Source organism: Phalangium opilio, unplaced genomic scaffold, assembly GCF_054372755.1.
Source record: "Phalangium opilio isolate 3A_F unplaced genomic scaffold, DU_Popi_V2 ptg000032l_1, whole genome shotgun sequence".
NCBI lineage: Eukaryota > Metazoa > Arthropoda > Arachnida > Opiliones > Phalangiidae > Phalangium > Phalangium opilio.
In genome coordinates, this window is record NW_028324159.1 from 9953565 (window position 1) to 10074142 (window position 120578).

At 38.1% G+C, this 120578-nt stretch overlaps 5 protein-coding genes and 177 non-coding genes across 182 annotated transcripts; 166 read left to right on the forward strand and 16 right to left on the reverse strand.

Annotated features, from left to right (window-relative positions):
* Positions 1-9735: 9735 nt before the first annotated feature.
* Positions 9736-11178, reverse strand: LOC149685954 (uncharacterized). Its single transcript, XM_089870886.1, has 2 exons — positions 10548-11178; positions 9736-10493 (listed from the first exon to the last, which is right to left on the reverse strand). The coding sequence occupies exons 1-2, from the start codon at positions 10870-10872 to the stop codon at positions 9736-9738; spliced, it is 1083 nt and encodes a 360-aa protein (XP_089727012.1). The 5' UTR covers positions 10873-11178.
* Positions 11179-13494: 2316 nt separating this feature from the next.
* TRNAT-CGU (transfer RNA threonine (anticodon CGU)) lies at positions 13495-13567 on the forward strand. Its single transcript has one exon. It is a non-coding gene; the product is annotated as a tRNA-Thr (tRNA).
* Positions 13568-13732: 165 nt separating this feature from the next.
* TRNAT-CGU (transfer RNA threonine (anticodon CGU)) lies at positions 13733-13805 on the forward strand. Its single transcript has one exon. It is a non-coding gene; the product is annotated as a tRNA-Thr (tRNA).
* Positions 13806-13971: 166 nt separating this feature from the next.
* Positions 13972-14044, forward strand: TRNAT-UGU (transfer RNA threonine (anticodon UGU)). Its single transcript has one exon. It is a non-coding gene; the product is annotated as a tRNA-Thr (tRNA).
* Positions 14045-14202: 158 nt separating this feature from the next.
* TRNAT-UGU (transfer RNA threonine (anticodon UGU)) lies at positions 14203-14275 on the forward strand. The gene has a single exon. It is a non-coding gene; the product is annotated as a tRNA-Thr (tRNA).
* Positions 14276-14440: 165 nt separating this feature from the next.
* TRNAT-CGU (transfer RNA threonine (anticodon CGU)) lies at positions 14441-14513 on the forward strand. The gene has a single exon. It is a non-coding gene; the product is annotated as a tRNA-Thr (tRNA).
* A 417-nt stretch (positions 14514-14930) lies between these two features.
* TRNAT-UGU (transfer RNA threonine (anticodon UGU)) lies at positions 14931-15003 on the forward strand. The gene has a single exon. It is a non-coding gene; the product is annotated as a tRNA-Thr (tRNA).
* Positions 15004-15168: 165 nt separating this feature from the next.
* On the forward strand, positions 15169-15241 carry TRNAT-CGU (transfer RNA threonine (anticodon CGU)). Its single transcript has one exon. It is a non-coding gene; the product is annotated as a tRNA-Thr (tRNA).
* A 165-nt stretch (positions 15242-15406) lies between these two features.
* TRNAT-CGU (transfer RNA threonine (anticodon CGU)) lies at positions 15407-15479 on the forward strand. Its single transcript has one exon. It is a non-coding gene; the product is annotated as a tRNA-Thr (tRNA).
* A 166-nt stretch (positions 15480-15645) lies between these two features.
* TRNAT-UGU (transfer RNA threonine (anticodon UGU)) lies at positions 15646-15718 on the forward strand. Its single transcript has one exon. It is a non-coding gene; the product is annotated as a tRNA-Thr (tRNA).
* Positions 15719-16353: 635 nt separating this feature from the next.
* TRNAT-CGU (transfer RNA threonine (anticodon CGU)) lies at positions 16354-16426 on the forward strand. The gene has a single exon. It is a non-coding gene; the product is annotated as a tRNA-Thr (tRNA).
* A 165-nt stretch (positions 16427-16591) lies between these two features.
* Positions 16592-16664, forward strand: TRNAT-CGU (transfer RNA threonine (anticodon CGU)). The gene has a single exon. It is a non-coding gene; the product is annotated as a tRNA-Thr (tRNA).
* Positions 16665-17537: 873 nt separating this feature from the next.
* Positions 17538-17610, forward strand: TRNAT-CGU (transfer RNA threonine (anticodon CGU)). The gene has a single exon. It is a non-coding gene; the product is annotated as a tRNA-Thr (tRNA).
* A 165-nt stretch (positions 17611-17775) lies between these two features.
* On the forward strand, positions 17776-17848 carry TRNAT-CGU (transfer RNA threonine (anticodon CGU)). Its single transcript has one exon. It is a non-coding gene; the product is annotated as a tRNA-Thr (tRNA).
* Positions 17849-18249: 401 nt separating this feature from the next.
* TRNAT-UGU (transfer RNA threonine (anticodon UGU)) lies at positions 18250-18322 on the forward strand. Its single transcript has one exon. It is a non-coding gene; the product is annotated as a tRNA-Thr (tRNA).
* Positions 18323-18718: 396 nt separating this feature from the next.
* Positions 18719-18791, forward strand: TRNAT-CGU (transfer RNA threonine (anticodon CGU)). The gene has a single exon. It is a non-coding gene; the product is annotated as a tRNA-Thr (tRNA).
* A 165-nt stretch (positions 18792-18956) lies between these two features.
* TRNAT-CGU (transfer RNA threonine (anticodon CGU)) lies at positions 18957-19029 on the forward strand. The gene has a single exon. It is a non-coding gene; the product is annotated as a tRNA-Thr (tRNA).
* A 405-nt stretch (positions 19030-19434) lies between these two features.
* Positions 19435-19507, forward strand: TRNAT-UGU (transfer RNA threonine (anticodon UGU)). The gene has a single exon. It is a non-coding gene; the product is annotated as a tRNA-Thr (tRNA).
* Positions 19508-19672: 165 nt separating this feature from the next.
* Positions 19673-19745, forward strand: TRNAT-CGU (transfer RNA threonine (anticodon CGU)). The gene has a single exon. It is a non-coding gene; the product is annotated as a tRNA-Thr (tRNA).
* Positions 19746-20618: 873 nt separating this feature from the next.
* TRNAT-CGU (transfer RNA threonine (anticodon CGU)) lies at positions 20619-20691 on the forward strand. The gene has a single exon. It is a non-coding gene; the product is annotated as a tRNA-Thr (tRNA).
* Positions 20692-21092: 401 nt separating this feature from the next.
* TRNAT-UGU (transfer RNA threonine (anticodon UGU)) lies at positions 21093-21165 on the forward strand. The gene has a single exon. It is a non-coding gene; the product is annotated as a tRNA-Thr (tRNA).
* A 396-nt stretch (positions 21166-21561) lies between these two features.
* Positions 21562-21634, forward strand: TRNAT-CGU (transfer RNA threonine (anticodon CGU)). Its single transcript has one exon. It is a non-coding gene; the product is annotated as a tRNA-Thr (tRNA).
* A 165-nt stretch (positions 21635-21799) lies between these two features.
* TRNAT-CGU (transfer RNA threonine (anticodon CGU)) lies at positions 21800-21872 on the forward strand. Its single transcript has one exon. It is a non-coding gene; the product is annotated as a tRNA-Thr (tRNA).
* A 405-nt stretch (positions 21873-22277) lies between these two features.
* On the forward strand, positions 22278-22350 carry TRNAT-UGU (transfer RNA threonine (anticodon UGU)). Its single transcript has one exon. It is a non-coding gene; the product is annotated as a tRNA-Thr (tRNA).
* Positions 22351-22515: 165 nt separating this feature from the next.
* On the forward strand, positions 22516-22588 carry TRNAT-CGU (transfer RNA threonine (anticodon CGU)). Its single transcript has one exon. It is a non-coding gene; the product is annotated as a tRNA-Thr (tRNA).
* A 165-nt stretch (positions 22589-22753) lies between these two features.
* On the forward strand, positions 22754-22826 carry TRNAT-CGU (transfer RNA threonine (anticodon CGU)). Its single transcript has one exon. It is a non-coding gene; the product is annotated as a tRNA-Thr (tRNA).
* Positions 22827-23461: 635 nt separating this feature from the next.
* TRNAT-CGU (transfer RNA threonine (anticodon CGU)) lies at positions 23462-23534 on the forward strand. Its single transcript has one exon. It is a non-coding gene; the product is annotated as a tRNA-Thr (tRNA).
* A 165-nt stretch (positions 23535-23699) lies between these two features.
* Positions 23700-23772, forward strand: TRNAT-CGU (transfer RNA threonine (anticodon CGU)). The gene has a single exon. It is a non-coding gene; the product is annotated as a tRNA-Thr (tRNA).
* Positions 23773-24173: 401 nt separating this feature from the next.
* Positions 24174-24246, forward strand: TRNAT-UGU (transfer RNA threonine (anticodon UGU)). The gene has a single exon. It is a non-coding gene; the product is annotated as a tRNA-Thr (tRNA).
* A 396-nt stretch (positions 24247-24642) lies between these two features.
* TRNAT-CGU (transfer RNA threonine (anticodon CGU)) lies at positions 24643-24715 on the forward strand. The gene has a single exon. It is a non-coding gene; the product is annotated as a tRNA-Thr (tRNA).
* Positions 24716-25350: 635 nt separating this feature from the next.
* TRNAT-CGU (transfer RNA threonine (anticodon CGU)) lies at positions 25351-25423 on the forward strand. Its single transcript has one exon. It is a non-coding gene; the product is annotated as a tRNA-Thr (tRNA).
* A 165-nt stretch (positions 25424-25588) lies between these two features.
* TRNAT-CGU (transfer RNA threonine (anticodon CGU)) lies at positions 25589-25661 on the forward strand. The gene has a single exon. It is a non-coding gene; the product is annotated as a tRNA-Thr (tRNA).
* A 401-nt stretch (positions 25662-26062) lies between these two features.
* On the forward strand, positions 26063-26135 carry TRNAT-UGU (transfer RNA threonine (anticodon UGU)). Its single transcript has one exon. It is a non-coding gene; the product is annotated as a tRNA-Thr (tRNA).
* A 2288-nt stretch (positions 26136-28423) lies between these two features.
* TRNAT-UGU (transfer RNA threonine (anticodon UGU)) lies at positions 28424-28496 on the forward strand. Its single transcript has one exon. It is a non-coding gene; the product is annotated as a tRNA-Thr (tRNA).
* A 1111-nt stretch (positions 28497-29607) lies between these two features.
* TRNAT-UGU (transfer RNA threonine (anticodon UGU)) lies at positions 29608-29680 on the forward strand. The gene has a single exon. It is a non-coding gene; the product is annotated as a tRNA-Thr (tRNA).
* A 165-nt stretch (positions 29681-29845) lies between these two features.
* On the forward strand, positions 29846-29918 carry TRNAT-CGU (transfer RNA threonine (anticodon CGU)). Its single transcript has one exon. It is a non-coding gene; the product is annotated as a tRNA-Thr (tRNA).
* Positions 29919-30335: 417 nt separating this feature from the next.
* On the forward strand, positions 30336-30408 carry TRNAT-UGU (transfer RNA threonine (anticodon UGU)). Its single transcript has one exon. It is a non-coding gene; the product is annotated as a tRNA-Thr (tRNA).
* Positions 30409-34367: 3959 nt separating this feature from the next.
* TRNAT-UGU (transfer RNA threonine (anticodon UGU)) lies at positions 34368-34440 on the forward strand. Its single transcript has one exon. It is a non-coding gene; the product is annotated as a tRNA-Thr (tRNA).
* Positions 34441-34844: 404 nt separating this feature from the next.
* TRNAT-UGU (transfer RNA threonine (anticodon UGU)) lies at positions 34845-34917 on the forward strand. Its single transcript has one exon. It is a non-coding gene; the product is annotated as a tRNA-Thr (tRNA).
* Positions 34918-35306: 389 nt separating this feature from the next.
* On the forward strand, positions 35307-35379 carry TRNAT-UGU (transfer RNA threonine (anticodon UGU)). The gene has a single exon. It is a non-coding gene; the product is annotated as a tRNA-Thr (tRNA).
* Positions 35380-35776: 397 nt separating this feature from the next.
* Positions 35777-35855, forward strand: TRNAT-CGU (transfer RNA threonine (anticodon CGU)). Its single transcript has one exon. It is a non-coding gene; the product is annotated as a tRNA-Thr (tRNA).
* Positions 35856-36252: 397 nt separating this feature from the next.
* Positions 36253-36325, forward strand: TRNAT-CGU (transfer RNA threonine (anticodon CGU)). The gene has a single exon. It is a non-coding gene; the product is annotated as a tRNA-Thr (tRNA).
* A 634-nt stretch (positions 36326-36959) lies between these two features.
* On the forward strand, positions 36960-37032 carry TRNAT-CGU (transfer RNA threonine (anticodon CGU)). The gene has a single exon. It is a non-coding gene; the product is annotated as a tRNA-Thr (tRNA).
* A 417-nt stretch (positions 37033-37449) lies between these two features.
* Positions 37450-37522, forward strand: TRNAT-UGU (transfer RNA threonine (anticodon UGU)). The gene has a single exon. It is a non-coding gene; the product is annotated as a tRNA-Thr (tRNA).
* Positions 37523-37676: 154 nt separating this feature from the next.
* Positions 37677-37749, forward strand: TRNAT-CGU (transfer RNA threonine (anticodon CGU)). The gene has a single exon. It is a non-coding gene; the product is annotated as a tRNA-Thr (tRNA).
* A 417-nt stretch (positions 37750-38166) lies between these two features.
* Positions 38167-38239, forward strand: TRNAT-UGU (transfer RNA threonine (anticodon UGU)). The gene has a single exon. It is a non-coding gene; the product is annotated as a tRNA-Thr (tRNA).
* Positions 38240-38404: 165 nt separating this feature from the next.
* TRNAT-CGU (transfer RNA threonine (anticodon CGU)) lies at positions 38405-38477 on the forward strand. The gene has a single exon. It is a non-coding gene; the product is annotated as a tRNA-Thr (tRNA).
* A 393-nt stretch (positions 38478-38870) lies between these two features.
* Positions 38871-38943, forward strand: TRNAT-CGU (transfer RNA threonine (anticodon CGU)). The gene has a single exon. It is a non-coding gene; the product is annotated as a tRNA-Thr (tRNA).
* Positions 38944-39109: 166 nt separating this feature from the next.
* Positions 39110-39182, forward strand: TRNAT-UGU (transfer RNA threonine (anticodon UGU)). The gene has a single exon. It is a non-coding gene; the product is annotated as a tRNA-Thr (tRNA).
* A 165-nt stretch (positions 39183-39347) lies between these two features.
* On the forward strand, positions 39348-39420 carry TRNAT-CGU (transfer RNA threonine (anticodon CGU)). The gene has a single exon. It is a non-coding gene; the product is annotated as a tRNA-Thr (tRNA).
* Positions 39421-39829: 409 nt separating this feature from the next.
* On the forward strand, positions 39830-39902 carry TRNAT-UGU (transfer RNA threonine (anticodon UGU)). Its single transcript has one exon. It is a non-coding gene; the product is annotated as a tRNA-Thr (tRNA).
* Positions 39903-43568: 3666 nt separating this feature from the next.
* LOC149686005 (uncharacterized) lies at positions 43569-45210 on the forward strand. Its single transcript, XM_089870887.1, has 7 exons — positions 43569-43887; positions 43961-44167; positions 44227-44490; positions 44548-44712; positions 44773-44871; positions 45051-45160; positions 45192-45210. Exons 1-7 carry the CDS (start codon positions 43765-43767, stop codon positions 45208-45210), a joined length of 987 nt encoding a protein of 328 aa, XP_089727013.1. The 5' UTR covers positions 43569-43764.
* LOC149686006 (uncharacterized) lies at positions 45198-45941 on the forward strand. The gene is made up of 3 exons (XM_089871151.1): positions 45198-45258; positions 45366-45661; positions 45742-45941. Exons 1-3 carry the CDS (start codon positions 45255-45257, stop codon positions 45925-45927), a joined length of 486 nt encoding a protein of 161 aa, XP_089727277.1. The 5' UTR covers positions 45198-45254; the 3' UTR covers positions 45928-45941.
* Positions 45942-46301: 360 nt separating this feature from the next.
* On the reverse strand, positions 46302-46374 carry TRNAT-UGU (transfer RNA threonine (anticodon UGU)). Its single transcript has one exon. It is a non-coding gene; the product is annotated as a tRNA-Thr (tRNA).
* A 655-nt stretch (positions 46375-47029) lies between these two features.
* Positions 47030-47102, reverse strand: TRNAT-UGU (transfer RNA threonine (anticodon UGU)). Its single transcript has one exon. It is a non-coding gene; the product is annotated as a tRNA-Thr (tRNA).
* Positions 47103-47260: 158 nt separating this feature from the next.
* TRNAT-UGU (transfer RNA threonine (anticodon UGU)) lies at positions 47261-47333 on the reverse strand. The gene has a single exon. It is a non-coding gene; the product is annotated as a tRNA-Thr (tRNA).
* A 158-nt stretch (positions 47334-47491) lies between these two features.
* Positions 47492-47564, reverse strand: TRNAT-UGU (transfer RNA threonine (anticodon UGU)). The gene has a single exon. It is a non-coding gene; the product is annotated as a tRNA-Thr (tRNA).
* A 404-nt stretch (positions 47565-47968) lies between these two features.
* On the reverse strand, positions 47969-48041 carry TRNAT-UGU (transfer RNA threonine (anticodon UGU)). The gene has a single exon. It is a non-coding gene; the product is annotated as a tRNA-Thr (tRNA).
* A 725-nt stretch (positions 48042-48766) lies between these two features.
* On the forward strand, positions 48767-50909 carry LOC149686012 (uncharacterized). Its single transcript, XM_089870888.1, has 8 exons — positions 48767-49111; positions 49371-49586; positions 49660-49866; positions 49926-50189; positions 50247-50411; positions 50472-50570; positions 50750-50859; positions 50891-50909. The coding sequence occupies exons 1-8, from the start codon at positions 49061-49063 to the stop codon at positions 50907-50909; spliced, it is 1131 nt and encodes a 376-aa protein (XP_089727014.1). The 5' UTR covers positions 48767-49060.
* LOC149686013 (uncharacterized) lies at positions 50897-51639 on the forward strand. The gene is made up of 3 exons (XM_089871152.1): positions 50897-50957; positions 51064-51359; positions 51440-51639. The coding sequence occupies exons 1-3, from the start codon at positions 50954-50956 to the stop codon at positions 51623-51625; spliced, it is 486 nt and encodes a 161-aa protein (XP_089727278.1). The 5' UTR covers positions 50897-50953; the 3' UTR covers positions 51626-51639.
* A 360-nt stretch (positions 51640-51999) lies between these two features.
* On the reverse strand, positions 52000-52072 carry TRNAT-UGU (transfer RNA threonine (anticodon UGU)). Its single transcript has one exon. It is a non-coding gene; the product is annotated as a tRNA-Thr (tRNA).
* Positions 52073-52489: 417 nt separating this feature from the next.
* TRNAT-CGU (transfer RNA threonine (anticodon CGU)) lies at positions 52490-52562 on the reverse strand. The gene has a single exon. It is a non-coding gene; the product is annotated as a tRNA-Thr (tRNA).
* A 154-nt stretch (positions 52563-52716) lies between these two features.
* Positions 52717-52789, reverse strand: TRNAT-UGU (transfer RNA threonine (anticodon UGU)). The gene has a single exon. It is a non-coding gene; the product is annotated as a tRNA-Thr (tRNA).
* Positions 52790-53206: 417 nt separating this feature from the next.
* TRNAT-CGU (transfer RNA threonine (anticodon CGU)) lies at positions 53207-53279 on the reverse strand. Its single transcript has one exon. It is a non-coding gene; the product is annotated as a tRNA-Thr (tRNA).
* A 634-nt stretch (positions 53280-53913) lies between these two features.
* Positions 53914-53986, reverse strand: TRNAT-CGU (transfer RNA threonine (anticodon CGU)). Its single transcript has one exon. It is a non-coding gene; the product is annotated as a tRNA-Thr (tRNA).
* Positions 53987-54151: 165 nt separating this feature from the next.
* Positions 54152-54224, reverse strand: TRNAT-CGU (transfer RNA threonine (anticodon CGU)). Its single transcript has one exon. It is a non-coding gene; the product is annotated as a tRNA-Thr (tRNA).
* A 165-nt stretch (positions 54225-54389) lies between these two features.
* TRNAT-UGU (transfer RNA threonine (anticodon UGU)) lies at positions 54390-54462 on the reverse strand. The gene has a single exon. It is a non-coding gene; the product is annotated as a tRNA-Thr (tRNA).
* Positions 54463-54620: 158 nt separating this feature from the next.
* TRNAT-UGU (transfer RNA threonine (anticodon UGU)) lies at positions 54621-54693 on the reverse strand. Its single transcript has one exon. It is a non-coding gene; the product is annotated as a tRNA-Thr (tRNA).
* A 158-nt stretch (positions 54694-54851) lies between these two features.
* TRNAT-UGU (transfer RNA threonine (anticodon UGU)) lies at positions 54852-54924 on the reverse strand. Its single transcript has one exon. It is a non-coding gene; the product is annotated as a tRNA-Thr (tRNA).
* Positions 54925-55328: 404 nt separating this feature from the next.
* Positions 55329-55401, reverse strand: TRNAT-UGU (transfer RNA threonine (anticodon UGU)). Its single transcript has one exon. It is a non-coding gene; the product is annotated as a tRNA-Thr (tRNA).
* Positions 55402-56114: 713 nt separating this feature from the next.
* On the forward strand, positions 56115-56187 carry TRNAT-UGU (transfer RNA threonine (anticodon UGU)). The gene has a single exon. It is a non-coding gene; the product is annotated as a tRNA-Thr (tRNA).
* Positions 56188-56591: 404 nt separating this feature from the next.
* On the forward strand, positions 56592-56664 carry TRNAT-UGU (transfer RNA threonine (anticodon UGU)). Its single transcript has one exon. It is a non-coding gene; the product is annotated as a tRNA-Thr (tRNA).
* Positions 56665-56822: 158 nt separating this feature from the next.
* On the forward strand, positions 56823-56895 carry TRNAT-UGU (transfer RNA threonine (anticodon UGU)). Its single transcript has one exon. It is a non-coding gene; the product is annotated as a tRNA-Thr (tRNA).
* A 158-nt stretch (positions 56896-57053) lies between these two features.
* On the forward strand, positions 57054-57126 carry TRNAT-UGU (transfer RNA threonine (anticodon UGU)). Its single transcript has one exon. It is a non-coding gene; the product is annotated as a tRNA-Thr (tRNA).
* An 873-nt stretch (positions 57127-57999) lies between these two features.
* TRNAT-UGU (transfer RNA threonine (anticodon UGU)) lies at positions 58000-58072 on the forward strand. The gene has a single exon. It is a non-coding gene; the product is annotated as a tRNA-Thr (tRNA).
* An 873-nt stretch (positions 58073-58945) lies between these two features.
* TRNAT-UGU (transfer RNA threonine (anticodon UGU)) lies at positions 58946-59018 on the forward strand. Its single transcript has one exon. It is a non-coding gene; the product is annotated as a tRNA-Thr (tRNA).
* A 404-nt stretch (positions 59019-59422) lies between these two features.
* On the forward strand, positions 59423-59495 carry TRNAT-UGU (transfer RNA threonine (anticodon UGU)). Its single transcript has one exon. It is a non-coding gene; the product is annotated as a tRNA-Thr (tRNA).
* Positions 59496-59653: 158 nt separating this feature from the next.
* TRNAT-UGU (transfer RNA threonine (anticodon UGU)) lies at positions 59654-59726 on the forward strand. The gene has a single exon. It is a non-coding gene; the product is annotated as a tRNA-Thr (tRNA).
* Positions 59727-59884: 158 nt separating this feature from the next.
* TRNAT-UGU (transfer RNA threonine (anticodon UGU)) lies at positions 59885-59957 on the forward strand. The gene has a single exon. It is a non-coding gene; the product is annotated as a tRNA-Thr (tRNA).
* Positions 59958-61068: 1111 nt separating this feature from the next.
* On the forward strand, positions 61069-61141 carry TRNAT-CGU (transfer RNA threonine (anticodon CGU)). The gene has a single exon. It is a non-coding gene; the product is annotated as a tRNA-Thr (tRNA).
* A 417-nt stretch (positions 61142-61558) lies between these two features.
* TRNAT-UGU (transfer RNA threonine (anticodon UGU)) lies at positions 61559-61631 on the forward strand. Its single transcript has one exon. It is a non-coding gene; the product is annotated as a tRNA-Thr (tRNA).
* Positions 61632-61785: 154 nt separating this feature from the next.
* TRNAT-CGU (transfer RNA threonine (anticodon CGU)) lies at positions 61786-61858 on the forward strand. Its single transcript has one exon. It is a non-coding gene; the product is annotated as a tRNA-Thr (tRNA).
* A 417-nt stretch (positions 61859-62275) lies between these two features.
* TRNAT-UGU (transfer RNA threonine (anticodon UGU)) lies at positions 62276-62348 on the forward strand. Its single transcript has one exon. It is a non-coding gene; the product is annotated as a tRNA-Thr (tRNA).
* Positions 62349-62502: 154 nt separating this feature from the next.
* On the forward strand, positions 62503-62575 carry TRNAT-CGU (transfer RNA threonine (anticodon CGU)). The gene has a single exon. It is a non-coding gene; the product is annotated as a tRNA-Thr (tRNA).
* Positions 62576-62739: 164 nt separating this feature from the next.
* On the forward strand, positions 62740-62812 carry TRNAT-CGU (transfer RNA threonine (anticodon CGU)). Its single transcript has one exon. It is a non-coding gene; the product is annotated as a tRNA-Thr (tRNA).
* A 417-nt stretch (positions 62813-63229) lies between these two features.
* On the forward strand, positions 63230-63302 carry TRNAT-UGU (transfer RNA threonine (anticodon UGU)). Its single transcript has one exon. It is a non-coding gene; the product is annotated as a tRNA-Thr (tRNA).
* Positions 63303-63695: 393 nt separating this feature from the next.
* On the forward strand, positions 63696-63768 carry TRNAT-UGU (transfer RNA threonine (anticodon UGU)). Its single transcript has one exon. It is a non-coding gene; the product is annotated as a tRNA-Thr (tRNA).
* Positions 63769-64406: 638 nt separating this feature from the next.
* On the forward strand, positions 64407-64479 carry TRNAT-CGU (transfer RNA threonine (anticodon CGU)). Its single transcript has one exon. It is a non-coding gene; the product is annotated as a tRNA-Thr (tRNA).
* A 165-nt stretch (positions 64480-64644) lies between these two features.
* On the forward strand, positions 64645-64717 carry TRNAT-CGU (transfer RNA threonine (anticodon CGU)). Its single transcript has one exon. It is a non-coding gene; the product is annotated as a tRNA-Thr (tRNA).
* Positions 64718-64883: 166 nt separating this feature from the next.
* Positions 64884-64956, forward strand: TRNAT-UGU (transfer RNA threonine (anticodon UGU)). Its single transcript has one exon. It is a non-coding gene; the product is annotated as a tRNA-Thr (tRNA).
* Positions 64957-65114: 158 nt separating this feature from the next.
* On the forward strand, positions 65115-65187 carry TRNAT-UGU (transfer RNA threonine (anticodon UGU)). The gene has a single exon. It is a non-coding gene; the product is annotated as a tRNA-Thr (tRNA).
* A 396-nt stretch (positions 65188-65583) lies between these two features.
* Positions 65584-65656, forward strand: TRNAT-UGU (transfer RNA threonine (anticodon UGU)). Its single transcript has one exon. It is a non-coding gene; the product is annotated as a tRNA-Thr (tRNA).
* A 404-nt stretch (positions 65657-66060) lies between these two features.
* On the forward strand, positions 66061-66133 carry TRNAT-UGU (transfer RNA threonine (anticodon UGU)). The gene has a single exon. It is a non-coding gene; the product is annotated as a tRNA-Thr (tRNA).
* Positions 66134-66771: 638 nt separating this feature from the next.
* On the forward strand, positions 66772-66844 carry TRNAT-CGU (transfer RNA threonine (anticodon CGU)). The gene has a single exon. It is a non-coding gene; the product is annotated as a tRNA-Thr (tRNA).
* A 165-nt stretch (positions 66845-67009) lies between these two features.
* TRNAT-CGU (transfer RNA threonine (anticodon CGU)) lies at positions 67010-67082 on the forward strand. Its single transcript has one exon. It is a non-coding gene; the product is annotated as a tRNA-Thr (tRNA).
* Positions 67083-67248: 166 nt separating this feature from the next.
* Positions 67249-67321, forward strand: TRNAT-UGU (transfer RNA threonine (anticodon UGU)). Its single transcript has one exon. It is a non-coding gene; the product is annotated as a tRNA-Thr (tRNA).
* A 158-nt stretch (positions 67322-67479) lies between these two features.
* Positions 67480-67552, forward strand: TRNAT-UGU (transfer RNA threonine (anticodon UGU)). Its single transcript has one exon. It is a non-coding gene; the product is annotated as a tRNA-Thr (tRNA).
* A 396-nt stretch (positions 67553-67948) lies between these two features.
* TRNAT-UGU (transfer RNA threonine (anticodon UGU)) lies at positions 67949-68021 on the forward strand. Its single transcript has one exon. It is a non-coding gene; the product is annotated as a tRNA-Thr (tRNA).
* Positions 68022-68425: 404 nt separating this feature from the next.
* On the forward strand, positions 68426-68498 carry TRNAT-UGU (transfer RNA threonine (anticodon UGU)). The gene has a single exon. It is a non-coding gene; the product is annotated as a tRNA-Thr (tRNA).
* A 638-nt stretch (positions 68499-69136) lies between these two features.
* Positions 69137-69209, forward strand: TRNAT-CGU (transfer RNA threonine (anticodon CGU)). Its single transcript has one exon. It is a non-coding gene; the product is annotated as a tRNA-Thr (tRNA).
* Positions 69210-69374: 165 nt separating this feature from the next.
* TRNAT-CGU (transfer RNA threonine (anticodon CGU)) lies at positions 69375-69447 on the forward strand. Its single transcript has one exon. It is a non-coding gene; the product is annotated as a tRNA-Thr (tRNA).
* Positions 69448-69613: 166 nt separating this feature from the next.
* Positions 69614-69686, forward strand: TRNAT-UGU (transfer RNA threonine (anticodon UGU)). Its single transcript has one exon. It is a non-coding gene; the product is annotated as a tRNA-Thr (tRNA).
* Positions 69687-69844: 158 nt separating this feature from the next.
* TRNAT-UGU (transfer RNA threonine (anticodon UGU)) lies at positions 69845-69917 on the forward strand. The gene has a single exon. It is a non-coding gene; the product is annotated as a tRNA-Thr (tRNA).
* Positions 69918-70313: 396 nt separating this feature from the next.
* Positions 70314-70386, forward strand: TRNAT-UGU (transfer RNA threonine (anticodon UGU)). The gene has a single exon. It is a non-coding gene; the product is annotated as a tRNA-Thr (tRNA).
* Positions 70387-70782: 396 nt separating this feature from the next.
* On the forward strand, positions 70783-70855 carry TRNAT-UGU (transfer RNA threonine (anticodon UGU)). Its single transcript has one exon. It is a non-coding gene; the product is annotated as a tRNA-Thr (tRNA).
* Positions 70856-71493: 638 nt separating this feature from the next.
* On the forward strand, positions 71494-71566 carry TRNAT-CGU (transfer RNA threonine (anticodon CGU)). The gene has a single exon. It is a non-coding gene; the product is annotated as a tRNA-Thr (tRNA).
* A 165-nt stretch (positions 71567-71731) lies between these two features.
* TRNAT-CGU (transfer RNA threonine (anticodon CGU)) lies at positions 71732-71804 on the forward strand. Its single transcript has one exon. It is a non-coding gene; the product is annotated as a tRNA-Thr (tRNA).
* Positions 71805-71970: 166 nt separating this feature from the next.
* On the forward strand, positions 71971-72043 carry TRNAT-UGU (transfer RNA threonine (anticodon UGU)). The gene has a single exon. It is a non-coding gene; the product is annotated as a tRNA-Thr (tRNA).
* A 158-nt stretch (positions 72044-72201) lies between these two features.
* On the forward strand, positions 72202-72274 carry TRNAT-UGU (transfer RNA threonine (anticodon UGU)). Its single transcript has one exon. It is a non-coding gene; the product is annotated as a tRNA-Thr (tRNA).
* Positions 72275-72670: 396 nt separating this feature from the next.
* Positions 72671-72743, forward strand: TRNAT-UGU (transfer RNA threonine (anticodon UGU)). Its single transcript has one exon. It is a non-coding gene; the product is annotated as a tRNA-Thr (tRNA).
* Positions 72744-73147: 404 nt separating this feature from the next.
* On the forward strand, positions 73148-73220 carry TRNAT-UGU (transfer RNA threonine (anticodon UGU)). The gene has a single exon. It is a non-coding gene; the product is annotated as a tRNA-Thr (tRNA).
* Positions 73221-73858: 638 nt separating this feature from the next.
* TRNAT-CGU (transfer RNA threonine (anticodon CGU)) lies at positions 73859-73931 on the forward strand. The gene has a single exon. It is a non-coding gene; the product is annotated as a tRNA-Thr (tRNA).
* Positions 73932-74096: 165 nt separating this feature from the next.
* TRNAT-CGU (transfer RNA threonine (anticodon CGU)) lies at positions 74097-74169 on the forward strand. Its single transcript has one exon. It is a non-coding gene; the product is annotated as a tRNA-Thr (tRNA).
* Positions 74170-74335: 166 nt separating this feature from the next.
* On the forward strand, positions 74336-74408 carry TRNAT-UGU (transfer RNA threonine (anticodon UGU)). Its single transcript has one exon. It is a non-coding gene; the product is annotated as a tRNA-Thr (tRNA).
* A 158-nt stretch (positions 74409-74566) lies between these two features.
* Positions 74567-74639, forward strand: TRNAT-UGU (transfer RNA threonine (anticodon UGU)). The gene has a single exon. It is a non-coding gene; the product is annotated as a tRNA-Thr (tRNA).
* Positions 74640-75035: 396 nt separating this feature from the next.
* TRNAT-UGU (transfer RNA threonine (anticodon UGU)) lies at positions 75036-75108 on the forward strand. The gene has a single exon. It is a non-coding gene; the product is annotated as a tRNA-Thr (tRNA).
* A 396-nt stretch (positions 75109-75504) lies between these two features.
* Positions 75505-75577, forward strand: TRNAT-UGU (transfer RNA threonine (anticodon UGU)). The gene has a single exon. It is a non-coding gene; the product is annotated as a tRNA-Thr (tRNA).
* A 396-nt stretch (positions 75578-75973) lies between these two features.
* On the forward strand, positions 75974-76046 carry TRNAT-UGU (transfer RNA threonine (anticodon UGU)). Its single transcript has one exon. It is a non-coding gene; the product is annotated as a tRNA-Thr (tRNA).
* Positions 76047-76688: 642 nt separating this feature from the next.
* TRNAT-UGU (transfer RNA threonine (anticodon UGU)) lies at positions 76689-76761 on the forward strand. The gene has a single exon. It is a non-coding gene; the product is annotated as a tRNA-Thr (tRNA).
* Positions 76762-76927: 166 nt separating this feature from the next.
* Positions 76928-77000, forward strand: TRNAT-UGU (transfer RNA threonine (anticodon UGU)). Its single transcript has one exon. It is a non-coding gene; the product is annotated as a tRNA-Thr (tRNA).
* A 404-nt stretch (positions 77001-77404) lies between these two features.
* On the forward strand, positions 77405-77477 carry TRNAK-CUU (transfer RNA lysine (anticodon CUU)). Its single transcript has one exon. It is a non-coding gene; the product is annotated as a tRNA-Lys (tRNA).
* A 397-nt stretch (positions 77478-77874) lies between these two features.
* TRNAT-CGU (transfer RNA threonine (anticodon CGU)) lies at positions 77875-77947 on the forward strand. The gene has a single exon. It is a non-coding gene; the product is annotated as a tRNA-Thr (tRNA).
* A 166-nt stretch (positions 77948-78113) lies between these two features.
* On the forward strand, positions 78114-78186 carry TRNAT-UGU (transfer RNA threonine (anticodon UGU)). The gene has a single exon. It is a non-coding gene; the product is annotated as a tRNA-Thr (tRNA).
* Positions 78187-78590: 404 nt separating this feature from the next.
* Positions 78591-78663, forward strand: TRNAT-UGU (transfer RNA threonine (anticodon UGU)). The gene has a single exon. It is a non-coding gene; the product is annotated as a tRNA-Thr (tRNA).
* A 158-nt stretch (positions 78664-78821) lies between these two features.
* TRNAT-UGU (transfer RNA threonine (anticodon UGU)) lies at positions 78822-78894 on the forward strand. The gene has a single exon. It is a non-coding gene; the product is annotated as a tRNA-Thr (tRNA).
* Positions 78895-79052: 158 nt separating this feature from the next.
* TRNAT-CGU (transfer RNA threonine (anticodon CGU)) lies at positions 79053-79125 on the forward strand. Its single transcript has one exon. It is a non-coding gene; the product is annotated as a tRNA-Thr (tRNA).
* A 158-nt stretch (positions 79126-79283) lies between these two features.
* TRNAT-CGU (transfer RNA threonine (anticodon CGU)) lies at positions 79284-79356 on the forward strand. The gene has a single exon. It is a non-coding gene; the product is annotated as a tRNA-Thr (tRNA).
* A 166-nt stretch (positions 79357-79522) lies between these two features.
* Positions 79523-79595, forward strand: TRNAT-UGU (transfer RNA threonine (anticodon UGU)). The gene has a single exon. It is a non-coding gene; the product is annotated as a tRNA-Thr (tRNA).
* A 158-nt stretch (positions 79596-79753) lies between these two features.
* TRNAT-UGU (transfer RNA threonine (anticodon UGU)) lies at positions 79754-79826 on the forward strand. The gene has a single exon. It is a non-coding gene; the product is annotated as a tRNA-Thr (tRNA).
* Positions 79827-79992: 166 nt separating this feature from the next.
* On the forward strand, positions 79993-80065 carry TRNAT-CGU (transfer RNA threonine (anticodon CGU)). The gene has a single exon. It is a non-coding gene; the product is annotated as a tRNA-Thr (tRNA).
* Positions 80066-80682: 617 nt separating this feature from the next.
* TRNAT-CGU (transfer RNA threonine (anticodon CGU)) lies at positions 80683-80755 on the forward strand. The gene has a single exon. It is a non-coding gene; the product is annotated as a tRNA-Thr (tRNA).
* Positions 80756-81152: 397 nt separating this feature from the next.
* On the forward strand, positions 81153-81225 carry TRNAT-CGU (transfer RNA threonine (anticodon CGU)). The gene has a single exon. It is a non-coding gene; the product is annotated as a tRNA-Thr (tRNA).
* Positions 81226-81391: 166 nt separating this feature from the next.
* TRNAT-UGU (transfer RNA threonine (anticodon UGU)) lies at positions 81392-81464 on the forward strand. Its single transcript has one exon. It is a non-coding gene; the product is annotated as a tRNA-Thr (tRNA).
* Positions 81465-84064: 2600 nt separating this feature from the next.
* TRNAT-UGU (transfer RNA threonine (anticodon UGU)) lies at positions 84065-84137 on the forward strand. Its single transcript has one exon. It is a non-coding gene; the product is annotated as a tRNA-Thr (tRNA).
* A 158-nt stretch (positions 84138-84295) lies between these two features.
* TRNAT-UGU (transfer RNA threonine (anticodon UGU)) lies at positions 84296-84368 on the forward strand. Its single transcript has one exon. It is a non-coding gene; the product is annotated as a tRNA-Thr (tRNA).
* A 166-nt stretch (positions 84369-84534) lies between these two features.
* TRNAT-UGU (transfer RNA threonine (anticodon UGU)) lies at positions 84535-84607 on the forward strand. Its single transcript has one exon. It is a non-coding gene; the product is annotated as a tRNA-Thr (tRNA).
* A 158-nt stretch (positions 84608-84765) lies between these two features.
* On the forward strand, positions 84766-84838 carry TRNAT-UGU (transfer RNA threonine (anticodon UGU)). The gene has a single exon. It is a non-coding gene; the product is annotated as a tRNA-Thr (tRNA).
* Positions 84839-85003: 165 nt separating this feature from the next.
* TRNAT-CGU (transfer RNA threonine (anticodon CGU)) lies at positions 85004-85076 on the forward strand. The gene has a single exon. It is a non-coding gene; the product is annotated as a tRNA-Thr (tRNA).
* A 636-nt stretch (positions 85077-85712) lies between these two features.
* Positions 85713-85785, forward strand: TRNAT-UGU (transfer RNA threonine (anticodon UGU)). The gene has a single exon. It is a non-coding gene; the product is annotated as a tRNA-Thr (tRNA).
* Positions 85786-85951: 166 nt separating this feature from the next.
* Positions 85952-86024, forward strand: TRNAT-UGU (transfer RNA threonine (anticodon UGU)). Its single transcript has one exon. It is a non-coding gene; the product is annotated as a tRNA-Thr (tRNA).
* Positions 86025-86421: 397 nt separating this feature from the next.
* TRNAT-UGU (transfer RNA threonine (anticodon UGU)) lies at positions 86422-86494 on the forward strand. Its single transcript has one exon. It is a non-coding gene; the product is annotated as a tRNA-Thr (tRNA).
* Positions 86495-86660: 166 nt separating this feature from the next.
* TRNAT-UGU (transfer RNA threonine (anticodon UGU)) lies at positions 86661-86733 on the forward strand. The gene has a single exon. It is a non-coding gene; the product is annotated as a tRNA-Thr (tRNA).
* A 158-nt stretch (positions 86734-86891) lies between these two features.
* Positions 86892-86964, forward strand: TRNAT-UGU (transfer RNA threonine (anticodon UGU)). The gene has a single exon. It is a non-coding gene; the product is annotated as a tRNA-Thr (tRNA).
* Positions 86965-87130: 166 nt separating this feature from the next.
* On the forward strand, positions 87131-87203 carry TRNAT-CGU (transfer RNA threonine (anticodon CGU)). Its single transcript has one exon. It is a non-coding gene; the product is annotated as a tRNA-Thr (tRNA).
* Positions 87204-87835: 632 nt separating this feature from the next.
* TRNAT-UGU (transfer RNA threonine (anticodon UGU)) lies at positions 87836-87908 on the forward strand. Its single transcript has one exon. It is a non-coding gene; the product is annotated as a tRNA-Thr (tRNA).
* A 643-nt stretch (positions 87909-88551) lies between these two features.
* TRNAT-UGU (transfer RNA threonine (anticodon UGU)) lies at positions 88552-88624 on the forward strand. The gene has a single exon. It is a non-coding gene; the product is annotated as a tRNA-Thr (tRNA).
* Positions 88625-88790: 166 nt separating this feature from the next.
* On the forward strand, positions 88791-88863 carry TRNAT-CGU (transfer RNA threonine (anticodon CGU)). Its single transcript has one exon. It is a non-coding gene; the product is annotated as a tRNA-Thr (tRNA).
* Positions 88864-89257: 394 nt separating this feature from the next.
* On the forward strand, positions 89258-89330 carry TRNAT-UGU (transfer RNA threonine (anticodon UGU)). Its single transcript has one exon. It is a non-coding gene; the product is annotated as a tRNA-Thr (tRNA).
* Positions 89331-89734: 404 nt separating this feature from the next.
* TRNAT-UGU (transfer RNA threonine (anticodon UGU)) lies at positions 89735-89807 on the forward strand. The gene has a single exon. It is a non-coding gene; the product is annotated as a tRNA-Thr (tRNA).
* Positions 89808-89965: 158 nt separating this feature from the next.
* On the forward strand, positions 89966-90038 carry TRNAT-UGU (transfer RNA threonine (anticodon UGU)). Its single transcript has one exon. It is a non-coding gene; the product is annotated as a tRNA-Thr (tRNA).
* A 397-nt stretch (positions 90039-90435) lies between these two features.
* Positions 90436-90508, forward strand: TRNAT-CGU (transfer RNA threonine (anticodon CGU)). Its single transcript has one exon. It is a non-coding gene; the product is annotated as a tRNA-Thr (tRNA).
* A 166-nt stretch (positions 90509-90674) lies between these two features.
* Positions 90675-90747, forward strand: TRNAT-UGU (transfer RNA threonine (anticodon UGU)). Its single transcript has one exon. It is a non-coding gene; the product is annotated as a tRNA-Thr (tRNA).
* Positions 90748-90905: 158 nt separating this feature from the next.
* On the forward strand, positions 90906-90978 carry TRNAT-UGU (transfer RNA threonine (anticodon UGU)). The gene has a single exon. It is a non-coding gene; the product is annotated as a tRNA-Thr (tRNA).
* Positions 90979-91375: 397 nt separating this feature from the next.
* TRNAT-CGU (transfer RNA threonine (anticodon CGU)) lies at positions 91376-91448 on the forward strand. The gene has a single exon. It is a non-coding gene; the product is annotated as a tRNA-Thr (tRNA).
* A 166-nt stretch (positions 91449-91614) lies between these two features.
* On the forward strand, positions 91615-91687 carry TRNAT-UGU (transfer RNA threonine (anticodon UGU)). Its single transcript has one exon. It is a non-coding gene; the product is annotated as a tRNA-Thr (tRNA).
* Positions 91688-91845: 158 nt separating this feature from the next.
* Positions 91846-91918, forward strand: TRNAT-UGU (transfer RNA threonine (anticodon UGU)). The gene has a single exon. It is a non-coding gene; the product is annotated as a tRNA-Thr (tRNA).
* Positions 91919-92084: 166 nt separating this feature from the next.
* Positions 92085-92157, forward strand: TRNAT-UGU (transfer RNA threonine (anticodon UGU)). Its single transcript has one exon. It is a non-coding gene; the product is annotated as a tRNA-Thr (tRNA).
* A 158-nt stretch (positions 92158-92315) lies between these two features.
* TRNAT-UGU (transfer RNA threonine (anticodon UGU)) lies at positions 92316-92388 on the forward strand. The gene has a single exon. It is a non-coding gene; the product is annotated as a tRNA-Thr (tRNA).
* A 397-nt stretch (positions 92389-92785) lies between these two features.
* Positions 92786-92858, forward strand: TRNAT-CGU (transfer RNA threonine (anticodon CGU)). The gene has a single exon. It is a non-coding gene; the product is annotated as a tRNA-Thr (tRNA).
* A 166-nt stretch (positions 92859-93024) lies between these two features.
* On the forward strand, positions 93025-93097 carry TRNAT-UGU (transfer RNA threonine (anticodon UGU)). Its single transcript has one exon. It is a non-coding gene; the product is annotated as a tRNA-Thr (tRNA).
* Positions 93098-93255: 158 nt separating this feature from the next.
* On the forward strand, positions 93256-93328 carry TRNAT-UGU (transfer RNA threonine (anticodon UGU)). Its single transcript has one exon. It is a non-coding gene; the product is annotated as a tRNA-Thr (tRNA).
* Positions 93329-93494: 166 nt separating this feature from the next.
* Positions 93495-93567, forward strand: TRNAT-UGU (transfer RNA threonine (anticodon UGU)). Its single transcript has one exon. It is a non-coding gene; the product is annotated as a tRNA-Thr (tRNA).
* A 158-nt stretch (positions 93568-93725) lies between these two features.
* On the forward strand, positions 93726-93798 carry TRNAT-UGU (transfer RNA threonine (anticodon UGU)). The gene has a single exon. It is a non-coding gene; the product is annotated as a tRNA-Thr (tRNA).
* A 165-nt stretch (positions 93799-93963) lies between these two features.
* On the forward strand, positions 93964-94036 carry TRNAT-CGU (transfer RNA threonine (anticodon CGU)). The gene has a single exon. It is a non-coding gene; the product is annotated as a tRNA-Thr (tRNA).
* Positions 94037-94453: 417 nt separating this feature from the next.
* Positions 94454-94526, forward strand: TRNAT-UGU (transfer RNA threonine (anticodon UGU)). The gene has a single exon. It is a non-coding gene; the product is annotated as a tRNA-Thr (tRNA).
* Positions 94527-94923: 397 nt separating this feature from the next.
* Positions 94924-94996, forward strand: TRNAT-CGU (transfer RNA threonine (anticodon CGU)). Its single transcript has one exon. It is a non-coding gene; the product is annotated as a tRNA-Thr (tRNA).
* A 166-nt stretch (positions 94997-95162) lies between these two features.
* Positions 95163-95235, forward strand: TRNAT-UGU (transfer RNA threonine (anticodon UGU)). Its single transcript has one exon. It is a non-coding gene; the product is annotated as a tRNA-Thr (tRNA).
* Positions 95236-95393: 158 nt separating this feature from the next.
* TRNAT-UGU (transfer RNA threonine (anticodon UGU)) lies at positions 95394-95466 on the forward strand. Its single transcript has one exon. It is a non-coding gene; the product is annotated as a tRNA-Thr (tRNA).
* A 397-nt stretch (positions 95467-95863) lies between these two features.
* Positions 95864-95936, forward strand: TRNAT-CGU (transfer RNA threonine (anticodon CGU)). Its single transcript has one exon. It is a non-coding gene; the product is annotated as a tRNA-Thr (tRNA).
* A 166-nt stretch (positions 95937-96102) lies between these two features.
* On the forward strand, positions 96103-96175 carry TRNAT-UGU (transfer RNA threonine (anticodon UGU)). Its single transcript has one exon. It is a non-coding gene; the product is annotated as a tRNA-Thr (tRNA).
* Positions 96176-96572: 397 nt separating this feature from the next.
* TRNAT-UGU (transfer RNA threonine (anticodon UGU)) lies at positions 96573-96645 on the forward strand. Its single transcript has one exon. It is a non-coding gene; the product is annotated as a tRNA-Thr (tRNA).
* Positions 96646-96803: 158 nt separating this feature from the next.
* Positions 96804-96876, forward strand: TRNAT-UGU (transfer RNA threonine (anticodon UGU)). Its single transcript has one exon. It is a non-coding gene; the product is annotated as a tRNA-Thr (tRNA).
* Positions 96877-97041: 165 nt separating this feature from the next.
* TRNAT-CGU (transfer RNA threonine (anticodon CGU)) lies at positions 97042-97114 on the forward strand. The gene has a single exon. It is a non-coding gene; the product is annotated as a tRNA-Thr (tRNA).
* A 418-nt stretch (positions 97115-97532) lies between these two features.
* TRNAT-UGU (transfer RNA threonine (anticodon UGU)) lies at positions 97533-97605 on the forward strand. The gene has a single exon. It is a non-coding gene; the product is annotated as a tRNA-Thr (tRNA).
* Positions 97606-98241: 636 nt separating this feature from the next.
* On the forward strand, positions 98242-98314 carry TRNAT-UGU (transfer RNA threonine (anticodon UGU)). The gene has a single exon. It is a non-coding gene; the product is annotated as a tRNA-Thr (tRNA).
* A 158-nt stretch (positions 98315-98472) lies between these two features.
* Positions 98473-98545, forward strand: TRNAT-UGU (transfer RNA threonine (anticodon UGU)). Its single transcript has one exon. It is a non-coding gene; the product is annotated as a tRNA-Thr (tRNA).
* Positions 98546-98710: 165 nt separating this feature from the next.
* TRNAT-CGU (transfer RNA threonine (anticodon CGU)) lies at positions 98711-98783 on the forward strand. The gene has a single exon. It is a non-coding gene; the product is annotated as a tRNA-Thr (tRNA).
* Positions 98784-99200: 417 nt separating this feature from the next.
* TRNAT-UGU (transfer RNA threonine (anticodon UGU)) lies at positions 99201-99273 on the forward strand. Its single transcript has one exon. It is a non-coding gene; the product is annotated as a tRNA-Thr (tRNA).
* Positions 99274-99677: 404 nt separating this feature from the next.
* TRNAT-CGU (transfer RNA threonine (anticodon CGU)) lies at positions 99678-99750 on the forward strand. Its single transcript has one exon. It is a non-coding gene; the product is annotated as a tRNA-Thr (tRNA).
* A 635-nt stretch (positions 99751-100385) lies between these two features.
* Positions 100386-100458, forward strand: TRNAT-CGU (transfer RNA threonine (anticodon CGU)). Its single transcript has one exon. It is a non-coding gene; the product is annotated as a tRNA-Thr (tRNA).
* Positions 100459-100616: 158 nt separating this feature from the next.
* TRNAT-CGU (transfer RNA threonine (anticodon CGU)) lies at positions 100617-100689 on the forward strand. Its single transcript has one exon. It is a non-coding gene; the product is annotated as a tRNA-Thr (tRNA).
* A 166-nt stretch (positions 100690-100855) lies between these two features.
* Positions 100856-100928, forward strand: TRNAT-UGU (transfer RNA threonine (anticodon UGU)). The gene has a single exon. It is a non-coding gene; the product is annotated as a tRNA-Thr (tRNA).
* Positions 100929-120578: the final 19650 nt, after the last annotated feature.

A 120578-nucleotide genomic window follows, 5' to 3' on the forward strand; every position in this document is an offset into this window, starting at 1 on the left:
TATTAAAATGTGTTTCACGGACCTGCGCGAGTGAATTCTGGGATCTGGTTAAAAGATGGGCTTGCAGTTCTTCCAAACTGCGCGTGTGTTCCAGCGTACCAGGGGCGGAGGAAGTAACTCGAGCCTCTAGCACCGAAACCGACATAGAGTCACGGATGAGCATCTCGTGAGAGAGCGTCATCGCATGAATTTTAACACTCGGTTTGAAGATAGTGAACCACCAATAGCTCCAGGTTACCGCCGTAGGGCGCTGCAAAATGAGACGCTCTACTTCAGCACCCAAGAAGCTACACAATCCAGATGAGTGACCATCATACGCCAAAAAGGCGGACCGCGAGGAATAGATATCTCAGTTTGGAAGGAGCACAAGACCGCATCGTGATCCGAGAAAAACGTGGGTATGTGAGAAACTCTTAACAAGGTCGCAGTAGATGAGTAATAAATCCTATCCAGACGCGCTGAACGTAATACACCGTGATTGTTCAAACGCCACGTGAAATCACGACGGGTGGGATAGAGATAACGAAAAGCATCAGTTAAACCATGGTCATTTACAAGATTAGTAACTGCACTGGCTATAGCAGGCCGGCATTCAGCACAGTCTTTGCGGTCTAAAGAAGGGTTAATGGTCGAGTTGAAATCGCCAAAAAGATATACATTGTCATTATCAGTTACAGCAAGTAATTTGCCAGTAATAAAATCAAGGGTACGTAACGCCAGCTCATCACTGGACGACGAGACATACACCCCAAAAATATGATCAAAATAAGGGGAGGCGGTGTTTCCCCGTGCAAGTCTGATATAGACGCAATGACCCTCAAATGGTTCAAAAACATCGACATAAGGCTGCATGTCGGGGGAAATCCCAAGTGAAACACCGCAGCCCCGAGACGGATTACCTATAGCATGGTAAAAGAAATAAGGCCATTGGGTCCAAATAAAATTATCAGTAAACTTTGGAGTCACATTAGTCTCCTGGAGACATACAAAGGTAGGACGATGACGCGCAACAAAATCACGAGCTCGTAGATTAGTGACACCAGTACCAACGCCACGAACATTAAGGGAGAGGATGGAAAACATAAGGACAAAAGAAGGATGGGAAAAGGAATGCCAAGATTCACTACTGAGAGGGATCGACATCAGATTCCGAATCAGGAACTGAGGCAGCATCATAAGCACGCAAGAGAGCTTTTGTAAGGTTAAAAAGTCTTCTCCTGTGTGCCGACTTGTCCGCTGAAGGTGTGATAGCAGCAATCGCACTATCAGTGTAAGCATGGACATTTATTTGTCGCGTGAGGGTCTCAGCCAGCTGCACATCAGGTGCAAAGGTCTTAACCAAGTCCCGCTGTGCCACGGCATCTAAGGCAAGTGCTTGAGAGACAAAATCTTTAACTGTGTCCATGGAGTAGGCAGGCGCGAAGGAACCACGAGAATCCTTCCACGTGTTCAAAACCGGATCAAACGCGTAGCGCATTTGTCCCTGCTTCGGGACCTTACCGACAGGAGGAGGCATAAGAGTAGGAGCACTCCGGTGCGGAGACGTCGTAGATAGGGATTTCTGTTTGCGTTTACGGCCTTGCACAGTCGTAAAACCAGTGTCCATATATTCGGATTATTCCGCGGTAGACAAATCCGCGTTAGAATCAGTCAAAGGAGCAAACCGATTGGCTAAACTAGGCAACGACCCGGACCTAACCAAAGGCTGAGCTACCGGAAGCGAGGGAATAGCTGCAACTGTGACCGACTGGGCAGGAACACTAGCATTGGCAGGAGCAGAAGCACGAGAGCGCGACTTACTACGCGCACCACGTTTAGAGTTAGGACAACTCTGAGACGAGTGACCCGTTATGCCACACTTAAAGCAAAGCAGCGGCGCATTTACTTTAAAAAAATGTGGGACATCATTGAGAAAAACTTCAACCTCCTCAGGTAAATCGTCATAGTCCGCGGGAGTGGCAAAGGCAACATAGGCCATACGCCGACATGTGCGTATATGACCAAACGGAGCAATGTTAGACACCGTAGCGGGAAGAGTAAACACGCGACTGTGTAGTTTACCGAATAGCTGAAAAATATCACGAACCACATTGTCCGGGGTGAACGACGGTACATCAGATAAAACAATCTTTTTCGGAGCAATGCCAACGGGCATAACGTCAATACGCTGACCTCTAAAAAGAAGGCCATCGGAGATGAAGTGGCGAGCCCAGTTGGGATCTTTAAAATAGATTTGTACTGTGTCACCAAGACGATAAGCATCGGTAATTTGGTCAGCCGGAACCTTGACTGCCAAAAACGCGTTGAGAAAATCTCGAACCGGCACATTTTTCGCGGGAGTTAACAGCGCAATACCGCACGAAGATGGCGCCAAACCAGCGTCAGGAGGGATACCGTAACTGAGAGAAAATTTTTTCTTTCCATTGGAGTCGACAGTAATTTCAGGAGCCCGAGTAGCTACCCCTGGTATAGGAGCAGGCATTGGGATCGAAGGAGCAGAAGAAATCGGCCGACTAGCGCCAGCGGCAGCAGTGGCAAATGTCGGCGTAGTATTGCCGGCATTATGCGCGGCCGAGATAGTTTTAACGGTGGTTGCAGTAGGCGAGCCTCCGATAGAAGTAGTCGTAGGGGTAAGAGAGGTAACTGCATTATGCGAGTTGCCATCCATATTAATACGAGCATCAGTTAAATCAAGCATTGATCCACTAGCAGACGACATCGGATGGAGAATTTTTAGGTATGCACGAAGCAGTACATACACAAAAACCTCGTAGCGAGTCCGCGGAACTTACCGCGTGCCTAACCGATACACCGCCTGGCTAAACGAAGGCCGAGGCTTAACACGAACTTAATGTCGCTAATTAACTAATAAATAAACGTAAAAACCGCAAAAAAACGTACAATACCGGTAACGGAGCCAGAAAGGAGCCAGTAGAAACAAAAAACCGCATACGAAACGAGCATAAAACCACTTAATTAAAGAAATTAAGCGGAGCACGATGCGAAGCGACACTCTCTTCTCAGAAATGAGAGAGAGAGAGAGAGATGAGAGAGAGATGAGAGAGAGATGAGAGAGATGAGAGAGAGATGAGAGAGAGAGATGAGAGATGAGAGAGATGAGAGAGATGAGAGAGATGAGAGATATGAGAGATATGAGAGAGAGAGATGAGAGATGAGAGAGAGAGAGAGATGAGAGATGAGAGAGATGAGAGAGAGATGAGAGAGAGATGAGAGAGAGAGGAGAGAGAGATGAGAGAGAGATGAGAGAGATGAGAGAGAGATGAGAGAGATGAGAGAGATGAGAGAGAGATGAGAGAGAGATGAGAGAGAGAGATGAGAGAGATGAGAGAGAGGGATGAGAGAGAGAGGGGGTGAGAGAGAGGGATGAGAGAGATGAGAGAGAGATGAGAGAGAGATGAGAGAGAGAAAGATGAGAGAGATGAGAGATGAGAGAGAGATGAGAGAGATGAGAGAGAGATGAGAGAGAGATGAGAGAGATGAGAGAGAGAGATGAGAGAGAGATGAGAGAGAGAGATGAGAGATGAGAGAGATGAGAGATGAGAGAGAGATGAGATATGAGAGAGATGAGAGAGAGAGATGAGAGAGATGAGAGAGAGATGAGAGAGATGAGAAAGATGAGAAAGATGAGAGAGATGAGAGAGATGAGAGAGATGAGAGGGATGAGAGGGATGAGAGGGATGAGAAGGATGAGAGGGATGAGAGGGATGAGAGAGATGAGAGAGATGAGAGAGATGAGAGAGATGAGAGAGAGATGAGAGAGAGATGAGAGAGAGATGAGAGAGAGAGATGAGAGAGATGAGAGAGAGATGAGAGAGAGATGAGAGAGAGATGAGAGAGAGATGAGAGAGATATGAGAGAGATGAGAGAGAGATGAGAGAGATGAGAGAGATGAGAGGGATGAGAGGGATGAGAGAGAGATGAGAGGGATGAGAGAGAGATGAGAGATGAGAGAGATGAGAGATGAGAGAGATGAGAGAGATGAGAGAGATGAGAGATATGAGAGAGATGAGAGATGAGAGAGAGGGATGAGAGAGAGAGGGATGAGAGAGAGAGAGGGCGATGCGAGAGAGAGGGGTGAGAGAGAGGGATGAGAGAGAGATGGGAGAGAGATGAGAGAGATGAGAAAGAGATGAGAGAGATGAGAGAGAGATGAGAGAGATGAGAGAGAGATGAGAAAGAGATGAGAGAGATGAGAGAGAGATGAGAGATGAGAGAGAGATGAGAGAGAGATGAGAGAGATAGATGAGAGAGAGATGAGAGAGAGATGAGAGAGAGAGATGAGAGCAGGGTTGTTTGATTTAAATCAGTTTGATTTAAATCACTGATTTAAATCATGATTTAAATCAAGAGATTTTTTTAAAAAAATCATTTGATTAAAATCAAGAATATATTTTTATTTTTAAAAAATGTTTTCTAAGATTCCAAGAAGTAGTTTAAGAAACTCGAGGAGAAACTTAACAAAAAAAGACCTAAAATTAAAAATAATCATGGTTATGGTATATTTCAATGTAAGTTTTTCCCAGAACTCCAGTTTGTCTTGCTGGAAAGGCTAGGAAATGAAATAGCAGTCAAGCTAGTCTTTTTATACAAGCATATGAATTGTAATAATATCCAATAGCTGCTTAAATGTCATGATTATTTTGCTTTTCGTTAATTTTGACTCAAAAGTTTTCATGTTGGTTATTTACTACCTATTAGTTCAAAAAAAATCAAAAAAATCAATTAAAATCAAAAAAATCCGATTTAAATAAAAAAAAATCAACAACCCTGGATGAGAGAGATGATAGAGAGAGAGATGAGAGAGAGAGAGATGAGAGAGATGAGAGAGAGGGAGATGAGAGAGAGATGAGAGAGAGATGAGAGAGAGGGATGAGAGAGAGAGGGATGAGAGAGAGATGAGAGAGATGAGAGAGAGATGAGAGAGAGATGAGAGAGATGAGAGAGAGATGAGAGAGATGAGAGAGATGAGAGAGAGATGAGAGAGAGATGAGAGAGATGAGAGGGATGAGAGGGATGAGAGGGATGAGAGAGAGAGATGAGAGAGATGAGAGATGAGAGAGATGAGAGAGATGAGAGATGAGAGATGAGAGATGAGAGAGATGAGAGATGAGAGAGAGATGAGAGATGAGAGATATGAGAGAGAGATGAGAGATGAGAGAGAGATGAGAGATGAGAGAGATGAGAGATGAGAGAGATGAGAGAGAGAGATGAGAGAGATGAGAGATGAGAGAGATGAGAGATGAGAGAGATGAGAGAGAGATGAGAGAGAGATGAGAGAGAGATGAGAGATGAGAGAGATGAGAGATGAGAGAGATGAGAGAGAGATGAGAGAGAGATGAGAGTTTTTTTTGTTTTTCAAATGGAACGTTTATTAACAAATAATGGGCACAAATGATGAAATTTTAAGTTACAATGAATGACGTACAAATGGGAATGTTCTTAGTTACAACTAATCAGGTACAAATTGAAATTCTTATTAACAAAATAATCAGGGAGAAATGACGTTAATCTTAGGAACAATAAGGTACAAATTGAAATTCTTAATAACAGTTAAACAGGTAGAAATGACGTAGTCTTAGGAACAATCAGGTACAAAGTAGGAAGTTTATAGTACCATTCAGGTACAAATTAGGGAATGCTTAGTTACAATAAGAAATGAGGAACTATATACAAAAAAAAAATAATATTAATTAGGTACGAGTTAGGATATTACAAAATAATTAAGTACAAGTTAGGATACTCTTAGTAACAACAATAAATGAGGAAATGCATTAAAGATATGGATAACTATATACATAAAAAGTAGCACAAGAATAGATCAATGTTCAGAAACTCAAAAAAGGAAACAAAGCCAAATTAAGGAAACCATACTGGTTCCCTACGAATCCCCCAACGGTGAAAAAACCTGTCGAGGCGGACGGGGTTCGTGGCTCGCGAACGCTCTACCCGAAAACGAGCAGCAACGCGATTAACGATTACTTTAGCGGTGGAAGACACATGGGTTGTGAAACCATCGGCCATCAGAGACAGGGAGGCAACGGATTTGTAAAGGTCAGCGAGGACGACTAAAAATATGGTAAATGTAAAATTGCATAGATTGTGTTGCGCGTTTGGGGGGCTAATTAAGCTCCAGGATTCAGCGTGAGAGTGTTTATGGCCAACCCATCGTTCAAGACTTTGGGTGATGCGTTCGAAAACAGCCTCAACAAAAGGGCAATCGTAATAGCAGTGGGCAAAGGTCCCGACCGCGGGGCAAAACGGGCAGGCTGACGAAGTGAGGCTTTCGACTATATGGAATAGACGGGCAGGGGCCGGTAAAGAGGCATGGAGGGCGCGCCAACGGACGCAAAGCTCAGCGCGAGTGTTCAAGGGGGAAAGTTTCGAGACTGACCACCACCAAGTACATGGGACCAAGTCTGTTGACGGCGGAGCGAAGGGCGGTGCTGGTGGGAAACGGCTATGAATGACGGAATCGTAAATGGTTTTAGTGGGGGGTGACTCGGACAGTCGATAACGGCGTGAAAGGCCAGCGATTACCTGTTCGGTGACGATACATAGACCGCCACCGAAGCTAAAGGAAAAAGCGGGATTGAGGCCACGCTCTGTAAAACAACCGGGGAAGGAATGAATTAGGGCATTAACCGTAATGCGGTGCTGGGAAATAATTAAACGGGAAACGGGGCGGCCACGGAAGAGAGACCCTTGGGGGAGCCAACGACCGCGACCGTCAAGGAGGTGACCAATTGAGGTAACGCCGACGGAGTGAAGTCCGCCAACGGTAGCATGGGTAAGAGCCAGTCCCGTGACTGTTCGTAAAAATGGGGAATTGGCAATCGGAAGGCCTAGAATCGCTTCTTTAGAGGAGAAACCGGCCTCAATTTTCATGGGGATGTGGAACCACGCGTTCAACGCTTCGGAATAAAAGGGGATGGCGGAATTTACGCTAGAAGTGTCGAGAAGGGCCTGTGTAACCGTAGGAAACCGGGGGATGTGGTATTTAAATAGGGAGTGGACGTGATGTGGCGGGGGTTGTGTCAAAAATCGGGATATTGTGTGAATCCGGAAAGAGGCAATTTTCGCGGATACGTTAACTAAGCCTAAACCTCCAAGAAGGCGGTGGGGGTACAGTGACGGGGCGGAGACCCAATGTATACCCGCCCATAAAAAATTGAGGAGCTGATTCTGCCAATCCTTGACAAACGTGGACGGAGGGGTAAGCACTTTGAGCCTATGCCAAAGTACGGACGCCGCGAGTTGATTAATTAGAAGAATCCGACCGGGGAGCGAGCAAAGGTGACGTAGGCGTAGCCAACGCCCAAAAACCTTTGTCATGCGAGATGAGAGTTCCGGCCAGTTCTGGTGTTCAAATTGGGGAGAGTTCCCCAGGTAAACCCCAAGGAACTTACCACCGTCGGTACTGGAGGGAATGGGGGGACGGATTGCTGGAGGTGAGGCGGCCCAGCTTCCACACCAGAGGACGAACGATTTATCGTAATTTACCGACGCTCCTGTCAGTCGACAGTAAGCCTGGAGGCTGTCGTCAAGGATGGTGAACTCAGATTGACAACGGATGAGGGCCGTTAAGTCATCGGCGAAAACGGCTGTGATCGCGTTGTGATGGGGTAGGCGTATGGCACGGGGAACCGATTGGCGCAAGGTATGTAGCAGAGGTTCTAGGGCTAAGACAAAGAGTAAACCTGATAAGGGGCAGCCTTGACGGATACCTTTTCCAAAAGGAATACGGCTTGTAAGAGAATTATTAACTTTAATCATAAACGAGGAGTTGGAGTAAATAACTGTCAGAAGGTCAATGAAACCTTTGGGGAAATTTAGAGATGTGAGGAGGCGTAAGAGGTAAGAGTGGTCGACATTATCAAAAGCTTTTTTAAAGTCAATATTGACGAGGGCTAGAGGTTCATTTAAGGCATTGGCCAAATGAATGTTGTCGCGGAGGGATGTCAAGGTGTCGTATATACAACGCCCCGGTATGGAATAGGTCTGGGAGTCGTGGACCAAGTCCCCTATAACAGTATTGACGCGGTTTGCAAGAATTCTGGTAAATATTTTGTAATCACTATTGGTTAGTGAAACTGGGCGCCAGTTCGCCAAGTTAAAGAGGTTGCCCGATTTAGGTAGTAAGGATATGACGGAGGTCGAGAAAATGGGCCAAAACTGTCTATATTGTTGAAGGGTGGTGAAAACCTCTATCAGGATAGGGCCAAGTGTTTGCCAGAAGGTAAGGTAAAACTCTACCGGGATGCCGTCAAGGCCACAGGCCTTTCCGCGGGAAAGTTTGTTGAGGGCGATGGTGGCTTCAGGGAGAGTAATGGTATCCCCCAGGAGAGGCGCTTGAATAGGGTTTAGCGGAGTCATGCCTGATGTTAAATCGGAGAAGGTGCCGTGGTCAACAGGGGCGGATGATGGAGAGTAAAGGGTAGAGTAGAAACGGATAACTACGTCTCTAATGGCTTCTTGGTCGGTAATGAGCACACCCGTCGGGTCGTACACACCGGCCATGAAATTAGTTTCAACAGCCTTTTGCTCAAGGCGGTAAAAATCACGCGATGACGTGTCGATCGCGGTAAAATGGGTGGAGCGGGCACGGGCAAGGGAGTCAGCAGAGCGCTCCAAGAGAAACTCATGGAGTCTCTCAGCATTTTGACGCCCCTCAAGCGTGTTGGGATCAGAGTGAAGTACCGTGTTTTCTAGATTTGAAATGAGTTTCCGATCATTGACATCCTTATGGTGCCAAAAACGTATTGAAAATGCCTTAATAGTTGGCTTCATGACATCAAACCACCAGGAGACCCAAGGGCGTCCCGGAGGCTTGGTGGCAGAGAGCCTCACAAGTTCAGCGCGGATTGAATCGATAAAATTAGCGTCATTAAGGGCGCGTAAGTTAAGTCTCCAGAAGGGAGAAGATTTTGGATAGTTATCGAAAAGTACGAGTTTACAAAAAACCGCGTCATGGTCCGAAAAAAATGTTGGTACGTGCTTAATGCTATGTACCCTGCACGATGAGTTCACATAAATGCGATCGAGTCTTGCTGATAAGAGTTTCCCATTGTTCCTAGCACGCCAGGTGAAACTGGGAGTGTCCGGGTGTAGGGAACGGTAAACGTCACTGAGATCATATTGTGTTAATAAGGCACGAAGGGGGCCGCACACCGCGAAACGGGATTCACGGCAGTTGGAGCGGTCAAAGTCCGGGTGGAGGCAGCAATTAAAGTCACCAGCAAGAATGATGGTGTCGGAGGGATCGATGGTACGTAACTTCTGAGAGACGAACTCTAGCGTGGCGATAGCTAAAGCGTCATCAGTGGCCGATAGATAAATATTAAAAAGGTGGAGGGGAGTCGAAGAACCGAGGGTACCCGGGCGAAAACGTAAATAGATGCAACGGCCATCGAAAGAATCGAAGGCTGTTACACGGTCATTAATGGACGGATTTAAGCCGACGGAGACACCAGCCCCGCGATGGGATTGGGCACACGCGTGGTGAAACTTAAAAGGCCATTGGGCCCAAATGTACGAAGTCGAGAAAGCTTGAGATATGTTAGTTTCTTGTAAACAGAGGACGGCTGGATTAAAACGAGAGACGTAGTCACGAGCGCGTATTGAAGTCAGCGGCGTACCGACACCGCGGGCGTTTAAACTTAAAATAACGGGATCCATCAGGTAAAGAAAAAAAAAAAGAATAAAAAGGCGGGGGAATTATTGGGAGCAGGTGGATTCGGCGTCAGAAGGTTGTTCGGCGTCGGAGCGTTCAATAGCAAAGAGCTTACGGATGTTGTTGGCGAGGCGGTAGTACGGGTTGCGCGCATTACGCCGTTGGGCGTAAGATGCGATGGCAGAAAGAACGGGATCGGTCATTGCCACAACGAGCACCTGGCGGGCAAGTGTTTCAGCGGTGGCTGGATCATTGGCGTATTTCGCGGCAATAACGGGTAAGGCTGCAGAGGGGGCGTTTAAAGCCTCACTCGCGAAGGAGGCGACTGTAGCCCGGGGAAAAATGGCAGGAAAGGGGCCACGAGGGTCGGCCCAGTAGTTCGTTTCAGGTGTGTAGAGGTAGCGGGATGTGGCCGACGTGCGGCGTTGCTTCTTGGTCTTGGGAGGGGGACGGATTGGCGGGGTAAAAACGGCATCAGAAGGCGTCTGGTCAGCCTGCCTACGTTTCTTCTGATGGGTGACGGTTTTTACGGTGGGGTCGGCATCAAAAGGAATCTCGCCATCCATGTCGGCTGAATAGCCAATATCGGCATCCATGGCGGGCTTATGAGAGGTGTCCATTGCAGAAGGCAAGGAAGGAGTGGTAGATAAAGCCGCAGAGGCGGAACTTGAGGCGGAGGCCACAGAGGTTGAGGCCAAAGTCGGAGATTGAGCGGTGGCGGTAGTGGCAGTATCAGGCGCGAATGCAATAGGTGTAGTGGTGGTGGTGGTGGTGGCATTAGCAGCAGTTGCTGATGCAATAGGCGTAGTTGTTGTGGTGGTGGTGGTGGCATTAGCAGCAGTTGCTGATGCAATAGGCGTAGTGGTGGCGGTGGTGGTGGTGGTGGTATTGGTGGAAGCAGCGGGAACTGAAGCAGTGGGGCAGACCCTACTCAAATGGCCAGTGTTGCCGCAGATAACACATCTTGGCGGAAGGTTCACACCTATCATGTAACGGACTGAGTCCACGATGAAGGTGAGATAAGGGGGGAGATTCTGGAAGTCAGCGTCAGAGGCAAAAAGCACGGTGGCCTCTCGCCTAGCGCAGCGGATATGTTTAAATTCCGGTTTTGTGACGGCCGCAGTAAGGCTGCGAATTTTGCCTTGAACTTGGCCAAATTTGGAGAGAACGTTAAGTAACATGTCGTCACTAACGTCAGGGGGGACGCTGGAAAGTTGAATTTTCTTGGGGGCGACTCCCAAGGGAAGGCACTGAACGGTAGAGTTCCTGAAGGTGAGGCCTGCACCAATTCATTGTATGGCGAAGGATTTGTCAGAAAAATAGATAAAAATTTGGCCATTTTCCCGCCACGCATCGGTGATGTTTTGCGGGGGAACCTGGACGGCAACGGCTTCAAGATAGTCTTGAATAGAGGCTTTCTGATGGGAAGAGCGGATGGAAATCCCACGCTCTGAATCGCGGGTTTTGGAAGAAAAAACGAAAGTATTCGGCGGCTTAGGCACAGTTGAATTTGGCGGCGTGGTCACTTGCGCGTAAGAGGGCGCTGGCAACTGCGGCGGGGGAGCTAGCGCGGTCGAGAGAGGCGCGCTAGACATGGATGAGGCGAGAGCCGGCGCGGGTGAGAGAGGCGCGCTAGAGATGGAGGAGACGAGAGCCGGGAGAGAGCCCGAGCGTTGAAGCGGGGTGGAGGCGGGGCCGTTCATTGGCTGAAAGACCGTTGATGGAATTGGCGAGGTTGTGGAACCACTGGCGCCATCCATGGTTGCGGGCGAAAACAATAAAGTCGGCAGCGTGGGGCCAAGGCCCAAGGCACGAAAACACCGACTTAATCGCTTAAAAGCGAAATAATTACGGTGAATTACAGTTCAAAAAAGGTAAATACCTTTCGAAGGGTCCTTTAAATACACGGGACGAAAAAAAACCGCGCATAAAAAACGCGAAAAAAAGCTCAAAAAAGCGCACTGAAAAGAGCACTGAAAAAGACACACTCACACTCAAAAAAATGAGAGAGAGAGAGATGAGAGAGATGAGAGAGAGATGAGAGAGATGAGAGAGAGATGAGAGAGATGAGAGGGATGAGAGGGATGAGAGGGATGAGAGAGATGAGAGAGATGAGAGAGATGAGAGAGAGATGAGAGAGAGATGAGAGAGAGATATGAGAGAGATGAGAGAGAGATATGAGAGAGATGAGAGAGAGATGAGAGAGAGATGAGAGAGAGCGATGAGAGAGATGAGAGAGATGAGAGGGATGAGAGGGATGAGAGAGATGAGAGAGAGATGAGAGAGAGATGAGAGAGAGATGAGAGAGAGGGAGAGATGAAAGAGGGAGAGAGATGAAAGAGAGAGGGAGAGAGATGAGAGAGATATGAAAGAGAGAGATATGAAAGAGAGACATATGAAAGAGAGAGAGAGATATGAAAGAGAGAGAGAGATATGAAAGAGAGAGATATGAAAGAGAGAGATATGAAAGAGAGAGATATGAAAGAGAGAGATATGTAAGAGAGATATGAGAGAGAGATATGAAAGAGAGAGATATGAAAGAGAGAGAGAGAGATGAAAGAGAGAGATATGAAAGAGAGAGATGAAAGAGAGAGAGGTGAAAGAGAGAGATATGAAAGAGAGAGATATGAAAGAGAGAGATATGAAAGAGAGAGAGATATGAAAGAGAGAGAGAGAGATATGAAAGAGAGAGATATGAAAGAGAGAGATATGAAAGAGAGAGATATGAAAGAGAGAGATATGAAAGAGAGAGATATGTAAGAGAGATATGAGAGAGAGATATGAAAGAGAGAGAGATATGAAAGAGAGAGATATGAAAGAGAGTGCGAGAGAGATATGAAAGAGAGAGAGATATGAAAGAGAGAGAGATATGAAAGAGAGAGAGAGAGAGAGAGAGAGAGATATGAAAGAGAAAGACACTTTTAACTTGGACTCCGAGAGAAGAGCCACGAATTTTGGCTGCGAACGGAAAAAGAAATGAGGACTTAAGGGAGACCCTAAAAAAAAGGGGCCAAGTAGCCCATAGTGGTTAGCCGCGCGTTACGCCGGTTTACAAAAGACACTTCTTCATTCGTACGTCCAATACGGCGTATTTAATATCAACTCGCCAACTACGCGATGACCGTGAACGGTACATCCAACTCATCAAAAAAGGATATATATCTCGCTTTATATTGCGCGCGGGCGTCTTCACTGGCGTCTCGTATGGATTAGGACGTCGAATTATCGAGGCCCGGCACCGACAGAAAATTAATTTCAATTGAAATTAAATACGTTACGCCACCTATGAGGTGTAATGTGAACTACGGGTGAATATCAAGCCGAAAATTTGAAATTCAAAAAGTTTATTTATGACAAAACTTATTATGCGGTTACATTAAATCCAGCCAGCCGTCCAGCCAACAGAGGTCGGAACCATACTTTTGCTGCTCTAAAGAGCGCAAAAGTAAAAACTAAATAATAGTTGCTTGAGAAATGCATTAATGCAAACAATAGGGTAAAACTGCGAAGGAGTTAATTTAGTAAAATTACTGAACTATTCAGCATTAATCTCGCTTCGCAACAAGGCTCCGTGTCTTATTGGTTAAAGCGCCTGTCTAGTAAACAGGAGATCATGATTTCGATTCTCGTCGGAGCCTCGTTGTTATGATATTTGAACTAGTTTTCGTAGCTATTAAATTTTGAAAAACTAAAAATAATAGTTGCTTGAGATATGCATTAATGCAAACAATAGGGTAAAACTGCGAAGGAGTTAATTTAGTAAAATTACTGAAATATTCAGCATTAATCTCGCTTCGCAACAAGGCACCGTGGCTTGGTGGTTAAAGCGCCTGTCTCGTAAACAGGAGATCATGAGTTCGATTCTCGTCGGAGCCTCTTTGTTATGATACTTGAACTAGTTTTCGTAGCTATAAAATTTTGAAAAACTAAAAATAATAGTTGCTTGAGATATGCATTAATGCAATTAATAGGTTAACACTGCGAAGGGGTTAATTTAGTAAAATTACTGAACTATTCAGAATTAATCTCGCTTCGCAACAAGGCTCCGTGGCTTGGTGGTTAAAGCTTCTGTCTCGTAAACAGGAAATCATGAGTTCGATTCTCGTCGGAGCCTCGTTGTTATGATATTTGAACTAGTTTTCGTAGCTATTAAATTTTGAAAAACTAATAATAATTGTTGCTTGAGATATGCATTAATGCAAACACTAGGTTAAAACTGCGAAGGAGTTAATTTAGTAAAATTACTGAACTGTTCAGCATTAATCTCGCTTCGGAACCAGGGCTCCGTGGCTTAGTGGTTAAAGCGCCTGTCTTGTAAACAGGAGATCATGAGTTCGATTCTCGTCGGAGCCTCGTTGTTATGATACTTGAACTAATTTCCGTAGCTATTAAATTTTGAAAAACTAAAAATAATAGTTGCTTGAGATATGCATATATTCAAACAATAGAGTAAAGCTGCGAAGGAGTTAATTTAGTAAAATTACTCAAATATTCAGCATTAATCTCGCTTCGGAACCGTGGCTTAGTGGTTAAAGCGCCTGTCTTGTAAACAGGAGATCATGAGTTCGATTCTCGTCGGAGCCTCGTTGTTATGATATTTGAACTACTTTTTGTAGCTATTAAATTTTGAAAAACTAAAAATAATAGTTGCTTGAGATATGCATTAATGCAAACAATAGGTTAACACTGCGAAGGAGTTGATTTAGTAAAATTACTGAACTATTCAGCATTAATCTCGCTTCGCAACAAGGCTCCGTGGCTTGGTGGTTAAAGCGCCTGTCTCGTAAACAGGAGATCATGAGTTCGATTCTCGTCGGAGCCTCGTTGTTATGATATTTGAACTAGTTTTCGTAGCTATTAAATTTTGAAAAACTAAAAATAATAGTTGCTTGAGATATGCATTAATGCAAACAATAGAGTAAAACTGCGAAGGAGTTAATTTAGTAAAATTACTGAACTATTCAGCATTTATCTCTCTTCGGAACCAGGGCTCCGTGGCTTAGTGGTTAAAGCGCCTGTCTTGTAAACAGGAGATCATAAGGTTAACGGTAATAGTTAGTATAGGGCGCTTTCGGTTAGCTGTGGCATAGGGGCTAGCCACCACCCCTCTATGCATTGTAAAGGCGTTAGATAAGTGGCAATAAGTCGCAAGATGACTTGGTCCAATTAGCTAGCTGAACTTAACCTGGTTTTAGTAAAATTACTGAAATATTCAGCATTAATCTCGCTTCGGAACCAGGGCTCCGTGGCTTAGTGGTTAAAGCGCCTGTCTTGTAAACAGGAGATCATGAATTCGATTCTCGTCGGAGCCTCGTTGTTATGATATTTGAACTAGTTTTCGTAGCTATTAAATTTTGAAAAACTAAAAATAATAGTTGCTTGAGATATGCATTAATGCAAACAATAGGGTAAAACTGCGAAGGAGTTAATTTAGTAAAATTACTGAAATATTCAGCATTAATCTCGCTTCGCAACAAGGCACCGTGGCTTGGTGGTTAAAGCGCCTGTCTCGTAAACAGGAGATCATGAGTTCGATTCTCGTCGGAGCCTCTTTGTTATGATACTTGAACTAGTTTTCGTAGCTATAAAATTTTGAAAAACTAAAAATAATAGTTGCTTGAGATATGCATTAATGCAATTAATAGGTTAACACTGCGAAGGAGTTAATTTAGTAAAATTACTGAACTATTCAGAATTAATCTCGCTTCGCAACAAGGCTCCGTGGCTTGGTGGTTAAAGCTTCTGTCTCGTAAACAGGAAATCATGAGTTCGATTCTCGTCGGAGCCTCGTTGTTATGATATTTGAACTAGTTTTCGTAGCTATTAAATTTTGAAAAACTAATAAAAATTGTTGCTTGAGATATGCATTAATGCAAACACTAGGTTAAAACTGCGAAGGAGTTAATTTAGTAAAATTACTGAACTATTCAGCATTAATCTCGCTTCGGAACCAGGGCTCCGTGGCTTAGTGGTTAAAGCGCCTGTCTTGTAAACAGGAGATCATGAGTTCGATTCTCGTCGGAGCCTCGTTGTTATGATACTTGAACTAATTTCCGTAGCTATTAAATTTTGAAAAACTAAAAATAATAGTTGCTTGAGATATGCATATATTCAAACAATAGGGTAAAACTGCGAAGGAGTTAATTTAGTAAAATTACTGAAATATTCAGCATTAATCTCGAATCGGAACAAGGGCTTCTTGCCTTAGTGGTGAAAGCGCCTGTCTCGTAAACAGGAGATCATGAGTTCGATTCTCGTTGGAGCCTCGTTGTTATGATATTTGAACTAGTTTTCGTAGCTATTAAATTTTGAAAAACTAAAAATAATAGTTGCTTGAGATATGCATTAATGCAAACAATAGGGTAAAACTGCGAAGGAGTAAATTTAGTAAAATTACTGAAATATTCATCATTAATCTCGCGTCGGAACCGTGGCTTAGTGGTTAAAGCGCCTGTCTCGTAAACAGGAGATCATGAGTTCGATTCTCGTCGAAGCCTCGTTGTTATGATACTTGAACTAGTTTTCGTAGCTATTATATTTTGAAAAACTAAAAATAATAGTTGCTTGAGATATGCATTAATGCAAACAATAGGTTAACACTGCGAAGGAGTTAATTTAGTAAAATTACTGAACTATTCAGCATTAATCTCGCTTCGCAACAAGGCTCCGTGGCTTTATGGTTAAAGCACCTGTCTCGTAAACAGGAGATCATGAGATCGATTCTCGTCGGAGCCTCGTTGTTATGATATTTGAACTAGTTTTCGTAGCTATTAAATTTTGAAAAACTAATAATAATTGTTGCTTGAGATATGCATTAATGCAAACAATAGGTTAAAACTGCGAAGGAGTTAATTTAGTAAAATTACTGAACTATTCAGCATTAATCTCGCTTCGCAACAAGGCTCCGTGGCTTGGTGGTTAAAGCGCCTGTCTCGTAAACAGGAGATCATGAGTTCGATTCTCGTCGGAGCCTCGTTGTTATGATATTTGAACTAGTTTTCGTAGCTATTAAATTTTGAAAAACTAATAATAATTGTTGCTTGAGATATGCATTAATGCAAACAATAGGTTAAAACTGCGAAGGAGTTAATTTAGTAAAATTACTGAACTATTCAGCATTATTCTCGCTTCGCAACAAGGCTCCGTGGCTTGGTGGTTAAAGCGCCTGTCTCGTAAACAGAAAATCATGAGTTCGATTCTCGTCGGAGCATCGTTGTTATGATAATTGAACTAGTTTTCGTAGCTATTAAATTTTGAAAAACTAATAATAATTGTTGCTTGAGATATGCATTAATGCAAACAATAGGTTAAAACTGCGAAGGAGTTAATTTAGTAAAATTACTGAACTATTCAGCATTAATCTCGCTTCGGAACCAGGGCTCCGTGGCTTAGTGGTTAAAGCGGCTGTCTAGTAAACGGGAGATCATGAGTTCGATTCTCGTCGGAGCCTCGTTGTTATGATACTTGAACTAATTTCCGTAGCTATTAAATTTTGAAAAACTAAAAATAATTGTTGCTTGAGATATGCATATATTCAAACATTAGAGTAAAACTGCGAAGGAGTTAATTTAGTAAAATTACTGAAATATTCAGATTTAATCTCGCTTCGGAACCGTGGCTTAGTGGTTAAAGCGCCTGTCTTGTAAACAGGAGATCATGAGTTCGATTCTCGTCAGAGCCTCGTTGTTATGATATTTGAACTAGTTTTCGTAGCTATTAAATTTTGAAAAACTAAAAATAATAGTTGCTTGAGATATGCATATATTCAAACAATAGGGTAAAACTGCGAAGGAGTTAATTTAGTAAAATTACTGAAATATTCAGCATTAATCTCGCTTCGCAACAAGGCTCCGTGGCTTGGTGGTTAAAGCGCCTGTCTCGTAAACAGGAGATCATGAGTTCAATTCTCGTCGAAGCCTCGTTGTTATGATATTTGAACTAGTTTTCGTAGCTATTAAATTTTGAAAAACTAAAAATAATAGTTGCTTGAGATATGCATTAATGCAAACAATAGGTTAACACTGCGAAGGAGTTAATTTAGTAAAATTACTGAACTATTCAGCATTAATCTCGCTTCGCAACAAGGCTCCGTGGCTTGGTGGTTAAAGCGCCTGTCTCGTAAACAGGAGATCATGAGATCGATTCTCGTCGGAGCCTCGTTGTTATGATATTTGAACTAGTTTTCGTAGCTATTAAATTTTGAAAAACTAATAATTGTTGCTTGAGATATGCATTAATGCAAACAATAGGTTAAAACTGCGAAGGAGTTAATTTAGTAAAATTACTGAACTATTCAGCATTAATCTCGCTTCGCAACAAGGCTCCGTGGCTTGGTGGTTAAAGCGCGTGTCTCGTAAACAGGAAATCATGAGTTCGATTATCGTCGGAGCCTCGTTGTTATGATATTTGAACTAGTTTTCGTAGCTATTAAATTTTGAAAAACTAATAATAATTGTTGCTTGAGATATGCATTAATGCAAACAATAGGTTAAAACTGCGAAGGAGTTAATTTAGTAAAATTACTGAACTATTCAGCATTAATCTCGCTTCGGAACCAGGGCTCCGTGGCTTAGTGGTTAAAGCGCCTGTCTTGTAAACAGGAGATCATGAGTTCGATTCTCGTCGGAGCCTCGTTGTTATGATACTTGAACTAATTTCCGTAGCTATTAAATTTTGAAAAACTAAAAATAATAGTTGCTTGAGATATGCATTAATGCAAACAATAGGGTAAAACTGCGAAGGAGTAAATTTAGTAAAATTACTGAAATATTCATCATTAATCTCGCTTCGGAACCGTGGCTTAGTGGTTAAAGCGCCTGTCTCGTAAACAGGAGATCATGAGTTCGATTCTCGTCGAAGCCTCGTTGTTATGATACTTGAACTAGTTTTCGTAGCTATTATATTTTGAAAAACTAAAAATAATAGTTGCTTGAGATATGCATTAATGCAAACAATAGGTTAACACTGCGAAGGAGTTAATTTAGTAAAATTACTGAACTATTCAGCATTAATCTCGCTTCGCAACAAGGCTCCGTGGCTTGGTGGTTAAAGCGCCTGTCTCGTAAACAGGAGATCATGAGATCGATTCTCGTCGGAGCCTCGTTGTTATGATATTTGAACTAGTTTTCGTAGCTATTAAATTTTGAAAAACTAATAATAATAGTTGCTTGAGATATGCATTAATGCAATTAATAGGTTAACACTGCGAAGGAGTTAATTTAGTAAAATTACTGAACTATTCAGCATTAATCTCGCTTCGCAACAAGGCTCCGTGGCTTGGTGGTTAAAGCGCCTGTCTCGTAAACAGGAGATCATGAGATCGATTCTCGTCGGAGCCTCGTTGTTATGATATTTGAACTAGTTTTCGTAGCTATAAAATTTTGAAAAACTAATAATAATTGTTGCTTGAGATATGCATTAATGCAAACAATAGGTTTAAACTGCGACGGAGTTAATTTAGTAAAATTACTGAACTATTCAGCATTTATCTCGCTTCGGAACCAGGGCTCCGTGGCTTAGTGGTTAAAGCGCCTGTCAAGTAAACAGGAGATCATGAGTTCGATTCTCGTCGGAACCTCGTTGTTATGATATTTGAACTAGTTTTCGTAGCTATTAAATTTTGAAAAACTAATAATAATAGTTGCTTTAGATATGCATTAATGCAAACAATAGGTTAAAACTGCGAAGGAGTTATTTTAGTAAAATTACTGAACTATTCAGCATTAATCTCGCTTCGGAACCAGGGCTCCGTGGCTTAGTGGTTAAAGCGCCTGTCTTGTAAACAGGAGATCATGAGTTCGATTCTCGTCGGAGCCTCGTTGTTATGATACTTGAACTAATTTCCGTAGCTATTAAATTTTGAAAAACTAAAAATAATACATGCTTGAGATATGCATTAATGCAAACAATAGGTTAACACTGCGAAGGAGTTAATTTAGTAAAATTACTGAACTATTCAGCATTAATCTCGCTTCGCAACAAGGCTCCGTGGCTTGGTGGTTAAAGCGCCTGTCTCGTAAACAGGAGATCATGAGTTCGATTCTCGTCGGAGCCTCGTTGTTATGATATTTGAACTAGTTTTCGTAGCTATTAAATTTTGAAAAACTAATAATAATTGTTGCTTGAGATATGCATTAATGCAAACAATAGGTTAAAACTGCGAAGGAGTTAATTTAGTAAAATTACTGAACTATTCAGCATTAATCTCGCTTCGCAACAAGGCTCCGTGGCTTGGTGGTTAAAGCGGCTGTCTCGTAAACAGAAAATCATGAGTTCGATTCTCGTCGGAGCCTCGTTGTTATGATAATTGAACTAGTTTTCGTAGCTATTAAATTTTGAAAAACTAATAATAATTGTTGCTTGAGATATGCATTAATGCAAACAATAGGTTAAAACTGCGAAGGAGTTAATTTAGTAAAATTACTGAACTATTCAGCATTAATCTCGCTTCGGAACCAGGGCTCCGTGGCTTAGTGGTTAAAGCGGCTGTCTAGTAAACGGGAGATCATGAGTTCGATTCTCGTCGGAGCCTCGTTGTTATGATACTTGAACTAATTTCCGTAGCTATTAAATTTTGAAAAACTAAAAATAATTGTTGCTTGAGATATGCATATATTCAAACAATAGAGTAAAACTGCGAAGGAGTTAATTTAGTAAAATTACTGAAATATTCAGATTTAATCTCGCTTCGGAACCGTGGCTTAGTGGTTAAAGCGCCTGTCTTGTAAACAGGAGATCATGAGTTCGATTCTCGTCAGAGCCTCGTTGTTATGATATTTGAACTAGTTTTCGTAGCTATTAAATTTTGAAAAACTAAAAATAATAGTTGCTTGAGATATGCATATATTCAAACAATAGGGTAAAACTGCGAAGGAGTTAATTTAGTAAAATTACTGAAATATTCAGCATTAATCTCGCTTCGCAACAAGGCTCCGTGGCTTGGTGGTTAAAGCGCCTGTCTCGTAAACAGGAGATCATGAGATCGATTCTCGTCGGAGCCTCGTTGTTATGATATTTGAACTAGTTTTCGTAGCTATTAAATTTTGAAAAACTAATAATTGTTGCTTGAGATATGCATTAATGCAAACAATAGGTTAAAACTGCGAAGGAGTTAATTTAGTAAAATTACTGAACTATTCAGCATTAATCTCGCTTCGCAACAAGGCTCCGTGGCTTGGTGGTTAAAGCGCGTGTCTCGTAAACAGGAAATCATGAGTTCGATTATCGTCGGAGCCTCGTTGTTATGATATTTGAACTAGTTTTCGTAGCTATTAAATTTTGAAAAACTAATAATAATTGTTGCTTGAGATATGCATTAATGCAAACAATAGGTTAAAACTGCGAAGGAGTTAATTTAGTAAAATTACTGAACTAATCAGCATTAATCTCGCTTCGGAACCAGGGCTCCGTGGCTTAGTGGTTAAAGCGCCTGTCTTGTAAACAGGAGATCATGAGTTCGATTCTCGTCGGAGCCTCGTTGTTATGATACTTGAACTAATTTCCGTAGCTATTAAATTTTGAAAAACTAAAAATAATAGTTGCTTGAGATATGCATTAATGCAAACAATAGGGTAAAACTGCGAAGGAGTAAATTTAGTAAAATTACTGAAATATTCATCATTAATCTCGCTTCGGAACCGTGGCTTAGTGGTTAAAGCGCCTGTCTCGTAAACAGGAGATCATGAGTTCGATTCTCGTCGAAGCCTCGTTGTTATGATACTTGAACTAGTTTTCGTAGCTATTATATTTTGAAAAACTAAAAATAATAGTTGCTTGAGATATGCATTAATGCAAACAATAGGTTAACACTGCGAAGGAGTTAATTTAGTAAAATTACTGAACTATTCAGCATTAATCTCGCTTCGCAACAAGGCTCCGTGGCTTGGTGGTTAAAGCGCCTGTCTCGTAAACAGGAGATCATGAGATCGATTCTCGTCGGAGCCTCGTTGTTATGATATTTGAACTAGTTTTCGTAGCTATTAAATTTTGAAAAACTAATAATAATAGTTGCTTGAGATATGCATTAATGCAATTAATAGGTTAACACTGCGAAGGAGTTAATTTAGTAAAATTACTGAACTATTCAGCATTAATCTCGCTTCGCAACAAGGCTCCGTGGCTTGGTGGTTAAAGCGCCTGTCTCGTAAACAGGAGATCATGAGATCGATTCTCGTCGGAGCCTCGTTGTTATGATATTTGAACTAGTTTTCGTAGCTATAAAATTTTGAAAAACTAATAATAATTGTTGCTTGAGATATGCATTAATGCAAACAATAGGTTTAAACTGCGACGGAGTTAATTTAGTAAAATTACTGAACTATTCAGCATTTATCTCGCTTCGGAACCAGGGCTCCGTGGCTTAGTGGTTAAAGCGCCTGTCAAGTAAACAGGAGATCATGAGTTCGATTCTCGTCGGAACCTCGTTGTTATGATATTTGAACTAGTTTTCGTAGCTATTAAATTTTGAAAAACTAATAATAATAGTTGCTTTAGATATGCATTAATGCAAACAATAGGTTAAAACTGCGAAGGAGTTATTTTAGTAAAATTACTGAACTATTCAGCATTAATCTCGCTTCGGAACCAGGGCTCCGTGGCTTAGTGGTTAAAGCGCCTGTCTTGTAAACAGGAGATCATGAGTTCGATTCTCGTCGGAGCCTCGTTGTTATGATACTTGAACTAATTTCCGTAGCTATTAAATTTTGAAAAACTAAAAATAATACATGCTTGAGATATGCATTAATGCAAACAATAGGTTAACACTGCGAAGGAGTTAATTTAGTAAAATTACTGAACTATTCAGCATTAATCTCGCTTCGCAACAAGGCTCCGTGGCTTGGTGGTTAAAGCGCCTGTCTCGTAAACAGGAGATCATGAGTTCGATTCTCGTCGGAGCCTCGTTGTTATGATATTTGAACTAGTTTTCGTAGCTATTAAATTTTGAAAAACTAATAATAATTGTTGCTTGAGATATGCATTAATGCAAACAATAGGTTAAAACTGCGAAGGAGTTAATTTAGTAAAATTACTGAACTATTCAGCATTAATCTCGCTTCGCAACAAGGCTCCGTGGCTTGGTGGTTAAAGCGCCTGTCTCGTAAACAGAAAATCATGAGTTCGATTCTCGTCGGAGCCTCGTTGTTATGATAATTGAACTAGTTTTCGTAGCTATTAAATTTTGAAAAACTAATAATAATTGTTGCTTGAGATATGCATTAATGCAAACAATAGGTTAAAACTGCGAAGGAGTTAATTTAGTAAAATTACTGAACTATTCAGCATTAATCTCGCTTCGGAACCAGGGCTCCGTGGCTTAGTGGTTAAAGCGGCTGTCTAGTAAACGGGAGATCATGAGTTCGATTCTCGTCGGAGCCTCGTTGTTATGATACTTGAACTAATTTCCGTAGCTATTAAATTTTGAAAAACTAAAAATAATTGTTGCTTGAGATATGCATATATTCAAACAATAGAGTAAAACTGCGAAGGAGTTAATTTAGTAAAATTACTGAAATATTCAGATTTAATCTCGCTTCGGAACCGTGGCTTAGTGGTTAAAGCGCCTGTCTTGTAAACAGGAGATCATGAGTTCGATTCTCGTCAGAGCCTCGTTGTTATGATATTTGAACTAGTTTTCGTAGCTATTAAATTTTGAAAAACTAAAAATAATAGTTGCTTGAGATATGCATATATTCAAACAATAGGGTAAAACTGCGAAGGAGTTAATTTAGTAAAATTACTGAAATATTCAGCATTAATCTCGCTTCGCAACAAGGCTCCGTGGCTTGGTGGTTAAAGCGCCTGTCTCGTAAACAGGAGATCATGAGTTCAATTCTCGTCGAAGCCTCGTTGTTATGATATTTGAACTAGTTTTCGTAGCTATTAAATTTTGAAAAACTAAAAATAATAGTTGCTTGAGATATGCATTAATGCAAACAATAGGTTAACACTGCGAAGGAGTTAATTTAGTAAAATTACTGAACTATTCAGCATTAATCTCGCTTCGCAACAAGGCTCCGTGGCTTGGTGGTTAAAGCGCCTGTCTCGTAAACAGGAGATCATGAGATCGATTCTCGTCGGAGCCTCGTTGTTATGATATTTGAACTAGTTTTCGTAGCTATTAAATTTTGAAAAACTAATAATTGTTGCTTGAGATATGCATTAATGCAAACAATAGGTTAAAACTGCGAAGGAGTTAATTTAGTAAAATTACTGAACTATTCAGCATTAATCTCGCTTCGCAACAAGGCTCCGTGGCTTGGTGGTTAAAGCGCGTGTCTCGTAAACAGGAAATCATGAGTTCGATTATCGTCGGAGCCTCGTTGTTATGATATTTGAACTAGTTTTCGTAGCTATTAAATTTTGAAAAACTAATAATAATTGTTGCTTGAGATATGCATTAATGCAAACAATAGGTTAAAACTGCGAAGGAGTTAATTTAGTAAAATTACTGAACTATTCAGCATTAATCTCGCTTCGGAACCAGGGCTCCGTGGCTTAGTGGTTAAAGCGCCTGTCTTGTAAACAGGAGATCATGAGTTCGATTCTCGTCGGAGCCTCGTTGTTATGATACTTGAACTAATTTCCGTAGCTATTAAATTTTGAAAAACTAAAAATAATAGTTGCTTGAGATATGCATTAATGCAAACAATAGGGTAAAACTGCGAAGGAGTAAATTTAGTAAAATTACTGAAATATTCATCATTAATCTCGCTTCGGAACCGTGGCTTAGTGGTTAAAGCGCCTGTCTCGTAAACAGGAGATCATGAGTTCGATTCTCGTCGAAGCCTCGTTGTTATGATACTTGAACTAGTTTTCGTAGCTATTAAATTTTGAAAAACTAATAATAATTGTTGCTTGAGATATGCATTAATGCAAACAATAGGTTAAAACTGCGAAGGAGTTAATTTAGTAAAATTACTGAACTATTCAGCATTAATCTCGCTTCGCAACAAGGCTCCGTGGCTTGGTGGTTAAAGCGCCTGTCTCGTAAACAGAAAATCATGAGTTCGATTCTCGTCGGAGCCTCGTTGTTATGATAATTGAACTAGTTTTCGTAGCTATTAAATTTTGAAAAACTAATAATAATTGTTGCTTGAGATATGCATTAATGCAAACAATAGGTTAAAACTGCGAAGGAGTTAATTTAGTAAAATTACTGAACTATTCAGCATTAATCTCGCTTCGGAACCAGGGCTCCGTGGCTTAGTGGTTAAAGCGGCTGTCTAGTAAACGGGAGATCATGAGTTCGATTCTCGTCGGAGCCTCGTTGTTATGATACTTGAACTAATTTCCGTAGCTATTAAATTTTGAAAAACTAAAAATAATTGTTGCTTGAGATATGCATATATTCAAACAATAGAGTAAAACTGCGAAGGAGTTAATTTAGTAAAATTACTGAAATATTCAGATTTAATCTCGCTTCGGAACCGTGGCTTAGTGGTTAAAGCGCCTGTCTTGTAAACAGGAGATCATGAGTTCGATTCTCGTCAGAGCCTCGTTGTTATGATATTTGAACTAGTTTTCGTAGCTATTAAATTTTGAAAAACTAAAAATAATAGTTGCTTGAGATATGCATATATTCAAACAATAGGGTAAAACTGCGAAGGAGTTAATTTAGTAAAATTACTGAAATATTCAGCATTAATCTCGCTTCGCAACAAGGCTCCGTGGCTTGGTGGTTAAAGCGCCTGTCTCGTAAACAGGAGATCATGAGTTCAATTCTCGTCGAAGCCTCGTTGTTATGATATTTGAACTAGTTTTCGTAGCTATTAAATTTTGAAAAACTAAAAATAATAGTTGCTTGAGATATGCATTAATGCAAACAATAGGTTAACACTGCGAAGGAGTTAATTTAGTAAAATTACTGAACTATTCAGCATTAATCTCGCTTCGCAACAAGGCTCCGTGGCTTGGTGGTTAAAGCGCCTGTCTCGTAAACAGGAGATCATGAGATCGATTCTCGTCGGAGCCTCGTTGTTATGATATTTGAACTAGTTTTCGTAGCTATTAAATTTTGAAAAACTAATAATTGTTGCTTGAGATATGCATTAATGCAAACAATAGGTTAAAACTGCGAAGGAGTTAATTTAGTAAAATTACTGAACTATTCAGCATTAATCTCGCTTCGCAACAAGGCTCCGTGGCTTGGTGGTTAAAGCGCGTGTCTCGTAAACAGGAAATCATGAGTTCGATTATCGTCGGAGCCTCGTTGTTATGATATTTGAACTAGTTTTCGTAGCTATTAAATTTTGAAAAACTAATAATAATTGTTGCTTGAGATATGCATTAATGCAAACAATAGGTTAAAACTGCGAAGGAGTTAATTTAGTAAAATTACTGAACTATTCAGCATTAATCTCGCTTCGGAACCAGGGCTCCGTGGCTTAGTGGTTAAAGCGCCTGTCTTGTAAACAGGAGATCATGAGTTCGATTCTCGTCGGAGCCTCGTTGTTATGATACTTGAACTAATTTCCGTAGCTATTAAATTTTGAAAAACTAAAAATAATAGTTGCTTGAGATATGCATTAATGCAAACAATAGGGTAAAACTGCGAAGGAGTAAATTTAGTAAAATTACTGAAATATTCATCATTAATCTCGCTTCGGAACCGTGGCTTAGTGGTTAAAGCGCCTGTCTCGTAAACAGGAGATCATGAGTTCGATTCTCGTCGAAGCCTCGTTGTTATGATACTTGAACTAGTTTTCGTAGCTATTATATTTTGAAAAACTAAAAATAATAGTTGCTTGAGATATGCATTAATGCAAACAATAGGTTAACACTGCGAAGGAGTTAATTTAGTAAAATTACTGAACTATTCAGCATTAATCTCGCTTCGCAACAAGGCTCCGTGTCTTATTGGTTAAAGCGCCTGTCAAGTAAACAGTAGATCATGAGTTCGATTCTCGTCGGAGCCTCGTTGTTATGATACTTGAACTAATTTCCGTAGCTATTAAATTTTGAAAAACTAAAAATAATACATGCTTGAGATATGCATTAATGCAAACAATAGGTTAACACTGCGAAGGAGTTAATTTAGTAAAATTACTGAACTATTCAGCATTAATCTCGCTTCGCAACAAGGCTCCGTGGCTTGGTGGTTAAAGCGCCTGTCTCGTAAACAGGAGATCATGCGATCGATTCTCGTCGGAGCCTCGTTGTTATGATATTTGAACTAGTTTTCGTAGCTATTAAATTTTGAAAAACTAATAATAATTGTTGCTTGAGATATGCATTAATGCAAACAATAGGTTAAAACTGCGAAGGAGTTAATTTAGTAAAATTACTGAACTATTCAGCATTAATCTCGCTTCGCAACAAGGCTCCGTGGCTTGGTGGTTAAAGCGCGTGTCTCGTAAACAGGAAATCATGAGTTCGATTATCGTCGGAGCCTCGTTGTTATGATATTTGAACTAGTTTTCGTAGCTATTAAATTTTGAAAAACTAATAATAATTGTTGCTTGAGATATGCATTAATGCAAACAATAGGTTAAAACTGCGAAGGAGTTAATTTAGTAAAATTACTGAACTATTCAGCATTAATCTCGCTTCGGAACCAGGGCTCCGTGGCTTAGTGGTTAAAGCGGCTGTCTAGTAAACGGGAGATCATGAGTTCGATTCTCGTCGGAGCCTCGTTGTTATGATACTTGAACTAATTTCCGTAGCTATTAAATTTTGAAAAACTAAAAATAATTGTTGCTTGAGATATGCATATATTCAAACAATAGAGTAAAACTGCGAAGGAGTTAATTTAGTAAAATTACTGAAATATTCAGATTTAATCTCGCTTCGGAACCGTGGCTTAGTGGTTAAAGCGCCTGTCTTGTAAACAGGAGATCATGAGTTCGATTCTCGTCAGAGCCTCGTTGTTATGATATTTGAACTAGTTTTCGTAGCTATTAAATTTTGAAAAACTAAAAATAATAGTTGCTTGAGATATGCATATATTCAAACAATAGGGTAAAACTGCGAAGGAGTTAATTTAGTAAAATTACTGAAATATTCATCATTAATCTCGCTTCGGAACCGTGGCTTAGTGGTTAAAGCGCCTGTCTCGTAAACAGGAGATCATGAGTTCGATTCTCGTCGAAGCCTCGTTGTTATGATACTTGAACTAGTTTTCGTAGCTATTATATTTTGAAAAACTAAAAATAATAGTTGCTTGAGATATGCATTAATGCAAACAATAGGTTAACACTGCGAAGGAGTTAATTTAGTAAAATTACTGAACTATTCAGCATTAATCTCGCTTCGCAACAAGGCTCCGTGTCTTATTGGTTAAAGCGCCTGTCAAGTAAACAGTAGATCATGAGTTCGATTCTCGTCGGAGCCTCGTTGTTATGATACTTGAACTAATTTCCGTAGCTATTAAATTTTGAAAAACTAAAAATAATACATGCTTGAGATATGCATTAATGCAAACAATAGGTTAACACTGCGAAGGAGTTAATTTAGTAAAATTACTGAACTATTCAGCATTAATCTCGCTTCGCAACAAGGCTCCGTGGCTTGGTGGTTAAAGCGCCTGTCTCGTAAACAGGAGATCATGCGATCGATTCTCGTCGGAGCCTCGTTGTTATGATATTTGAACTAGATTTCGTAGCTATTAAATTTTGAAAAACTAATAATAATTGTTGCTTGAGATATGCATTAATGCAAACAATAGGTTAAAACTGCGAAGGAGTTAATTTAGTAAAATTACTGAACTATTCAGCATTAATCTCGCTTCGGAACCAGGGCTCCGTGGCTTAGTGGTTAAAGCGCCTGTCTTGTAAACAGGAGATCATGAGTTCGATTCTCGTCGGAGCCTCGTTGTTATGATACTTGAACTAATTTCCGTAGCTATTAAATTTTGAAAAACTAAAAATAATAGTTGCTTGAGATATGCATTAATGCAAACAATAGGGTAAAACTGCGAAGGAGTAAATTTAGTAAAATTACTGAAATATTCATCATTAATCTCTAATATGAATATTATGTTCAACACTGTCACCTTGGGAAGCCTCAATTCAACCGCCATCCCATGAATCAACAGACCCGTTACTAATTGCTGCTAATTTTAAATAAATAAATAAATAAATTCTTCGTTGTGACGATTAATCTTCACTACACTTCTATTTATCCTCACTTGAATAAAAATTCTTTAACCGCCTGAATATTATTAAAAGTTGACAAACTATTCAGCATTAATCTCGCTTCGCAACAAGGCTCCGTGTCTTATTGGTTAAAGCGCCTGTCAAGTAAACAGTAGATCATGAGTTCGATTCTCGTCGGAGCCTCGTTGTTATGATACTTGAACTAATTTCCGTAGCTATTAAATTTTGAAAAACTAAAAATAATACATGCTTGAGATATGCATTAATGCAAACAATAGGTTAACACTGCGAAGGAGTTAATTTAGTAAAATTACTGAACTATTCAGCATTAATCTCGCTTCGCAACAAGGCTCCGTGGCTTGGTGGTTAAAGCGCCTGTCTCGTAAACAGGAGATCATGCGATCGATTCTCGTCGGAGCCTCGTTGTTATGATATTTGAACTAGTTTTCGTAGCTATTAAATTTTGAAAAACTAATAATAATTGTTGCTTGAGATATGCATTAATGCAAACAATAGGTTAAAACTGCGAAGGAGTTAATTTAGTAAAATTACTGAACTATTCAGCATTAATCTCGCTTCGCAACAAGGCTCCGTGGCTTGGTGGTTAAAGCGCGTGTCTCAAAAACAGGAAATCATGAGTTCGATTATCGTCGGAGCCTCGTTGTTATGATATTTGAACTAGTTTTCGTAGCTATTAAATTTTGAAAAACTAATAATAATTGTTGCTTGAGATATGCATTAATGCAAACAATAGGTTAAAACTGCGAAGGAGTTAATTTAGTAAAATTACTGAACTATTCAGCATTAATCTGGCTTCGGAACCAGGGCTCCGTGGCTTAGTGGTTAAAGCGCCTGTCTTGTAAACAGGAGATCATGAGTTCGATTCTCGTCGGAGCCTCGTTGTTATGATACTTGAACTAATTTCCGTAGCTATTAAATTTTGAAAAACTAAAAATAATAGTTGCTTGAGATATGCATTAATGCAAACAATAGGTTAACACTGCGAAGGAGTTAATTTAGTAAAATTACTGAACTATTCAGCATTAATCTCGCTTCGCAACAAGGCTCCGTGGCTTGGTGGTTAAAGCGCCTGTCTCGTAAACAGGAGATCATGAGTTCAATTCTCGTCGAAGCCTCGTTGTTATGATATTTGAACTAGTTTTCGTAGCTATTAAATTTTGAAAAACTAAAAATAATAGTTGCTTGAGATATGCATTAATGCAAACAATAGAGTAAAACTGCGAAGGAGTTAATTTAGTAAAATTACTGAACTATTCAGCATTTATCTCGCTTCGGAACCAGGGCTCCGTGGCTTAGTGGTTAAAGCGCCTGTCTTGTAAACAGGAGATCATGAGGTTAACGGTAATAGTTAGTATAGGGCGCTGTCGGTTAGCTGTGGCATAGGGGCTAGCCACCACCCCTCTATGCATTGTAAAGGCGTTAGATAAGTGGCAATAAGTCGCAAGATGACTTGATCCAGTTAGCTAGCTGAACTTAACCTGGTTTTAGTAAAATTACTGAAATATTCAGCATTAATCTCGCTTCGGAACCAGGGCTCCGTGGCTTAGTGGTTAAAGCGCCTGTCTTGTAAACAGGAGATCATGAGTTCGATTCTCGTCGGAGCCTTGTTGTTATGATATTTGAACTAGTTTTCGAAGCTATTAGTGCTTCTAACTTCTATCTGTTTTGCACGTAACCGCTATACAAACCTCAAAACAGATGAAAGTCGGTTACATAAACTGATTAATTTGTTTATCTACAACCGCCTATAAACCGAAATCCTATTATCCGTGCTCGTTATCTGTGGTCAATTTTATATAATTATCAAAACTGGTTTAGTATAGCTAAACAGGTGATAAAGCAGTTACACGCAGAGTCCATGCGTACTGTAAAATATATGAATGACTTTGGTAGTAGACAAGTCATATTTATTTATCAGATTTCATTTCAATTGAATGTTTTATTAACAAATCGGAACAATAGTACATAAATTGACGTATTCAGCGATTCCACCAATTTTTAAGACAAAGTAGAGCCGTAATGGTTTCAGGACATAAAGACCCCCGTTTGGGAGTCACAACGTCAGTTCCAAGTGAAAAAAGTCGTTCAGAGGGTACTGAAGATCCAAGAATTCCAAGGTAATCGCGGGCCATGATCGAGACTTTCTTATAATCGGTCTCGTGCATCTGCATTAAATAATGTCAAGTTATTTTGGACTACAACTAAAGGATTAATCATCCACGTGTATTGTAGGTTAATGTATCACCTTCCACCATTGCAAAATATCGCTATGCGGTGGCGCTACTTCAGCTTTCAAATAAATAAGTAATTCAGAGGCTTTTGTTGTTCGTTTGGCTCTTTTGGGATATAATGCTGACACGTTGACCCCGGTATAATTGTCTTGCATACATGACTCATTATGTACATCATCTATTTGGTGCAAGGTTGATACGTCATCGTAGTGCGAAGCGAAAACTGATACAATGACACTTTTAACCTTTTTGCAAAAGGTTACGTCATAATGGTCTTTAAGCCATTCAAGCTTCAGTGTTGGATTCATTGCTAACAATAAGATATCGTTAATTTAGCTCAATCCTTTGAAAACTTGATGAATCGCACATGTAATATAATATTGCAATGTTTTCATAATGATACAGATCATAACATACCCATAGCAATCCACAAAGCAGAAGTATCGGAATGTTTGAAATACGTCTTTAGTTTACCAAGGGCATTCTTACTAGCGTCTTTCATGGTTCCAGCTGACGTCTTTTCGGTTTCGTCCAATTTGTCCAGGATTAACTTGTACATTGGCATGATTATAGCTGCTGTAGGATACTTCGATTCGGAGATGCGATTTGTGGCAAAATCAAAGTCCTTGACGATGATATAAAATTCAATTACAAGAAAAATCTTAATCAAGCCAAGTAATAATAATAATAAACAAGAAAACAATATTTTGCTTGTCTCGAGAACCGTCTGCAAAATCCTAATCAGGCGAATTCTCTCGAAATTTTATAAGCGAATGTGGAAAAGGTTACTAGAGCAGACATTACTCTTAAAATATCAATCAAAGACTCTATTAGATGCCATTCTTCTGTATTCAACTGTAGGTTAAGTAAATCTCTGTCTGAACTTGTAATTGCGTCCAAAGCCTGCAAACGTGAAGAGATATGAGAAACCTTGAAGAATAATATGGAACCGTGCGTATGTACAGCTCTTTGCGTAATTGCTCTCTTTAGCATTGTATAAGTAGATCCCCATCTTGTCTTGACATCCAAGAGCAATTTGTTATCAGGAAGATCATAAATCACATTCAGCTCTGAAAATCTCTCTGATTTTGTGCGTGATATTCTAATTGTGCTTACAAGACGTCTTACCTGTTAAACGCGCAACCATTAAATACTTTAAGTATATTTGGGTACAAACTCATTTACTTTAGTCACTGCTGAACCAATAGTTATTGTCGTCGTTTCGGCAGATTCGTTTGGTTGCGTTAAATTTGAATCGTATTCATTCTCATGAGTGGCAACCGACCTCAAAGATTTTAATAAATCCTGCACGACAATGTTCAAAACATGAGCGAAACATCGAATTCGATTTTCAGATGAAAATCGAAAACCCAACTCGGCGGAACGCGTTTGTAATTCTTCGGTAAATGTATCGTTATTTCCCGCGTTATCCATTGTCACGGCTAGCACCTAAGCAGGGGTTTAGTCAACACTTCTTAAATATTCTTAAAAGGTTTTAAAACAATTACTTTAGTTATTTGGCGGTCGCTCAGAAGCTTTAAGAATTTATCGCAAATATTTTTTCCTGTATGACGCCCAGGAAAAAACATAAACCCCAACAAGATGTCGTGTCCATTCCATGATTCGTCGACCCAGTGACACGTTACAGCAATGAAGGGTAACATATTTGCTGATGTCCAACAATCATGTGTGAAGGACAATTGCCTCTCAGAGTTCTATTCAATTAAAAAGTAAACATTCCAAGTCCAATCATTTGACTTAGTTTACAACTGATATGACTTTACTAACCTTAAATAAATTGGTTATTACTTCTATTTCGGTATGGTATTCCTTTATAATATCAGTTTTAATTGTAGTATCTGATATTTGTAAATGGGTAAGAAACATGACAGGATTCAGGGAGCATAACATATCTCGGAAACTTTTATCTTCAACAATTTGAAATGCTTGGTCTGATAAAACGACAAATCTAACCAGTTGCAACCTTGCGTTTACTAATTCAGACTTGGAATGATCAAAGTTAAAAAACTTAAGCACTTGGTTAAAAATAAAAGTACATTTCCCATTGGTTTAATGGTAGCTAGTTGGAACATCACGATCAATGTTGGCAAACCTGCTAGGTTATTTTGAATAGATGATTTTGTTTGGTTAGTAATGGATTCTCTCGTCGTCAAGCAACCAGTTGAATAATATACCTTGATACCAACTTACAACACTAAACCTAACAGGGGAATGTGTATTGCTATTTAATAAGCGTTTTTACTCGATTCGTGCCTAGTGGTACGTCAGGATGTTTCCCAGCCTTTGCAAACATAGGTTGCACCTTGTCCGGGTGTTTAGTAACTAGGTGATGGCGCAAATTTCCCGTACTACGGTTTGTCTTTGAGTCTTGGCAATATCTACCACTACCAATGTTATGTAATATTACAGTGAAAAATATAATTCCACGACCGCTAACAAATTTAGTTTAAATTTAAATTCAATTTCACTTACCCAGAGCAATGAACGCATTTAGCATATACTTTAAATGTACCATCAGATTGGATAACATTGTCCTTGGTAAAGTGGTTCCAAACCTCACTTCTTTTTCCCCGCTCCGCGTTGCTACTCCGCGTTTCCGAACAAGTAGCCATTTAAAGCCCGATTGTTTGTTTTTCAAATCAAAACTGAACGTAGCGATGATAATTTACAATATGATCACATTGTCTCAAACGGATAACTAACCAAAGGGTTTTGTGTATCAAATGACGTAAACTCAATGATAAAAATGTCTATAAACAGTTATCGCGGATTGTAAGACTAGATAAAAAAACGGATAAAACACATGTAACAATAACGAGTATAAATAGGATCACAACAGGTAGCTGTCAACTGCAGTTGGTTGAAAAAATCCATTAATCTTTTATTAAAACGGTTTGAACTTCAACCAGTTTATCAGTTGGCGTAACCGAACATAGACGACGGTTGGAAGCACTAGAAGCTATTAAATTTTGAAAAACGTTGCTTGAGATATGCATTAATGCAAACAATAGGGTAAAACTTCGAAGGAGTTAAATTAGTAAAATTACTGAAATATTCAGCATTAATCTCGCTTCGCAACAAGGCTCCGTGGCTTGGTGGTTAAAGCGCCTGTCAAGTAAACAGTAGATCATGAGTTCGATTCTCGTCGGAGCCTCGTTGTTATGATACTTGAACTAATTTCCGTAGCTATTAAATTTTGAAAAACTAAAAATAATAGTTGCTTGAGATATGCATATATTCAAACAATAGAGTAAAACTGCGAAGGAGTTAATTTAGTAAAATTACTGAAATATTCAGCATTAATCTCGCTTCGGAACCGTGGCTTAGTGGTTAAAGCGCCTGTCTTGTAAACAGGAGATCATGAGTTCGATTCTCGTCGGAGCCTCGTTGTTATGATATTTGAACTAGTTTTTGTAGCTATTAAATTTTGAAAAACTAAAAATAATAGTTGCTTGAGATATGCATTAATGCAAACAATAGGTTAACACTGCGAAGGAGTTAATTTAGTAAAATTACTGAACTATTCAGCATTAATCTCGCTTCGCAACAAGGCTCCGTGTCTTAGTGGTTAAAGCGCCTGTCAAGTAAACGGGAGATCATGAGTTCGATTCTCGTTGTAGCCTCGTTGTTATGATACTTGAACTAGTTTTCGTAGCTATTATATTTTGAAAAACTAAAAATAATAGTTGCTTGAGATATGCATTAATGCAAACAATAGGTTAAAACTGCGAAGGAGTTAATTTAGTAAAATTACTGAACTATTCAGCATTAATCTCGCTACGGAACCAGGGCTCCGTGGCTTAGTGGTTAAAGCGCCTGTCTTGTAAACAGGAGATCATGAGTTCGATTCTCGTCGGAGCCTCGTTGTTATGATACTTGAACTAATTTCCGTAGCTATTTAATTTTGAAAAACTAAAAATAATAGTTGCTTGAGATATGCATATATTCAAACAATAGGGTAAAACTGCGAAGGAGTTAATTTAGTAAAATTACTGAAATATTCAGCATTAATCTCGCTTCGGAACCGTGGCTTAGTGGTTAAAGCGCCTGTCTTGTAAACAGGAGATGATGAGTTCGATTCTCGTCGGAGCCTCGTTGTTATGATATTTGAACTAATTTCCGTAGCTATTTAATTTTGAAAAACTAAAAATAATAGTTGCTTGAGATATGCATATATTCAAACAATAGGGTAAAACTGCGAAGGAGTTAATTTAGTAAAATTACTGAAATATTCAGCATTAATCTCGCTTCGGAACCGTGGCTTAGTGGTTAAAGCGCCTGTCTTGTAAACAGGAGATCATGAGTTCGATTCTCGTCGGAGCCTCGTTGTTATGATATTTGAACTAGTTTTCGTAGCTATTAAATTTTGAAAAACTAAAAATAATAGTTGCTTGAGAAATGCATATATTCAAACAATAGGGTAAAACTGCGAAGGAGTTAATTTAGTAAAATTACTGAAATATTCAGCATTAATCTCGAATCGGAACAAGGGCTTCTTGCCTTAGTGGTGAAAGCGCCTGTCTCGTAAACAGGAGATCATGAGTTCGATTCTCGTTGGAGCCTCGTTGTTATGATACTTGAACTAGTTTTCGTAGCTATTAAATTTTGAAAAACTAATAATAATAGTTGCTTGAGATATGCATTAATGCAAACAATAGGGTAAAACTGCGAAGGAGTAAATTTAGTAAAATTACTGAAATATTCATCATTAATCTCGCTTCGGAACCGTGGCTTAGTGGTTAAAGCGCCTGTCTCGTAAACAGGAGATCATGAGTTCGATTCTCGTCGGAGCCTCTTTCTTATGATACTTGAACTAGTTTTCGTAGCTATTATATTTTGAAAAACTAAAAATAATAGTTGCTTGAGATATGCATTAATGCAAACAATAGGTTAACACTGCGAAGGAGTTAATTTAGTAAAATTACTGAACTATTCAGCATTAATCTCGCTTCGCAACAAGGCTCCGTGTCTTATTGGTTAAAGCGCCTGTCAAGTAAACAGTAGATCATGAGTTCGATTCTCGTCGGAGCCTCGTTGTTATGATATTTGAACTAGTTTTCGTAGCTATTAAATTTTGAAAAACTAATAATAATAGTTGCTTGAGATATGCATTAATGCAATTAATAGGTTAACACTGCGAAGGAGTTAATTTAGTAAAATTACTGAACTATTCAGCATTAATCTCGCTTCGCAACAAGGCTCCGTGGCTTGGTTGTTAAAGCGCCTGTCTCGTAAACAGGAGATCATGAGATCGATTCTCGTCGGAGCCTCGTTGTTGTGATATTTGAACTAGTTTTAGTAGCTATTAAATTTTGAAAAACTAATAATAATTGTTGCTTGAGATATGCATTAATGCAAACAATAGGTTAAAACTGCGAAGGAGTTAATTTAGTAAAATTACTGAACTATTCAGCATTAATCTCGCTTCGCAACAAGGCTCCGTGGCTTGGTGGTTAAAGCGCGTGTCTCGTAAACAGGAAATCATGAGTTCGATTCTCGTCGGAGCCTCGTTGTTATGATACTTGAACTAATTTCCGTAGCTATTAAATTTTGAAAAACTAAAAATAATAGTTGCTTGAGATATGCATATATTCAAACAATAGAGTAAAACTGCGAAGGAGTTAATTTAGTAAAATTACTGAAATATTCAGCATTAATCTCGCTTTGGAACCGTGGCTTAGTGGTTAAAGCGCCTGTCTTGTAAACAGGAGATCATGAGTTCGATTCTTGTTTGAGCCTCGTTGTTATGATATTTGAACTAGTTTTTGTAGCTATTAAATTTTGAAAAACTAAAAATAATAGTTGCTTGAGATATGCATTAATGCAAACAATAGGTTAACACTGCGAAGGAGTTAATTTAGTAAAATTACTGAACTATTCAGCATTAATCTCGCTTCGCAACAAGGCTCCGTGGCTTGGTGGTTAAAGCGCCTGTCTCGTAAACAGGAGATCATGAGTTCAATTCTCGTCGAAGCCTCGTTGTTATGATATTTGAACTAGTTTTCGTAGCTATTAAGTTTTGAAAAACTAAAAATAATAGTTGCTTGAGATATGCATTAATGCAAACAATAGAGTAAAACTGCGAAGGAGTTAATTTAGTAAAATTACTGAACTATTCAGCATTTATCTCGCTTCGGAACCAGGGCTCCGTGGCTTAGTGGTTAAAGCGCCTGTCTTGTAAACAGGAGATCATGAGGTTAACGGTAATAGTTAGTATAGGGCGCTGTCGGTTAGCTGTGGCATAGGGGCTAGCCACCACCCCTCTATGCATTGTAAAGGCGTTAGATAAGTGGCAATAAGTCGCAAGATGACTTGGTCCAATTAGCTAGCTGAACTTAACCTGGTTTTAGTAAAATTACTGAAATATTCAGCATTAATCTCGCTTCGGAACCAGGGCTCCGTGGCTTAGTGGTTAAAGCGCCTGTCTTGTAAACAGGAGATCATGAGTTCGATTCTCGTCGGAGCCTTGTTGTTATGATATTTGAACTAGTTTTCGAAGCTATTAAATTTTGAAAAACGTTGCTTGAGATATGCATTAATGCAAACAAAAGGGTAAAACTTCGAAGGAGTTAAATTAGTAAAATTACTGAACTATTCAGCATTAATCTCGCTTCGCAACAAGGCTCCGTGGCTTGGTGGTTAAAGCGCCTGTCTCGTAAACAGGAGATCATGAGTTCAATTCTCGTCGAAGCCTCGTTGTTATGATATTTGAACTAGTTTTCGTAGCTATTAAGTTTTGAAAAACTAAAAATAATAGTTGCTTGAGATATGCATTAATGCAAACAATAGAGTAAAACTGCGAAGGAGTTAATTTAGTAAAATTACTGAACTATTCAGCATTTATCTCGCTTCGGAACCAGGGCTCCGTGGCTTAGTGGTTAAAGCGCCTGTCTTGTAAACAGGAGATCATGAGGTTAACGGTAATAGTTAGTATAGGGCGCTGTCGGTTAGCTGTGGCATAGGGGCTAGCCACCACCCCTCTATGCATTGTAAAGGCGTTAGATAAGTGGCAATAAGTCGCAAGATGACTTGATCCAGTTAGCTAGCTGAACTTAACCTGGTTTTAGTAAAATTACTGAAATATTCAGCATTAATCTCGCTTCGGAACCAGGGCTCCGTGGCTTAGTGGTTAAAGCGCCTGTCTTGTAAACAGGAGATCATGAGTTCGATTCTCGTCGGAGCCTTGTTGTTATGATATTTGAACTAGTTTTCGAAGCTATTAAATTTTGAAAAACTAAAAATAATAGTTGCTTGAGATATGCATTAATGAAAACAATAGGTTAACACTGCGAAGGAGTTAATTTAGTAAAATTACTGAACTATTCAGCATTAATCTCGCTTCGCAACAAGGCTCCGTGTCTTAGTGGTTAAAGCTCCTGTCTCGTAAACAGGAGATCATGAGTTCGATTCTCGTCGGAGCCTCTTTGTTATGATACTTGAATTAGTTTTCGTAGCTATAAAATTTTGAAAAACGTTGCTTGAGATATGCATTAATGCAAACAATAGGGTAAAACTGCGAAGGAGTTAAATTAGTAAAATTACTGAAATATTCAGCATTGATCTCGCTTCGGAACCAGGGCTCCGTGGCATAGTGGTTAAAGTGCTTGTCTTGTAAACAGGAGATCATGAATTCGATTCTCGTCGGAGCCTCGTTGTTATGATACCTTAACTAGTTCTCGTAGCTATTAAATTTTGAAAAACTAAAAATAATAGTTGCTTGAGATATGCATTAATGCAAACAATAGGTTAACACTGCGAAGGAGTTAATTTAGTAAAATTACTGAACTATTCAGCATTAATCTCGCTTCGCAACAAGGCTCCGTGGCTTGGTGGTTAAAGCGCCTGTCTCGTAAACAGGAGATCATGAGATCGATTCTCGTCGGAGCCTCGTTGTTATGATATTTGAACTAGTTTTCGTAGCTATTAAATTTTGAAAAACTAAAAATAATAGTTGCTTGAGATATGCATTAATGCAAACAATAGGTTAACACTGCGAAGGAGTTAATTTAGTAAAATTACTGAACTATTCAGCATTAATCTCGCTTCGGAACCAGGGCTCCGTGGCTTAGTGGTTAAAGCGCCTGTCTTGTAAACAGGAGATCATGAGATCGATTCTCGTCGGAGCCTCGTTGTTGTGATATTTGAACTAGTTTTTGTAGCTATTAAATTTTGAAAAACTAAAAATAATAGTTGCTTGAGATATGCATTAATGCAAACAATAGGTTAACACTGCGAAGGAGTTAATTTAGTAAAATTACTGAACTATTCAGCATTAATCTCGCTTCGCAACAAGGCTCCGTGGCTTGGTGGTTAAAGCGCCTGTCTCGTAAACAGGAGATCATGAGTTCAATTCTCGTCGAAGCCTCGTTGTTATGATATTTGAACTAGTTTTCGTAGCTATTAAATTTTGAAAAACTAAAAATAATAGTTGCTTGAGATATGCATTAATGCAAACAATAGAGTTAAGGAGTTAATTTAGTAAAATTACTGAACTATTCAGCATTTATCTCGCTTCGGAACCAGGGCTCCGTGGCTTAGTGGTTAAAGCGCCTGTCTTGTAAACAGGAGATCATGAGGTTAACGGTAATAGTTAGTATAGGGCGCTGTCGGTTAGCTGTGGCATAGGGGCTAGCCACCACCCCTCTATGCATTGTAAAGGCGTTAGATAAGTGGCAATAAGTCGCAAGATGACTTGATCCAGTTAGCTAGCTGAACTTAACCTGGTTTTAGTAAAATTACTGAAATATTCAGCATTAATCTCGCTTCGGAACCAGGGCTCCGTGGCTTAGTGGTTAAAGCGCCTGTCTTGTAAACAGGAGATCATGAGTTCGATTCTCGTCGGAGCCTTGTTGTTATGATATTTGAACTAGTTTTCGAAGCTATTAGTGCTTCTAACTTCTATCTGTTTTGCACGTAACCGCTATACAAACCTCAAAACAGATGAAAGTCGGTTACATAAACTGATTAATTTGTTTATCTACAACCGCCTATAAACCGAAATCCTATTATCCGTGCTCGTTATCTGTGGTCAATTTTATATAATTATCAAAACTGGTTTAGTATAGCTAAACAGGTGATAAAGCAGTTACACGCAGAGTCCATGCGTACTGTAAAATATATGAATGACTTTGGTAGTAGACAAGTCATATTTATTTATCAGATTTCATTTCAATTGAATGTTTTATTAACAAATCGGAACAATAGTACATAAATTGACGTATTCAGCGATTCCACCAATTTTTAAGACAAAGTAGAGCCGTAATGGTTTCAGGACATAAAGACCCCCGTTTGGGAGTCACAACGTCAGTTCCAAGTGAAAAAAGTCGTTCAGAGGGTACTGAAGATCCAGGAATTCCAAGGTAATCGCGGGCCATGATCGAGACTTTCTTATAATCGGTCTCGTGCATCTGCATTAAATAATGTCAAGTTATTTTGGACTACAACTAAAGGATTAATCATCCACGTGTATTGTAGGTTAATGTATCACCTTCCACCATTGCAAAATATCGCTATGCGGTGGCGCTACTTCAGCTTTCAAATAAATAAGTAATTCAGAGGCTTTTGTTGTTCGTTTGGCTCTTTTGGGATATAATGCTGACACGTTGACCCCGGTATAATTGTCTTGCATACATGACTCATTATGTACATCATCTATTTGGTGCAAGGTTGATACGTCATCGTAGTGCGAAGCGAAAACTGATACAATGACACTTTTAACATTTTTGCAAAAGGTTACGTCATAATGGTCTTTAAGCCATTCAAGCTTCAGTGTTGGATTCATTGCTAACAATATGATATCGTTAATTTAGCTCAATCCTTTGAAAACTTGATGAATCGCACATGTAATATAATATTGCAATGTTTTCATAATGATACAGATCATAACATACCCATAGCAATCCACAAAGCAGAAGTATCGGAATGTTTGAAATACGTCTTTAGTTTACCAAGGGCATTCTTTCTAGCGTCTTTCATGGTTCCAGCTGACGTCTTTTCGGTTTCGTCCAATTTGTCCAGGATTAACTTGTACATTGGCATGATTATAGCTGCTGTAGGATACTTCGATTCGGAGATGCGATTTGTGGCAAAATCAAAGTCCTTGACGATGATATAAAATTCAATTACAAGAAAAATCTTAACCAAGCCAAGTAATAATAATAATAAACAAGAAAACAATATTTTGCTTGTCTCGAGAACCGTCTGCAAAATCCTAATCAGGCGAATTCTCTCGAAATTTTATAAGCGAATGTGGAAAAGGTTACTAGAGCAGACATTACTCTTAAAATATCAATCAAAGACTCTATTAGATGCCATTCTTCTGTATTCAACTGTAGGTTAAGTAAATCTCTGTCTGAACTTGTAATTGCGTCCAAAGCCTGCAAACGTGAAGAAATATGAAAAACCTTGAAGAATAATATGGAACCGTGCGTATGTACAGCTCTTTGCGTAATTGCTCTCTTTAGCATTGTATAAGTAGATCCCCATCTTGTCTTGACATCCAAGAGCAATTTGTTATCAGGAAGATCATAAATCACATTCAGCTCTGAAAATCTCTCTGATTTTGTGCGTGATATTCTAATTGTGCTTACAAGACGTCTTACCTGTTAAACGCGCAACCATTAAATACTTTAAGTATATTTGGGTACAAACTCATTTACTTTAGTCACTGCTGAACCAATAGTTATTGTCGTCGTTTCGGCAGATTCGTTTGGTTGCGTTAAATTTGAATCGTATTCATTCTCATGAGTGGCAACCGACCTCAAAGATTTTAATAAATCCTGCACGACAATGTTCAAAACATGAGCGAAACATCGAATTCGATTTTCAGATGAAAATCGAAAACCCAACTCGGCGGAACGCGTTTGTAATTCTTCGGTAAATGTATCGTTATTTCCCGCGTTATCCATTGTCACGGCTAGCACCTAAGCAGGGGTTTAGTCAACACTTCTTAAATATTCTTAAAAGGTTTTAAAACAATTACTTTAGTTATTTGGCGGTCGCTCAGAAGCTTTAAGAATTTATCGCAAATATTTTTTCCTGTATGACGCCCAGGAAAAAACATAAACCCCAACAAGATGTCGTGTCCATTCCATGATTCGTCGACCCAGTGACACGTTACAGCAATGAAGGGTAACATATTTGCTGATGTCCAACAATCATGTGTGAAGGACAATTGCCTCTCAGAGTTCTATTCAATTAAAAAGTAAACATTCCAAGTCCAATCATTTGACTTTGTTTACAACTGATATGACTTTACTAACCTTAAATAAATTGGTTATTACTTCTATTTCGGTATGGTATTCCTTTATAATATCAGTTTTAATTGTAGTATCTGATATTTGTAAATGGGTAAGAAACATGACAGGATTCAGGGAGCATAACATATCTCGGAAACTTTTATCTTCAACAATTTGAAATGCTTGGTCTGATAAAACGACAAATCTAACCAGTTGCAACCTTGCGTTTACTAATTCAGACTTGGAATGATCAAAGTTAAAAAACTTAAGCACTTGGTTAAAAATAAAAGTACATTTCCCATTGGTTTAATGGTAGCTAGTTGGAACATCACGATCAATGTTGGCAAACCTGCTAGGTTATTTTGAATAGATGATTTTGTTTGGTTAGTAATGGATTCTCTCGTCGTCAAGCAACCAGTTGAATAATATACCTTGATACCAACTTACAACACTAAACCTAACAGGGGAATGTGTATTGCTATTTAATAAGCGTTTTTACTCGATTCGTGCCTAGTGGTACGTCAGGATGTTTCCCAGCCTTTGCAAACATAGGTTGCACCTTGTCCGGGTGTTTAGTAACTAGGTGATGGCGCAAATTTCCCGTACTACGGTTTGTCTTTGAGTCTTGGCAATATCTACCACTACCAATGTTATGTAATATTACAGTGAAAAATATAATTCCACGACCGCTAACAAATTTAGTTTAAATTTAAATTCAATTTCACTTACCCAGAGCAATGAACGCATTTAGCATATACTTTAAATGTACCATCAGATTGGATAACATTGTCCTTGGTAAAGTGGTTCCAAACCTCACTTCTTTTTCCCCGCTCCGCGTTGCTACTCCGCGTTTCCGAACAAGTAGCCATTTAAAGCCCGATTGTTTGTTTTTCAAATCAAAACTGAACGTAGCGATGATAATTTACAATATGATCACATTGTCTCAAACGGATAACTAACCAAAGGGTTTTGTGTATCAAATGACGTAAACTCAATGATAAAAATGTCTATAAACAGTTATCGCGGATTGTAAGACTAGATAAAAAAACGGATAAAACACATGTAACAATAACGAGTATAAATAGGATCACAACAGGTAGCTGTCAACTGCAGTTGGTTGAAAAAATCCATTAATCTTTTATTAAAACGGTTTGAACTTCAACCAGTTTATCAGTTGGCGTAACCGAACATAGACGACGGTTGGAAGCACTAACGACGAGAGAATCCATTACTAACCAAACAAAATCATCTATTCAAAATAACCTAGCAGGTTTGCCAACATTGATCGTGATGTTCCAACTAGCTACCATTAAACCAATGGGAAATGTACTTTTATTTTTAACCAAGTGCTTAAGTTTTTTAACTTTGATCATTCCAAGTCTGAATTAGTAAACGCAAGGTTGCAACTGGTTAGATTTGTCGTTTTATCAGACCAAGCATTTCAAATTGTTGAAGATAAAAGTTTCCGAGATATGTTATGCTCCCTGAATCCTGTCATGTTTCTTACCCATTTACAAATATCAGATACTACAATTAAAACTGATATTATAAAGGAATACCATACCGAAATAGAAGTAATAACCAATTTATTTAAGGTTAGTAAAGTCATATCAGTTGTAAACAAAGTCAAATGATTGGACTTGGAATGTTTACTTTTTAATTGAATAGAACTCTGAGAGGCAATTGTCCTTCACACATGATTGTTGGACATCAGCAAATATGTTACCCTTCATTGCTGTAACGTGTCACTGGGTCGACGAATCATGGAATGGACACGACATCTTGTTGGGGTTTATGTTTTTTCCTGGGCGTCATACAGGAAAAAATATTTGCGATAAATTCTTAAAGCTTCTGAGCGACCGCCAAATAACTAAAGTAATTGTTTTAAAACCTTTTAAGAATATTTAAGAAGTGTTGACTAAACCCCTGCTTAGGTGCTAGCCGTGACAATGGATAACGCGGGAAATAACGATACATTTACCGAAGAATTACAAACGCGTTCCGCCGAGTTGGGTTTTCGATTTTCATCTGAAAATCGAATTCGATGTTTCGCTCATGTTTTGAACATTGTCGTGCAGGATTTATTAAAATCTTTGAGGTCGGTTGCCACTCATGAGAATGAATACGATTCAAATTTAACGCAACCAAACGAATCTGCCGAAACGACGACAATAACTATTGGTTCAGCAGTGACTAAAGTAAATGAGTTTGTACCCAAATATACTTAAAGTATTTAATGGTTGCGCGTTTAACAGGTAAGACGTCTTGTAAGCACAATTAGAATATCACGCACAAAATCAGAGAGATTTTCAGAGCTGAATGTGATTTATGATCTTCCTGATAACAAATTGCTCTTGGATGTCAAGACAAGATGGGGATCTACTTATACAATGCTAAAGAGAGCAATTACGCAAAGAGCTGTACATACGCACGGTTCCATATTATTCTTCAAGGTTTCTCATATTTCTTCACGTTTGCAGGCTTTGGACGCAATTACAAGTTCAGACAGAGATTTACTTAACCTACAGTTGAATACAGAAGAATGGCATCTAATAGAGTCTTTGATTGATATTTTAAGAGTAATGTCTGCTCTAGTAACCTTTTCCACATTCGCTTATAAAATTTCGAGAGAATTCGCCTGATTAGGATTTTGCAGACGGTTCTCGAGACAAGCAAAATATTGTTTTCTTGTTTATTATTATTATTACTTGGCTTGGTTAAGATTTTTCTTGTAATTGAATTTTATATCATCGTCAAGGACTTTGATTTTGCCACAAATCGCATCTCCGAATCGAAGTATCCTACAGCAGCTATAATCATGCCAATGTACAAGTTAATCCTGGACAAATTGGACGAAACCGAAAAGACGTCAGCTGGAACCATGAAAGACGCTAGAAAGAATGCCCTTGGTAAACTAAAGACGTATTTCAAACATTCCGATACTTCTGCTTTGTGGATTGCTATGGGTATGTTATGATCTGTATCATTATGAAAACATTGCAATATTATATTACATGTGCGATTCATCAAGTTTTCAAAGGATTGAGCTAAATTAACGATATCATATTGTTAGCAATGAATCCAACACTGAAGCTTGAATGGCTTAAAGACCATTATGACGTAACCTTTTGCAAAAAGGTTAAAAGTGTCATTGTATCAGTTTTCGCTTCGCACTACGATGACGTATCAACCTTGCACCAAATAGATGATGTACATAATGAGTCATGTATGCAAGACAATTATACCGGGGTCAACGTGTCAGCATTATATCCCAAAAGAGCCAAACGAACAACAAAAGCCTCTGAATTACTTATTTATTTGAAAGCTGAAGTAGCGCCACCGCATAGCGATATTTTGCAATGGTGGAAGGTGATACATTAACCTACAATACACGTGGATGATTAATCCTTTAGTTGTAGTCCAAAATAACTTGACATTATTTAATGCAGATGCACGAGACCGATTATAAGAAAGTCTCGATCATGGCCCGCGATTACCTTGGAATTCCTGGATCTTCAGTACCCTCTGAACGACTTTTTTCACTTGGAACTGACGTTGTGACTCCCAAACGGGGGTCTTTATGTCCTGAAACCATTACGGCTCTACTTTGTCTTAAAAATTGGTGGAATCGCTGAATACGTCAATTTATGTACTATTGTTCCGATTTGTTAATAAAACATTCAATTGAAATGAAATCTGATAAATAAATATGACTTGTCTACTACCAAAGTCATTCATATATTTTACAGTACGCATGGACTCTGCGTGTAACTGCTTTATCACCTGTTTAGCTATACTAAACCAGTTTTGATAATTATATAAAATTGACCACAGATAACGAGCACGGATAATAGGATTTCGGTTTATAGGCGGTTGTAGATAAACAAATTAATCAGTTTATGTAACCGACTTTCATCTGTTTTGAGGTTTGTATAGCGGTTACGTGCAAAACAGATAGAAGTTAGAAGCACTAATAGCTTCGAAAACTAGTTCAAATATCATAACAACAAGGCTCCGACGAGAATCGAACTCATGATCTCCTGTTTACAAGACAGGCGCTTTAACCACTAAGCCACGGAGCCCTGGTTCCGAAGCGAGATTAATGCTGAATATTTCAGTAATTTTACTAAAACCAGGTTAAGTTCAGCTAGCTAACTGGATCAAGTCATCTTGCGACTTATTGCCACTTATCTAACGCCTTTACAATGCATAGAGGGGTGGTGGCTAGCCCCTATGCCACAGCTAACCGACAGCGCCCTATACTAACTATTACCGTTAACCTCATGATCTCCTGTTTACGAGACAGGCGCTTTAACAACCAAGCCACGGAGCCTTGTTGCGAAGCGAGATTAATGCTGAATAGTTCAGTAATTTTACTAAATTAACTCCTTCGCAGTGTTAACCTATTGTTTGCATTAATGCATATCTCAAGCAACTATTATTTTTAGTTTTTCAAAATATAATAGCTACGAAAACTAGTTCAAGTATCATAACAACGAGGCTCCAACGAGAATCGAACTCATGATCTCCTGTTTACGAGACAGGCGCTTTCACCACTAAGGCAAGAAGCCCTTGTTCCGATTCGAGATTAATGCTGAATATTTCAGTAATTTTACTAAATTAACTCCTTCGCAGTTTTACCCTATTGTTTGAATATATGCATATCTCAAGCAACTATTATTTTTAGTTTTTCAAAATTTAATAGCTACGAAAACTAGTTCAAATATCATAACAACGAGGCTCCGACGAGAATCGAACTCATGATCTCCTGTTTACAAGACAGGCGCTTTAACCACTAAGCCACGGTTCCGAAGCGAGATTAATGCTGAATATTTCAGTAATTTTACTAAATTAACTCCTTCGCAGTTTTACAATATTGTTTGAATATATGCATATCTCAAGCAACTATTATTTTTAGTTTTTCAAAATTAAATAGCTACGGAAATTAGTTCAAATATCATAACAACGAGGCTCCGACGAGAATCGAACTCATGATCTCCTGTTTACAAGACAGGCGCTTTAACCACTAAGCCACGGTTCCGAAGCGAGATTAATGCTGAATATTTCAGTAATTTTACTAAATTAACTCCTTCGCAGTTTTACCCTATTGTTTGAATATATGCATATCTCAAGCAACTATTATTTTTAGTTTTTCAAAATTAAATAGCTACGGAAATTAGTTCAAGTATCATAACAACGAGGCTCCGACGAGAATCGAACTCATGATCTCCTGTTTACAAGACAGGCGCTTTAACCACTAAGCCACGGAGCCCTGGTTCCGAAGCGAGATTAATGCTGAATAGTTCAGTAATTTTACTAAATTAACTCCTTCGCAGTTTTAACCTATTGTTTGCATTAATGCATATCTCAAGCAACTATTATTTTTAGTTTTTCAAAATATAATAGCTACGAAAACTAGTTCAAGTATCATAACAACGAGGCTACAACGAGAATCGAACTCATGATCTCCCGTTTACTTGACAGGCGCTTTAACCACTAAGACACGGAGCCTTGTTGCGAAGCGAGATTAATGCTGAATAGTTCAGTAATTTTACTAAATTAACTCCTTCGCAGTGTTAACCTATTGTTTGCATTAATGCATATCTCAAGCAACTATTATTTTTAGTTTTTCAAAATTTAATAGCTACAAAAACTAGTTCAAATATCATAACAACGAGGCTCCGACGAGAATCGAACTCATGATCTCCTGTTTACAAGACAGGCGCTTTAACCACTAAGCCACGGTTCCGAAGCGAGATTAATGCTGAATATTTCAGTAATTTTACTAAATTAACTCCTTCGCAGTTTTACTCTATTGTTTGAATATATGCATATCTCAAGCAACTATTATTTTTAGTTTTTCAAAATTTAATAGCTACGGAAATTAGTTCAAGTATCATAACAACGAGGCTCCGACGAGAATCGAACTCATGATCTACTGTTTACTTGACAGGCGCTTTAACCACCAAGCCACGGAGCCTTGTTGCGAAGCGAGATTAATGCTGAATATTTCAGTAATTTTACTAATTTAACTCCTTCGAAGTTTTACCCTATTGTTTGCATTAATGCATATCTCAAGCAACGTTTTTCAAAATTTAATAGCTTCTAGTGCTTCCAACCGTCGTCTATGTTCGGTTACGCCAACTGATAAACTGGTTGAAGTTCAAACCGTTTTAATAAAAGATTAATGGATTTTTTCAACCAACTGCAGTTGACAGCTACCTGTTGTGATCCTATTTATACTCGTTATTGTTACATGTGTTTTATCCGTTTTTTTATCTAGTCTTACAATCCGCGATAACTGTTTATAGACATTTTTATCATTGAGTTTACGTCATTTGATACACAAAACCCTTTGGTTAGTTATCCGTTTGAGACAATGTGATCATATTGTAAATTATCATCGCTACGTTCAGTTTTGATTTGAAAAACAAACAATCGGGCTTTAAATGGCTACTTGTTCGGAAACGCGGAGTAGCAACGCGGAGCGGGGAAAAAGAAGTGAGGTTTGGAACCACTTTACCAAGGACAATGTTATCCAATCTGATGGTACATTTAAAGTATATGCTAAATGCGTTCATTGCTCTGGGTAAGTGAAATTGAATTTAAATTTAAACTAAATTTGTTAGCGGTCGTGGAATTATATTTTTCACTGTAATATTACATAACATTGGTAGTGGTAGATATTGCCAAGACTCAAAGACAAACCGTAGTACGGGAAATTTGCGCCATCACCTAGTTACTAAACACCCGGACAAGGTGCAACCTATGTTTGCAAAGGCTGGGAAACATCCTGACGTACCACTAGGCACGAATCGAGTAAAAACGCTTATTAAATAGCAATACACATTCCCCTGTTAGGTTTAGTGTTGTAAGTTGGTATCAAGGTATATTATTCAACTGGTTGCTTGACGACGAGAGAATCCATTACTAACCAAACAAAATCATCTATTCAAAATAACCTAGCAGGTTTGCCAACATTGATCGTGATGTTCCAACTAGCTACCATTAAACCAATGGGAAATGTACTTTTATTTTTAACCAAGTGCTTAAGTTTTTTAACTTTGATCATTCCAAGTCTGAATTAGTAAACGCAAGGTTGCAACTGGTTAGATTTGTCGTTTTATCAGACCAAGCATTTCAAATTGTTGAAGATAAAAGTTTCCGAGATATGTTATGCTCCCTGAATCCTGTCATGTTTCTTACCCATTTACAAATATCAGATACTACAATTAAAACTGATATTATAAAGGAATACCATACCGAAATAGAAGTAATAACCAATTTATTTAAGGTTAGTAAAGTCATATCAGTTGTAAACAAAGTCAAATGATTGGACTTGGAATGTTTACTTTTTAATTGAATAGAACTCTGAGAGGCAATTGTCCTTCACACATGATTGTTGGACATCAGCAAATATGTTACCCTTCATTGCTGTAACGTGTCACTGGGTCGACGAATCATGGAATGGACACGACATCTTGTTGGGGTTTATGTTTTTTCCTGGGCGTCATACAGGAAAAAATATTTGCGATAAATTCTTAAAGCTTCTGAGCGACCGCCAAATAACTAAAGTAATTGTTTTAAAACCTTTTAAGAATATTTAAGAAGTGTTGACTAAACCCCTGCTTAGGTGCTAGCCGTGACAATGGATAACGCGGGAAATAACGATACATTTACCGAAGAATTACAAACGCGTTCCGCCGAGTTGGGTTTTCGATTTTCATCTGAAAATCGAATTCGATGTTTCGCTCATGTTTTGAACATTGTCGTGCAGGATTTATTAAAATCTTTGAGGTCGGTTGCCACTCATGAGAATGAATACGATTCAAATTTAACGCAACCAAACGAATCTGCCGAAACGACGACAATAACTATTGGTTCAGCAGTGACTAAAGTAAATGAGTTTGTACCCAAATATACTTAAAGTATTTAATGGTTGCGCGTTTAACAGGTAAGACGTCTTGTAAGCACAATTAGAATATCACGCACAAAATCAGAGAGATTTTCAGAGCTGAATGTGATTTATGATCTTCCTGATAACAAATTGCTCTTGGATGTCAAGACAAGATGGGGATCTACTTATACAATGCTAAAGAGAGCAATTACGCAAAGAGCTGTACATACGCACGGTTCCATATTATTCTTCAAGGTTTCTCATATTTCTTCACGTTTGCAGGCTTTGGACGCAATTACAAGTTCAGACAGAGATTTACTTAACCTACAGTTGAATACAGAAGAATGGCATCTAATAGAGTCTTTGATTGATATTTTAAGAGTAATGTCTGCTCTAGTAACCTTTTCCACATTCGCTTATAAAATTTCGAGAGAATTCGCCTGATTAGGATTTTGCAGACGGTTCTCGAGACAAGCAAAATATTGTTTTCTTGTTTATTATTATTATTACTTGGCTTGGTTAAGATTTTTCTTGTAATTGAATTTTATATCATCGTCAAGGACTTTGATTTTGCCACAAATCGCATCTCCGAATCGAAGTATCCTACAGCAGCTATAATCATGCCAATGTACAAGTTAATCCTGGACAAATTGGACGAAACCGAAAAGACGTCAGCTGGAACCATGAAAGACGCTAGAAAGAATGCCCTTGGTAAACTAAAGACGTATTTCAAACATTCCGATACTTCTGCTTTGTGGATTGCTATGGGTATGTTATGATCTGTATCATTATGAAAACATTGCAATATTATATTACATGTGCGATTCATCAAGTTTTCAAAGATTGAGCTAAATTAACGATATCATATTGTTAGCAATGAATCCAACACTGAAGCTTGAATGGCTTAAAGACCATTATGACGTAACCTTTTGCAAAAAGGTTAAAAGTGTCATTGTATCAGTTTTCGCTTCGCACTACGATGACGTATCAACCTTGCACCAAATAGATGATGTACATAATGAGTCATGTATGCAAGACAATTATACCGGGGTCAACGTGTCAGCATTATATCCCAAAAGAGCCAAACGAACAACAAAAGCCTCTGAATTACTTATTTATTTGAAAGCTGAAGTAGCGCCACCGCATAGCGATATTTTGCAATGGTGGAAGGTGATACATTAACCTACAATACACGTGGATGATTAATCCTTTAGTTGTAGTCCAAAATAACTTGACATTATTTAATGCAGATGCACGAGACCGATTATAAGAAAGTCTCGATCATGGCCCGCGATTACCTTGGAATTCCTGGATCTTCAGTACCCTCTGAACGACTTTTTTCACTTGGAACTGACGTTGTGACTCCCAAACGGGGGTCTTTATGTCCTGAAACCATTACGGCTCTACTTTGTCTTAAAAATTGGTGGAATCGCTGAATACGTCAATTTATGTACTATTGTTCCGATTTGTTAATAAAACATTCAATTGAAATGAAATCTGATAAATAAATATGACTTGTCTACTACCAAAGTCATTCATATATTTTACAGTACGCATGGACTCTGCGTGTAACTGCTTTATCACCTGTTTAGCTATACTAAACCAGTTTTGATAATTATATAAAATTGACCACAGATAACGAGCACGGATAATAGGATTTCGGTTTATAGGCGGTTGTAGATAAACAAATTAATCAGTTTATGTAACCGACTTTCATCTGTTTTGAGGTTTGTATAGCGGTTACGTGCAAAACAGATAGAAGTTAGAAGCACTAATAGCTTCGAAAACTAGTTCAAATATCATAACAACAAGGCTCCGACGAGAATCGAACTCATGATCTCCTGTTTACAAGACAGGCGCTTTAACCACTAAGCCACGGAGCCCTGGTTCCGAAGCGAGATTAATGCTGAATATTTCAGTAATTTTACTAAAACCAGGTTAAGTTCAGCTAGCTAACTGGATCAAGTCATCTTGCGACTTATTGCCACTTATCTAACGCCTTTACAATGCATAGAGGGGTGGTGGCTAGCCCCTATGCCACAGCTAACCGACAGCGCCCTATACTAACTATTACCGTTAACCTCATGATCTCCTGTTTACAAGACAGGCGCTTTAACCACTAAGCCACGGAGCCCTGGTTCCGAAGCGAGATAAATGCTGAATAGTTCAGTAATTTTACTAAATTAACTCCTTCGCAGTTTTACTCTATTGTTTGCATTAATGCATATCTCAAGCAACTATTATTTTTAGTTTTTCAAAACTTAATAGCTACGAAAACTAGTTCAAATATCATAACAACGAGGCTTCGACGAGAATTGAACTCATGATCTCCTGTTTACGAGACAGGCGCTTTAACCACCAAGCCACGGAGCCTTGTTGCGAAGCGAGATTAATGCTGAATAGTTCAGTAATTTTACTAATTTAACTCCTTCGAAGTTTTACCCTTTTGTTTGCATTAATGCATATCTCAAGCAACGTTTTTCAAAATTTAATAGCTTCGAAAACTAGTTCAAATATCATAACAACAAGGCTCCGACGAGAATCGAACTCATGATCTCCTGTTTACAAGACAGGCGCTTTAACCACTAAGCCACGGAGCCCTGGTTCCGAAGCGAGATTAATGCTGAATATTTCAGTAATTTTACTAAAACCAGGTTAAGTTCAGCTAGCTAATTGGACCAAGTCATCTTGCGACTTATTGCCACTTATCTAACGCCTTTACAATGCATAGAGGGGTGGTGGCTAGCCCCTATGCCACAGCTAACCGACAGCGCCCTATACTAACTATTACCGTTAACCTCATGATCTCCTGTTTACAAGACAGGCGCTTTAACCACTAAGCCACGGAGCCCTGGTTCCGAAGCGAGATAAATGCTGAATAGTTCAGTAATTTTACTAAATTAACTCCTTCGCAGTTTTACTCTATTGTTTGCATTAATGCATATCTCAAGCAACTATTATTTTTAGTTTTTCAAAACTTAATAGCTACGAAAACTAGTTCAAATATCATAACAACGAGGCTTCGACGAGAATTGAACTCATGATCTCCTGTTTACGAGACAGGCGCTTTAACCACCAAGCCACGGAGCCTTGTTGCGAAGCGAGATTAATGCTGAATAGTTCAGTAATTTTACTAAATTAACTCCTTCGCAGTGTTAACCTATTGTTTGCATTAATGCATATCTCAAGCAACTATTATTTTTAGTTTTTCAAAATTTAATAGCTACAAAAACTAGTTCAAATATCATAACAACGAGGCTCAAACAAGAATCGAACTCATGATCTCCTGTTTACAAGACAGGCGCTTTAACCACTAAGCCACGGTTCCAAAGCGAGATTAATGCTGAATATTTCAGTAATTTTACTAAATTAACTCCTTCGCAGTTTTACTCTATTGTTTGAATATATGCATATCTCAAGCAACTATTATTTTTAGTTTTTCAAAATTTAATAGCTACGGAAATTAGTTCAAGTATCATAACAACGAGGCTCCGACGAGAATCGAACTCATGATTTCCTGTTTACGAGACACGCGCTTTAACCACCAAGCCACGGAGCCTTGTTGCGAAGCGAGATTAATGCTGAATAGTTCAGTAATTTTACTAAATTAACTCCTTCGCAGTTTTAACCTATTGTTTGCATTAATGCATATCTCAAGCAACAATTATTATTAGTTTTTCAAAATTTAATAGCTACGAAAACTAGTTCAAATATCATAACAACGAGGCTCCGACGAGAATCGATCTCATGATCTCCTGTTTACGAGACAGGCGCTTTAACAACCAAGCCACGGAGCCTTGTTGCGAAGCGAGATTAATGCTGAATAGTTCAGTAATTTTACTAAATTAACTCCTTCGCAGTGTTAACCTATTGTTTGCATTAATGCATATCTCAAGCAACTATTATTTTTAGTTTTTCAAAATTTAATAGCTACGAAAACTAGTTCAAATATCATAACAACGAGGCTCCGACGAGAATCGATCTCATGATCTCCTGTTTACGAGACAGGCGCTTTAACAACCAAGCCACGGAGCCTTGTTGCGAAGCGAGATTAATGTTGAATAGTTCAGTAATTTTACTAAATTAACTCCTTCGCAGTGTTAACCTATTGTTTGCATTAATGCATATCTCAAGCAACTATTATTTTTAGTTTTTCAAAATATAATAGCTACGAAAACTAGTTCAAATATCATAACAACGAGGCTCCGACGAGAATCGAACTCATGATCTCCTGTTTACAAGACAGGCGCTTTAACCACTAAGCCACGGTTCCGAAGCGAGATTAATGCTGAATATTTCAGTAATTTTACTAAATTAACTCCTTCGCAGTTTTACAATATTGTTTGAATATATGCATATCTCAAGCAACTATTATTTTTAGTTTTTCAAAATTAAATAGCTACGGAAATTAGTTCAAATATCATAACAACGAGGCTCCGACGAGAATCGAACTCATGATCTCCTGTTTACAAGACAGGCGCTTTAACCACTAAGCCACGGTTCCGAAGCGAGATTAATGCTGAATATTTCAGTAATTTTACTAAATTAACTCCTTCGCAGTTTTACCCTATTGTTTGAATATATGCATATCTCAAGCAACTATTATTTTTAGTTTTTCAAAATTAAATAGCTACGGAAATTAGTTCAAGTATCATAACAACGAGGCTCCGACGAGAATCGAACTCATGATCTCCTGTTTACAAGACAGGCGCTTTAACCACTAAGCCACGGAGCCCTGGTTCCGAAGCGAGATTAATGCTGAATAGTTCAGTAATTTTACTAAATTAACTCCTTCGCAGTTTTAACCTATTGTTTGCATTAATGCATATCTCAAGCAACTATTATTTTTAGTTTTTCAAAATATAATAGCTACGAAAACTAGTTCAAGTATCATAACAACGAGGCTACAACGAGAATCGAACTCATGATCTCCCGTTTACTTGACAGGCGCTTTAACCACTAAGACACGGAGCCTTGTTGCGAAGCGAGATTAATGCTGAATAGTTCAGTAATTTTACTAAATTAACTCCTTCGCAGTGTTAACCTATTGTTTGCATTAATGCATATCTCAAGCAACTATTATTTTTAGTTTTTCAAAATTTAATAGCTACAAAAACTAGTTCAAATATCATAACAACGAGGCTCCGACGAGAATCGAACTCATGATCTCCTGTTTACAAGACAGGCGCTTTAACCACTAAGCCACGGTTCCGAAGCGAGATTAATGCTGAATATTTCAGTAATTTTACTAAATTAACTCCTTCGCAGTTTTACTCTATTGTTTGAATATATGCATATCTCAAGCAACTATTATTTTTAGTTTTTCAAAATTTAATAGCTACGGAAATTAGTTCAAGTATCATAACAACGAGGCTCCGACGAGAATCGAACTCATGATCTACTGTTTACTTGACAGGCGCTTTAACCACCAAGCCACGGAGCCTTGTTGCGAAGCGAGATTAATGCTGAATATTTCAGTAATTTTACTAATTTAACTCCTTCGAAGTTTTACCCTATTGTTTGCATTAATGCATATCTCAAGCAACGTTTTTCAAAATTTAATAGCTTCAAGCTATTAAATTTTGAAAAACGTTGCTTGAGATATGCATTAATGCAAACAATAGGGTAAAACTTCGAAGGAGTTAAATTAGTAAAATTACTGAAATATTCAGCATTAATCTCGCTTCGCAACAAGGCTCCGTGGCTTGGTGGTTAAAGCGCCTGTCAAGTAAACAGTAGATCATGAGTTCGATTCTCGTCGGAGCCTCGTTGTTATGATACTTGAACTAATTTCCGTAGCTATTAAATTTTGAAAAACTAAAAATAATAGTTGCTTGAGATATGCATATATTCAAACAATAGAGTAAAACTGCGAAGGAGTTAATTTAGTAAAATTACTGAAATATTCAGCATTAATCTCGCTTCGGAACCGTGGCTTAGTGGTTAAAGCGCCTGTCTTGTAAACAGGAGATCATGAGTTCGATTCTCGTCGGAGCCTCGTTGTTATGATATTTGAACTAGTTTTTGTAGCTATTAAATTTTGAAAAACTAAAAATAATAGTTGCTTGAGATATGCATTAATGCAAACAATAGGTTAACACTGCGAAGGAGTTAATTTAGTAAAATTACTGAACTATTCAGCATTAATCTCGCTTCGCAACAAGGCTCCGTGTCTTAGTGGTTAAAGCGCCTGTCAAGTAAACGGGAGATCATGAGTTCGATTCTCGTTGTAGCCTCGTTGTTATGATACTTGAACTAGTTTTCGTAGCTATTATATTTTGAAAAACTAAAAATAATAGTTGCTTGAGATATGCATTAATGCAAACAATAGGTTAAAACTGCGAAGGAGTTAATTTAGTAAAATTACTGAACTATTCAGCATTAATCTCGCTTCGGAACCAGGGCTCCGTGGCTTAGTGGTTAAAGCGCCTGTCTTGTAAACAGGAGATCATGAGTTCGATTCTCGTCGGAGCCTCGTTGTTATGATACTTGAACTAATTTCCGTAGCTATTTAATTTTGAAAAACTAAAAATAATAGTTGCTTGAGATATGCATATATTCAAACAATAGGGTAAAACTGCGAAGGAGTTAATTTAGTAAAATTACTGAAATATTCAGCATTAATCTCGCTTCGGAACCGTGGCTTAGTGGTTAAAGCGCCTGTCTTGTAAACAGGAGATCATGAGTTCGATTCTCGTCGGAGCCTCGTTGTTATGATATTTGAACTAATTTCCGTAGCTATTTAATTTTGAAAAACTAAAAATAATAGTTGCTTGAGATATGCATATATTCAAACAATATTGTAAAACTGCGAAGGAGTTAATTTAGTAAAATTACTGAAATATTCAGCATTAATCTCGCTTCGGAACCGTGGCTTAGTGGTTAAAGCGCCTGTCTTGTAAACAGGAGATCATGAGTTCGATTCTCGTCGGAGCCTCGTTGTTATGATATTTGAACTAGTTTTCGTAGCTATTAAATTTTGAAAAACTAAAAATAATAGTTGCTTGAGATATGCATATATTCAAACAATAGGGTAAAACTGCGAAGGAGTTAATTTAGTAAAATTACTGAAATATTCAGCATTAATCTCGAATCGGAACAAGGGCTTCTTGCCTTAGTGGTGAAAGCGCCTGTCTCGTAAACAGGAGATCATGAGTTCGATTCTCGTTGGAGCCTCGTTGTTATGATACTTGAACTAGTTTTCGTAGCTATTATATTTTGAAAAACTAAAAATAATAGTTGCTTGAGATATGCATTAATGCAAACAATAGGTTAACACTGCGAAGGAGTTAATTTAGTAAAATTACTGAACTATTCAGCATTAATCTCGCTTCGCAACAAGGCTCCGTGTCTTATTGGTTAAAGCGCCTGTCAAGTAAACAGTAGATCATGAGTTCGATTCTCGTCGGAGCCTCGTTGTTATGATATTTGAACTAGTTTTCGTAGCTATTAAATTTTGAAAAACTAATAATAATTGTTGCTTGAGATATGCATTAATGCAAACAATAGGTTAAAACTGCGAAGGAGTTAATTTAGTAAAATTACTGAACTATTCAGCATTAATCTCGCTTCGCAACAAGGCTCCGTGGCTTGGTGGTTAAAGCGCGTGTCTCGTAAACAGGAAATCATGAGTTCGATTCTCGTCGGAGCCTCGTTGTTATGATACTTGAACTAATTTCCGTAGCTATTAAATTTTGAAAAACTAAAAATAATAGTTGCTTGAGATATGCATATATTCAAACAATAGAGTAAAACTGCGAAGGAGTTAATTTAGTAAAATTACTGAAATATTCAGCATTAATCTCGCTTCGGAACCGTGGCTTAGTGGTTAAAGCGCCTGTCTTGTAAACAGGAGATCATGAGTTCGATTCTCGTCGGAGCCTCGTTGTTATGATATTTGAACTAGTTTTCGTAGCTATTAAATTTTGAAAAACTAAAAATAATAGTTGCTTGAGATATGCATATATTCAAACAATAGGGTAAAACTGCGAAGGAGTTAATTTAGTAAAATTACTGAAATATTCAGCATTAATCTCGAATCGGAACAAGGGCTTCTTGCCTTAGTGGTGAAAGCGCCTGTCTCGTAAACAGGAGATCATGAGTTCGATTCTCGTTGGAGCCTCGTTGTTATGATACTTGAACTAGTTTTCGTAGCTATTATATTTTGAAAAACTAAAAATAATAGTTGCTTGAGATATGCATTAATGCAAACAATAGGTTAACACTGCGAAGGAGTTAATTTAGTAAAATTACTGAACTATTCAGCATTAATCTCGCTTCGCAACAAGGCTCCGTGTCTTATTGGTTAAAGCGCCTGTCAAGTAAACAGTAGATCATGAGTTCGATTCTCGTCGGAGCCTCGTTGTTATGATATTTGAACTAGTTTTCGTAGCTATTAAATTTTGAAAAACTAATAATAATTGTTGCTTGAGATATGCATTAATGCAAACAATAGGTTAAAACTGCGAAGGAGTTAATTTAGTAAAATTACTGAACTATTCAGCATTAATCTCGCTTCGCAACAAGGCTCCGTGGCTTGGTGGTTAAAGCGCGTGTCTCGTAAACAGGAAATCATGAGTTCGATTCTCGTCGGAGCCTCGTTGTTATGATACTTGAACTAATTTCCGTAGCTATTAAATTTTGAAAAACTAAAAATAATAGTTGCTTGAGATATGCATATATTCAAACAATAGAGTAAAACTGCGAAGGAGTTAATTTAGTAAAATTACTGAAATATTCAGCATTAATCTCGCTTCGGAACCGTGGCTTAGTGGTTAAAGCGCCTGTCTTGTAAACAGGAGATCATGAGTTCGATTCTCGTCGGAGCCTCGTTGTTATGATATTTGAACTAGTTTTTGTAGCTATTAAATTTTGAAAAACTAAAAATAATAGTTGCTTGAGATATGCATTAATGCAAACAATAGGTTAACACTGCGAAGGAGTTAATTTAGTAAAATTACTGAACTATTCAGCATTAATCTCGCTTCGCAACAAGGCTCCGTGTCTTAGTGGTTAAAGCGCCTGTCAAGTAAACGGGAGATCATGAGTTCGATTCTCGTTGTAGCCTCGTTGTTATGATACTTGAACTAGTTTTCGTAGCTATTATATTTTGAAAAACTAAAAATAATAGTTGCTTGATATATGCATTAATGCAAACAATAGGTTAAAACTGCGAAGGAGTTAATTTAGTAAAATTACTGAACTATTCAGCATTAATCTCGCTTCGGAACCAGGGCTCCGTGGCTTAGTGGTTAAAGCGCCTGTCTTGTAAACAGGAGATCATGAGTTCGATTCTCGTCGGAGCCTCGTTGTTATGATACTTGAACTAATTTCCGTAGCTATTTAATTTTGAAAAACTAAAAATAATAGTTGCTTGAGATATGCATATATTCAAACAATAGGGTAAAACTGCGAAGGAGTTAATTTAGTAAAATTACTGAAATATTCAGCATTAATCTCGCTTCGGAACCGTGGCTTAGTGGTTAAAGCGCCTGTCTTGTAAACAGGAGATCATGAGTTCGATTCTCGTCGGAGCCTCGTTGTTATGATATTTGAACTAATTTCCGTAGCTATTTAATTTTGAAAAACTAAAAATAATAGTTGCTTGAGATATGCATATATTCAAACAATATTGTAAAACTGCGAAGGAGTTAATATAGTAAAATTACTGAAATATTCAGCATTAATCTCGCTTCGGAACCGTGGCTTAGTGGTTAAAGCGCCTGTCTTGTAAACAGGAGATCATGAGTTCGATTCTCGTCGGAGCCTCGTTGTTATGATATTTGAACTAGTTTTCGTAGCTATTAAATTTTGAAAAACTAAAAATAATAGTTGCTTGAGATATGCATATATTCAAACAATAGGGTAAAACTGCGAAGGAGTTAATTTAGTAAAATTACTGAAATATTCAGCATAAATCTCGAATCGGAACAAGGGCTTCTTGCCTTAGTGGTGAAAGCGCCTGTCTCGTAAACAGGAGATCATGAGTTCGATTCTCGTTGGAGCCTCGTTGTTATGATACTTGAACTAGTTTTCGTAGCTATTATATTTTGAAAAACTAAAAATAATAGTTGCTTGAGATATGCATTAATGCAAACAATAGGTTAACACTGCGAAGGAGTTAATTTAGTAAAATTACTGAACTATTCAGCATTAATCTCGCTTCGCAACAAGGCTCCGTGTCTTATTGGTTAAAGCGCCTGTCAAGTAAACAGTAGATCATGAGTTCGATTCTCGTCGGAGCCTCGTTGTTATGATATTTGAACTAGTTTTCGTAGCTATTAAATTTTGAAAAACTAATAATAATTGTTGCTTGAGATATGCATTAATGCAAACAATAGGTTAAAACTGCGAAGGAGTTAATTTAGTAAAATTACTGAACTATTCAGCATTAATCTCGCTTCGCAACAAGGCTCCGTGGCTTGGTGGTTAAAGCGCGTGTCTCGTAAACAGGAAATCATGAGTTCGATTCTCGTCGGAGCCTCGTTGTTATGATACTTGAACTAATTTCCGTAGCTATTAAATTTTGAAAAACTAAAAATAATAGTTGCTTGAGATATGCATATATTCAAACAATAGAGTAAAACTGCGAAGGAGTTAATTTAGTAAAATTACTGAAATATTCAGCATTAATCTCGCTTTGGAACCGTGGCTTAGTGGTTAAAGCGCCTGTCTTGTAAACAGGAGATCATGAGTTCGATTCTTGTTTGAGCCTCGTTGTTATGATATTTGAACTAGTTTTTGTAGCTATTAAATTTTGAAAAACTAAAAATAATAGTTGCTTGAGATATGCATTAATGCAAACAATAGGTTAACACTGCGAAGGAGTTAATTTAGTAAAATTACTGAACTATTCAGCATTAATCTCGCTTCGCAACAAGGCTCCGTGGCTTGGTGGTTAAAGCGCCTGTCTCGTAAACAGGAGATCATGAGTTCAATTCTCGTCGAAGCCTCGTTGTTATGATATTTGAACTAGTTTTCGTAGCTATTAAATTTTGAAAAACTAAAAATAATAGTTGCTTGAGATATGCATTAATGCAAACAATAGAGTAAAACTGCGAAGGAGTTAATTTAGTAAAATTACTGAACTATTCAGCATTTATCTCGCTTCGGAACCAGGGCTCCGTGGCTTAGTGGTTAAAGCGCCTGTCTTGTAAACAGGAGATCATGAGGTTAACGGTAATAGTTAGTATAGGGCGCTGTCGGTTAGCTGTGGCATAGGGGCTAGCCACCACCCCTCTATGCATTGTAAAGGCGTTAGATAAGTGGCAATAAGTCGCAAGATGACTTGGTCCAATTAGCTAGCTGAACTTAACCTGGTTTTAGTAAAATTACTGAAATATTCAGCATTAATCTCGCTTCGGAACCAGGGCTCCGTGGCTTAGTGGTTAAAGCGCCTGTCTTGTAAACAGGAGATCATGAGTTCGATTCTCGTCGGAGCCTTGTTGTTATGATATTTGAACTAGTTTTCGAAGCTATTAAATTTTGAAAAACGTTGCTTGAGATATGCATTAATGCAAACAATAGGGTAAAACTTCGAAGGAGTTAAATTAGTAAAATTACTGAACTATTCAGCATTAATCTCGCTTCGCAACAAGGCTCCGTGGCTTGGTGGTTAAAGCGCCTGTCTCGTAAACAGGAGATCATGAGTTCAATTCTCGTCGAAGCCTCGTTGTTATGATATTTGAACTAGTTTTCGTAGCTATTAAATTTTGAAAAACTAAAAATAATAGTTGCTTGAGATATGCATTAATGCAAACAATAGAGTAAAACTGCGAAGGAGTTAATTTAGTAAAATTACTGAACTATTCAGCATTTATCTCGCTTCGGAACCAGGGCTCCGTGGCTTAGTGGTTAAAGCGCCTGTCTTGTAAACAGGAGATCATGAGGTTAACGGTAATAGTTAGTATAGGGCGCTGTCGGTTAGCTGTGGCATAGGGGCTAGCCACCACCCCTCTATGCATTGTAAAGGCGTTAGATAAGTGGCAATAAGTCGCAAGATGACTTGGTCCAATTAGCTAGCTGAACTTAACCTGGTTTTAGTAAAATTACTGAAATATTCAGCATTAATCTCGCTTCGGAACCAGGGCTCCGTGGCTTAGTGGTTAAAGCGCCTCTCTTGTAAACAGGAGATCATGAGTTCGATTCTCGTCGGAGCCTTGTTGTTATGATATTTGAACTAGTTTTCGAAGCTATTAAATTTTGAAAAACGTTGCTTGAGATATGCATTAATGCAAACAATAGGGTAAAACTTCGAAGGAGTTAAATTAGTAAAATTACTGAAATATTCAGCATAAATCTCGCTTCGCAACAAGGCTCCGTGGCTTGGTGGTTAAAGCGCCTGTCTCGTAAACAGGAGATCATGAGTTCGATTCTCGTCGGAGCCTCTTTGTTATGATACCTGAACTAGTTTTCGTAGCTATAAAATTTTGAAAAACTAAAAATAATGTTGCTTGAGATATGCATTAATGCAATTAATAGGTTAACACTGCGAAGGAGTTAATTTAGTAAAATTACTGAACTATTCAGCATTAATCTCGCTTCGCAACAGGGCTCCGTGGCTTGGTGGTTAAAGCGCCTGTTTCGTAAACAGGAGATCATGAGTTCGATTCTCGTCGGAGCCTCGTTGTTATGATATTTGAACTAGTTTTCGTAGCTATTAAATTTTGAAAAACTAAAAATAATAGTTGCTTGAGATATGCATTAATGCAAACAATAGAGTAAAACTGCGAAGGAGTTAATTTAGTAAAATTACTGAACTATTCAGCATTTATCTCGCTTCGGAACCAGGGCTCCGTGGCTTAGTGGTTAAAGCGCCTGTCTTGAAAACAGGAGATCATGAGGTTAACGGGAATAGTTAGTATAGGGCGCTGTCGGTTAGCTGTGGCATAGGGGCTAGCCACCACCCGTCTATGCATTGTAAAGGCGTTAGATAAGTGACAATAAGTCGCAAGATGACTTGGTCCAATTAGCTAGCTGAACTTAACCTGGTTTTAGTAAAATTACTGAAATATTCAGCATTAATCTCGCTTCGGAACCAGGGCTCCGTGGCTTAGTGGTTAAAGCGCCTGTCTTGTAAACAGGAGATCATGAGTTCGATTCTCGTCGGAGCCTTGTTGTTATGATATTTGAACTAGTTTTCGAAGCTATTAAATTTTGAAAAACGTTGCTTGAGATATGCATTAATGCAAACAATAGGGTAAAACTTCGAAGGAGTTAAATTAGTAAAATTACTGAACTATTCAGCATTAATCTCGCTTCGCAACAAGGCTCCGTGTCTTAGTGGTTAAAGCGCCTGTCAAGTAAACGGGAGATCATGAGTTCGATTCTCGTTGTAGCCTCGTTGTTATGATACTTGAACTAGTTTTCGTAGCTATTATATTTTGAAAAACTAAAAATAATAGTTGCTTGAGATATGCATTAATGCAAACAATAGGTTAAAACTGCGAAGGAGTTAATTTAGTAAAATTACTGAACTATTCAGCATTAATCTCGCTTCGGAACCAGGGCTCCGTGGCTTAGTGGTTAAAGCGCCTGTCTTGTAAACAGGAGATCATGAGTTCGATTCTCGTCGGAGCCTCGTTGTTATGATACTTGAACTAATTTCCGTAGCTATTAAATTTTGAAAAACTAAAAATAATAGTTTCTTGAGATATGCATATACTCAAACAATAGGGTAAAACTGCGAAGGAGTTAATTTAGTAAAATTACTGAAATATTCAGCATTAATCTCGAATCGGAACAAGGGCTTCTTGCCTTAGTGGTGAAAGCGCCTGTCTCGTAAACAGGAGATCATGAGTTCGATTCTCGTCGGAGCCTCGTTGTTATGATACTTGAACCAATTTCCGTAGCTATTAAATTTTGAAAAACTAAAAATAATAGTTTCTTGAGATATGCATATACTCAAACAATAGGGTAAAACTGCGAAGGAGTTAATTTAGTAAAATTACTGAAATATTCAGCATTAATCTCGGATCGGAACAAGGGCTTCTTGCCTTAGTGGTGAAAGCGCCTGTCTCGTAAACAGGAGATCATGAGTTCGATTCTCGTTGGAGCCTCGTTGTTATGATACTTGAACTAGTTTTCGTAGCTATTATATTTTGAAAAACTAAAAATAATAGTTGCTTGAGATATGCATATATGCAAACAATAGGGTAAAACTGCGAAGGAGTAAATTTAGTAAAATTACTGAAATATTCATCATTAATCTCGAACCAGGGCTCCGTGGCTTAGTGGTTAAAGCGCCTGTCTCGTAAACAGGAGATCATGAGTTCGATTCTCGTCGGAGCCTCGTTGTTATGATACTTGAACTAGTTTTCGTAGCTATTATATTTTGAAAAACTAAAAATAATAGTTGCTTGAGATATGCATTAATGCAAACAATAGGTTAACACTGCGAAGGAGTTAATTTAGTAAAATTACTGAACTATTCAGCATTAATCTCGCTTCGCAACAAGGCTCCGTGGCTTGGTGGTTAAAGCGCCTGTCTCGTAAACAGGAGATCATGAGATCGATTCTCGTCGGAGCCTCGTTGTTATGATATTTGAACTAGTTTTCGTAGCTATTAAATTTTGAAAAACTAAAAATAATAGTTGCTTGAGATATGCATAAATGCAAACAATAGGTTAACACTGCGAAGGAGTTAATTTAGTAAAATTACTGAACTATTCAGCATTAATCTCGCTTCGGAACCAGGGCTCCGTGGCTTAGTGGTTAAAGCGTCTGTCTTGTAAACAGGAGATCATGAGTTCGATTCTCGTCGGAGCCTCGTTGTTATGATACTTGAACTAATTTCCGTAGCTATTAAATTTTGAAAAACTAAAAATAATAGTTGCTTGAGATATGCATATATTCAAACAATAGAGTAAAACTGCGAAGGAGTTAATTTAGTAAAATTATTGAAATATTCAGCATTACTCTCGCTTCGGAACCGTGGCTTAGTGGTTAAAGCGCCTGTCTTGTAAACAGGAGATCATGAGTTCGATTCTCGTCGGAGCCTCGTTGTTATGATATTTGAACTAGTTTTTGTAGCTATTAAATTTTGAAAAACTAAAAATAATAGTTGCTTGAGATATGCATTAATGCAAACAATAGGTTAACACTGCGAAGGAGTTAATTTAGTAAAATTACTGAACTATTCAGCATTAATCTCGCTTCGCAACAAGGCTCCGTGTCTTAGTGGTTAAAGCGCCTGTCAAGTAAACAGGAGATCATGAGTTCGATTCTCGTTGGAGCCTCGTTGTTATGATACTTGAACTAGTTTTCGTAGCTATTTTATTTTGAAAAACTATAAATAATAGTTGCTTGAGATATGCATATATTCAAACAATAGAGTGAAACTGCGAAGGAGTTAATTTAGTAAAATTACTGAAATATTCAGCATTAATCTCGCTTCGGAACCGTGGCTTAGTGGTTAAAGCGCCTGTCTTGTAAACAGGAGATCATGAGTTCGATTCTCGTCGGAGCCTCGTTGTTATGATATTTGAACTAGTTTTTGTAGCTATTAAATTTTGAAAAACTAAAAATAATAGTTGCTTGAGATATGCATTAATGCAAACAATAGGTTAACACTGCGAAGGAGTTAATTTAGTAAAATTACTGAACTATTCAGCATTAATCTCGCTTCGCAACAAGGCTCCGTGTCTTAGTGGTTAAAGCGCCTGTCAAGTAAACGGGAGATCATGAGTTCGATTCTCGTTGTAGCCTCGTTGTTATGATACTTGAACTAGTTTTCGTAGCTATTATATTTTGAAAAACTAAAAATAATAGTTGCTTGAGATATGCATTAATGCAAACAATAGGTTAAAACTGCGAAGGAGTTAATTTAGTAAAATTACTGAACTATTCAGCATTAATCTCGCTTCGGAACCAGGGCTCCGTGGCTTAGTGGTTAAAGCGCCTGTCTTGTAAACAGGAGATCATGAGTTCGATTCTCGTCGGAGCCTCGTTGTTATGATACTTGAACTAATTTCCGTAGCTATTAAATTTTGAAAAACTAAAAATAATAGTTTCTTGAGATATGCATATACTCAAACAATAGGGTAAAACTGCGAAGGAGTTAATTTAGTAAAATTACTGAAATATTCAGCATTAATCTCGAATCGGAACAAGGGCTTCTTGCCTTAGTGGTGAAAGCGCCTGTCTCGTAAACAGGAGATCATGAGTTCGATTCTCGTCGGAGCCTCGTTGTTATGATACTTGAACCAATTTCCGTAGCTATTAAATTTTGAAAAACTAAAAATAATAGTTTCTTGAGATATGCATATACTCAAACAATAGGGTAAAACTGCGAAGGAGTTAATTTAGTAAAATTACTGAAATATTCAGCATTAATCTCGAATCGGAACAAGGGCTTCTTGCCTTAGTGGTGAAAGCGCCTGTCTCGTAAACAGGAGATCATGAGTTCGATTCTCGTTGGAGCCTCGTTGTTATGATACTTGAACTAGTTTTCGTAGCTATTATATTTTGAAAAACTAAAAATAATAGTTGCTTGAGATATGCATTAATGCAAACAATAGGGTAAAACTGCGAAGGAGTAAATTTAGTAAAATTACTGAAATATTCATCATTAATCTCGAACCAGGGCTCCGTGGCTTAGTGGTTAAAGCGCCTGTCTCGTAAACAGGAGATCATGAGTTCGATTCTCGTCGGAGCCTCGTTGTTATGATACTTGAACTAGTTTTCGTAGCTATTATATTTTGAAAAACTAAAAATAATAGTTGCTTGAGATATGCATTAATGCAAACAATAGGTTAACACTGCGAAGGAGTTAATTTAGTAAAATTACTGAACTATTCAGCATTAATCTCGCTTCGCAACAAGGCTCCGTGGCTTGGTGGTTAAAGCGCCTGTCTCGTAAACAGGAGATCATGAGATCGATTCTCGTCGGAGCCTCGTTGTTATGATATTTGAACTAGTTTTCGTAGCTATTAAATTTTGAAAAACTAAAAATAATAGTTGCTTGAGATATGCATAAATGCAAACAATAGGTTAACACTGCGAAGGAGTTAATTTAGTAAAATTACTGAACTATTCAGCATTAATCTCGCTTCGGAACCAGGGCTCCGTGGCTTAGTGGTTAAAGCGTCTGTCTTGTAAACAGGAGATCATGAGTTCGATTCTCGTCGGAGCCTCGTTGTTATGATACTTGAACTAATTTCCGTAGCTATTAAATTTTGAAAAACTAAAAATAATAGTTGCTTGAGATATGCATATATTCAAACAATAGAGTAAAACTGCGAAGGAGTTAATTTAGTAAAATTACTGAAATATTCAGCATTAATCTCGCTTCGGAACCGTGGCTTAGTGGTTAAAGCGCCTGTCTTGTAAACAGGAGATCATGAGTTCGATTCTCGTCGGAGCCTCGTTGTTATGATATTTGAACTAGTTTTTGTAGCTATTAAATTTTGAAAAACTAAAAATAATAGTTGCTTGAGATATGCATTAATGCAAACAATAGGTTAACACTGCGAAGGAGTTAATTTAGTAAAATTACTGAACTATTCAGCATTAATCTCGCTTCGCAACAAGGCTCCGTGTCTTAGTGGTTAAAGCGCCTGTCAAGTAAACAGGAGATCATGAGTTCGATTCTCGTTGGAGCCTCGTTGTTATGATACTTGAACTAGTTTTCGTAGCTATTATATTTTGAAAAACTATAAATAATAGTTGCTTGAGATATGCATATATTCAAACAATAGAGTGAAACTGCGAAGGAGTTAATTTAGTAAAATTACTGAAATATTCAGCATTAATCTCGCTTCGGAACCGTGGCTTAGTGGTTAAAGCGCCTGTCTTGTAAACAGGAGATCATGAGTTCGATTCTCGTCGGAGCCTCGTTGTTATGATATTTGAACTAGTTTTTGTAGCTATTAAATTTTGAAAAACTAAAAATAATAGTTGCTTGAGATATGCATTAATGCAAACAATAGGTTAACACTGCGAAGGAGTTAATTTAGTAAAATTACTGAACTATTCAGCATTAATCTCGCTTCGCAACAAGGCTCCGTGTCTTAGTGGTTAAAGCGCCTGTCAAGTAAACGGGAGATCATGAGTTCGATTCTCGTTGTAGCCTCGTTGTTATGATACTTGAACTAGTTTTCGTAGCTATTATATTTTGAAAAACTAAAAATAATAGTTGCTTGAGATATGCATTAATGCAAACAATAGGTTAAAACTGCGAAGGAGTTAATTTAGTAAAATTACTGAACTATTCAGCATTAATCTCGCTTCGGAACCAGGGCTCCGTGGCTTAGTGGTTAAAGCGCCTGTCTTGTAAACAGGAGATCATGAGTTCGATTCTCGTCGGAGCCTCGTTGTTATGATACTTGAACTAATTTCCGTAGCTATTAAATTTTGAAAAACTAAAAATAATAGTTTCTTGAGATATGCATATACTCAAACAATAGGGTAAAACTGCGAAGGAGTTAATTTAGTAAAATTACTGAAATATTCAGCATTAATCTCGAATCGGAACAAGGGCTTCTTGCCTTAGTGGTGAAAGCGCCTGTCTCGTAAACAGGAGATCATGAGTTCGATTCTCGTCGGAGCCTCGTTGTTATGATACTTGAACTAATTTCCGTAGCTATTAAATTTTGAAAAACTAAAAATAATAGTTTCTTGAGATATGCATATACTCAAACAATAGGGTAAAACTGCGAAGGAGTTAATTTAGTAAAATTACTGAAATATTCAGCATTAATCTCGAATCGGAACAAGGGCTTCTTGCCTTAGTGGTGAAAGCGCCTGTCTCGTAAACAGGAGATCATGAGTTCGATTCTCGTTGGAGCCTCGTTGTTATGATACTTGAACTAGTTTTCGTAGCTATTATATTTTGAAAAACTAAAAATAATAGTTGCTTGAGATATGCATTAACGCAAACAATAGGGTAAAACTGCGAAGGAGTAAATTTAGTAAAATTACTGAAATATTCATCATTAATCTCGAACCAGGGCTACGTGGCTTAGTGGTTAAAGCGCCTGTCTCGTAAACAGGAGATCATGAGTTCGATTCTCGTCGGAGCCTCGTTGTTATGATACTTGAACTAGTTTTCGTAGCTATTATATTTTGAAAAACTAAAAATAATAGTTGCTTGAGATATGCATTAATGCAAACAATAGGTTAACACTGCGAAGGAGTTAATTTAGTAAAATTACTGAACTATTCAGCATTAATCTCGCTTCGCAACAAGGCTCCGTGGCTTGGTGGTTAAAGCGCCTGTCTCGTAAACAGGAGATCATGAGATCGATTCTCGTCGGAGCCTCGTTGTTATGATATTTGAACTAGTTTTCGTAGCTATTAAATTTTGAAAAACTAAAAATAATAGTTGCTTGAGATATGCATAAATGCAAACAATAGGTTAACACTGCGAAGGAGTTAATTTATTAAAATTACTGAACTATTCAGCATTAATCTCGCTTCGGAACCAGGGCTCCGTGGCTTAGTGGTTAAAGCGTCTGTCTTGTAAACAGGAGATCATGAGTTCGATTCTCGTCGGAGCCTCGTTGTTATGATACTTGAACTAATTTTCGTAGCTATTAAATTTTGAAAAACTAAAAATAATAGTTGCTTGAGATATGCATATATTCAAACAATAGAGTAAAACTGCGAAGGAGTTAATTTAGTAAAATTACTGAAATATTCAGCATTAATCTCGCTTCGGAACCGTGGCTTAGTGGTTAAAGCGCCTGTCTTGTAAACAGGAGATCATGAGTTCGATTCTCGTCGGAGCCTCGTTGTTATGATATTTGAACTAGTTTTTGTAGCTATTAAATTTTGAAAAACTAAAAATAATAGTTGCTTGAGATATGCATTAATGCAAACAATAGGTTAACACTGCGAAGGAGTTTATTTAGTAAAATTACTGAACTATTCAGCATTAATCTCGCTTCGCAACAAGGCTCCGTGTCTTAGTGGTTAAAGCGCCTGTCAAGTAAACAGGAGATCATGAGTTCGATTCTCGTTGGAGCCTCGTTGTTATGATACTTGAACTAGTTTTCGTAGCTATTATATTTTGAAAAACTATAAATAATAGTTGCTTGAGATATGCATATATTCAAACAATAGAGTGAAACTGCGAAGGAGTTAATTTAGTAAAATTACTGAAATATTCAGCATTAATCTCGCTTCGGAACCGTGGCTTAGTGGTTAAAGCGCCTGTCTTGTAAACAGGAGATCATGAGTTCGATTCTCGTCGGAGCCTCGTTGTTATGATATTTGAACTAGTTTTTGTAGCTATTAAATTTTGAAAAACTAAAAATAATAGTTGCTTGAGATATGCATTAATGCAAACAATAGGTTAACACTGCGAAGGAGTTAATTTAGTAAAATTACTGAACTATTCAGCATTAATCTCGCTTCGCAACAAGGCTCCGTGTCTTAGTGGTTAAAGCGCCTGTCAAGTAAACAGGAGATCATGAGTTCGATTCTCGTTGGAGCCTCGTTGTTATGATACTTGAACTAGTTTTCGTAGCTATTATATTTTGAAAAACTATAAATAATAGTTGCTTGAGATATGCATATATTCAAACAATAGAGTGAAACTGCGAAGGAGTTAATTTAGTAAAATTACTGAAATATTCAGCATTAATCTCGCTTCGGAACCGTGGCTTAGTGGTTAAAGCGCCTGTCTTGTAAACAGGAGATCATGAGTTCGATTCTCGTCGGAGCCTCGTTGTTATGATACTTGAACTAATTTCCGTAGCTATTAAATTTTGAAAAACTAAAAATAATAGTTTCTTGAGATATGCATATACTCAAACAATAGGGTAAAACTGCGAAGGAGTTAATTTAGTAAAATTACTGAAATATTCAGCATTAATCTCGAATCGGAACAAGGGCTTCTTGCCTTAGTGGTGAAAGCGCCTGTCTCGTAAACAGGAGATCATGAGTTCGATTCTCGTCGGAGCCTCGTTGTTATGATACTTGAACCAATTTCCGTAGCTATTAAATTTTGAAAAACTAAAAATAATAGTTTCTTGAGATATGCATATACTCAAACAATAGGGTAAAACTGCGAAGGAGTTAATTTAGTAAAATTACTGAAATATTCAGCATTAATCTCGAATCGGAACAAGGGCTTCTTGCCTTAGTGGTGAAAGCGCCTGTCTCGTAAACAGGAGATCATGAGTTCGATTCTCGTTGGAGCCTCGTTGTTATGATACTTGAACTAGTTTTCGTAGCTATTATATTTTGAAAAACTAAAAATAATAGTTGCTTGAGATATGCATTAATGCAAACAATAGGGTAAAACTGCGAAGGAGTAAATTTAGTAAAATTACTGAAATATTCATCATTAATCTCGAACCAGGGCTCCGTGGCTTAGTGGTTAAAGCGCCTGTCTCGTAAACAGGAGATCATGAGTTCGATTCTCGTCGGAGCCTCGTTGTTATGATACTTGAACTAGTTTTCGTAGCTATTATATTTTGAAAAACTAAAAATAATAGTTGCTTGAGATATGCATTAATGCAAACAATAGGTTAACACTGCGAAGGAGTTAATTTAGTAAAATTACTGAACTATTCAGCATTAATCTCGCTTCGCAACAAGGCTCCGTGGCTTGGTGGTTAAAGCGCCTGTCTCGTAAACAGGAGATCATGAGATCGATTCTCGTCGGAGCCTCGTTGTTATGATATTTGAACTAGTTTTCGTAGCTATTAAATTTTGAAAAACTAAAAATAATAGTTGCTTGAGATATGCATAAATGCAAACAATAGGTTAACACTGCGAAGGAGTTAATTTAGTAAAATTACTGAACTATTCAGCATTAATCTCGCTTCGGAACCAGGGCTCCGTGGCTTAGTGGTTAAAGCGTCTGTCTTGTAAACAGGAGATCATGAGTTCGATTCTCGTCGGAGCCTCGTTGTTATGATACTTGAACTAATTTCCGTAGCTATTAAATTTTGAAAAACTAAAAATAATAGTTGCTTGAGATATGCATATATTCAAACAATAGAGTAAAACTGCGAAGAAGTTAATTTAGTAAAATTACTGAAATATTCAGCATTAATCTCGCTTCGGAACCGTGGCTTAGTGGTTAAAGCGCCTGTCTTGTAAACAGGAGATCATGAGTTCGATTCTCGTCGGAGCCTCGTTGTTATGATATTTGAACTAGTTTTTGTAGCTATTAAATTTTGAAAAACTAAAAATAATAGTTGCTTGAGATATGCATTAATGCAAACAATAGGTTAACACTGCGAAGGAGTTAATTTAGTAAAATTACTGAACTATTCAGCATTAATCTCGCTTCGCAACAAGGCTCCGTGTCTTAGTGGTTAAAGCGCCTGTCAAGTAAACAGGAGATCATGAGTTCGATTCTCGTTGGAGCCTCGTTGTTATGATACTTGAACTAGTTTTCGTAGCTATTATATTTTGAAAAACTATAAATAATAGTTGCTTGAGATATGCATATATTCAAACAATAGAGTGAAACTGCGAAGGAGTTAATTTAGTAAAATTACTGAAATATTCAGCATTAATCTCGCTTCGGAACCGTGGCTTAGTGGTTAAAGCGCCTGTCTTGTAAACAGGAGATCATGAGTTCGATTCTCGTCGGAGCCTCGTTGTTATGATATTTGAACTAGTTTTTGTAGCTATTAAATTTTGAAAAACTAAAAATAATAGTTGCTTGAGATATGCATTAATGCAAACAATAGGTTAACACTGCGAAGGAGTTAATTTAGTAAAATTACTGAACTATTCAGCATTAATCTCGCTTCGCAACAAGGCTCCGTGTCTTAGTGGTTAAAGCGCCTGTCAAGTAAACGGGAGATCATGAGTTCGATTCTCGTTGTAGCCTCGTTGTTATGATACTTGAACTAGTTTTCGTAGCTATTATATTTTGAAAAACTAAAAATAATAGTTGCTTGAGATATGCATTAATGCAAACAATAGGTTAAAACTGCGAAGGAGTCAATTTAGTAAAATTACTGAACTATTCAGCATTAATCTCGCTTCGGAACCAGGGCTCCGTGGCTTAGTGGTTAAAGCGCCTGTCTTGTAAACAGGAGATCATGAGTTCGATTCTCGTCGGAGCCTCGTTGTTATGATACTTGAACTAATTTCCGTAGCTATTAAATTTTGAAAAACTAAAAATAATAGTTTCTTGAGATATGCATATACTCAAACAATAGGGTAAAATTGCGAAGGAGTTAATTTAGTAAAATTACTGAAATATTCAGCATTAATCTCGAATCGGAACAAGGGCTTCTTGCCTTAGTGGTGAAAGCGCCTGTCTCGTTAACAGGAGATCATGAGTTCGATTCTCGTCGGAGCCTCGTTGTTATGATACTTGAACTAATTTCCGTAGCTATTAAATTTTGAAAAACTAAAAATAATAGTTTCTTGAGATATGCATATACTCAAACAATAGGGTAAAACTGCGAAGGAGTTAATTTAGTAAAATTACTGAAATATTCAGCATTAATCTCGAATCGGAACAAGGGCTTCTTGCCTTAGTGGTGAAAGCGCCTGTCTCGTAAACAGGAGATCATGAGTTCGATTCTCGTTGGAGCCTCGTTGTTATGATACTTGAACTAGTTTTCGTAGCTATTATATTTTGAAAAACTAAAAATAATAGTTGCTTGAGATATGCATTAATGCAAACAATAGGGTAAAACTGCGAAGGAGTAAATTTAGTAAAATTACTGAAATATTCATCATTAATCTCGAACCAGGGCTCCGTGGCTTAGTGGTTAAAGCGCCTGTCTCGTAAACAGGAGATCATGAGTTCGATTCTCGTCGGAGCCTCGTTGTTATGATACTTGAACTAGTTTTCGTAGCTATTATATTTTGAAAAACTAAAAATAATAGTTGCTTGAGATATGCATTAATGCAAACAATAGGTTAACACTGCGAAGGAGTTAATTTAGTAAAATTACTGAACTATTCAGCATTAATCTCGCTTCGCAACAAGGCTCCGTGGCTTGGTGGTTAAAGCGCCTGTCTCGTAAACAGGAGATCATGAGATCGATTCTCGTCGGAGCCTCGTTGTTATGATATTTGAACTAGTTTTCGTAGCTATTAAATTTTGAAAAACTAAAAATAATAGTTGCTTGAGATATGCATAAATGCAAACAATAGGTTAACACTGCGAAGGAGTTAATTTATTAAAATTACTGAACTATTCAGCATTAATCTCGCTTCGGAACCAGGGCTCCGTGGCTTAGTGGTTAAAGCGTCTGTCTTGTAAACAGGAGATCATGAGTTCGATTCTCGTCGGAGCCTCGTTGTTATGATACTTGAACTAATTTTCGTAGCTATTAAATTTTGAAAAACTAAAAATAATAGTTGCTTGAGATATGCATATATTCAAACAATAGAGTAAAACTGCGAAGGAGTTAATTTAGTAAAATTACTGAAATATTCAGCATTAATCTCGCTTCGGAACCGTGGCTTAGTGGTTAAAGCGCCTGTCTTGTAAACAGGAGATCATGAGTTCGATTCTCGTCGGAGCCTCGTTGTTATGATATTTGAACTAGTTTTTGTAGCTATTAAATTTTGAAAAACTAAAAATAATAGTTGCTTGAGATATGCATTAATGCAAACAATAGGTTAACACTGCGAAGGAGTTTATTTAGTAAAATTACTGAACTATTCAGCATTAATCTCGCTTCGCAACAAGGCTCCGTGTCTTAGTGGTTAAAGCGCCTGTCAAGTAAACAGGAGATCATGAGTTCGATTCTCGTTGGAGCCTCGTTGTTATGATACTTGAACTAGTTTTCGTAGCTATTATATTTTGAAAAACTATAAATAATAGTTGCTTGAGATATGCATATATTCAAACAATAGAGTGAAACTGCGAAGGAGTTAATTTAGTAAAATTACTGAAATATTCAGCATTAATCTCGCTTCGGAACCGTGGCTTAGTGGTTAAAGCGCCTGTCTTGTAAACAGGAGATCATGAGTTCGATTCTCGTCGGAGCCTCGTTGTTATGATATTTGAACTAGTTTTTGTAGCTATTAAATTTTGAAAAACTAAAAATAATAGTTGCTTGAGATATGCATTAATGCAAACAATAGGTTAACACTGCGAAGGAGTTAATTTAGTAAAATTACTGAACTATTCAGCATTAATCTCGCTTCGCAACAAGGCTCCGTGTCTTAGTGGTTAAAGCGCCTGTCAAGTAAACAGGAGATCATGAGTTCGATTCTCGTTGGAGCCTCGTTGTTATGATACTTGAACTAGTTTTCGTAGCTATTATATTTTGAAAAACTATAAATAATAGTTGCTTGAGATATGCATATATTCAAACAATAGAGTGAAACTGCGAAGGAGTTAATTTAGTAAAATTACTGAAATATTCAGCATTAATCTCGCTTCGGAACCGTGGCTTAGTGGTTAAAGCGCCTGTCTTGTAAACAGGAGATCATGAGTTCGATTCTCGTCGGAGCCTCGTTGTTATGATATTTGAACTAGTTTTTGTAGCTATTAAATTTTGAAAAACTAAAAATAATAGTTGCTTGAGATATGCATTAATGCAAACAATAGGTTAACACTGCGAAGGAGTTAATTTAGTAAAATTACTGAACTATTCAGCATTAATCTCGCTTCGCAACAAGGCTCCGTGTCTTAGTGGTTAAAGCGCCTGTCAAGTAAACAGGAGATCATGAGTTCGATTCTCGTTGGAGCCTCGTTGTTATGATACTTGAACTAGTTTTCGTAGCTATTATATTTTGAAAAACTATAAATAATAGTTGCTTGAGATATGCATATATTCAAACAATAGAGTGAAACTGCGAAGGAGTTAATTTAGTAAAATTACTGAAATATTCAGCATTAATCTCGCTTCGGAACCGTGGCTTAGTGGTTAAAGCGCCTGTCTTGTAAACAGGAGATCATGAGTTCGATTCTCGTCGGAGCCTCGTTGTTATGATATTTGAACTAGTTTTTGTAGCTATTAAATTTTGAAAAACTAAAAATAATAGTTGCTTGAGATATGCATTAATGCAAACAATAGGTTAACACTGCGAAGGAGTTAATTTAGTAAAATTACTGAACTATTCAGCATTAATCTCGCTTCGCAACAAGGCTCCGTGTCTTAGTGGTTAAAGCGCCTGTCAAGTAAACAGAAGATCATGAGTTCGATTCTCGTCGGAGCCTCGTTGTTATGATACCTGAACTAGTTCTCGTAGCTATTAAATTTTGAAAAACTAAAAATAATAGTTGCTTGAGATATGCATTAATGCAAACAATAGGTTAACACTGCGAAGGAGTTAATTTAGTAAAATTACTGAACTATTCAGCATTAATCTCGCTTCGCAACAAGGCTCCGTGTCTTAGTGGTTAAAGCGCCTGTCAAGTAAACGGGAGATCATGAGTTCGATTCTCGTTGTAGCCTCGTTGTTATGATACTTGAACTAGTTTTCGTAGCTATTATATTTTGAAAAACTAAAAATAATAGTTGCTTGAGATATGCATTAATGCAAACAATAGGTTAAAACTGCGAAGGAGTTAATTTAGTAAAATTACTGAACTATTCAGCATTAATCTCGCTTCGGAACCAGGGCTCCGTGGCTTAGTGGTTAAAGCGCCTGTCTTGTAAACAGGAGATCATGAGTTCGATTCTCGTCGGAGCCTCGTTGTTATGATACTTGAACTAATTTCCGTAGCTATTTAATTTTGAAAAACTAAAAATAATAGTTGCTTGAGATATGCATATATTCAAACAATAGGGTAAAACTGCGAAGGAGTTAATTTAGTAAAATTACTGAAATATTCAGCATTAATCTCGCTTCGGAACCAGGGCTCCGTGGCTTAGTGGTTAAAGCGCCTGTCTTGTAAACAGGAGATCATGAGTTCGATTCTCGTCGGAGCCTCGTTGTTATGATATTTGAACTAGTTTTTGTAGCTATTAAATTTTGAAAAACTAAAAATAATAGTTGCTTGAGATATGCATTAATGCAAACAATAGGTTAACACTGCGAAGGAGTTAATTTAGTAAAATTACTGAACTATTCAGCATTAATCTCGCTTCGCAACAAGGCTCCGTGTCTTAGTGGTTAAAGCGCCTGTCAAGTAAACAGGAGATCATGAGTTCGATTCTCGTTGGAGCCTCGTTGTTATGATACTTGAACTAGTTTTCGTAGCTATTATATTTTGAAAAACTATAAATAATAGTTGCTTGAGATATGCATTAATGCAAACAATAGGGTAAAACTGCGAAGCAGTTAAATTAGTAAAATTACTGAAATATTCAGCATTAATCTCGCTTCGGAACCAGGGCTCCGTGGCATAGTGGTTAAAGCGCCTGTCTCTTAAACAGGAGATCATGAGTTCGATTCTCGTCGGAGCCTCGTTGTTATGATATTTGAACTAGTTTTCGTAGCTATTAAATTTTGAAAAACTAAAAATAATAGTTTCTTGAGATATGCATATACTCAAACAATAGGGTAATACTGCGAAGGAGTAAATTTAGTAAAATTACTGAAATATTCAGCATTAATCTCGAATCGGAACAAGGGCTTCTTGCCTTAGTGGTGAAAGCGCCTGTCTCGTAAACAGGAGATCATGAGTTCGATTCTCGTTGGAGCCTCGTTGTTATGATACTTGAACTAGTTTTCGTAGCTATTATATTTTGAAAAACTAAAAATAATAGTTGCTTGAGATATGCATTAATGCAAACAATAGGGTAAAACTGCGAAGGAGTAAATTTAGTAAAATTACTGAAATATTCATCATTAATCTCGCTTCGGAACCGTGGCTTAGTGGTTAAAGCGCCTGTCTCGTAAACAGGAGATCATGAGTTCGATTCTCGTCGGAGCCTCGTTGTTATGATACTTGAACTAGTTTTCGTAGCTATTAAATTTTGAAAAACTAAAAATTATAGTTGCTTGAGATATGCATATATTCAAACAATAGGGTAAAACTGCGAAGGAGTTAATTTAGTAAAATTACTGAAATATTCAGCATTAATCCCGCTTCGGAACCAGCGCTCCGTGGCTTAGTGGTTAAAGCGCCTGTCTTGTAAACAGGAGATCATGAGTTCGATTCTCGTCGGAGCCTCGTTGTTATGATATTTGAACTAGTTTTCGTAGCTATTAAATTTTGAAAAACTAAAAATAATAGTTGCTTGAGATATGCATATATTCAAACAATAGGGTAAAACTGCGAAGGAGTTAATTTAGTAAAATTACTGAACTATTCAGCATTAATCTCGCTTCGCAACAAGGCTCCGTGTCTTAGTGGTTAAAGCGCCTGTCAAGTAAACGGGAGATCATGAGTTCGATTCTCGTTGTAGCCTCGTTGTTATGATACTTGAACTAGTTTTCGTAGCTATTATATTTTGAAAAACTAAAAATAATAGTTGCTTGAGATATGCATTAATGCAAACAATAGGTTAAAACTGCGAAGGAGTTAATTTAGTAAAATTACTGAACTATTCAGCATTAATCTCGCTTCGGAACCAGGGCTCCGTGGCTTAGTGGTTAAAGCGCCTGTCTTGTAAACAGGAGATCATGAGTTCTATTCTCGTCAGAGCCTCGTTGTTATGATACTTGAACTAATTTCCGTAGCTATTTAATTTTGAAAAACTAAAAATAATAGTTGCTTGAGATATGCATATATTCAAACAATAGGGTAAAACTGCGAAGGAGTTAATTTAGTAAAATTACTGAAATATTCAGCATTAATCTCGCTTCGGAACCGTGGCTTAGTGGTTAAAGCGCCTGTCTTGTAAACAGGAGATCATGAGTTCGATTCTCGTCGGAGCCTCGTTGTTATGATACTTGAACTAATTTCCGTAGCTATTTAATTTTGAAAAACTAAAAATAATAGTTGCTTGAGATATGCATATATTCAAACAATAGGGTAAAACTGCGAAGGAGTTAATTTAGTAAAATTACTGAAATATTCAGCATTAATCTCGCTTCGGAACCGTGGCTTAGTGGTTAAAGCGCCTGTCTCGTAAACAGGAGATCATGAGTTCGATTCTCGTCGGAGCCTCGTTGTTATGATATTTGAACTAGTTTTCGTAGCTATTATATTTTGAAAAACTAAAAATAATAGTTGCTTGAGATATGCATTAATGCAAACAATAGGGTAAAACTGCGAAGGAGTAAATTTAGTAAAATTACTGAAATATTCATCATTAATCTCGCTTCGGAACCGTGGCTTAGTGGTTAAAGCGCCTGTCTCGTAAACAGGAGATCATGAGTTCGATTCTCGTCGGAGCCTCGTTGTTATGATATTTGAACTAGTTTTCGTAGCTATTAAATTTTGAAAAACTAATAATAATTGTTGCTTGAGATATGCATTAATGCAAACAATAGGTTAAAACTGCGAAGGAGTTAATTTAGTAAAATTACTGAACTATTCAGCATTAATCTCGCTTCGGAACCAGGGCTCCGTGGCTTAGTGGTTAAAGCGCCTGTCTTGTAAACAGGAGATCATGAGTTCGATTCTCGTCGGAGCCTCGTTGTTATGATACTTGAACTAATTTCCGTAGCTATTAAATTTTGAAAAACTAAAAATAATAGTTGCTTGAGATATGCATATATTCAAACAATAGAGTAAAACTGCGAAGGAGTTAATTTAGTAAAATTACTGAAATATTCAGCATTAATCTCGCTTCGGAACCGTGGCTTAGTGGTTAAAGCGCCTGTCTTGTAAACAGGAGATCATGAGTTCGATTCTCGTCGGAGCCTCGTTGTAATGATATTTGAACTAGTTTTCGTAGCTATTAAATTTTGAAAAACTAATAATAATTGTTGCTTGAGATATGCATTAATGCAAACAATAGGTTAAAACTGCGAAGGAGTTATTTTAGTAAAATTACTGAACTATTCAGCATTAATCTCGCTTCGGAACCAGGGCTCCGTGGCTTAGTGGTTAAAGCGCCTGTCTCGTAAACAGGAGATCATGAGTTCGATTCTCGTCGGAGCCTCTTTGTTATGATACTTGAATTAGTTTTCGTAGCTATAAAATTTTGAAAAACGTTGCTTGAGATATGCATTAATGCAAACAATAGGGTAAAACTGCGAAGGAGTTAAATTAGTAAAATTACTGAAATATTCAGCATTAATCTCGCTTCGGAACCAGGGCTCCGTGACATAGTGGTTAAAGCGCTTGTCTTGTAAACAGGAGATCATGAATTCGATTCTCGTCGGAGCCTCGTTGTTATGATACTTGAACTAATTTCCGTAGCTATTTAATTTTGAAAAACTAAAAATAATAGTTGCTTGAGATATGCGTATATTCAAACAATAGGGTAAAACTGCGAAGGAGTTAATTCTGTAAAATTACTGAAATATTCAGCATTAATCTCGCTTCGGAACCGTGGCTTAGTGGTTAAAGCGCCGGTCTTGTAAACAGGAGATCATGAGTTCGATTCTCGTCGGAGCCTCGTTGTTATGATATTTGAACTAGTTTTCGTAGCTATTATATTTTGAAAAACTAAAAATAATAGTTGCTTGAGATATGCATTAATGCAAACAATAGGGTAAAACTGCGAAGGAGTAAATTTAGTAAAATTACTGAAATATTCATCATTAATCTCGCTTCGGAACCGTGGCTTAGTGGTTAAAGCGCCTGTCTCGTAAACAGGAGATCATGAGTTCGATTCTCGTCGGAGCCTCGTTGTTATGATACTTGAACTAGTTTTCGTAGCTATTATATTTTGAAAAACTAAAAATTATAGTTGCTTGAGATATGCATATATTCAAACAATAGGGTAAAACTGCGAAGGAGTTAATTTAGTAAAATTACTGAAATATTCAGCATTAATCTCGAATCGGAACAAGGGCTTCTTGCCTTAGTGGTGAAAGCGCCTGTCTTGTAAACAGGAGATCATGAGTTCGATTCTCGTTGGAGCCTCGTTGTTATGATACTTGAACTAGTTTTCGTAGCTATTATATTTTGAAAAACTAAAAATAATAGTTGCTTGAGATATGCATTAATGCAAACAATAGGGTAAAACTGCGAAGGAGTAAATTTAGTAAAATTACTGAAATATTCATCATTAATCTCGCTTCGGAACCGTGGCTTAGTGGTTAAAGCGCCTGTCTCGTAAACAGGAGATCATGAGTTCGATTCTCGTCGGAGCCTCGTTGTTATGATACTTGAACTAGTTTTCGTAGCTATTATATTTTGAAAAACTAAAAATTATAGTTGCTTGAGATATGCATATATTCAAACAATAGGGTAAAACTGCGAAGGAGTTAATTTAGTAAAATTACTGAAATATTCAGCATTAATCCCGCTTCGGAACCAGGGCTCCGTGGCTTAGTGGTTAAAGCGCCTGTCTTGTAAACAGGAGATCATGAGTTCGATTCTCGTCGGAGCCTCGTTGTTATGATATTTGAACTAGTTTTCGTAGCTATTAAATTTTGAAAAACTAAAAATAATAGTTGCTTGAGATATGCATATATTCAAACAATAGGGTAAAACTGCGAAGGAGTTAATTTAGTAAAATTACTGAAATATTCAGCATAAATCTCGAATCGGAACAAGGGCTTCTTGCCTTAGTGGTGAAAGCGCCTGTCTCGTAAACAGGAGATCATGAGTTCGATTCTCGTCGGAGCCTCTTTGTTATGATACTTGAACTAGTTTTCGTAGCTATAAAATTTTGAAAAACTAAAAATAATAGTTGCTTGAGATATGCATTAATGCAAACAATAGAGTAAAACTGCGAAGGAGTTAATTTAGTAAAATTACTGAACTATTCAGCATTTATCTCGCTTCGGAACCAGGGCTCCGTGTCTTAGTGGTTAAAGCGCCTGTCAAGTAAACGGGAGATCATGAGTTCGATTCTCGTTGTAGCCTCATTGTTATGATACTTGAACTAGTTTTCGTAGCTATTAAATTATGAAAAACTAATAATAATTGTTGCTTGAGATATGCATTAATGCATACAATAGGTTAAAACTGCGAAGGACTTAATTTAGTAAAATTACTGAACTATTCAGCATTAATCTCGCTTCGGAACCAGGGCGCCGTGGCTTAGTGGTTAAAGCGCCTGTCTTGTAAACAGGAGATCATGAGTTCAGGGGCGTCGGAAGTGTTTTGAAGTTGGGGGGGCTCGGGCTCCGATGAAGACCAAGGAGGATGTATGGGATGACGCCAAAACATGATCCGGGGCGTCTTTTGAAAGCTGTTGTCGTAATTTACACAAGTATAATTTTAAATAGTATAATAACAGTAGTAATACAAGAAACTTCGCTAGATCACAGCCCACTCGATCACGCAAGTTGCACGCGCTATAGAAGCCCCTTCAAACAGCCAAAAGTCAAGAATATGACCGATTAGTACTCCTTGGTCAAACGAGTCTAAGAATTAGCATTATGTCTATGGGAAAATGCCGTGTTTTGGAGTAAAATGGGTGTAATTTCGCTTTTTGTGGATCAAATGTCGTGAAATGTTAAGAAGAAGTGCTACTAATTTTGAAGTTTCTAGCGTGAATAGTTTTTCAGTAAGAAAATAAACACTAGGCCCAACCGATAACGTTCGTCAAAGCAGTCTAAAATTAGCAATATGTCTATGGGAAAAATGCCGTCTTTTGGGGTAAAATAGGCGTAATTTCGCTTTTTGTGGATCAAATATCTTGAAATTTTAATGAGAGGTGCGTAGTAACGTTTTCTAAAGTCCTACAAATTTTGAAGTTTCAAGCGTGAATAGTTTTTAAGTACAAAATTAAAGACTAGGTCCAACCACACCAGCTGATAACGCCTGAAGGGAATTTCCTTCTGATAACGTTCTTCATCAAAATACTGTATTTAATATCTTATATTTGATTTATTATTACAATTAACTAGTCGTTAAAACCAATTAGCAAATATGTGAAAACCAAGTACTACAAGTATTGGGGGAAAATTATTTATTTTAAAAATTTGCCCAGCCCGTTTTAAAATGGCTAGAAGTCATCCAGAGTTGAAAAAACCACAAACTGAAAGTTTGATAGTTTTTAGAAAAATAACTATTAGTCCTAAGCCTTTCAAAATATTTTCTAAATTTTTAGTGTACTTTAATTTACAAATAGTAAAAAAATCAGGAAGCTAGAGCTTACATTTTTCACTTTCCTATAAAAGTTTGTTCATCAACTTGACAATTCTCCCTAACATTTCAGTGCTTTTTGTCTCAAAAATCTAGACTCGTTCATGTTTTTACTAGCTTTTCCACTACATCCTCTCGATTCTTGAAAATGCATGGGTTTTGAATTCTTTGAACGGGCTTCTATAGCGCGTGCAACTTGCGTGATCGAGAGGGCTATGGCTAGATATAGGGCGATCTTTTATATTACTTCTAATATTAGGTTGACTAGGCGTAAATGCATTTCATTAGTTCACTATTTTTTGTAATGCAGTTCTTAAAATATAGAATTTTTTTATTTTTAATCTAAAATTTAATACCTAAATGAATACAAACTAAGAAAATTAAAAACCAAATGTGAGGGGGCTGCGCCCCCTCACATTTCGTTAGAGCAGGGGCTTGAGCCCTCCCTGCCCCCCCGATTCCGACGCCACTGCATGAGTTCGATTCTCGTCGGAGCCTCGTTGTTATGATACTTGAACTAATTTCCGTAGCTATTAACTTTTGAAAAACTAAAAAAAATAGTTGCTTGAGATATTTATATATTCAAACAATAGAGTAAAACTGCGAAGGAGTTAATTTAGTAAAATTACTGAAATATTCAGCATTAATCTCGCTTCGGAACCGTGGCTTAGTGGTTAAAGCGCCTGTCTTGTAAACCGGAGATCATGAGTTCGATTCTCGTCGGAGCCTCGTTGTTATGATATTTGAACTAGTTTTCGTAGCTATTAAATTTTGAAAAACTTATAATAATTGTTGCTTGAGATATGCATTAATGCAAACAATAGGTTAAAACTGCGAAGGAGTTAATTTAGTAAAATTACTGAACTATTCAGCATTAATCTCGCTTCGGAACCAGGGCGCCGTGGCTTAGTGGTTAAAGCGCCTGTCTTGTAAACAGGAGATCATGAGTTCGATTCTCGTCGGAGCCTCGTTGTTATGATACTTGAACTAATTTTCGTAGCTATTAACTTTTGAAAAACTAAAAATAATAGTTGCTTGAGATATGCATATATTCAAACAATAGAGTAAAACTGCGAAGGAGTTAATTTAGTAAAATTACTGAAATATTCAGCATTATTCTCGCTTCGGAACCGTGGCTTAGTGGTTAAAGCGCCTGTCTTGTAAACAGGAGATCATGAGTTCGATTCTCGTCGGAGCCTCGTTGTTATGATATTTGAACTAGTTTTCGTAGCTATTAAATTTTGAAAAACTAATAATAATTGTTGCTTGAGATATGCATTAATGCAAACAATAGGTTAAAACTGCGAAGGAGTTAATTTAGTAAAATTACTGAACTATTCAGCATTAATCTCGCTTCGGAACCAGGGCGCCGTGGCTTAGTGGTTAAAGCGCCTGTCTTGTAAACAGGAGATCATGAGTTCGATTCTCGTCGGAGCCTCGTTGTTATGATACTTGAACTAATTTCCGTAGCTATTAAATTTTGAAAAACTAAAAATAATAGTTGCTTGAGATATGCATATATTCAAACAATAGAGTAAAACTGCGAAGGAGTTAATTTAGTAAAATTATTGAAATATTCAGCATTAATCTCGCTTCGGAACCGTGGCTTAGTGGTTAAAGCGCCTGTCTTGTAAACAGGAGATCATGAGTTCGATTCTCGTCGGAGCCTCGTTGTTATGATATTTGAACTAGTTTTTGTAGCTATTAAATTTTGAAAAACTAAAAATAATAGTTGCTTGAGATATGCATTAATGCAAACAATAGGGTAAAACTGCGAAGGAGTTAATTTAGTAAAATTACTGAAATATTCAGCATTAATCTCGCTTCGCAACAAGGCTCCGTGGCTTGGTTGTTAAGGCGCCTGTCTCGTAAACAGGAGATCATGAGTTCGATTCTCGTCGGAGCCTCTTTGTTATGATACTTGAACTAGTTTTCGTAGCTATAAAATTTTGAAAAACTAAAAATAATAGTTGCTTGAGATATGCATTAATGCAAACAATAGAGTAAAACTGCGAAGGAGTTAATTTAGTAAAATTACTGAACTATTCAGCATTTATCTCGCTTCGGAACCAGGGCTCCGTGTCTTAGTGGTTAAAGCGCCTGTCAAGTAAACGGGAGATCATGAGTTCGATTCTCGTTGTAGCCTCGTTGTTATGATACTTGAACTAGTTTTCGTAGCTATTAAATTTTGAAAAACTAATAATAATTGTTGCTTGAGATATGCATTAATGCATACAATAGGTTAAAACTGCGAAGGAGTTAATTTAGTAAAATTACTGAACTATTCAGCATTAATCTCGCTTCGGAACCAGGGCGCCGTGGCTTAGTGGTTAAAGCGCCTGTCTTGTAAACAGGAGATCATGAGTTCGATTATCGTCGGAGCCTCGTTGTTATGATACTTGAACTAATTTCCGTAGCTATTAACTTTTGAAAAACTAAAAATAATAGTTGCTTGAGATATGCATATATTCAAACAATAGAGTAAAACTGCGAAGGAGTTAATTTAGTAAAATTACTGAAATATTCAGCATTAGTCTCGCTTCGGAACCGTGGCTTAGTGGTTAAAGCGCCTGTCTTGTAAACAGGAGATCATGAGTTCGATTCTCGTCGGAGCCTCGTTGTTATGATATTTGAACTAGTTTTCGTAGCTATTAAATTTTGAAAAACTAATAATAATTGTTGCTTGAGATATGCATTAATGCAAACAACAGGTTAAAACTGCGAAGGAGTTAATTTAGTAAAATTACTGAACTATTCAGCATTAATCTCGCTTCGGAACCAGGGCTCCGTGGCTTAGTGGTTAAAGCGCCTGTCTTGTAAACAGGAGATAATGAGTTCGATTCTCGTCGGAGCCTCGTTGTTATGATACTTGAACTAATTTCCGTAGCTATTAAATTTTGAAAAACTAAAAATAATAGTTGCTTGAGATATGCATATATTCAAACAATAGGGTAAAACTGCGAAGGAGTTAATTTAGTAAAATTACTGAAATATTCAGCATAAATCTCGAATCGGAACAAGGGCTTCTTGCCTTAGTGGTGAAAGCGCCTGTCTCGTAAACAGGAGATCATGAGTTCGATTCTCGTCGGAGCCTCTTTGTTATGATACTTGAACTAGTTTTCGTAGCTATTAAATTTTGAAAAACTAAAAATAATAGTTGCTTGAGATATGCATATATTCAAACAATAGAGTAAAACTGCGAAGGAGTTAATTTAGTAAAATTACTGAAATATTCAGCATTAATCTCGCTTCGGAACCGTGGCTTAGTGGTTAAAGCGCCTGTCTTGTAAACAGGAGATCATGAGTTCGATTCTCGTCGGAGCCTCGTTGTTATGATATTTGAACTAGTTTTCGTAGCTATTAAATTTTGAAAAACTAATAATAATTGTTGCTTGAGATATGCATTAATGCAAACAATAGGTTAAAACTGCGAAGGAGTTAATTTAGTAAAATTACTGAACTATTCAGCATTAATCTCGCTTCGGAACCAGGGCTCCGTGGCTTAGTGGTTAAAGCGCCTGTCTTGTAAACAGGAGATCATGAGTTCGATTCTCGTCGGAGCCTCGTTGTTATGATACTTGAACTAATTTCCGTAGCTATTAAATTTTGAAAAACTAAAAATAATAGTTGCTTGAGATATGCATATATTCAAACAATAAAGTAAAACTGCGAAGGAGTTAATTTAGTAAAATTACTGAAATATTCAGCATTAATCTCGCTTCGGAACCGTGGCTTAGTGGTTAAAGCGCCTGTCTTGTAAACAGGAGATCATGAGTTCGATTCTCATCGGAGCCTCGTTGTTATGATATTTGAACTAGTTTTCGTAGCTATTAAATTTTGAAAAACTAATAAAAATTGTTGCTTGAGATATGCATTAATGCAAACAATAGGTTAAAACTGCGAAGGAGTTAATTTAGTAAAATTACTGAACTATTCAGCATTAATCTCGCTTCGGAACCAGGGCTCCGTGGCTTAGTGGTTAAAGCGCCTGTCTCGTAAACAGGAGATCATGAGTTCGATTCTCGTCGGAGCCTCTTTCTTATGATACTTGAATTAGTTTTCGTAGCTATAAAATTTTGAAAAACGTTGCTTGAGATATGCATTAATGCAAACAATAGGGTAAAACTGCGAAGGAGTTAAATTAGTAAAATTACTGAAATATTCAGCATTAATCTCGCTTCGGAACCAGGGCTCCGTGACATAGTGGTTAAAGCGCTTGTCTTGTAAACAGGAGATCATGAATTCGATTCTCGTCGGAGCCTCGTTGTTATGATACCTGAACTAGTTCTCGTAGCTATTAAATTTTGAAAAACTAAAAATAATAGTTGCTTGAGATATGCATTAATGCAAACAATAGGTTAACACTGCGAAGGAGTTAATTTAGTAAAATTACTGAACTATTCAGCATTAATCTCGCTTCGCAACAAGGCTCCGTGTCTTAGTGGTTAAAGCGCCTGTCAAGTAAACGGGAGATCATGAGTTCGATTCTCGTTGTAGCCTCGTTGTTATGATACTTGAACTAGTTTTCGTATCTATTATATTTTGAAAAACTAAAAATAATAGTTGCTTGAGATATGCATTAATGCAAACAATAGGTTAAAACTGCGAAGGAGTTAATTTAGTAAAATTACTGAACTATTCAGCATTAATCTCGCTTCGGAACCAGGGCTCCGTGGCTTAGTGGTTAAAGCGCCTGTCTTGTAAACAGGAGATCATGAGTTCGATTCACGTCGGAGCCTCGTTGTTATGATACTTGAACTAATTTCCGTAGCTATTAAATTTTGAAAAACTAAAAATAATAGTTGCTTGAGATATGCATATATTCAAACAATAGAGTAAAACTGCGAAGGAGTTAATTTAGTAAAATTACTGAAATATTCAGCATTAATCTCGCTTCGCAACAAGGCTCCGTGGCTTGGTTGTTAAAGCGCCTGTCTCGTAAACAGGAGATCATGAGTTCGATTGTCGTCGGAGCCTCTTTGTTATGATACTTGAACTAGTTTTCGTAGCTATAAAATTTTGAAAAACTAAAAATAATAGTTGCTTGAGATATGCATTAATGCAAACAATAGAGTAAAACTGCGAAGGAGTTAATTTAGTAAAATTACTGAACTATTCAGCATTTATCTCGCTTCGGAACCAGGGCTCCGTGTCTTAGTGGTTAAAGCGCCTGTCAAGTAAACGGGAGATCATGAGTTCGATTCTCGTTGTAGCCTCGTTGTTATGATACTTGAACTAGTTTTCGTAGCTATTAAATTTTGAAAAACTAATAATAATTGTTGCTTGAGATATGCATTAATGCATACAATAGGTTAAAACTGCGAAGGAGTTAATTTAGTAAAATTACTGAACTATTCAGCATTAATCTCGCTTCGGAACCAGGGCTCCGTGGCTTAGTGGTTAAAGCGCCTGTCTTGTAAACAGGAGATCATGAGTTCGATTCTCGTCGGAGCCTCGTTGTTATGATATTTGAACTAGTTTTCGTAGCTATTAAATTTTGAAAAACTAATAAAAATTGTTGCTTGAGATATGCATTAATGCAAACAATAGGTTAAAACTGCGAAGGAGTTAATTTAGTAAAATTACTGAACTATTCAGCATTAATCTCGCTTCGGAACCAGGGCTCCGTGGCTTAGTGGTTAAAGCGCCTGTCTCGTAAACAGGAGATCATGAGTTCGATTCTCGTCGGAGCCTCTTTGTTATGATACTTGAATTAGTTTTCGTAGCTATAAAATTTTGAAAAACGTTGCTTGAGATATGCATTAATGCAAACAATAGGGTAAAACTGCGAAGGAGTTAAATTAGTAAAATTACTGAAATATTCAGCATTAATCTCGCTTCGGAACCAGGGCTCCGTGACATAGTGGTTAAAGCGCCTGTCAAGTAAACGGGCGATCATGAGTTCGATTCTCGTTGTAGCCTCGTTGTTATGATACTTGAACTAGTTTTCGTAGCTATTAAATTTTGAAAAACTAATAATAATTGTTGCTTGAGATATGCATTAATGCATACAATAGGTTAAAACTGCGAAGGAGTTAATTTAGTAAAATTACTGAACTATTCAGCATTAATCTCGCTTCGGAACCAGGGCTCCGTGGCTTAGTGGTTAAAGCGCCTGTCTTGTAAACAGGAGATCATGAGTTCGATTCTCGTCGGAGCCTCGTTGTTATGATACTTGAACTAATTTCCGTAGCTATTAAATTTTGAAAAACTAAAAATAATAGTTGCTTGAGATATGCATTAATGCAAACAATAGGTTAACACTGCGAAGGAGTTAATTTAGTAAAATTACTGAACTATTCAGCATTAATCTCGCTTCGCAACAAGGCTCCGTGTCTTAGTGGTTAAAGCGCCTGTCAAGTAAACGGGAGATCATGAGTTCGATTCTCGTTGTAGCCTCGTTGTTATGATACTTGAACTAGTTTTCGTAGCTATTATATTTTGAAAAACTAAAAATAATAGTTGCTTGAGATATGCATTAGTGCAAACAATAGGTTAAAACTGCGAAGGAGTTAATTTAGTAAAATTACTGAACTATTCAGCATTAATCTCACTTCGGAACCAGGGCTCCGTGGCTTAGTGGTTAAAGCGCCTGTCTTGTAAACAGGAGATCATGAGTTCGATTCACGTCGGAGCCTCGTTGTTATGATACTTGAACTAATTTCCGTAGCTATTTAATTTTGAAAAACTAAAAATAATAGTTGCTTGAGATATGCATATATTCAAACAATAGGGTAAAACTGCGAAGGAGTTAATTTAGTAAAATTACTGAAATATTCAGCATTAATCTCGCTTCGGAACCGTGGCTTAGTGGTTAAAGCGCCTGTCTTGTAAACAGGAGATCATGAGTTCGATTCTCGTCGGAGCCTCGTTGTTATGATATTTGAACTAGTTTTCGTAGCTATTAAATTTTGAAAAACTAAAAATAATAGTTGCTTGAGATATGCATATATTCAAACAATAGGGTAAAACTGCGAAGGAGTTAATTTAGTAAAATTACTGAAATATTCAGCATTAATCTCGAATCGGAACAAGGGCTTCTTGCCTTAGTGGTGAAAGCGCCTGTCTCGTAAACAGGAGATCATGAGTTCGATTCTCGTTGGAGCCTCGTTGTTATAATACTTGAACTAGTTTTCGTAGCTATTATATTTTGAAAAACTAAAAATAATAGTTGCTTGAGATATGCATTAATGCAAACAATAGGGTAGAACTGCGAAGGAGTAAATTTAGTAAAATTACTGAAATATTCATCATTAATCTCGCTTCGGAACCGTGGCTTAGTGGTTAAAGCGCCTGTCTCGTAAACAGGAGATCATGAGTTCGATTCTCGTCGGAGCCTCGTTGTTATGATATTTGAACTAGTTTTCGTAGCTATTAAATTTTGAAAAACTAATAATAATTGTTGCTTGAGATATGCATTAATGCAAACAATAGGTTAAAACTGCGAAGGAGTTAATTTAGTAAAATTACTGAACTATTCAGCATTAATCTCGCTTCGGAACCAGGGCTCCGTGGCTTAGTGGTTAAAGCGCCTGTCTTGTAAACAGGAGATCATGAGTTCGATTCTCGTCGGAGCCTCGTTGTTATGATACTTGAACTAATTTCCGTAGCTATTAAATTTTGAAAAACTAAAAATAATAGTTGCTTGAGATATGCATATATTCAAACAATAGAGTAAAACTGCGAAGGAGTTAATTTAGTAAAATTACTGAAATATTCAGCATTAATCTCGCTTCGGAACCGTGGCTTAGTGGTTAAAGCGCCTGTCTTGTAAACAGGAGATCATGAGTTCGATTCTCGTCGGAGCCTCGTTGTTATGATATTTGAACTAGTTTTCGTAGCTATTAAATTTTGAAAAACTAAAAATAATAGTTGCTTGAGATATGCATATATTCAAACAATAGGGTAAAACTGCGAAGGAGTTAATTTAGTAAAATTACTGAAATATTCAGCATTAATCTCGAATCGGAACAAGGGCTTCTTGCCTTAGTGGTGAAAGCGCCTGTCTCGTAAACAGGAGATCATGAGTTCGATTCTCGTTGGAGCCTCGTTGTTATAATACTTGAACTAGTTTTCGTAGCTATTATATTTTGAAAAACTAAAAATAATAGTTGCTTGAGATATGCATTAATGCAAACAATAGGGTAGAACTGCGAAGGAGTAAATTTAGTAAAATTACTGAAATATTCATCATTAATCTCGCTTCGGAACCGTGGCTTAGTGGTTAAAGCGCCTGTCTCGTAAACAGGAGATCATGAGTTCGATTCTCGTCGGAGCCTCGTTGTTATGATATTTGAACTAGTTTTCGTAGCTATTAAATTTTGAAAAACTAATAATAATTGTTGCTTGAGATATGCATTAATGCAAACAATAGGTTAAAACTGCGAAGGAGTTAATTTAGTAAAATTACTGAACTATTCAGCATTAATCTCGCTTCGGAACCAGGGCTCCGTGGCTTAGTGGTTAAAGCGCCTGTCTTGTAAACAGGAGATCATGAGTTCGATTCTCGTCGGAGCCTCGTTGTTATGATACTTGAACTAATTTCCGTAGCTATTAAATTTTGAAAAACTAAAAATAATAGTTGCTTGAGATATGCATATATTCAAACAATAGAGTAAAACTGCGAAGGAGTTAATTTAGTAAAATTACTGAAATATTCAGCATTAATCTCGCTTCGGAACCGTGGCTTAGTGGTTAAAGCGCCTGTCTTGTAAACAGGAGATCATGAGTTCGATTCTCGTCGGAGCCTCGTTGTTATGATATTTGAACTAGTTTTCGTAGCTATTAAATTTTGAAAAACTAATAATAATTGTTGCTTGAGATATGCATTAATGCAAACAATAGGTTAAAACTGCGAAGGAGTTAATTTAGTAAAATTACTGAACTATTCAGCATTAATCTCGCTTCGGAACCAGGGCTTCGTGGCTTAGTGGTTAAAGCGCCTGTCTTGTAAACAGGAGATCATGAGTTCGATTCTCGTCGGAGCCTCGTTGTTATGATACTTGAACTAATTTCCGTAGCTATTAAATTTTGAAAAACTAAAAATAATAGTTGCTTGAGATATGCATATATTCAAACAATAGAGTAAAACTGCGAAGGAGTTAATTTAGTAAAATTACTGAAATATTCAGCATTAATCTCGCTTCGGAACCGTGGCTTAGTGGTTAAAGCGCCTGTCTTGTAAACAGGAGATCATGAGTTCGATTCTCGTCGGAGCCTCGTTGTTATGATATTTGAACTAGTTTTCGTAGCTATTAAATTTTGAAAAACTAAAAATAATAGTTGCTTGAGATATGCATATATTCAAACAATAGGGTAAAACTGCGAAGGAGTTAATTTAGTAAAATTACTGAAATATTCAGCATTAATCTCGAATCGGAACAAGGGCTTCTTGCTTTAGTGGTGAAAGCGCCTGTCTCGTAAACAGGAGATCATGAGTTCGATTCTCGTTGGAGCCTCGTTGTTATAATACTTGAACTAGTTTTCGTAGCTATTATATTTTGAAAAACTAAAAATAATAGTTGCTTGAGATATGCATTAATGCAAACAATAGGGTAAAACTGCGAAGGAGTAAATTTAGTAAAATTACTGAAATATTCATCATTAATCTCGCTTGGGAACCGTGGCTTAGTGGTTAAAGCGCCTGTCTCGTAAACAGGAGATCATGAGTTCGATTCTCGTCGGAGCCTCGTTGTTATGATATTTGAACTAGTTTTCGTAGCTATTAAATTTTGAAAAACTAATAATAATTGTTGCTTGAGATATGCATTAATGCAAACAATAGGTTAAAACTGCGAAGGAGTTAATTTAGTAAAATTACTGAACTATTCAGCATTAATCTCGCTTCGGAACCAGGGCTCCGTGGCTTAGTGGTTAAAGCGCCTGTCTTGTAAACAGGAGATCATGAGTTCGATTCTCGTCGGAGCCTCGTTGTTATGATACTTGAACTAATTTCCGTAGCTATTAAATTTTGAAAAACTAAAAATAATAGTTGCTTGAGATATGCATATATTCAAACAATAGAGTAAAACTGCGAAGGAGTTAATTTAGTAAAATTACTGAAATATTCAGCATTAATCTCGCTTCGGAACCGTGGCTTAGTGGTTAAAGCGCCTGTCTTGTAAACAGGAGATCATGAGTTCGATTCTCGTCGGAGCCTCGTTGTTATGATATTTGAACTAGTTTTCGTAGCTATTAAATTTTGAAAAACTAATAATAATTGTTGCTTGAGATATGCATTAATGCAAACAATAGGTTAAAACTGCGAAGGAGTTAATTTAGTAAAATTACTGAACTATTCAGCATTAATCTCGCTTCGGAACCAGGGCTTCGTGGCTTAGTGGTTAAAGCGCCTGTCTTGTAAACAGGAGATCATGAGTTCGATTCTCGTCGGAGCCTCGTTGTTATGATACTTGAACTAATTTCCGTAGCTATTAAATTTTGAAAAACTAAAAATAATAGTTGCTTGAGATATGCATATATTCAAACAATAGAGTAAAACTGCGAAGGAGTTAATTTAGTAAAATTACTGAAATATTCAGCATTAATCTCGCTTCGGAACCGTGGCTTAGTGGTTAAAGCGCCTGTCTTGTAAACAGGAGATCATGAGTTCGATTCTCGTCGGAGCCTCGTTGTTATGATATTTGAACTAGTTTTTGTAGCTATTAAATTTTGAAAAACTAAAAATAATAGTTCCTTGAGATATGCATTAATGCAAACAATAGGGTAAAACTGCGAAGGAGTTAATTTAGTAAAATTACTGAAATATTCAGCAATAATCTCGCTTCGCAACAAGGCTCCGTGGCATGGTGGTTAAAGCGCCTGTCTCGTAAACAGGAGATCATGAGTTCGATTCTCGTCGGAGCCTCTTTGTTATGATACTTGAACTAGTTTTCGTAGCTATAAAATTTTGAAAAACTAAAAATAATAGTTGCTTGAGATATCCATTAATGCAAACAATACAGTAAAACTACGAAGGAGTTAATTTAGTAAAATTACTGAACTATTCAGCATTTATCTCGCTTCGGAACCAGGGCTCCGTGGCTTAGTGGTTAAAGCGCCTGTCTTTTAAACAGGAGATCATGAGGTTAACGGTAATAGTTAGTATAGGGCGCTGTCGGTTAGCTGTGGCATAGGGGCTAGCCACCACCCCTCTATGCATTGTAAAGGCGTTAGATAAGTGGCAATAAGTCGCAAGATGACTTGGTCCAATTAGCTAGCTGAACTTAACCTGGTTTTAGTAAAATTACTGAAATATTCAGCATTAATCTCGGTACGGAACCAGGGCTCCGTGGCTTAGTGGTTAAAGCGCCTGTCTTGTAAACAGGAGATCATGAGTTCGATTCTCGTCGGAGCCTCGTTGTTATGATACTTGAACTAATTTCCGTAGCTATTAAATTTTGAAAAACTAAAAATAATAGTTGCTTGAGATATGCATTAATGCAAACAATAGGTTAACACTGCGAAGGAGTTAATTTAGTAAAATTACTGAAATATTCAACATTAATCTCGAATCGGAACAAGGGCTTCTTGCCTTAGTGGTGAAAGCGCCTGTCTCGTAAACAGGAGATCATGAGTTCGATTCTCGTTGGAGCCTCGTTGTTATAATACTTGAACTAGTTTTCGTAGCTATTATATTTTGAAAAACTAAAAATAATAGTTGCTTGAGATATGCATTAATGCAAACAATAGGGTAAAACTGCGAAGGAGTAAATTTAGTAAAATTACTGAAATATTCATCATTAATCTCGCTTGGGAACCGTGGCTTAGTGGTTAAAGCGCCTGTCTCGTAAACAGGAGATCATGAGTTCGATTCTCGTCGGAGCCTCGTTGTTATGATATTTGAACTAGTTTTCGTAGCTATTAAATTTTGAAAAACTAATAATAATTGTTGCTTGAGATATGCATTAATGCAAACAATAGGTTAAAACTGCGAAGGAGTTAATTTAGTAAAATTACTGAACTATTCAGCATTAATCTCGCTTCGGAACCAGGGCTCCGTGGCTTAGTGGTTAAAGCGCCTGTCTTGTAAACAGGAGATCATGAGTTCGATTCTCGTCGGAGCCTCGTTGTTATGATACTTGAACTAATTTCCGTAGCTATTAAATTTTGAAAAACTAAAAATAATAGTTGCTTGAGATATGCATATATTCAAACAATAGAGTAAAACTGCGAAGGAGTTAATTTAGTAAAATTACTGAAATATTCAGCATTAATCTCGCTTCGGAACCGTGGCTTAGTGGTTAAAGCGCCTGTCTTGTAAACAGGAGATCATGAGTTCGATTCTCGTCGGAGCCTCGTTGTTATGATATTTGAACTAGTTTTCGTAGCTATTAAATTTTGAAAAACTAAAAATAATAGTTGCTTGAGATATGCATATATTCAAACAATAGGGTAAAACTGCGAAGGAGTTAATTTAGTAAAATTACTGAAATATTCAGCATTAATCTCGAATCGGAACAAGGGCTTCTTGCTTTAGTGGTGAAAGCGCCTGTCTCGTAAACAGGAGATCATGAGTTCGATTCTCGTTGGAGCCTCGTTGTTATAATACTTGAACTAGTTTTCGTAGCTATTATATTTTGAAAAACTAAAAATAATAGTTGCTTGAGATATGCATTAATGCAAACAATAGGGTAAAACTGCGAAGGAGTAAATTTAGTAAAATTACTGAAATATTCATCATTAATCTCGCTTGGGAACCGTGGCTTAGTGGTTAAAGCGCCTGTCTCGTAAACAGGAGATCATGAGTTCGATTCTCGTCGGAGCCTCGTTGTTATGATATTTGAACTAGTTTTCGTAGCTATTAAATTTTGAAAAACTAATAATAATTGTTGCTTGAGATATGCATTAATGCAAACAATAGGTTAAAACTGCGAAGGAGTTAATTTAGTAAAATTACTGAACTATTCAGCATTAATCTCGCTTCGGAACCAGGGCTCCGTGGCTTAGTGGTTAAAGCGCCTGTCTTGTAAACAGGAGATCATGAGTTCGATTCTCGTCGGAGCCTCGTTGTTATGATACTTGAACTAATTTCCGTAGCTATTAAATTTTGAAAAACTAAAAATAATAGTTGCTTGAGATATGCATATATTCAAACAATAGAGTAAAACTGCGAAGGAGTTAATTTAGTAAAATTACTGAAATATTCAGCATTAATCTCGCTTCGGAACCGTGGCTTAGTGGTTAAAGCGCCTGTCTTGTAAACAGGAGATCATGAGTTCGATTCTCTTCGGAGCCTCGTTGTTATGATATTTGAACTAGTTTTCGTAGCTATTAAATTTTGAAAAACTAATAATAATTGTTGCTTGAGATATGCATTAATGCAAACAATAGGTTAAAACTGCGAAGGAGTTAATTTAGTAAAATTACTGAACTATTCAGCATTAATCTCGCTTCGGAACCAGGGCTTCGTGGCTTAGTGGTTAAAGCGCCTGTCTTGTAAACAGGAGATCATGAGTTCGATTCTCGTCGGAGCCTCGTTGTTATGATACTTGAACTAATTTCCGTAGCTATTAAATTTTGAAAAACTAAAAATAATAGTTGCTTGAGATATGCATATATTCAAACAATAGAGTAAAACTGCGAAGGAGTTAATTTAGTAAAATTACTGAAATATTCAGCATTAATCTCGCTTCGGAACCGTGGCTTAGTGGTTAAAGCGCCTGTCTTGTAAACAGGAGATCATGAGTTCGATTCTCGTCGGAGCCTCGTTGTTATGATATTTGAACTAGTTTTTGTAGCTATTAAATTTTGAAAAACTAAAAATAATAGTTCCTTGAGATATGCATTAATGCAAACAATAGGGTAAAACTGCGAAGGAGTTAATTTAGTAAAATTACTGAAATATTCAGCAATAATCTCGCTTCGCAACAAGGCTCCGTGGCTTGGTGGTTAAAGCGCCTGTCTCGTAAACAGGAGATCATGAGTTCGATTCTCGTCGGAGCCTCTTTGTTATGATACTTGAACTAGTTTTCGTAGCTATAAAATTTTGAAAAACTAAAAATAATAGTTGCTTGAGATATCCATTAATGCAAACAATACAGTAAAACTACGAAGGAGTTAATTTAGTAAAATTACTGAACTATTCAGCATTTATCTCGCTTCGGAACCAGGGCTCCGTGGCTTAGTGGTTAAAGCGCCTTGTCTTTTAAACAGGAGATCATGAGGTTAACGGTAATAGTTAGTATAGGGCGCTGTCGGTTAGCTGTGGCATAGGGGCTAGCCACCACCCCTCTATGCATTGTAAAGGCGTTAGATAAGTGGCAATAAGTCGCAAGATGACTTGGTCCAATTAGCTAGCTGAACTTAACCTGGTTTTAGTAAAATTACTGAAATATTCAGCATTAATCTCGGTACGGAACCAGGGCTCCGTGGCTTAGTGGTTAAAGCGCCTGTCTTGTAAACAGGAGATCATGAGTTCGATTCTCGTCGGAGCCTCGTTGTTATGATACTTGAACTAATTTCCGTAGCTATTAAATTTTGAAAAACTAAAAATAATAGTTGCTTGAGATATGCATTAATGCAAACAATAGGTTAACACTGCGAAGGAGTTAATTTAGTAAAATTACTGAACTATTCAGCATTAATCTCGAATCGGAACAAGGGCTTCTTGCCTTAGTGGTGAAAGCGCCTGTCTCGTAAACAGGAGATCATGAGTTCGATTCTCGTCGGAGCCTCGTTGTTATGATACTTGAACTAGTTTTCGTAGCTATTATATTTTGAAAAACTAAAAATAATAGTTGCTTGAGATATGCATATATTCAAACAATAGAGTAAAACTGCGAAGGAGTTAATTTAGTAAAATTACTGAAATATTCAGCATTAATCTCGCTTCGGAACCGTGGCTTAGTGGTTAAAGCGCCTGTCTTGTAAACAGGAGATCATGAGTTCGATTCTCTTCGGAGCCTCGTTGTTATGATATTTGAACTAGTTTTCGTAGCTATTAAATTTTGAAAAACTAATAATAATTGTTGCTTGAGATATGCATTAATGCAAACAATAGGTTAAAACTGCGAAGGAGTTAATTTAGTAAAATTACTGAACTATTCAGCATTAATCTCGCTTCGGAACCAGGGCTTCGTGGCTTAGTGGTTAAAGCGCCTGCCTTGTAAACAGGAGATCATGAGTTCGATTCTCGTCGGAGCCTCGTTGTTATGATACTTGAACTAATTTCCGTAGCTATTAAATTTTGAAAAACTAAAAATAATAGTTGCTTGAGATATGCATATATTCAAACAATAGAGTAAAACTGCGAAGGAGTTAATTTAGTAAAATTACTGAAATATTCAGCATTAATCTCGCTTCGGAACCGTGGCTTAGTGGTTAAAGCGCCTGTCTTGTAAACAGGAGATCATGAGTTCGATTCTCGTCGGAGCCTCGTTGTTATGATATTTGAACTAGTTTTTGTAGCTATTAAATTTTGAAAAACTAAAAATAATAGTTCCTTGAGATATGCATTAATGCAAACAATAGGGTAAAACTGCGAAGGAGTTAATTTAGTAAAATTACTGAAATATTCAGCAATAATCTCGCTTCGCAACAAGGCTCCGTGGCTTGGTGGTTAAAGCGCCTGTCTCGTAAACAGGAGATCATGAGTTCGATTCTCGTCGGAGCCTCTTTGTTATGATACTTGAACTAGTTTTCGTAGCTATAAAATTTTGAAAAACTAAAAATAATAGTTGCTTGAGATATCCATTAATGCAAACAATACAGTAAAACTACGAAGGAGTTAATTTAGTAAAATTACTGAACTATTCAGCATTTATCTCGCTTCGGAACCAGGGCTCCGTGGCTTAGTGGTTAAAGCGCCTGTCTTTTAAACAGGAGATCATGAGGTTAACGGTAATAGTTAGTATAGGGCGCTGTCGGTTAGCTGTGGCATAGGGGCTAGCCACCACCCCTCTATGCATTGTAAAGGCGTTAGATAAGTGGCAATAAGTCGCAAGATGACTTGGTCCAATTAGCTAGCTGAACTTAACCTGGTTTTAGTAAAATTACTGAAATATTCAGCATTAATCTCGGTACGGAACCAGGGCTCCGTGGCTTAGTGGTTAAAGCGCCTGTCTTGTAAACAGGAGATCATGAGTTCGATTCTCGTCGGAGCCTCGTTGTTATGATACTTGAACTAATTTCCGTAGCTATTAAATTTTGAAAAACTAAAAATAATAGTTGCTTGAGATATGCATTAATGCAAACAATAGGTTAACACTGCGAAGGAGTTAATTTAGTAAAATTACTGAAATATTCAACATTAATCTCGAATCGGAACAAGGGCTTCTTGCCTTAGTGGTGAAAGCGCCTGTCTCGTAAACAGGAGATCATGAGTTCGATTCTCGTCGGAGCCTCGTTGTTATGATACTTGAACTAGTTTTCGTAGCTATTATATTTTGAAAAACTAAAAATAATAGTTGCTTGAGATATGCATTAATGCAAACAATAGGTTAACACTGCGAAGGAGTTAATTTAGTAAAATTACTGAACTATTCAGCATTAATCTCGCTTCGCAACAAGGCTCCGTGGCTTGGTGGTTAAAGCGCCTGTCTCGTAAACAGGAGATCATGAGATCGATACTCGTCGGAGCCTCGTTGTTATGATATTTGAACTAGTTTTCGTAGCTATTAAATTTTGAAAAACTTATAATAATAGTTGCTTGAGATATGCATTAATGCAAACAATAGGTTAACACTGCGAAGGAGTTAATTTAGTAAAATTACTGAACTATTCAGCATTAATCTCGCTTCGCAACAAGGCTCCGTGTCTTAGTGGTTAAAGCGCCTGTCAAGTAAACAGGAGATCATGAGTTCGATTCTCGTCGGAGCCTCGTTGTTATGATATTTGAACTAGGTTTCGTAGTTATTAAATTTTGAAAAACTAAAAATAATAGTTGCTTGAGATATGTATATATTCAAACAATAGGGTAAAACTGCGAAGGAGTTAATTTAGTAAAATTACTGAAATATTCAGCATTAATCTCGAATCGGAACAAGGGCTTCTTGCCTTAGTGGTGAAAGCGCCTGTCTCGTAAACAGGAGATAATGAGTTCGATTCTCGTTGGAGCCTCGTTTTTATGATACTTGAACTAGTTTTCGTAGCTATTATATTTTGAAAAACTAAAAATAATAGTTGCTTGAGATATGCATTAATGCAAACAATAGGGTAAAACTGCGAGGGAGTAAATTTTGTAAAATTACTGAAATATTCATCATTAATCTCGCATCGGAACCGTGGCTTAGTGGTTAAAGCGCCTGTCTCGTAAACAGGAGATCATGAGTTCGATTCTCGTCGGAGCCTCGTTGTTATGATACTTGAACTAGTTTTCGTAGCTATTATATTTTGAAAAACTAAAAATAATAGTTGCTTGAGATATGCATTAATGCAAACAATAGGGTAAAACTGCGAAGGAGTAAATTTAGTAAAATTACTGAAATATTCATCATTAATCTCGCTTCGGAACCGTGGCTTAGTGGTTAAAGCGCCTGTCTCGTAAACAGGAGATCATGAGTTCGATTCTCGTCGGAGCCTCGTTGTTATGATATTTGAACTAGTTTTCGTAGCTATTAAATTTTGAAAAACTAATAATAATTGTTGCTTGAGATATGCATTAATGCAAACAATAGGTTAAAACTGCGAAGGAGTTAATTTAGTAAAATTACTGAACTATTCAGCATTAATCTCGCTTCGGAACCAGGGCTCCGTGGCTTAGTGGTTAAAGCGCCTGTCTTGTAATCAGGAGATCATGAGTTCGATTCTCGTCGGAGCCTCGTTGTTATGATACTTGAACTAGTTTTCGTAGCTATTATATTTTGAAAAACTAAAAATAATAGTTGCTTGAGATATGCATTAATGCAAACAATAGGGTAAAACTGCGAAGGAGTTAATTTAGTAAAATTACTGAAATATTCCGCATTAATCTCGCTTCGGAGAGGTAAAAATCACAGAAGATTTTGAGTGGAGGAGGAGCATGTAACATGGAGGCATATATACCCTGCCATTTCCAAGGAGTAGAAACTCCAAGGAATCTGGCAGCCATGTTACAATTGTTAAACATAAATTATTTTTATAACAAAATGCAATAATTTCTTCACTAACGTTGTTTTATTTTTATTTTTTCCTTTCTTTTCAGAGGTTACCAAGAATCTGGACGACATGGAGACAAAATGTAAATAATGCCTTTTCATATTTTTACGATGTTCAGCTTAATGAGTTATAGATTTGACACAATCGTGATGAAGTACAGCCATATAGGCCTATATTCAATAACTTTACTACGCTTATGTCAATCCAAGTACAAAGTTCCTAGAGTGATGTCACATCATAAGCTTATTATACCGCTGCCAATAATGAAGGCCTGTGCCCTGTGTTTCAAAGGGGGCGGCTTTTAAGAAACGCGACTTCTTATTTTCTGTCTATTTTACCGCGACATGGCATTGCTAGGTGGACCTTAACGAGCGCCAAAATTATATTTCAAAAACAAAGCGCGTGAAGATGAACATTCAAACTTGCAAGCTTAATAAAATTAACATTTAAAATTCCAAGCGCGAAAAAATGAATATTTTAAATTCCCTAAGTCCACTATTTCGTGAACTTAAATTGTCAAACGATAAATAAAAGTCGGTGTCGCGCGCAGGACTTGATTTACGTTGGCAACGATAACACGAAAAAAAATTCTCCTGAGAAAATCTGTTTTCACGCTATAAGATTTGCAACTCCCTAAAATATCGAGATTTTAGGTTCTGTATTTCTTTCGTCAGTTGTCTGCAGGCGCTAAGCTAATTTATAGATGAACGCTAACCCGTTCCAACATTGAGAACTAGCTTTGCGCTTGCTGACAACCGAAGCAGGAACAGTTTATACAGAATAAGCTGCCGTCGGAGATAGGAAGTGTCCAATCATATATTGTGAAAACAGATTTTCTGAGGCGCATGCTTTACCCATCGCCTTACCCTAGCTTCCAAGATCAGTTAATGTAAAAACTAAACCAGTTTTAACATGTTCCTCTACCGTTTTGTTCCAAATTCCCTGTTGTCCACAAAATGCTTTTTCAATGCTCATGAAATTGTTAAGGGTTAAATTATTTTTCATATTTCTGTGCTTAAAGTTACTTTTGTCCTTTGGAGAAACATGGAGGCAGAATAGAAAGATTTAGCTTTTTAAAAGTTTTTCTTTCATTTTCACTTGTTTAAAGGGGTCGACCCCTCTTCTTTTTTACGCACACGCTACGCTAAGCTCTATGTCGAAGCATGGAAGAACTAGGCGAGTCTTCCTTGGTCGAAGATAGTCGTTGTCCCACTGTCCGACCAGCCCCTTTAAACAACACCTTTCCTCCCATAGAAAGGCAAATAAGTTTTAATTAAAAAGTCAATGTCGGAAACTTATTCAACTTTTCACTTTAATATGAAACATTATGCACTTTTGATTTAAAGGTTTTTCTGAATTAGAAATAATTTTTGGCAGAAAAATATGGTTTCTCACAAGCATATGTTGAAACTGGATGACTTCGATTTTCCTACCGATAACGCGGGATACACGCTCGTATATACTGTTTGGGCATGATCTAGGCGGCTGTGATCTTACTGATAGGGTTTTTATTTTTCAACTCCCGCGGTTACAATTCATAATGGCATTAACGCATTCATATTTTTGACACAATTTACGTTGGCACTGACGTCACAACTGAGATATCTCTATTCAAGTTAGCAATTACGACTCACAATAATGAGACATATATTCTAAATTATGTGACAAAAACTAACCAATTTAGTCCACTTATGCCATTCGACGCTCAAAGATACTATTAGTAGTAGGGACTATACAGATGCGCAGAGATCCAAGATGGCCGCCACCCCAAGATGGCCGCCCTCTCCCCATCTACCAAACTTCCAAACAAAGATTAAGCTAAATTCCTACCTGATCAACCCTACCTTCCAGCATGCTATGACTCTTTAGAGGGGTTTTACCTATTTTTCCCCCAAAACAAGCTCGGCTTAACCCTCGGAGGCTGTAGTTCTTTTAATAAACCAGTCTAGTTATTTTGTAAGATTCTCGTTTGAATTTCCCGCCATAAAAAATAACCTTTAAAGTATGTCTGAGAAACAAAGACAAATATATAAATAAAGATTTTTTAATAACAAATACCAAATAATATATACAATAAAATAGAGAATAACAAGAATATAAATAGAGAATAACAAGAATATAAATATAAACAAAGATTAATTTAAAACCAGAAATATTTACCGCCACTTTTACCGCTAATGAAAACCACTCTTTAAATCGTAATTTTGAAGGTAATTGTTCTTATCTCTAGTGTAAAAAGCATCTTGTTCAAAGTGACATTTTGATTTTCAAAACTTGATATTTTAGTCGAAATCTTAACTGAAAGCCGCTCTTTAAATCGTAATTAGCGCCGCGTTTTATTAACAATTTCACGACATCAACGCGACATTCACTCTAGCGGGGCGTTGGCCACCAGGTTTTTTCAGGCACTCTGGTGGTACATGCCTCCATTGATTCATGAAGATCTTGGGCATTTCGGCTCCGAATCGTATCCACGTTGATCGAGCGAACAGCTGTTAAGTTTGAGAAGGACATCGAAGTCAAGGCCTCACTGAGGAGAACGTGCTCCAGCTGGTGCAGGGTACGCAGAACCTTATGCGGTGGTAGGGCTTGTCGGGTTGTACGGGCCATGTCCCATAAAATTCTTCGTTTACCCTTTACCTCCCGAAGGAAGTTACATCCGAGCCAGTGTGGGGAGCCTGGTCGTCTTGTTCTGGTCGGGTTGTTTGCGCCAGAACTTCTCCTTCATTGCAGCGTCAGTCCGACCTTGTGAATGAAATCGAACCACAACCAAAAAGCTTTGCTCGTGCATTCTGATGGCTGAGGCGACTTCACACAAATTTTACGCAACTTTCAAGAGACCAATGGAAAACACGTGAAATTAAGTCTTGCCGCGGAAGAAGTAGCAGGACTTAACTTAAATTCGATTTTCCTTCATTGCAATAGTCCGTTATGTGGACGCATATGACACTGCAATGAAGGTCGATTCATGAACCTCCTCAACATCATCCGGGACCAAATTCTCCGGATTTTTCACGTAGATTTCTTGCATCTGGTCGCGAACTATGGCCGACGTTGAGTGGTGGGACGCAAAAAATGCGACTTCACACAAATTTACGCAGCTTTTCGGTGCAGCCTAATGTGGCAAAGTCGGGATTGTACCGAAAAGCTACGTAAATCGAGTACATGAATCGAACTTGGTCTCTTTTCAGGCTATTCCTGAGAAGAGACAGTTGGAATAATCGAACTTGGTCTCTTTTCTTTGGTTTCATTTCGGTTGGAAAATTGAGTTCGGTCTTTACTCACCCAACAAAAGCGGCACGAGTTAAAGCAAGACATCTTTAGTTGGACTTTTAAGAGCATAGCTGAGCAACTGATAACTTTCGTCGCGTAACACGGAGCTTGTATACTAAATGACCGAGAGCAGATTTAATATTAAACAAGTTCTCTAGATAAAAAAAATTTATTTTTTACCGACCACACCCTATGGACCACACCCTGAAACGTACTATTAAAGCCGCGTGTCTTATATAATAACCGCTTGAAAACAGGTTGAAACCGGCTCGAACTAGTCAGGGCGTTGTCTTTTTTTATTGGAATCGGGTAAGGTCAATTACCTAGCTACGTAGATTTTTCAAGGGTAACGACTTTAAAAGTTTAAGAATTTTTAAAGTTTTTTTGATGAAGATAAACGGCGTGTATTTTAAGATCGTCCATAGCTCAGTGGGTAAAGGCAGGGTTTACTAATGTAATACCCAAAAAGGTGGCGAGTTCAAATCCCGGCCAGTCTACCGAGCTATGGACGATCTTTTTATGTATAAAATAAGGTTTGTTTAAGAAGTTGGGGTTAGTTAATAAACAGGCGTTAGTCATGAATGACGACTTTTTTTTAACTTAAGCGTCTAATACGTGTCTAGATATATACCCAAACAATACCCAATTAAGTTTTAATAATTATTTGCATCAACCTTTGAACTTGACTAGTGATTTTGAAGTCGGGTTGGCAGAAATCATATTTCCAAATCATTGGGTGAATATAAGCGAAGAGTTTAACAAGTTTGAAATTCAGGTTGTAAGTGACCCAAACCGTGACAACTATGCAGCTGTTAGAGAGCCTGTTGAATATCAAAAAATAGAGATACCTGTCAATCGTTATACCAAGACCAAAGAGTACGAACTGCCCCAAAATTTTGTCGAGCTGTTAAATGATGATGTAAACAGTCATCCGTATTTAAAAGGCAAATTATCTTTTAAATTAGTGAATAAATATAAAGACGGGGCCCTAGGAAAACAGTTAGATACAAACTTTCTCGTTTACCTGCAAGTTTTAGGAGAGGAAAACATACGGTTCAAAATACCAGCTGATTCCCTCTTGGCCACGCTATTTGAATTTAAGGAGAATAATTACGAAGATGTTCCATATATATCCAAATATTCTGTATCAAAGCATGCCAAAAATATAAGTTTAAATTACACTAATAATTACGTGGAAATCGAAATTGATAATGTTGGAGATAGTTTAAAAAAAAAATTTGATTACAAGTACATTCCTAAGGCCGCCATTAAACGTAAAACAAGCCATGAGGTTCCGCCAATAAGAAAAAAACCTCAACCAGAATATAAACCTGTACCGCCATCTATACCTATTTTACCGCGAACTACGCCTTTTCTTCCGATACCTATTGCTACGACTGAACCCGTAGTATTTGTACAACCACAGCCATCCAAAATAACCCCTCCCCCACCACCACCACCCAAAATAACGCTTCCGAAACAAACCTCTCCAAAGCCTTATTATCCAACATATTCAGGGTCTGACCCCTCTAAAACGCCAGCTTCAGGTAAACAGTTACCTCCAAATTCGACTAAACCGATACCTCCAAGTTCAAATAAACCAATACCTCCAAGTACGGATAAACTAATACCTCCAAGCTCGACTAATTCAGCCCTTGCTACAACGGCTAAGCCAACATCTACCACAACAATTAGCCTAACATCTACCGCAACAACTAGCCCGACATCTACTACTACTACAACAACAACAACTAGGCCAACCCCGTCTACTTCAGATCCTTCAAAGATTTTGACTACAGAGCCATCTAAAGTTGAACAACCAAAGCCAAAGCCGGAGACAACAAAGTCCGAAGTACCAAAAGTTGAACAACCAAAGCCAAAGCCGGAGTCAGATCCCCTGAAACTTCCAGATGACCCGAAAACTCCAACACCAGACCCATTAAAGCCTGACTTACCGAAACTCGATCTATCAAAACCCGCTATTTCTGAACCACTGACGCCGACCCCCTCGCCAACGGAGGTTGAGGAAATATATATATTTACAGACCCATCTAAAACTGACTTACCGAAACCCGACTTACCGAAACCCGACTTACCGAACCCCGACCTATCGAAACCCGACCTATCCAAGCCTGACCTCTCAAAATCTCCAGACTCTACAACATCCTCTACTTTTGAGCTACCCGTATTACCGACCCCCTCCCCACCACCGGTTGATGAAAAACCCTTGTTTCCGTAGCCGGTTGATCCGCCAAAGAAAAAACCCGAGCCAATTATCTCTGAAAAGCCTAAGCAAATTAACCCCGAAGATTATGATAACTATAAGATATTGTTCTTACCGCAAACTTTTAGAGCCAGTAAAACGCCAGAGAAAAACGCCGAAGGGCTTTATAGAGCCGTAACGCGTACTTTAGAAAAATTAGTATTTAAAAAAATTGAAGTAACATATCACACTATAGATAATCGGGGTGATGCTATCATGTATAATTTTAAAACACCGGAATGGGTGGAAATTAAACTTTCTCCCCAACTAGCTAAATTGCTCGATCTTGACCCCAATAAATACTACACAGGACGCAATCAATCTGGTCCTTTGAGGATGACGGTACAAGAATATACCATAAACGAAAACAATGCATATCTAGAATATCGAGTCAATAGAACCATAAAGCGCTATACCCCTTGGGAAGAACCGTGGCTTTATTTCTTTTTTAAAATGTCAGGCGAGTTTAGATCGACAGATGATTATAAGATTTATGAAGAAATTGCCGAAAACCTCCAAATAACTGCGCGCAATTTTGACCCTCTAAGATTGCAACAGGCCGAATTTAGCGTTATTAAACAAGGAGCGGAGCATTATTTTAGAGTCCATTGTCCGGCAAAAATTGAAATGCTCTTCCCAAAACAGTTGCGTGATATATTAAATTTAGAAGCTGAATACGTTGGTGGGACGTTTCTATCCACTAAACCTTTAGAGCGTAATTTTACGCATTTCAAAACAACTAATGACACATTTGTCAATTATCGCGTTCATGACTCGCTAATGTATCTATTTACTAAGACTAATTTTACAAAAATTAAAATACCCGCGGGCGAATATACCTGCGATTTGACGGCGACCGGGGCCGTAATTCCCTTCTCTTTACATTTAAAAATTATAAATCAGTTATTGGGTGTTCAAGAATATATGCCTCGCCAGTATTTTAAAATGTACATTCTCAAAACGGAAACGGAAAATAGATACTATGTTCGTCTCGAAATAGAGCCAGGTGTTCGCGTATCGGTAGCTGGTCCAATGGCCAAGTTATTTAACATTCCCGAAGAGGGAGAATTTTTTAAACACAGTCACTCGGGAGTAGCTTTGGTAAATCTCCGATTAAGATCAATGACATTGACAGCTAATAATAATTTTTGGACTAGCGAATACGATGTGGATAGATTTCCAGAAGATCCCGACTATGCTGACCAACCGTATGTACCCGGGTCTCAAGGCAAACGAGTTGACAATTACGCATGCGAGATTCCTTCCGGGGTATACTATCATATTAGCGATGTTTTAAGTGCTATGAGCGAAGCCATGTCGCCGACGAATAGAAAAAGTCTAAAATTTACGCAGAATGTAGACGGAACCGTGACGGTTTCAAAATTAAACGATACGGTCTCAATTTTGTTTCCCAAAACAACACCCGGACGAGGACTGGGACGATTGCTGGGTTTTAGTAGTAATCAGTTGGATCGGTATATCAATAACGAGACTTCGGATTACCCCGCGGATATCATGAGAGGCGTCGATGCCATGTTTGTTTATACCAATATTATCCGTCAACAAGTAGTGGGGGGTGGTCAAGCCCCTCTGCTACGTTTCATAAAAATGCCGGCTTTTTCGCTGCTAGACGAGGAGAACCAGGAAATATTTAATAATATCGACTTTTATCCAATTTCAACCAGCGATATACAAGAAATTGAAATTGAATTGAAATCCGATTACGGGGAAAATATCCCGTTTAATTTAGGCAAAGTATATATTAAACTGTTTTTTAGGCGTCAACGTCAATAGAACTTGAGCAAGGGTACCTAATAGATACACTCTGTATTTCCAAAGAGGATCCTCCCTTCCGGCTTTACACGCAAACGTTTTCCAATCGGGGGGTCGTTTTAGTTTTGGCGGTATCTTTAATTCTTTATTGCGCAAAATTACACCCTTTATTAGGCCGGCCATTAGTACTTTAGCGTCCGAAGCTGTTGGGTTAACGAGTAGAGTAATTAGCGATGCCCAAAACCCCGGAATATCACCTCGAGAATCGATTAAAAGAAATGTCAAGCAATCTATAAATTCCCTACTACATAAAGGCGTGGACCGGTTCGTCAACACTCAAAGCGGGACGGGCCGAAAACGAAAGAGGACTGCTAAAACAAGCCGGAGCAAACGTGTTAAGCGACGCACTAAACGCGATTTTCTAGACTAAACATGTCGACCTACGAAAGTGTTCTTTCCGACTTTGAAGTATTTGAAAAGCCAGTGGTGAACAGGGTTGGCACGCTGGTATCCAGTCCGGTTTTATCCACCTGGATTAAACCGGTTTAAACCACGATGAAAAATCCAGTGGATTTTTCAAAAAAATATAATAATAGAGTACAGCGCAGGCACCATAAAGTGAGATGGAAGGAAACGTTTGACCCACATGTCTTTACCTCTTTATTTCATCGAAATGGTCGATTCCCATATATTGTGGGTTATTTTGACGCACCCTCCTCCCACTGCCCCACCCGAAACTCGTGAGACTGAGTTGAATTTTTCGCAACGCTAAATTGTTGGGTCGGACCGCGCATTTAGAAAAAATTTTATCAGACCCTGCCCTATTGAAGATCACAAAAAAGCCTACCCGGGCCCGACCCTGCCCTATTGAAGATCACAAAAAAGTCTACCCGGGCCCAACCCTGCCCTATTGAAGATAATAAAAATGTTTACCCGGGTAGACGATATGATAACCCTTCCCGACCCAACCAGCAAAACATTTTAAGTAATTTTCTCACCCAACCCGACCTAGGATTTTCCGACCCGATATGGGTCGGGTTGGATTGAAAAATCCCGATTAAATCAAGGGCCCTACTCATCATCTCTAAGGGAAATGTCTATTTTTATCAACTTTAATGTACAAAAAAAATGATTCTCAATTAGACTGCCTAGCAGAAGACAACTAGTGCACTAAATGTAAAAACTAACGCTAAAATTAAGCACTAGAGTGTAGTTTAAAAAAAGCCAGATAAATCCAATAAAATCCGGTTTAAACCAGCAAAAAACCATACCATTGGCTTTTTCAAGAAAAATCCGGATTTTTGCCAACCCTGGTGGTGAATAATAATATTGTTGGGACTAAAACGACTGCTCATTATCCAATTGCTCCACTAACTAATGCTAAATATGTAGAATTTATCATTCCTCCCTCTAACAATTATCATGATTTGACTAAAACTCTTCTGAGATTAAAATTTCGCGTTTTACACGAGGACGGCACGGCCGTTCCAGATGCGGAAAAAAAGTCTCGGTAACAAATTTAATAGTTGCCTCGCTATTTTGTCAAGTAGAATTATTTCTTAATGGCGTCGCTGTCCAGCAACCTAATAATATGTACCCATACATGGCCTATTTTAAAATACTTTTAAATTATGGACAAACGGCGGCCAATTCCTGGTTAATTTCTATGTTATATTATTTGGATACCATTATCGATCCGGCGGTGGCTTTAGAAGACGCCAATATTAACAAAGAAGATAATGGTATTGGTCGTCGCGCTAAACGCGTGGCAAAATCAAAGACGTGCGATGTAATTGGCGAATTATTTCTGGATATGTTCAAAACGCCCAAATTCTTACTAGATAATATCGAGGTGCGAATTAGACTTCATCGAAGCTCCACGGATTTCGCTATTATTCACAATGAAGCGGGCAAAAAGTATAAGATTGATTTAACGGAATGCACCTTGTTTACGCGCGAAATTGAGGTTAATCCCGAACTTCAGCTAGCTCACGCCCAGATGTTAAACTCGGGAATAAACGCTCGCTACGAAGTAAACTCTATTGTTATGAAAAATTTCTTAATAACCACCGGAACGCAAGATTTTATTAGGGACAGCTTGTTTACGGGGCAATTACCCTCGCGAACTGTCGTGGCTTTCGTTACTAATAAAACATTTGTAGGGGAAGCAACTTCTAACCCCCTGGATCTCCAACACTTCAAACTCGATTTCATGCAATTCTCTTTAAATTCACAAAATTATCCCGATATCCCGTTTACGCCTAATTTTGACGACGACCAATTCGTTAGATGTTACAATTCTTTATTCGAGGGTCTCGAGATATTAGGTCTTGACCGAGGAAATATAATTTCTTACGATTTATATAAAAAAGGCTTTTTTGTCGTTGTTTTTGATTTGAGTAGAGAACATCTCGCTTCGTTAGGTCTAAATTCCATGCCTCAGACTGGTAACTTGCGATTATCGTTAAGATTTAGCTCTCCGCTAACCGAAAACGTCACGTGCATTGTCATGGCCGAATTTCCAAACAACCAATTAATTATATCTAAAAACAGAGAAATTATTTATAATCACCCCAACGTATAAAAGACTAAAACTTTATAAATACAATATCAGTCGCGAGCCAAGATGCACCAAGTACACACCGTCACGCCAAAGCTCGACATTTGCGTCATTGAATCGATTGAACCTAAAATATTAATTCAAAGATCGGATACGCGTACAAAAACTATATTAAAACCTAACGCCTGGTACGCTTTGTTTCGGTTTCAAAATGAACTCACGTCCTTTTTTGACGGAAAAATACCTCGCTATCATATTTGGTTGCCCGTCAAAGAGCGCATCAAGCTGGAATGCTTCGTCAACTCGAAAGATGAACGTCTAATCGATCTTCGATACTATGAACGAGGCAGCGGCAGTCGTTATTTCCTTAACTTTAGCACTAGCGAAGGATTTAGCCTGAACAAAACAGGATGGCAGACATTGATCGATTTAAAACCGTTGATTGACGAGGATCTCAAGGCTAAAGGGATAGCTGTCTGTCGTATGCGCGAATTAATTTTAAACGAGCTCACTACCACTTTGTTTGACGTCACTTCAACTTGCGCCAACGTCGAGTGTCGAAAACAAATATGCCACTCTCAAAGCTGCTCGGAATTTGACACAAATTTCAGCGATCGAGTCGAGCGTAATTTGCACGAAGCGTTGCCTCAACTGGATCGTGAGAAAATTTTGCATCAATTTGAGACCGACCATGGATGGATCGAGGATCAAGAGGATATTTACGCTTATTTTGTCAACAGTTTTGCCGATTTAAAAAATGCCTTGATTTATGGCTATTAAAATAAATGTACTGATATAGCGTATTTGTTTAACTGATATTGTTTTTATAAAATACCTTTGTGTGTATTAAATAAAGTTGTTTATTGGGAAACCATTTAGTCGTTATTTATGCTTGTTAAGACATGGACGCTAAAATTAGAAAAATTTATTACGACGTGGCTAATCCGGCCGCCTATGGCTCGCTTGCGAGATTACAAAAGGCCTTACCGCACGTGCCAAAAGCCAAATTAGTCGCCTTTCTCGAGAAACAACCCGCCTACACGAAACACCGATTTCGACGTTTCCGATTCAAAACCAACCAGGTGTACGCCTCGACTATCGATGACGTTTTTCAAGCTGATTTGTTGGATCTACCAAAATTAAAACGTTTTAATAAAAATGTTCGCTATGTTTTGTGCGTCATTGACGTCTTAAGCCGCTACGGATGGACAGTACCTCTTAGAAAAAAAACATCTGGCGAGGTTATCGAAGCTTTTAAAAAAATATTTCGAGAGAGGATCCCTTTAAAAATATACACCGACTACGGGGGTGAATTTAGTTCGCGCAACTTTGATTCCTTCTTGAAACGGCACAATGTGCAAATACATTTTGCCCGGAGTCAGCATAAGGCCAGTCTAGCGGAACGTTTTATTAGAACAATTAAGGAACAAATTGCCCGGGTTATTACGGCCACGGGGAATAAAAATTACGTTAAATATTTACCTTTAATTACTCAAGCCTATAATGAACGGGTTCATTCAACTACTGGAATTGCACCGGCTCATGTTAATATAGATAACGAATCAATCATTTGGAATAAACTGTACGGGAAATCAAACGGAATTAATCGATACGCACCAAGGCTTAAAGTTTGCGACTACGTGCGTCTCTCTATAGCTAGTAGAGTATTTAGAAAAACCAGCTCGAGGGGCACGTTTACTGACGAAATATTTCGCGTTGTTGACGTCATACCCAGGTCACCACCCGTCTATCGCGTAGCGGATTTAAAGGGGGAGCAAATTTTGGGTGTTTTCTACGGCGCTGAACTACAAAAAGTCTCGTTATCCGAGACGGGTCTTGTCAAGAATAAATTATGAACACTTCGCAAATAAACGCTCTCTTAACTTGCGACAAAAGAACGCGACCCTACTATTTAGGATGCTTCCCAGTAGACAGACTCCCAGCACGTCCAAAAAGGCCCAAATTTTGCTTTATATTCAATAATGAAGCAGCTGGAGAGGCTGGGGAACATTGGATAGCGTGTTTTTCTAACAATGACACGGTAGAAATGTTTTGCACTTACGGAAAGTCGCCGCGATACTATAAAGTTAATTTAAAACGATACGGGAAACGAGTTGTTTACAATAAACAACAAATTCAACATCCATTTTTTCAACTGTGCGGTATCCATTGTTGTCTGTACCTAGCACTCCGCTGTCAGGGCGTGGCTAGAAAGACAATATTAGACGCCATCTATGACCAGAATCTTAAACTTAACGACTATGTCGCTTTATTATATTTATCTTTACATTTAAAAAAACATGTACACAGATATTGTTCGCAATAAAACAATTTTTTATTTGTCTTAATATTACATTTTATTAATCAATATCACGCCATTTATGATGTCGAGGTCTTCGTTCGTTAGATGGAACTACTGGACCGAGATTTTGAAGTTCGTCTTTCTTTTTCCGAGGTTTTTTCTTTTTTTTCTTGTTCTTCTGTTTAGCGGAGGCCGTCTCGAACAGGTTTTCCAAGTCCGTTAAATTGTCCCCGTTTTCCTCCGCTAAATTCTCTTGTTCATCGACAATTTCTTCTTGAAAATCGTCGGGATTTGCATAACCAATAGCCCCTTCTTCTAGCTCTCTTTTTGGCGTAAAAAATGTGTTTTGCAAACGATTTGCCAGAACTTCGGCTTGCCGTTTCACCATATCTCCAACATAGGTCGGCCCATATTGCTGGTAAAAATCTTCTTGTGTTGGTGTCCCCGCAGCCGTTTCGCTTTTAAAAACCTTTTGCCGAGGCTCGGTTCGTTTAGGCGTAGTAAAAGAACTGCCCGACGTGCTTGTTGTCGGTGATGACGGGGCATAAGTCGGCCATGACAATTGTTTTTTTCGCGGCGGCATTTTAGGGGTGACCGGTAATGGCGGCGTGGGGACATTTGGCATTGCCTGTGTTACGACCTCAAATTTAGGTAAAGGAATTTGTTTCTCGATACTTAAATATTTCTTAAAAGCGTCTAAATATTTATATAATTTATCGTAGGCATTCAATGGCGATTTTAAAATATCATCAATCTCTCGGTCCAAGGCCGAGTGTTCTTGGGCAGCTGTTGAAGTTACTGCGCTAGCCGGCACAAGCACCATTTGTTTCATAGTTTAGCAGCTATGGCTTGGACAATTGAAGGCAAAATTGCTGCAAGCAACGTCGTAAGAAAACCACCTGATTGCTGCAACAACAGCTTTTTTTTTGCTTTTCAGCGACAAGGTACTTGATCCGAGTTGTCTAATAATTTTCTTGTACTTTGCTAGCTTTTTCTTGCGGTCTTTACTCAAATAAATACCCCCGCCCTTTAAATTCTTACAAATTGTCTGAATGCTCTTTAATTGAGGCGCGCTACTATTGTTTAAGAGGGTTCGCCGTTGTTTACAGCTAGTTTGACGCAAACTCTGTAAATAAGGGACAAATTTGGCAAACTTGGCTGAGGGACGCGCTACGACGAGTCGGGAGCGTTTTGCTGATCGACGTTTAACGCGTGGGGCCATTATTCAAATGACAATTAAATTTAATCGACATAGACATACATAGGTGATTCGTGAGGTAGAACTCGCGACCTTAATCGTAAATTTTCCGGAGTTTCTTGTTTTAAACCAATTAACAAATAGCTATAGGGTTCTTTAGTGGCTAGTCTGTACGCGTCCGTAATACGCTTCGGGTTATCTGGACTTATTTGTTGGGCTAGATACCTAATAGAGGCGACATCTCGAGGATTTTTCATTATTATAAAATAGAAAGAGTTTTGAGAAATTATCCGCGATTGGCTACCCTTGGGAAACAGTTGTTGAGTAATAATAATGACCGTATACCCTAAATGATGCGACGTCACGCACACTAAATCGGCAATATGAGTTTGCTTAAATAATTGACTAGCTAAATCGTCTAGTATCAAGTAAGAATCGCGATGAGTTTCCCAAAAATCCGGATCGGCCGTTGGCAAGCCTTGAATAAATTGAATTCCCGGAATCAATTGTTTCAATTTTTCGTAGTTTGGCTGCCAGGCGGCGTAGCAATAAATAACCTTTTTTTGCGGTGGGTCAAACATAAGCTGATGATTTTGCAATAAGTTACTTAAAAGAAAACTCTTCCCCGCTTCCGTTGGCCCCACGATTAGAAACTGGGCGGGTGTTTGGAACTTTAAAGAATGCGAGACTGACTCGGTTGGATTCATTTTAAATAATAAGCATTTTATTATTGTTGACATGTTATTTATATTAAAAACATAGATATATATTTAAAAAAAACATTAATAATCAAAAAATTAAAACACTATAAACCCAAAAACCCCAAAAAACCCTTACATATTTAAACAGCATTAAAAAAAAAACAATATACACAAAACCTTTTACCCAAAAAAAATCCCTATTAATTAATTGTTTTTAAAAATTTTTTTTCGAAGTTCGTAATCCGTTGGCGAAAGCGTTGGTCGTTGATGAGGTCAAAGTTCACGCGAGACTCGGAGGGTAGTTGGTAAACACGCACTACAGAAGAAAACACGACGGATTTATGCGCACGCGCACTTTTTCGTTTCCCGACCGCTCTTTGTTGGTGGCTGGGCATGTTTGGATTAGAGGCTCGCAAACATCCTCGCCCTCGCTGGTCGGGAAGTCGGGAAACCCCTGACGCAGTGGTTTGTTGTTGCACGGCTTTTTGGAAACCAGCGGACACGATGGGCTGTGCTTCCGATGTTCCCTCGATGGATGGTCCGTGCAACGCCACTGGTACAGGGCGATGCCGCAAAAGGCGCAGCGCGTCGTCTGTGTTTCTACATCTGCAAGATAGAAACCGTCTTTGGCCAGGGCTTCAATAGGAACGCAAGATTCCCACAAGCCCTCAAAAGTATGTCTTCGCCTAGCCTCGTAATTCATGCGAAAGAGATGTTGAAGCGGGTGTTGCCTCTTTGAAACCGTAGGGTCGACTGGTTGTCAAATCGGCGTTCAACAATCTCTTATTCGAGGTTTGGCGAAATCTTTTGGTGATTTTAACGGCCTCTAGCTGCAGCTTGTATTTATCCCGTTTAAAATTAAAAGGGACATTGACTGTAACTTCCTTTTCCGGATTCATCGCTACACTTTCAAAGGTTTCAAAGTCAAGTTGTAATCGCGCGCTATCGCTGATTCCCGAAAACACACGACTACGTAATTTATCTTAATTCAATATATTTATTAATATAGAAAACCGGTTAATTTATATTTACAGTCCGTTAGTTAACATTAATATACATTACAATTCCGTTAGATAATATTTAAACAAGTAAATAAAGTTAATTTAATATAACAAGAGTATTAACTGATCTTGATGCCGGTAACCCTCCAACTGCCCAGATTCCCGGGCTACGTTTGATTATATCCCCTCGGGCCTCCGGTGATCGACCAATCCCGGCTCTCGAGCAGACGACAGGTCTTACGTTTAGCTTCCTGGGCCGTCTAGCGGGGATCCCTGGTATCGATTATGTCGCTCCCCCTAGTGGTGAACTCTTGTAACGGGCTCCCCGTTACATCCTCCCCCTCTGCAATGAAGAAGCAGAGGCCCCGGATGATGAGGAAAACGGCCGGGTAACGCCGTCGGGAGTATCTGCAAATAATAGGGAGGGAAAACACAACCCAAACCCGGGAACCAAATACAAAACTCGGATCGACCTTGGGGAAGGGTACAAAATATTCATATTTTTTAATGACAAACAAAGAGAAGCAACAATAAACGCAACAAACAAGCACCCAAAAATAAATGAAAATATCTTGTAGTACGACTGGGTATGCTTCACCATAGAGCATGGCGAACAATCTCAAACGGGGGATACGCAAACGGTTGGGGCTTCATACTAAAATTCTGCATTCCCAACCGACGGGCTTGGTCGCGATGCGTTCCGAGAAAAGCTGAAATCTGTTTGTATGATCGTAACTTCTCCCTAACTGGTTCCGGGGTATAATAATATACGTCCCCAATTCGACCTCCGGTATCCTTTCTCAAAACTATTTCCCTTTTCCACCCATACCGAAAGGGAGCCATCAACACATCGTCCTCATCCTCCTGGTCTATCTCCGATACCGGGTCCTTCTGAATACCTCGTTTCCGCCTTCCCTCACCGGAAGGACCTGCCACCGCTAGGTCTACCCCTTGCTGTTCCTGTTCCTGATCTCGACCCCGACGTCGTAGATTATATTCCCGCCGTGGAATCGGGGTGGGAACTGCGTCATTTTCTACTGGAATGTTAAGATTTGGAACGGGTATATCCGGTTCTACATTCATGGAGGTTGATGACCCCGCGACAACCCCTTCTGCCTGGGTATGACGAGGCCGGAAATCATATACTCTAACGAGCACCGTATCCCAGATATTTTCCTGACCGTCCCGGGAATCTGCCTCGATAAATGATCTTTCGTCCGGTGTTGCAACCAACTCACGCCCTGGTTCATCTCCTGGGTCTACATTGTTCTCCAGTTCCTGTATTACCGGTGGGATTTCAAACTCCGTGGTTTCCTGGGTTTCAAGGACCACCGAGTTCAACAGTAGTTTCAACTGATTAATATGCCAAGTGCCGGCCAAAGCACCTGACTCCAAATCCATGATAACATAGGAAACTGGGGATATCTTCTCAACTACTCTATAGGGACCCTCCCAGGCTGGAGCCAACTTAGCCGAGAACTTAGCTGCGGCGTTGGATAAGCTATGACCTGCTTTCCACACTAATTGTCCCACTTCTAGCTCCCCATCGGAATAGTTCCGGTCATAGAAGCGTTTTTGTTTGGCACTGGCTTGCTCATTCATTTCCTGGGCAAAGTCAATGGACAACTGCCATTCCCTGAGTGGCCCATCCTCATAACCCCTAATCTCTCCTTCGATGTCCTCGGGTATCCCGGCAAAGGTACGTTCATCCCAGGGTAAGGTTGGCTCATAACCATGATGTAAATAAAAGGGGGATGAACCAGTTGAAGTATGTATGGCACTGTTAATGGCCAACTGAATAAGGGGCAAGCTTTCGTCCCACTTCGTATGGGCATTCCCGGTATAAATACTCATGAGTTCTCCTATGACCCTATTTGCTCTTTCTGTCATATTCGCCTGGGGATGATAAGGGGACGTGAATTTTAACTGAATTTTTAACATTCGACATAAGCGCTTCCATAAGACAGATATGAACTGAGGTCCATTGTCCGATAATAAAGCTGTCATCGTACCATGACGTGAAACATACTGTAGTAAGATCTTACATAATATAGGGGCGGTAACACTTCGTGCCGGGAATAGCTCTACATACTTGGTAAAATAATCTACCATTACCACTAAGAACCTATTCTGGGATTTCGTTACTGGTAAAGGACCCATAATATCAATCCCTACTAGATCTCCGGGGTGGATTTTATGGGACGGAATCATTACACCTGGTTTCTTAGTGTTCCTACTCTTATACCTCTGGCAGACGTCGCATCCCCGGACATAATCTTGAACCAGGGATAACAGCTTTGGATGGTAGTATTTAGCTTGCACCCGTTTATACGTAGCGGTACGACCTCTATGACCCGATAGTGGATGGTCATGATAGGCTTGACATATCCGTGGTACTATCGCGGTTGGAATGACTACCTTTTCTGGTTGAAAACCCTGGGCTATCCGGTATAACATATCATCTTTAAGTATATACAATTTTGACGCCTTTCCATGTTCTAAGTCCTGTCTAACAGCCTGCCAGTACGGATCACTAGCCTGTGCTAGCTTAATATCAGCCTTAGTTGCTACGTCTAACGGGAGACCTAACGCTACCGGGTTACACGATACCATATTGACCCGGACTTCCTGGTCCTCCGAACCGGGCGACTGATCTAGGTCGTCCGTTTCTAAAACCTTTGGACTGACTGTATCCAAATCTGATACCGAGCATCGAGATAAGGCATCGGCAACCACATTTTCCCTTCCGGATTTATGCAGGATTTCGAACGGCATAAATTCCTGTAGTTCCAGGGCCCCCCGCATTAGCCGACTTTTCTTATCCTTTAAGCGTAGTAACCAGCATAACGCCCTGTGATCCGATAAGACAGCAAATTCCCGGCCCTCTACATAGTGGCGAAATTTACGTACGGCTTCTACAACCGCTAAGGCTTCCTTTTCAGGAGTACTATATTTCAATTCCGAAGGTCTTAAAAGACGACTGGTATATGCTAGGGGGACTTCTACTTCCCCTTGGATCTGGGTTAACATACCCCCAATACCGATGCCACTAGCATCCGTGGTAATTATAAATTTCCCATCCGGGGTTGGGGCCTGTAGCATAGCAGCTTCAGCTATCGCCTGCTTTAAAGCCTGGTAAGCCTTCTCCTCATCGTCTCCCCACCGCCATCGCTGGTGTTTACGTTTGAGGCGATTAAGAGGGGCCGTCAGATCCGCGAAATGCGGGATAAACCGGGAGTGAAACCCACACATTCCCAAGAAGGATGAAACCTGTTTCATGGTTCGTGGTCTGGGAAAATTCCTAATAGCCTTCACTTTCTCTGGGTCAATCTGTACACCCTGTGCGCTTACTACATAGCCGAGTACTGCTACCTTGGAGACTCCAAAACTCGATTTTCTTAAATTAAGTGTTAAACCGGCGTGTTTTAGCTGGGAAAACACATACCGAAGAGCTTCCAGGTGTTCCTCCCAACTAGCATTAGCTATGACAATGTCATCCAGGTATACACCAACCCCAAATCGTCTAGCATACTTCAGAACCTTATTCATCAACCGAGAAAAGGTGGAAGGGGCGTTCTTTAACCCGAATGGCATTACTAGCCATTCAAATTTCCCTTCTCGTGTGACAAATGCCGTTTTCTCGATATCATCCGGATGCATCTCTACCTGCCAGTAACCGGACTTTATATCAAGTTTAGTAATGTATCTGGGCTTTCCCATAGAATCTATGATGTCTTCTATACGTGGTACCGGGTAGGGGTCATCTACCGTAACACTATTCAATCGGGTAACATCTATACACATTCGTTTCTCTGTTGTATTCTTCTTTCCCACCACTATCGTAGGCGACGCCCATGGACTATCTGAAGGCCGGATTAACCCCTGCTGCAATAAGTCTCTGACCTGATTATCTATTTCTTCATTAGCCACCCGGCTATGGTTATAAGGCTGTCGGTGAATAGGGACAGTCCCCGGTTTTAACTTAATACGATGGCGTAACAGGTGGGTTCTACCCGAACGACCGGAGAAAAGAGATGAAAACTCTTGACAAATTCTGATTAAGTCCCCCACCTCTTGTTCTCTCAAAGTACCCATATTTAACTGGGACACATCGACTGTCCCTGTGTCGAGTTCGTGGTTTTGGGTGAACCCGGGCGCATGATCTCTCAAATAAATGAGGGGAAGAGTATAGCCACAATACCGGAATTCGTTACGTTCATGGTCGATGCTAGCTCGAAGCTCGTCCAATATGTCCATTCCCAG

What these genes read in the sequence shown, in the direction of transcription:
- LOC149686013 (XM_089871152.1), top strand. An exon ending in ATATTTTGCAATGGTGGAAG is followed by an intron (nt 51,360 to 51,439) that starts GTGATACATTAA and finishes TATTTAATGCAG; the next exon opens with ATGCACGAGACCGATTATAA.
- LOC149686012 (XM_089870888.1), top strand. Translation starts at nt 49,061, where the DNA reads ATGTTTGCAAAGGCTGGGAAACATCCTGACGTACCACTAGGCACGAAT. An exon ending in TAATAACCAATTTATTTAAG is followed by an intron (nt 49,587 to 49,659) that starts GTTAGTAAAGTC and finishes TTAATTGAATAG; the next exon opens with AACTCTGAGAGGCAATTGTC. An exon ending in CTTTGATTGATATTTTAAGA is followed by an intron (nt 50,571 to 50,749) that starts GTAATGTCTGCT and finishes ATCATCGTCAAG; the next exon opens with GACTTTGATTTTGCCACAAA.
- LOC149686006 (XM_089871151.1), top strand. An exon ending in ATATTTTGCAATGGTGGAAG is followed by an intron (nt 45,662 to 45,741) that starts GTGATACATTAA and finishes TATTTAATGCAG; the next exon opens with ATGCACGAGACCGATTATAA.
- LOC149686005 (XM_089870887.1), top strand. Translation starts at nt 43,765, where the DNA reads ATGTTATGCTCCCTGAATCCTGTCATGTTTCTTACCCATTTACAAATA. An exon ending in GAGCAATTACGCAAAGAGCT is followed by an intron (nt 44,713 to 44,772) that starts GTACATACGCAC and finishes TCACGTTTGCAG; the next exon opens with GCTTTGGACGCAATTACAAG. An exon ending in CTTTGATTGATATTTTAAGA is followed by an intron (nt 44,872 to 45,050) that starts GTAATGTCTGCT and finishes ATCATCGTCAAG; the next exon opens with GACTTTGATTTTGCCACAAA.
- LOC149685954 (XM_089870886.1), bottom strand. Translation starts at nt 10,872, where the DNA reads ATGTTACTTAACGTTCTCTCCAAATTTGGCCAAGTTCAAGGCAAAATT. An exon ending in CACCACCGCCACCACTACGC is followed by an intron (nt 10,494 to 10,547) that starts CTATTGCATCAG and finishes CAACAACTACGC; the next exon opens with CTATTGCATCAGCAACTGCT.